The sequence below is a fragment of the Amaranthus tricolor genome, chromosome 12 (genome assembly GCF_026212465.1).
Source record: "Amaranthus tricolor cultivar Red isolate AtriRed21 chromosome 12, ASM2621246v1, whole genome shotgun sequence".
Taxonomy (NCBI): Eukaryota; Viridiplantae; Streptophyta; class Magnoliopsida; order Caryophyllales; family Amaranthaceae; genus Amaranthus; species Amaranthus tricolor.
Genome location: NC_080058.1, coordinates 2,076,394 through 2,220,572, shown reverse-complemented (window position 1 = coordinate 2,220,572; position 144,179 = coordinate 2,076,394). Strand labels below are relative to the sequence as shown.

Here is a 144,179-nt window from a genome sequence, read left to right as displayed (position 1 = left end):
TATCTTTTATTTAAGTTCTTAACATAACAAATAAGGGATAAGATTATAAGATTTTTTTATCTTAAAAGTCTCATCTTAAAATATCATATTAAAGTCTCACAAGTTTTATTCTCCTGTGTCAAACATCCCTAAAAGCAAATAATGAGACATTAAAAGAGATAAATTAAAATTTAGATGTATATAGTATCATTAGTTTTAACTAAGCAGTGGACAAAATTCAAATTTACCTATGTTTCTATGAATTAAAACATACTCAAATAGTATCTTATTTGATTCATCTCAACATAAGGTATATTAACATTTATTTTTTATAATTTTTAATTATACACCATTAGAAATATTAAAAATTGAATTATTATATTGACAAACAAGCAAAACGCAAATAGGACGTTTGAAAAGAAAACAAGAGAGTATTTTTTTACTAATGGGGCAAATTTGCATGTTATAGAATTGTCAAAAAAAATATTGCAAGTAGATTTTTTTTTATTAGGTCTAGTTTCAAAGTTTGATAAGTAAAATGCTTAGTCTATTAGAGATTGTCATATCTATTTAAAACCATCCAAAAAGATGACATAGTAAATTTACAACTAAAAGATTATATCTTATCTCAGTTGAAAAGACGTTTATAATAAAATTGAAAAAATAAAAATGAAATACTTGATATTTAAAAGTAAGAGTAAGTTCTTTAGACATGACTATTTAAAACACGACATAACACGACACGATATGATTTAACACAAAACACAATATTTGAACGGCCTATCATGACACCATATGCATAGATAAAAAAACCTCATTTTATGGTCTAATCTAACACAATACAACACGAATTCCATTATTATTTTATTGATTTACACACACTCAAAAACTATAGTCTAAACTTTAGAATGTTTAATTTGACTAAAAATTGACTAAAATGAACCTATATGACTATATCCACTCTCCGGACACCAAAGTAAATAAAGTCTTAAATTCCATTCCACTTAATTTTCTGATTTGAAGTCCAGTTAAAGTTGACCGTTTTAGCCGGTTACAAAACCCATATTTCTACACACCTTCCCTTACACTTACCGTCTCTTCCGGTCACCCACCATCCATTACCCCCAGTCCCCATACTAGTTCTGCAAATTTAAACAACTTCCCATTACTCTCATTCTTTCTCTCTCCTTTTCTCCTGTCTCTTCATTTTCACACCTTTTTTAATCTTCACTAAAGAAGAGAGGGAAAAATAATTTCAATTTTTCAATGAAAAATTAATACCCATTTACTTAATTTTATTTAATTCAATCCTAGATTTTCCAAAGTTTAATCTTTATTAAAAACATTGGTGTTTGTAGTTTTTTCATTGAAGATTAAATTGGTGATTAAATTAACTTTATTTTTTCACTTGATTTAAGCTTAAAAGTTGTAATGTTTTGATCTTTATTAATGGTTTTATTGGGATTTAAAGAAAAGAAGAGAAAATGGTGATGGAAGTTAATTTCTTTCAATTGGGTTTTAGATTATTTTTTGTGGGGAGTTATGTAGATCTGGGGATTCTTTCTGCAGATCGTTGATGATATAATTTTTGCTGGGTTGAAGAAAAATTCAAAGGATGCTGATTCATTTTCCTTTATTGGTATAAAATCAGTGAGCATTTTCCACTCTAATTACTCATTTCATTTGCTATTTTACCTTTATTTGATGATTATTTTCTGATTATTATAATAAGTTTTCAGTATTTGTTGTAAATATATGTTCTTTCTACTAATTTGTCTGTGTTTTTATTAATTTATCAAGAATAAAGAGGTTTGATTTTTTTTTTTGGAAGTTAGTTATTCCAAATGGTTTTTTGAAGATAATGGATTTCAGAGTTTATGCAGTTATCATGTTTTTGGGAGGTTAAATTTGCTTTCTTTTTGCATGATACTGGAATGTTCTGATATTGTATACTGGTCTGGTTGAGATTGCTGCATTTGACCTTTTTTTGTTTGGATTACCATCAGATCTGATGTTCTGTACCTATTTATGTGTTGATTTTGTTTATTTTTCTGTATTTATTGAGAATATCAGAAAAAGTGTATGGAATATTGGGGTAATCTGTTTTTGAGTAAATAGTTGATATGAGGATTGATTTTGTGGTTTGCAGATTGGTTTTTGAAATATTGAGGTTTTTGTGGATTTAGAACAAGAGAAATTGGACTCTTTTTGGTTATGACAATGGATGTTTTGATGAATAATGGTGAAAAATTTGAAGCCAAAATCGGTTTTTCACAATTGCTTGAGCTTGCTGCTGATAATGATGTTGAGGGGTTTAAGCAGTGTATAGAGTCAAACCCTAGTCTAATCGATGACATGGGTTTATGGTATGGCCGACAGTTGGGTGCCCGCGGGATGGTTTTGGAGTATAGGACACCGTTGATGGTTGCATCGATTTATGGAAGCCTGGGTGTGATGGAAGTTATACTCAATAGCCCGGACGTGGATGTGAATCGTTCTTGTGGTCTTGATCGGTGTAATGCCCTTCATTGTGCTGCTTCTGGTGGATCCGTTGATGCTGTAGAGGCAGTGAAGATGCTTTTAGCGAATGGTGCTGATACTACCCTTCTCGATTCGAAAGGAAACCGACCATACGATGTGATCACTGTCTCACGGATGCTACCCGAGTTGCGTATAGCCCTTGAGGATATGCTTATGTACAATGGTTCTGTTGATGTGGAAGATATCCGTGATCTAGGAAATGGGGTGAAGGTGGCTCCGTTGTGTATTCCAGCACCTTCTGAGAGCAGATCGCTCTCACCTGATTTGGACGATCTTTCATCTCCGATGGCGTGTAAGAATGGCAATAATGGTCCTGTTGTTTCCGAGAAGAAGGAATACCCGGTGGATCCGTCTCTACCGGATATAAAGAATAGCATATATGCTACTGATGAGTTTCGCATGTACTCATTTAAGGTTCGACCTTGTTCACGAGCGTATTCCCATGATTGGACCGAGTGCCCTTTTGTCCACCCGGGTGAGAATGCTAGGAGACGGGACCCTAGAAAGTATCATTACAGTTGTGTCCCTTGTCCCGAGTTTCGTAAGGGTACTTGTCGACGTGGTGATATGTGTGAATATGCTCATGGTGTATTCGAGTGCTGGCTACATCCAGCACAATACAGGACTAGACTTTGTAAGGATGGAACCAGCTGTAATCGTCGTGTTTGCTTCTTTGCACACTTACCCGAGGAACTCCGACCTCTATATGCTTCAACTGGATCTGCAGTTCCTTCACCGAGGTCTATGGCGTCTGCTGCTGCTGTTATGGATATGGCTGCTGCCCTGAATCTCTTTCCTGGTTCTCCGTCTGCAGCCGCTGCCATGTCACCCTCACCGTTCACACCGCCATTCTCACCTTCTGGGAATGGGATTCCTCACTCAACAGGTTGGCAGCAGCAGAATATCCCTACCTTGCATCTCCCCGGTAGCAATGTTCAGGCCAACAATCTGCAAACTAGTCGTCTGAGGTCGTCTTTGAATGCCCGAGATATCCCTGCTGAGGAGTTCAGTATCTTGCAAGATCTCGAGCTAGAACAACGTCACGCCCTTAATAACATGTCTTGCTTCGGAAATCTCTCAGCTCGATCAAAAACAATGGCACCATCTAACCTTGACGATCTTTTCTCAGCCGAGATCTCATCTCCTCGGTACTCAGACCCACTCGGAGCATCATCTGTGTTTTCTCCTTCACACAAATCGGCAATTTTTAACCATTTCCAGCACCAGCAGAGCATGCTGTCACCTATCAATACCAAAACATTCTCACCCAAGGCAGTAGATCATAATCTTTTGCAGGCTCCATTTGGCCCGTCCTCGCCAGGAATGGTATCTTCACCCGGAATGATGTCTTCGCCTCGAGCCATCGAGCCTCAGGCTTCTTTCAATGCTCGGTTATCGGCACTTACTCTGCGCGACAAACAGCAACAGATGCGCAGTTTGAGTGCCCGTGATCTCGGCTCCAATTTACCTCGTGATCTCGTACCCGATATGGCTGGTTCACCCGTGAGTGTTGGTTCATGGTCTAACTGGGAATCGTCCTCCAACGGAAGACCCGATTGGTCAATGAACGACGATGACTTGTACCGCTTGAAGAGATCGTACACAAACGGACATAAGGGCGATGAACCCGATCTTTCTTGGGTTCAATCATTGGTGAAGGACTCGCCATCGTCCGATAATAAAGAGGTACAGACAAACGGATTATCCGACTCAAATTCGAATACTCCGGTCGAGGCTGTGGATCATTCAACTTTGGGGGCATGGCTTGATCAGATTAGTGCTCAGTAGTATGCTTTAAGGTTCAATTGGAAAAGTGTGAAAACCCAAGTTTTCATTTTAGTGTTCAAGAAAGACTATACAGTTAACAGTAGCAAGGAGTATTTGATTATCTGATTATTTATTATTGTTATTATTATTATTATTATTATTATTATTATTATTATTATTATTATTATTATTATTACAGAAATTATAAGAAAAATTGTAAGGGTACTATCTGGGTTATTTATTTGCAAAGGTGTTATCCAGTTATGTACTTTAATTTTTTTGGTAAACTTTTTCAAATTTCACATTAATCAATCAAATCTCCTATGTTATATGTTTCCTTTGTTTATGATTCTATTATTTTGGATTTTTGAACCATTTTTTGTAAGATTTTTGTTTGCATTAGTCTTTTTGTGGCCTTTTAGGTCCGCTGTTGGAGAGCTAACTATCATTTTTTGAGTCTTTTGAGATTAAGACTTTGGTATTGCACAAATTCTTGTATGAGATGGTTTTATCATGAGATGTGCTTTAGATTTGGGTTATTTTGCCCAATAATAGAAACTGCTGCATAAACAATTAAAATTTAAAAGAAGTGCATAATATAAACATGTAAAATTTCAAAGTGTAAATTCATACTCCCTATAAAGTTTATTTTTTATTATAAAGTAGGTTAACAAAAATAGGAGCTATTTGAAAATTAAATTCAGTATATTCCTACTTCATAAGCCTTTAAGAGATAAAGAGTTCACTTACTATGATAATGAAAACTCTAAAATGATAAACAAACAAATTAAATATATTTATAGTAATTAAACGATAGATTTTTGAAATTTAGAACTTACCAGGAAAAATTAATTTATGAAAGTGATTTCTAAATTTGATCATGAGGAAAATTTAATATTTAAGCGGTTTCTTTTTTTTTCCATATGCAAATGAATTATTGTGGGGCCAGAAAGAGATGGGTTGAAATTACATGGTTTGTTTTAATTTTCTATGCTGTCTTATTAATCCATGTTTGGATGGTTCCTGATTCTTATTTTGCTTTCCCCTCTTTTCTTGTTTGTTTTCATCTTCTTACTTTTTTTCATGAAAGCATAAAATATTTAGTGTTGCATATAGCTTCTATCGTCTCATCATAAGACGAGTCCATATAAGTAGTTTTTATTTTAATCAATTATTTTCAAAATTGTAAGTAATTATTAACCCATCATTTGTACATGGCCATGTTTCACCGTGAGACCCTCTCATTTAAGAATTTGTGTAAGGTAAAAGCTAAACAACGTCAAGTTGATCTTGTATGGATTTAGTGCACATTAAAATAGTTTATATCAACCTTGAATTTAAGGAGTGTGAGTTAGAATTTGTTATAAAATAGAGTAAACACCGAGGAGTATGGACTTGTAAATGGAATTTTAAAGAAGATTGCACAATAAAATAGATTAAGGTCATTTAAAACTATACTACTCCCTGAGGATTTTAGTTAACAAAATATAATAACTCTCAGAGCATAAATCAAAAAACAAAATAAAAGATAAAATTATATAATATATTTTGATGCGTTACTTGGCAAATTTCATGCTTGTTAGATACTTAGGTAATATTATCAACACTTATATGTTTTAAAGTTTAAAATATATTCAAATATACTATTAAAATTAATTTATATCCTTATTAAGGAGCACTGTAGGGACGTTTGTTCGCAATAGCTTAATTTTAATATGTATGAATATATATTAAACTATTTTATATTTATTTCTTTAGGGTTACTTTAATGAAATAGATGGTATGAGTTATAAATATAATAAAGGAGATGTTTACAAAATAAGGAGTGAAAACTTTAATAATTGTAATTTATAAATTATGTGTATTTTTTATTTATTATAATGTAAAAGGTCACTTTGGTAATAGTGATTGAGGTGATTCTAATGAGAAAAAAATATTTTTGACATTAAAAAAATTAATTCTAATGAAAAAGACTCATTACTGTTTTGTTTTAATATCACCTTTTTTTTTAAAAAAAAAAAACTCTCTTAAAAAAAGGATAGTATGTCGTACAACACATGTATATAATACAACAATTCTCAAAATAAGACGATTTTAGGGTGATATCATCTCTATTAAGCTGATATAATATATATTTATCCTATCAAAAAAATATAATATATATTTGTTGTTTTAAAATGATTCACATATAATTTTAAAGTGATCATTTTATATAGTAAATTAACGTGATTACTTATATCTTAAAGTGATTATTTTATAATCTTAATATGATCAATTCAAAAAATAAGTTAATTATGTATTTTTTATTGTGAGACAATGTCATACAAAACTTTACGCTGTTAGTATTCTTTAAGTTCGATTTTACAAGTTATTTCACTTTTGTATTCTTACAATTCTTTCGGTTAGATAATGTCCATTTAGTCTCATTTTATAACAAGTTAATAAAAATTAATTTCACTTCAATCCATAAGGCAAAAAACTTGCACACAAACACCTTCATAACATTTGTTATATTTTAAATTTTTAAGTATATAAGCTAAGCATTAATTATATAATCTGATATAACATTTAATTATAAATTATTGTTAAATCATACTTAATTCAAAATATATTAAATTTGTTTTGTTTTATAATTTATTCTTTACAATATTAAAATATTAAGCTTTAAGGCTGCTGTACGCATATTTATACTCACCACTTTAAATGCCATCAGTTTCAATCTTTTCCTTCAAAATAAAAACCCTAGCTCTACCATCTTTAGATTTGGGGAAAAAATATGATTTGGATGAAAGATGGTAAAGTTAGGATTTATGTTTTGAGGAAAAAGGTTAAAGTTAATGGCATTTGAAATGGTGAATCGCATAAATAGGCGTACAATATCCTTAACGCTTCGAAATTAACATTTCTTAACGTTTTAAGTAAAAAGGTCATGGTGAAACAATTTGGTAAACCTTAGGGTTACCACTTGGATTTTTTTAAAGTTTTGATTACCATGTGAAAAACTCAAAACTCAGAATTACCACGTGAAATTTCCCTAAAATGATTTTAATCTTTTATCGGATATTATTAGTTACTCATTATGGTTAAGTAACCGGATTACTGGAGTATATAAAAGCCAATATATATTAATGTCATATTCTTTTTGTCTTATTTCATTACATCAAACTTTAATTGATTATTTTTTCTCATTAATAGTTAATAATTTTTATAACTCCCACTTAATTGAACTTACAATTAAATAAATTTACATTTACTAAATAAATTTTAAGGTGAAAAAAAAATAAAAACTAACTTAATTTTATTTTTTAAGGGAAGAAACAAACCTTAATTTATATGATGTCTTGTCACACTTAATTTTAAATATTATTAAGGAGAAATTAAAATATTGAAATCCAATATATACAAAAAAAAATTATACACCATCAATTTCAATAGATAAAAAATTAAGTCAAAATAGTGCACGAAAAACTTAAATTGTTAGTATTCTTATAATATAAAAAAATTATTTCTGATAAATTTTCTTAATTTATAACATAATAACTTATTTTTGATATATAGTGATTAGAAAAAAAAATTATTTTAAAATTTTTTTAGTCTTTTTATTTAATACTAAATCTATATATACACTATGACTAGCAAGGTTTATCCACAACTCATAATATTCTAATATTCTTCTCCTTGGATGAAAACCAAAAAAAGGTAGTAAATACTTTGGAGATGAAGTGATAATGTTGAGCCATATTTTTTATTATGCCATCCCCACCAAAACCTCATATTGTTGGCTTCTTTTATGTAGTGGAGAATATTTTATAGTGTTAGTATTACTTTCTTTTGTGATTTAATTGTTAATTGGCGTTCTTCTTACGCCATGTTTTATGTTAATCTTAAAATTTTGCGCATGGTAAAAGAATAATTAGCATTTTTAAGGGAACATTATCTCCTTTGTATTTGTGTTTTGGATGCGATTTTGATGGACGAATTCTTTTTTTTTTTTATTATTTTTTTTATAACTTTTGGGTGCTTAAAAAGTTTGTAGACTTGTAAGATAATCTACTCTCATATATGATATATCCTTATTTTTGCTCGATATATATGGAGTTTAATTATATTTGAGAGAGACTTTCTTCCGAAAAAACAATCTCTAAATAAGTAGTTCATAGGCTAGTAATTTATATAAATTGAGCTATACAATGTATATATAAGATGTGTCTTATTGTGAGACTGTCACTTATAAGAATTTTTGTATGGAGTATTAGAGTATTATTTTAGATTGTCCGAAATAATTTGTTCTAGCCATTATCCTTTTGAATATGATTTCATCTGCAATATCCCACTAAAAATATGATCCCACTTAAAGGTTTCAACACTGTTAAGCTTTAAAATGTGTATTCGAAAGACGTTATTGATTGTGTGCGTTTGCTTATCAAAATTATAATTTATGACACAATTTTGTTTGTTAGGTAACATTTGAGATTGTAGCAATCACTTATATTCATTTGCTCAAATATTCGATTTGTTAGAGATAAAGAATAAATGCTTTTCTCTTTCACTTAGCTTTGCATATTTCTAGCTTCATGGGAAATTTGCCCAAGCTAAAATTTACAATTGATACAAAGATTTAAAGTTATAGATATTCCATTAATTATAATTAAATTTATACAAGTAGTTCATTAGACTTTTCAATTTCTATATAAAAATCCAAGAAAATAACCCCTCCTCTTATTGTTCCGCATACAAGAAAATTTATACTAAGTATGATGATATGAAATATATAAGTGATTGCTTTCTTTGGCAAAGACATAAAAACATAAATAATGGCATGAATTAGACAGTTTATTAGGTTGATTAATTAAAGTGCATTGTACATCTTCGTTACATAAATGCAAAATGGAATTAATTTAATATAATTCCTTATATCATGCAAGATATGTAAAAGCCACTACTTATATTAATTAATTATTACTTTTTTGTCTCAACCATTTCGCTCCATTTGCTTTTAACACCGAAACTAAGGAGTTGAGCACAGTAAGTTAAAATGGTGGGGTATTAGCTGTAACACCCCTGAATTTTCAACCCTTTAAAAGAAACCAAAATTCAAGGGTGTTACATTAGCAATAAGAGAGACAATATAGAAATTAAAAATAAAATTGCAAAAATTCATTAAAACAGATTAAAATAAGGGCAAATAAGTAAGACGAAATAGTATTATTTGTTTATTTAGTCCTAGATTGCGAAAGATAACTGCTTTAGATAGCATTATGTGTTATATATTATAGTTAATGATGAAATAAATTAAAACCAAGAAGACAAACAAACTTAGGTAGGTTTTGTTTTAATACCAAAGGGCTATGTACTATGATAGATGATGGTAACATTTATTTATTTTGAAAACACATTATATTGTATGGATTTACTCTTTTGTTATTCAATCTTGGTCCACTCATTAACTAATTTCTACTCTATGATTTCATTCTAACAAACTTCTTCCATTCATTTGAAATCTCTAAGAAAATGTCTTTTTATTAGTGATGTGTTTGTCTTTACTTTAAAATAATAGAAGTACTATAATTATATTTACTCCCTCGCTCGGTTACTATTTTATTGATGTTTTCATAAGATATTCATGAGATTAAGAAAAGTTATTTTAATTGGATGTCCTATAAGAAATATTAATAAGGATAAAAGTTTGAATACGGATAATAAAATCAAAACCCGATTAGGATCCTAAACTTATTAATGGATCTAGGTTCGAGTTCAATTGAACCCGATTCAAACCATCCCTAATGGTTGCCATAGTGACGGAGGGGCTAGGGAATAGGCTGGATCTATTTTTAAATAATTTCAAAAAATTTAATTTTTTGGTAAAATGATCAGGTTGTAGACTATGTTAGTGTACTCTGAGCAATACACCCCTTAAAATTTGAATTATTATACATAAAACTAACAAAATCGTAAACAGGACTATAAATGCATTTTTGAGTTTTCACTATGGACATTGCTTCATGACCCAATGGTATTTGTTCAGTGGGTACCCGGCCACAATTAATAGACATCAATAAAACTAACAATAAGTATATATTATTTATCTAATAGACTATTAGTATTGAGTAATTTACCCACCAAGTCAATTAAGTTTTGTGCAAGAAGCATCATTGGTCCCCTTAATAGGTGTTAATTAGATTTTTTAAACAAGGACAAGGAGAGTAATGAGTAATGGACTATGGTGAGTGTTGGTTGTTGCACAACTACCTTCTGATGTGTTAGTTAGATTTTTTAGTGGTATTCGGATTGTAGGACAAGGAGAGTAGGACATTGAAAATAAAGTATGCTTAGGAGGAGGCACAAAATAGGGGAAAATTGGTAAAGGGTTGATTCAAAAGGGTGCATTTTAAACAAGGACAATATAAGATGAGTATGAATATGGTAAAGTTGGGACTTTTCTTGGCCTCCCTTTTTTTTTAGCGGCTAAATTTTTTTAATGTATTATTTTTTAATTGATTATTAAAATCTATTATAATGTTTTTACTAAAAATAGCAACACATTTAAGTCATTATATAATCTATATTTTTAATATTTTTAAGTAGTTGTAGGTTCTCTTTTAATTTCGTAGATTTAATAAGATATGGTTTTGATTAAATGTAGTTATTATTATTAAATAACAGTAGAAGGCTATTCCCACAAAATTTAAATAACAAGCCCTTTGGTTACCTCCATTAAATTTAAACTCTACTATATATTATCAAGGGCTATGACAAGAAGAAAGAATATTATCCATCAATTTAAATAACAAGCCCCTTGGCTTACTAGATTTGGTTTTCGTGTTTATATGAAAATAAAGAAATGATGAGTTTGGTTGTTATATTTTTTTTGTTTTTAAGTGGTACTTTTTATTTTACTTTATTTTTCTTACTTCAATACATAAATTGTTTAATTGAGATTAATCAAATTGGCGTTTGGTATAATTTTTTGAAATGTAATTCAATACATCTAAACTAATATCGTGAAACTGCATTTTTTGCATTTTTTAAACACTGAAATTTATTTTATGAAATTAAATAAGATAAAACACATTCTTGAAATAGGAATTCTCATACGACAAAGATAATGTTGTCCAAAGCAATCTTATTTATGGTCATCTCTACTGTAAGGATGTCTCGAAAAGAAGTTATCTTTGGAGGAATATGTTGATATATATACTTTGTACTTATAAGGTAATATTAAACATCATTCTCCTCATTTTATATTATTAATATGATCATATTATTTCTCAGAGCTATTCAAAACTTGCTTGAATGAGATTGTAATATAATAAAGTATTACACTCTATTCATTATTTATGTGTCATTTATAGAGGTCCTATTTGCCTTTTTGTATAAAGATTATATTCTATTCAATATACTAATTCAATCCTAAATATTTCTAATTGCACATAATTAAATTAAAATTATAAAAATTACTATTAATAAATTTTATATTGAGATAAATCAAATAAAATCCCAATTAACTATATTTTGACATCTTGATTAAGAACAAAATTTAAATTAAAAGTGATTAGTAAATAATTTCAAAAAATCAAATGAGACAAATCATTTTATCTTTCAAGAGACGGTCTCTCACAAGAGTAGCTGATTAATTAAATGATAGATATATGATTTTAGTGGAATAAAAAATTTTACGTCATAATATTTTAAATTTAAATATAAATATGTATTGTTACTTATATAGTAATATATACATACATGTGTCATTATTGTTTAATCCCGTTCATAATTTAAACCCCTTTTATGTAATTTAGCAAGATTAGTTAAAAATATATTATAATTTTGTTATAATAATATCTTTTAAATACCAAATATCTTTTAAATACCGTGCATAGCATGGATAAATACCTAATAACCTATAAATAGCAAGCACATTCATGTCACAAATTGTTGAGAGAGATGTTCTGTTTAAGAGACCATCTCTTTAGACCGTCCCGAAATAAAAAATAAACTAAAAAAACACGAAAAAAGATTAACGCCTACAATAACTTGACATACCATGGACACTCCCTTCACATACCATAAACATCTATTTTACGTACAATTAACACCTCCTATAAGTATCATAAGCACTTTATAGAACAATTGTGTTCTTCACATACCATAAACATCTATTTTACGTACAATTAACACCTCCTATAAGTATCATAAGCACTTTATAGAACAATTGTAAACACAAGCTTTATGGTATGTGAAGTATGTATTTATGGTCTATGAAGTAAATGTTTAAGATATGTGAATTAGGTGTTTATGATATGTAAAATTACAATTTACAGAAAAAGATGAAAATCTAGCTACTTGATATACCATAAACACCTATTTTACAAAATCTTAACTACCTACTACACATAACATAAACACTACTTCATATACTAATCACGTACTTCACATATTATAAATGTGTGCATTAAATAAATCTTTTTTTTTTTAAATATCTATTAGATCAGGGCCTGCTATTAGCCTGTGCATTCTGGGCTTTAGCACAGGGCCCCAAAATCACCAAAATTTTGAGGGCCCAAAATTTCCCATGCACTAATACAGATTTTACCCTTACGAATTATTATGCTTAATTGACTATTCACTCTCCCATTAAAGCAGAAAATTTATTGGCTTAGTAATAAATATACTAATCATCGATAAGATTAATTTTATACCAAAATTGACTCTTTCTATGCTTGATTTGATTGTCTTCTTCCTCAATATTCTACTCATTACTTTAGTGATTATCAAAAGCCAAAACTATTTTTTCTTATTACAAGTAAGTAAAGCATTTGAATTCTTTTTATTTTTTTGTAATCTCTTTTATATAATCTCCAAATCTCAATTCCAAAGAACATTACACTGTATTATTTGATTTGGAGTAAGGATTTACTTTATTTTTGGGATTTGTTGGGTAAAAGAATATTTACGCAAACAATGGCATAAAATTTCATTTGGGATATGTGTAGATGATTGATGTATAATTTGGTTTTTAGTATTTGAAAATTTTAAAAGAAATTTTCATTTTTCATAAACTCTACTGAACAGTGATAATAATGCAGGGTAAATGTCATGGCAGAACCTTCAAATTTTTTCTGTCTTTAATTGATGTAGGTTTTGGCAAATGGGATTTGGGAAGAAAGGCGGTTATATATATATATATATATATATATATATATATATATATATATATATATTCATCTTTATCTTATTATTATTATAGGTTTTCATTATAATTTTCCCTTGCAGATTTTGAGTTGTATTGAAACATGATTTACCATTATAATAAAATAATACAAATTATTGTATTAGACAGTCTTACCAAGTGACACGACATATATATTGATTGTATAGTTTATGTCCTATATATTATGAAAATATAGATTTATTGTTTAAGGTCGTTTCAAAAAAAGACGGTCTCTTTTAAAAACAACTCTAAAATAATGAGTTTTTTTTTATATTTGCTAATGTTAAAATTATTTTTAAGAGCCCAATTTTAATATTAGAACAGGGCCTTAAATATGTTCAAGACGCCCTTGTATTAGATGTTCTCTTACAAAAATTGTTGTTTTCTTCTCCATTTATTTTAATATCTACCATATCATGAACAACTAGTCTACTTACATCATTCTTAATGTCTATTTACAATATTTTAAAAAATATATAACGAGCTGGTCCAATTAGAGATGGTCTTGTAAGAATTTGTGTATCATGAATATTTAGCTAGCATGTCTGAGATAACAAAGTCTTTTGGGCCCAAGACCCAAGTCCATGGTAATTGGCAAGTTCAGGCCCGCAAAACTTTTGAAAGTACCTATTGACAACAAGCATGTTAACATTGGCCTAAATAGAAGAAGACCTTCCTTGGTGAAAGACGAGACTAATTATTAATTATTTTCGTGAGAATTGGGTATTAAGATTATTGGTTCATGATCCGTAGATAATCCTCTCATTTCCTTAGTCTACTAATATTAAAAAATATTTATCCTAGATTAAATTCTCACATAACATTCTCTTTCCTCAACCTATCCTGTAATAAAAAAAATTTATTTATTCACAATCAAACATGGCAGCTAGGCTTGCAAGTTCTAACACACATATATAACCACCTCACTAATTTAGTACATTAAATTAAACTAATTATATAAAAAAAATTAATTGAGCTCAATATGAAATTAATAATTATTATCAATCATAGAAAAGAATTTTAGTTATGCATTATGCATATCATTATTGATCATTACCCCAACATAAACACAGCTTCTCTAACCATAACCACAAATTTGCACATGCCTTTCATTAATTACTTACAAAAGCCAGAGGTGATTGTAGATACCATAAGGTGCTCAATTTTAGAGGACTCCAAAAATAAGAGTAAATAATTTTAGTTATTTGTTACATTAATTTTACTTTTGCAAAATATTTTAGAAAAATCTAAATTAATCGAATTTCAAAAAATATTTTATATTTTTTCTTGTATGTTAGGAACCCAAATTTTTAAAATTAAATAAGATTTTTATTATTTACGATAGTAGATATTTTAATTAATTTAGTTGAACTATTTACTTTAATTTAAAACTATTTGACAATAAAAATATGGTAAATAAGAATTTGTGAATGAGGATAAGTCCGTCACACTACTACTAATTGTACATAGTTGTGCGTAATTAAGGAGTGTTTGTTAGGTGCACGTTTTCAAGTGAATGTTGGAGAAAAGCATGTGGGCACGTCGTTGCGTGAAATGTACAAATAGGAAGAGGGAATTTGGCATTAAGATAATAGAAGTATATATTTTTATAAACACATCTTAATTTTAAGCTAATCATAACTTGGTATTACTATCTTCACTATTCATTATGACCTTTATGGCTCTATAGTCTAATTGATTTTTTTTTTTTGAAAAAATAGACGAGAACTATTAATTTGGGCAGTGCAACAACAACAATGCTAGACTATTAGATTTTTAATTTCAAAAGATTAAAGTCGACTATATAAATCACTATATTAGTTATTGATTTTTGGTTTATGCCTGTTGGGATGTGACTAAGATATATTGAATTGATTGTCACTAATCATGAAAATATAAAAAATAAGTAATAAAAAAAAAAATCTCAAAACTTAAATTATAATTAATGTTAAAATAAATAAGTATGTGTATTTAAAATGAATACGAATTTGATTTGGAGAGAGATTTGAAAAACTAAAGTCAAAGGTCACTTAAATATGTTAAATGAAAGTTAAAATTCAAGTTAAACATGTCATCTCCAGTCAAAGCCACTTGAATCCGACAGCCTGATTATAATGTTTATAATTTTTGATTTAACGTGGCTATAACTTGAAAAAAAAAAATGCATGCTCAACTATATTTTCATTAACCCTCAACTATTTTTAACAAATAATAATTCTTTAGATTTTTGCTTAAAAATCAATATTTCAACTATCAAAATACTTTTATGTTTGACTACATGACAAATCATCCATGTCAAAATCCATAAATAACTAACAAAAATTCAATTTTCAAACACACCCAATAAATTGTATCGTACTTCATAATATGTTACTCCCTCGTTTTATTTTATCAAATTAGATGAAGGAAATAAATATTAATTTATAAGTTTAGTTTATTAGTAATAATAATTAGTAAAAATATTCTTTTTTTTTTGTTTATTATTCAATATTAATTTTTTTTCGATGTTTAAATTTAGGTATTCTATTAATATTAATAAATTTTAATTAATTCGAATGAAATCAACTCAATTCAATTCATTCAAAAAAATTATATACTTCAAAATTCACACTAATATCAACATACTTATACTTATGTATAGATAAGCGTTGGAGTGAGTTTACACTAATATTCGGAATAGCCTCCTTAGTCACTCATTGAGATGCTTTTTATCAAGTGTGAAAGTGATATGTAGCGACTAGCATGTCCTTTAACTGGCTTGCACGTAAAGGTTGTGAACTTCTGATCCATCCAGCTGAATTTTTGGAAATCATTATAATTAACGAATTCAACCATGTCTTAATTAGCCATGCAAAAATTTTGAAAATGATTGATTGCCCATTGTTTAATCAACCTATCGTAAAATTGTTTCTACCAACACATCGTTTTCTTTTTCATTACACCTATTCAAATGTTTTGTGGTAGGAAAGTTTAAATTCGAATGACGGATACTTTATTTATTTTAATTTTTTATTTTTTAACGATAATTTATAAATTATAGGATCAAGTAATTTTAATTGAATTTTTATACACACTCCACTAGCTAGTCTAATATATATCATTCATGTAATTAGGTTAGGCTTTGTCATGTTTAATGGTTTTATAAAGAGGCATTGGAAAGTCGAGGATAAGAGCTTTTGAAGTTGTTAAATTGCATATATTAATGTAATTAATGGAAAATTATTTAGGATTATAAATCAATTATAGGAGTATATTTATTTAAATTGCAAATTTATTTAGTTTCAAAAAATACAAATTAAAAAGCTCAACATAGAAAATTAGGTCGTATCTAAGATGGAGTGATTATCAATTTCTTCTAGATAGAGTTTATAATTTGACTCTCACGTAGTTCTTCTCTCTTTTCAGTCTACCTTATAACAATAAAAAGATCAATACAAAACTAAATGAGTCCCTCTTACTTTCCCATCTTTCCTATTTATTGATTGTCAATTTGATAAAACAAAGTCATGATTCATGAGAGAAAGAAAGTAGGGGTTTTAGGAAAAAACATTGGATTTTAAGCTTTTTACTACCACGAAGAACAAAAGAACCTAATCCACTACTTTATGGAAGTTGTGGTGTATTTTGGTGATGGAATAATGAATTATCCTTTTACTTATAGCCAACCATCTCATGCCACTACTCTAATAACTCAAAATGCTTCGCTTCACTCACTTTTGTCACTCTCACTTACTCGTTAATAACAACTCGTGTTACATGACACCGTCTCATTATTAGACGAATCCATATAATTAACTTATTTTTAATTAATTACTTTATTATAAATAATCATTTTAACATATTAAATATATATAAATTAGCCCAATAAAAATAGTCTCATTTAAAAATTTGTGTAGTAATAATCAATTATAATCCTTGTGTTTGATTCGTTGCAGTGTATAAAGTTATATGTATAACTCTACTACCATTAGACAAAATAATTTATTTTTCATTATCATTTTTATTATCATTAGTTTATGAAATTATATTTGATTCATGTCAATGTAAATTTTATTGATATACATTTTTTTATATTTTTTGAATATACATAATTAGAAATATTAAGAAATGAAAATAAGGATTTGTCTCACGCTCTCGGCTAGCGTATATAGCACTTTCTCTAAGTAAGATTTTGAGTTCGATTCCCTACACCCTCTTATCCATCCTACCTTGTATTTTCAAAAAGAAATATTTAAATATGAATTATTACAATGGATATCATGTAAAAGTAAATGTGACAATCTAAAAAAATATGAGAATATTGTTGTGCAACACTCAAATATGAGAACTAAGGATACTAAAAACTAGCTACTTCCTAAACTATTTTTACATAATTACCATTAAATTATCATTTTTTTTCTTATTTATTTTTTTTATGTGAGTTGGTTTATTTTTCTTATTAACTTTTAGCACAATATCAAATAGAACATTTAATAGGAACAATGGAACATGAAGTATGTAATAAAAGGACTACTATAAGCAAACCCAAAAGAAAGAATAACGAGATAGAATCAAGTGCAAAAGAGGGAAGACAAAGTAAAATGATCCAAAAAGGGAAAAAATTTAAGTAGATGCCATCATCACTTCACTTTTCGTGAATGAAAGGCAACTACCAAATCCAATACTAGCCACTTACTCAAACTAAACAATTAAAACCTACCATACAATAATAAAAGTCGTAATTTTAACAATATATTATAAATTAATTATAATTTTTGTTTTAATAATTATTTTATATATTTTATTTCATTTTATTTCATATAACTGATCAATAGTAAATATAATATTTTAATAACAACTCATCAATTTAGAAACAAAATTAAACCAAACACAAAAACATTTTTATTTCAATATATTTACAAATTTTATATATCAAATTATCAATAAATAATAAATAAATAATTCACAGTATACAGACTTAATAAACAATATATATATATATAATAAACCAAATTGGCCAATTTATCTATCTCTTAAAAATATTTTAGTAATAACAATCAACTAAGGGAAGAACATGAACAAACTTGGTAGTTTCCATATGATCATCACTTTCTTCTTGTAGTTGTTGATAATCTTGATCATCATCAGGAGCAGGAAGATTGAGATCTAAGGATAGAATATTCCTAGGCCCACTTGTATCAATCACGACCGCTTGATCATTATCAGGAGTACTACTACTACTTATCAAACGACCATGATTCGTTGTTGCTCTATGCCTTCTCATATGACCTCCTAAGGCTTGACCCGAAGGAAATTCGGACCCACATATTGAACACTCGTGCACCCTACTATTGTTTATTATTATACGAGTAAGATCATGATCATGATCATGATTATGATTATGTTCATGATCATTGAACACCACCGCATCACGGTGATCCGGTGGTGGTAATTTGATCTTCTTATGGCTCGTACGGTGGCCGCCGAGAGCTTGAAAAGATGAGAAAGTTTTTCCACATGTTTTACATTCATAAGGATTGTTGTTGATCTTGGATTGTTTTTTAATAAAGCTGACAGACTCTTTGGTCGCGTTCTTTTTTATAGATATAGATTGTCGTTTTTCATCTCTCCCTAGAGCTTGATTATAGTTTCTATGAGCGGAATACATTTGGTACGATGATGAATTCTTTTGTATTCCTTGAGCCAAGAGAATTAGACAATTAGCCATATCTTCTTCTTCGGTAGTAACTTCACTTGAGACATCATGATCATGATCATCATCATCATGATCATGATCATCATCATCATGATCATCATGTTCATATGATGATGAACTAATATAGCTCATATTAGAACCACCACTACCACCAGCAGCACCACCGGGATTACACGAATCTGCAGCGGAAATCGAAAGGATGGAACGGTGGCGTTTTGTTCGCCTTCCCTTTGTAGTGAAACTTGAGAAGTCTTCTTCTATTAATTCCATAAGAGGCAAAGTATTTAAAGAGATTTGTTGATGAGAAATGGTGAATGAAGAATGAGTTTGAGTGAAGGAGAGTGAAAGAAAGGGTGTATTTGAATGCGTATATGTATGTATATATATACTTGTATAAGTGTAGAAAGTGTAGTTTATAAGAGTCAAATACCACCAAATTTAACTTCACCTAGTTGTTAGAAACTTGGCCCTTCACAATTGTTAGACTTAATATTATATTATTATTAAAAACATTTTTAAAAAGAACTTTTCTTTTTCTTAAAAAAAAAAAAAGCTAGGCTAACTATTATTAATGAATAATTTCAGAAGCTCGATCTCAAAAAACCCTTCCTCAGCACACGATTTTTAAGAGTTTAGTCGGTATAATTAGATCAGATAGAATTACAAAAATTCAGATATAATAAAAAAATAGTACTTATTATTCCTTAAAAATGAAAATACAAAAATTAAATTAACAGTTTATTAGTACCTTAATAGTTAATTTTGTTTTACTCTTTTCTTGTGTGGCTTTCTAATCCTTAAGTCTTTCTTTAGGATACTCAATTAGGGTTTAGAAGGTTGTATAAAAGTGGATTTATGACGCACTTTGAGTGGGCGTGAAAAGGGACGAAAGTAAGTAGATGGCGATCACCCTTAGGCAACAAGGAAAGGAGCTTGTATTACACATTTACACTTGTATGTGTGTGTGTAAGCAATGTCATCAAAGGCTGACTTTGTGGGAATTGGTTATTCTTATTCTTGCCTTGAGACCGGCAACTTGAAAAGTCATCATCCTATAATCTAGGTACTCTTACCATTCGGTTTTATTACTGAAATTGATTTTTTTTTACTTGTGACATGTTGTGATAAATGAAAAATATAGATAATTAGAAAATAATAAAAATCACACAAAGATTTTACATGGTTAATTAACAATGTATTTGTTACATTCACGGGCAAAAGGAAAAAAATTTCATTAATATGTGAAGAAAGAGTAGAATACAATATTCAGTTAGTAGATTATGAGGGGTTTATATAGGACCCCTAAAAAACCTATTTAGAATAAGACTAATACTCCTACTAAATACCCTTGCCTTTGGATATCTGTGAAGTGAGTATATGAAGATGTAAGTCATATTATCATACAAAATATTACTATCAATAGTAATTTCAAAAGGGAAAAAGAATATATTCTATAGAAATGTACAATACTTGTAAGGTGATACTTGTACTGTACAGTTTGGAATTGATTATCAATAGACTTGTGATCGGAAAGGTCATTATTCTTGTACAAGGTTATCAGGCTAGAAGTATAGATGTGATACATATGTAATTTTTAATATTTTACTTAAAATAGGCCAAGTGAATCAACTTCAAATTTGCAACATAAACTTTTAATATCAAATCAAAAGACAAATTAAAAAAAAAGTTTAATTGATGATCGATAATCTAAGATTTTACTCCACTACGCAAAGGCGGATGGAAGCTTTGTGTAATGGGGTCATTTGACTCCATTTTTTAAGCTGAAAAAAAAAATTATTTTACTATTTTGGTTCAAAATTCTAACATTTTGAGTATTATATATAAATATAATTTTGTCTAATAAAAATATTATTTTCCCTTCTTAATAAAAATTTAGTAGAAGCATCTTTTAAAACCATTTAAATATAAAATATTAATTACTAATAAATGCAATCCAAAATGTTAAATAAAAATTAATTTATGTTTTTATTTTGACCACGCAATCCATATATGTGCTGTCTGCATTCAAAATAGACAAGTATTATAAAAAAAAAGCTGTAGACCAGCCAGTTCAACAACTTGCAAATAGAGTGGAAAAATGTATACATTAGTACTCACTAGTATTAACTTTATATATTAATTATTTCAATTTAAATATTTAAAATTAAAAAATTCTATACATCATCATTTTGCAAAATTATTAAGTTTAATTTAATAAAAATAAAGTCTGGTTATTTAAAAAAAAAAAATTTGATTTTCCATTCAACTAAAATTATATATAACTAAAAATAGCATCCTAATTCAAGACATAACAAAAAGTAGCCAACATGACTTGACAAGACAGATTAAGCTTAATGAGATTTTATCTCGGTTAGAGTATATATAATATCACTTTTTCTAAATAAAGAATTATGAGTTTAATTCTCACTACTGCTTATTGTAACTCTCTCCTTCCTTCAGCCTGCCCTCGGAAAAAAGGGTAAGGTCAATTATAACCTAAGAAACTAAAAGAATTTGATGCTTTAATTTTTTAAACTGCAACATCAATTAGTTAAAAAAAGTTTAGGTTGTAAGACGCTCAATAATAATAGAGTATCAATGATGATAGAAAAACTTAATGGTACAATTGATAAAGTAGCAAGGCTCAGGAGTATCATGGATAATTACTACTTTCAGTAACAATGCAATCTGTGTCCATTTCAAATGGACACAAGGCTACACCACAGACAACAGTTACTAATTTCCATTGGGCATAAGTAGCAGGATAACATACCTGTAAGAAGATGCAGGCCAATGCAAGAGCTCGCAAATGCGCAATACCGCTCGTATAGCATTAACATACTTACTGTAAATAGCTAAAGGTTGATCGAGTAAGCTCGTTTACAGCCTTCCACGAGAAGCAAAGAGTTGCGATATAGCGCAGCCATCATCTGTTAGGTTCACAGCTACTAAAAACATCATTGGTTAGTTCAACTGCAACACCCTGCAAACTAGTAAGCATCTGATCAGGTTGGTGTAAAAATGTATGCCTAACGATACAGAATTCTCGTGTACTATGGAGTTTGGAGCAAGAGATCCTAAAAACAACAATCACCGAAAGATTGGATTAATGAGCGCACATACACACATACACATTTACACACACATACATAGTGGTGTACCGGGCTTCACAAGGGAAGTTTAGCCTGAATAGAGTACTCCAACTATACATCTTCATGATTTCATCTACCTACCAGTACTCCAACTATAATTCATCATCATCAACATAGCAGTATATCCTGCTCATTGAAGATATGATCAGCGTCCGAAAAGGGAAGGGAGACGACAGACCATACCCTTGTCGAAAGAGATAAGGAGGTTACGGTCATTGAGACCCCTCAACTCAAGAAAGACTTGCAAATGCAAAAAAGAAAGACAAGGCAAGTAGCAAGGGATACCAATTACCACAAAGCTGAAGAAATCCAAACCCCATATGGTAAAATGTAATATAAAGATCTTTATTAATGATAGATGTAAGAACCCAAATTTACACTGATGTACAGTAGTACAAGGCTTCACAAAAGAATGTTAGCCTGAACATCCAACCATACATCTTCATCGACCTATAAAGCTCAAGCTTAATATATCATGTACAAATTTTTTTTCAGCAAAGTAGCAGCAGATACACCAGCTCGCACTTTTCAAATTGAAGTTGCTTTTAACGCCGATGATTTCCCTGTAAGGCTGTATGATTTTGCCTCTAAAAGTCGGAAAATGCTATTAGCCGAGGGATCAAGTACATAGTTAAATGGCTTAGAGCCACCAGACCAAAAGCGGAACAACAAACCAATGGACATGCTTACGACGACCATCATCACCTGTATAAATCAAGAACTAGAATTAGAAAGATATTACAATGGTCCTCAATAACGGGGATAAATGCTGTCATAAATCATAAAAGTACCAAGAAGAATACGAATGTGTTTTCCTTTTCAAGAATTAACTAGCCATGAAAGAGACTACAACATCTGATCACACCCAATTTCATCAAGTTTCTCCCATCAGGCGAGGTTTGGGGATTGGATGAATGCAACATTGCCCTTGTAAAACAAAGAAGTTGTTTCTGCTTGACCCTTTGAAGAGACTGAATATACAAATCAGATGCTTTGAAGTTTCTCAAGAGCAATAAAATGTGGTAGAGATACTGCAATTAGTTGAATCTCACAGATCCAAGCGAATGAATGTTTGTAAGCCAAACGCGTGTAAGAGGCGATATGGCTATGCTTGATCGAGGTGCATGAATGGAGATATTGACATTCTCTGGTTGATAATCCAACTGAGAATTTTAATCCAAGTCGAAGCACTAGATACAACATCAATACGTCAAACAAAGGTGTAATGGGTGTAGTCCGCAATATCAATGTATTCATGTAGACGTGTAGTTCATAACGAACTATAATTCCTCTAAGGCTCAAACTGCAAGTTACCAGAACAAATTAACTTAATCTTTTGGCAAGCCATGAACACTCTGTTTGCACCTGATTAAGCTTTGATAGTCCATATGTATTAAAAGCTTCTAGTATTTTGCAGGAGGTAGCTACATTTATATCTCCATACTGCCTAAAGGATTCCAAATTTACAATTTCCACAATCTTGAAATGAAAATCTCAAGCAATCAAGATACAAAACCTTCTCAATTTCTTACTTTTATATCCACAATCACATACCAAAAAAGTACGACTTACTCATTAAATTCAGTACAAAAAGCCCAAAGATCCCTAGACGTATCAGGATTCAGGATATTGTAACAAAAACAAGCTCTAAACCTAATCAGAGCAGAACATTCTTAAAGCCGACATATTACAGAGTGACTAAATGTCAAATTGTCAAAGTATTGGCAGTTATTCAGAAAAATTTCTAGTTCTCCTTCTATCTCTCGTAGCCATTTTCTTCCCATATCTCGTAAATATGTCTGCTAAGTCAAATAATCCAACCTCTCTCAATTTCTTTCCAACTTCCTCAAACATAATTACACCATCCTCATTGGAGTAGTAATTCAAGAATTTGTTATAGTCAAACCTCGGCACCTCAAGTCCTCTGTTCATGGTTCGTTCAGTATACTTGGTGGCTTCCAGAACTTTACCAGCTTTAACCAAACCCCCAACAAATATGGAATCGAAATTAACAAGGGGGTCATTTCCCTTCCTTCCTCTCTTCCCTAGATGCCCTTGCAATAACATGATATAGGTATGCATAATAGGTTCACACCCTTTTCTTATCATCAGTCTGAAAACATCTGTTGCATCACTGGCCCTTCGCAATTTCAGAAATCCCTTAATCAAGGAATGGTACATGCTTATATCTGGTTTTTCAGTATTTTCCATAATCACATATGCCTCTCGAACTCGATTTTTTGACACAAGACCATATATTAGTGACGCCAATGTTGCATTATCCGGTTGGATTTCTTTCTTTTGCATTTCTTCAAAGACCAAATGAGCCTGAGAAAGTTTGCCCCTTTTACACATCCACTTAATAATGATACTATACGTCGAAAGTCCAACTTCCTCCATCCTTTTCATCCTCATTGTTTGAAAGAGCTTTAAGCCTTGATTAAATTGATTATCCTTGAAAAACCTTTCCATCATAGTATTTACAACATCTATATCAGCTTCAATTCCATCTTCCGTCATCAAATTCCACAACTTTGAAGCCTCAATCACATCCCCAACATCACAAAATCCACAAATTAAGTGCTTATAAGTAACTTGATTTGGTGTAATCCACTCCTTCAGCTTCACCACAACATACTTTGCCTCCTCTACTAGCTTTTCCTTACACAGTGTCTCAACAACCTTATTCAAAATATCCAAGCTATAGCCATACTCATGAGCATTCATCATATGAAAATAATCCACGCATTTCTTCAACTCCCTAGCAGCAGCTAGTGTTTTCAACGCAATCCGAAATGTTTTATCAGTAGCAACTTTTTTCTGTGCCATTTCATTTAACAATTCCCAAAAGAGATCAATGTTTCTAGACTTACCAACTATATCAAGCATCTTATTATAGGTGACAGGGGTGTGTGTGAACCAATGGCAAGACAAAGTAAAATGATAAAAGCAGTAAACTGGTCGCCATGAAAGGGGGAATTTGTTGCATACTTGTAAAAAAAATTCATGACTAAGGCTGAATTCAGTTTTCTGGAGGTGTGCCTGAAGCTTGGAGTCTGATGCATCTTGTTGCTGGTAGAGGATTGTGCATACCCTGAGGAGATGATCAGGGTTAACTGGGGTGACAGGGCTATTAAGCAAAGGTGCATGAGGTAGGAGGAGATATGGGCTGGTGGAAAATTGTAGTGCATGAGTGCGGATGACGAAGTTGATAAATGGCCTGCTGATTATGATTCTTCTGAAGTTCATCTGACTTGAACAAAGCAAAAAAATCAAAAAGCATATGAGAAGGATTTCAAAGATAAAAAACCAATTAAAGGTAAATAGCTAACATAAAAATTCAGTTTATATACTATCAGAAAATATATTAGAAGTACAAGCATAACAAAACCTGAACGAAAATTAGTACTGCCGTTATGCATTATTACAATTCAAGAAAAACTTCCATTACAGCTATCGGGTATACACAAGCCCATGACTTAAGGATATAAGCATGACAGAACCTGAAAGGAACAGAATTATGCAATAGAAATGAAATCCTTGATATTAATCCCGAATTTCGACCAAATGGCAGCGCATATGGCAGAAATGAAATCCATCCATGGTAATTATGTTTCTTCACTGGTCCATTCACCCAAGCGGTAAGTTTTTCATCAATGGAAGAAATGTTGCCCAATTTAGTTCCATACTTCCAATAGGCAATAGAGATATAAATTACAATAGAAGGTTTCGCATAGTTCTCGTCCATGGACAAGTTACAAGGTACAATAAGAGTCTTTTGGCACTCTAAGCTCCACAACAAAGCCCACTCAAATTTTGTATGTCAACCCAGAAAATTTTGGATGTCGGTCAGTCAAACAACATTAACTTATCAATGTTGACTTCACAAAAGCTTATCATTAGTCCATAGCACAATCCTAAAATTACTCCTAAGTCCTATTTACAGGTAACCTAATTCATTTCCGCAACAAAGAGCTCCTTATCAACATTCAGCATATCATTACTCCTAGATTTCAACCAAAATTCTAAAATTTGTACAGAAAAAATCAATTTAGATATAAAATTTTGAATGACAGTACTTATTATGAATCCATTAGCTTAGTAGAACATAGTTAATCCACATAATTGAGATAATCCTCCTTTCATATAATTGAATTAAGCAAATTAGCATACAAAGCTTCTCCTATTCTCTTCAATTCACTAGTATACTTGGATGATTTTTTCACTCCTTAGGTGTTCTTAGTATCAACCTCATTTAGCATACTCCATCCAATTAGAAGTGTACATTTGGACCATCTTCTAGGTTCACATATCATATATTTTATTATGATTAAGGGTTACATAGGTCCTTAATCCATGTAGGATATGCATAAGTAAAAAAGTGGCAAAAAGGGGTAATATTGAAATAAGGAAGAAAAGCGTTAAAAGGTAAATTTGGTTTTGGAAACAGAAGAAAAAGCCGAGTCGGCTTTTCCTTTGGCCAAGGAAAAGCAGACTCGGCTTTGCACACTTGATTCGGTTATATTGGTTTTCCCTCGCCTTGTCCTTTCCTAGGTTCTTGCTTGTAAGTGTAGGAAAAACACATAGATTAGGATATCCTAGTTTCTAACCCTCTTTCTCTGTCTAGATTACTTAGTATTTCTCTTTCTCTCTAAAACTCTCTCATCTTCCAATTGGTGATCATACTTCCATTGTAGCTCCATTGGAGTGTTATTGAAGGCAACAAAGACATCTAGGCTAGACCATGGACCTAGCCCAATTACAGGTGAACTATGTACATCGTTGTGTTGTGTTTGATTGCTTCTTTGTTGCTTTTGCATTGTTGTTCTTGGTAGTGTTTGCATTGGTTCTGTTTTAGGTCTCATTTGTTCAAGTCGGGTCAAGTTCGAAATCCAATTCGTGTGTGTCAGGCAATTGAACAGCTATACATCCAAATCCAATAATCATTTCAAATATCTCGTATAGGTCATCAATTCGAAGATGTTTGATTCAAATCAAAACCAAACCCAAAACCAAATCCTCATATAAGAAATTTGAACATGATTTCAACCTAAAGGTATTGACATTAAATCTAAGTTTCCATACACTAATTCACTCCGATTTCAACCAAAATCTATGTACTAAAAACCAGTAATGAAAAATTTAAGTTGATATTTCAAGAAACAAAGGAAAAAAAAAGAAGAAATCACAGTATCTAGTGTTACAAATAGAAAATTTACCTTAAGATTATTTGGAAACCATGGAGAAAAGCTTCAAATCAAAATGGGAAATTTCCCCGGCCCGTTTTTCCTCTCGAATTGTCCCTCGACGGCTTCGCAGAATTCGACCACGAGCGGGATGGAAGTTTTTGTTTGTGAATTGTTTGGAGGATACATGTTTCAACTTTGAATTTAAGGTTCCGAACTTCCGATATTATGAATTTTTAATACTACAATTTTTTAAAAAAATTTCAATAATAATACTATATTATTAATTATTAATCATTTATAAGTATTGTCTTTCTAAAATAATACCAATATTTATTTATTAGCTAGTTTATCAGTATTTTTGTCATATAATCTTTTTTAATATGTTAAGGATACTTTAAAAAATATTTTTAAGTTGGTATATTCATGATTAATCAAAAATAAATATTGTTATAGCGAAATTAACAAAATGTTATAACATTCACAATGCTTTTTCCAATTTTAAGGATTTTAAATTGACATTGGTATACAAATGAAAATTTGATATAATCTCTTTTAACATGTAAGATGCTAGATTTTTGGATTTTAAATAATAATAAATTTTGAATTATTTGTTTATTTTTTTTTATTGTAGAGTGAAGCAAAAAGTCTAGAAGAAAATCAAATTTTGAATATTTCATATAGAAGGGTATTTGTTTTCCAACTAAGATAAAATATGATTTTCAATTAATTTTAAATTAACTACTTGTTAGTAATTATTAATTGAAATTAGATAATTCATTTTCATTTATTACATGGTAAGCTAAGGGAAGGAGAAGATTGAGTAAAATTACCTAAAAAAACGCAATATTAACTCCAACTAAAATAATATTTAATTTTCAAAATTATAATTAAAGTTATTATAAAGATATATTAAAATTTAAAATTCCCCTCCTTTATGATCATTCTTAGCATCACCTTATCAACACTTTGGGCAACTTCAATCAATATGTCAACCCAAAAAAATAGGATAAAAAATGTTGACAATATTCTTATGGATTTTCCTTTTCGAGAAATCTCGAAAATATTACAAATAACTTTTGTATACGTAGGTGTATTTTACGAATATACAAAACCCCAAATTAACATAGCACGAGTACACTCGTAATTTCGAAAATGGGGTCTATTATGAGTTATGATTCTTTACAAGTTAATACCATGAAAAACTTCTATAGAATTCCAAACCTTCCAATCTTGGGCTATATTTGTATACAAAGTGGGCTAAATGTATCAATCTACAATAATTCAACTCCTAAGGAAGCGCCAAGGTCCGGTACCTGTTCCGATTCTGCACAAAAACAAGCGTATTAGGAACTTGATCATCGAGAAAAAACAAACAAAAAAATCATGTGTTGTTTAAAATACCGCCAAAAGCCAGCGAATGCTCGTAGGCTCATGTATATCGTTAGAGCCATCCAGATACCGATAAAACCATAATGCGAAGAAAGGAACATCAAGCATAATATGCTTACAGCAGCTACCATAACCTGAAAAATTAGGATCGGGATTTAGTCGAAAGAGTTTGTGATACGAGAGAAATATATAGTCGTACAAAGATTATTACCATTGAATTAGCCGAATATGCGAAATCAGATGCTCCGAAGTTAATGCCATCGAAAACAAAGGCTAAGGCGTTGATGGGTTGAGTAAGAGCGACAAACTGTGTCGAAAATTATATCGTTAGTTTTAAGTTTCGAGAAGGTGAAAATTTGTTGTAGTATGAAAAATGAATGTGTAGGAAAGAACACGTACTGGAATGCCTATAGTTATTAGTTTCAAGACGTTGAGATCGTTGGTAAACAATCGTGCTGCAAACTTTAATCCAAACCCGAGCATGAAACATAGTATTAGTCCTAGAACAAATCCTAGCTGCAAATATGAAACAGCGGCCTGATTAATAGGGATACTTTCCGAGGGTGTGATTGGATGAAAAATATGTATATTTGACCCGATGCACCCAGGCCGAAATTTACTGGATGCGGATCAGCGTATGCTCGATACTTGCCTGTAATACTCTCGAGGCAGTTGATGTAGCTCTCTCGAAATCGTTCTTTGCGAATGCATTTGCAAGTATTGCCTGCAAAATGTCGAAAATCCTCATAAGATAAATAATTAGACGCTAGACCAGCGTCATATGATTTGCAAATCGAAACAAGCAAATTACGGTCGGTTTTAGGCTTTTTTAAAACCATTTTGATTGCAAATTCAGAAGGCAAACTAACTAGCGAATTATGTTTCACGGCGCTAAACAAATGATGAATATGCAACGATTTCAAAAAGCGTAACGGTATGAACACATAACAAAAGAAATCGTATAGAAGTGAAACGGAACCTGGCCAGCAACAGCGAGTCCGTCAGCAAGAAGAGATGTCGCCAACCAAACTTGCAAGCAGATCTGAAAAGCCGCCATTGCTGTGGATCCTAGCCGCGCAGCCAGAGATGCAGCTAAGGTCACACAAAATGTCACAGCTATAACCCTCATTAATAGAAGAAAACCTGCAAGAAAACACAAGCATTAAAACGAAGCATTCGTTTTCAGATCTTGTTTAGACGTAGTACAACTGTATAAGAAATCGTTACCATTTTTGAGGAACCGGCTGAATTTGAGGTTTTTGATACTCGGGGGTAAGAGATCGACTACTTGAATTAGTCTTCTAAACAAGATGACTGAAATTACGTACCTAATATGATCGACGTACCCAGTTAGTAACATATATACAAGATAAAACTCGAAAGGTAATTAGTGAAACATGATTCGCTAGTTAGTTCCCCTTTTGAATTTGCGATTCGCTCAAAATGATTCAGAAATAGCCTAAAACCGACCATAATTCGGTTTTTTCGATTCGCAAAATTCGCGACGTGATTAGTGAATCATGTAACACTAGAAAGGTTACATTAGTTGCATAAGCTTACTGTGATATAACATGGGCAATCGCTGCACCACTGACTCCCCACCGAAAAACAAACATAAAAATCGGGTCAAGAATTATGTTTGTTACATCCCCTGCAACTGCAAAGTTCAAGTGAAAGAATCAGTTCATCGTCATCAACATCATACTCGGTATATCCAGCTCATAGAAACTACGATCAGGGTCTAATGAGGGTTGGATGATGGGCGATAGACCATACTCTTATCATTTGAGATAAGGAGGTTGCATCCAGTGAAAGCAAATAACTCACCAGTGGCATATAGAGGAGTCTTGGTGTCCTTGAAACCGCGGAAAATCCCCTGCATAGCTAATGAAACAAGAACTGAAGGAGCACCGAATGATCTCAAAGTCAAGTACCTTAAAGCCGGGGGCAGCATAGGTGAATCCTGGTTAACCAAACTATATGCTGTCATCTCTCAAGTGATTTCTTATACCAAACGAACCCTTAAAAGGAAATTGTACTTACAGGTTTGACACCCATGTAATTCAGTAAAGGCTTTGCAAGAGAAATGAGGAAAATCGCCTGAAGTAAGCCAAGAATAGCACCAATAACCAAAGCTGAGGAAGCGGATGGAATGTGTCGCCTTTGAGGCTTGCAACCTTCCATGCTTAAGCTACCCGTTTCAGATTTCACACTAATCACCTTTGAATCTAAAACAAAACATCACGGTCATAATAACCCATTTCAGATGTATGTATTAGTCAATAGGTGTTCATTCAGGTTATCGGGTTGATTTTGGATCAGGTGTTTTGGGTCGGTTTGAAATCGGGTTTTGTGCCCGTACAAGTTTTACATAATTGTAAATCATTTCTGAAGTCGGGTCAAATCAGGTCTGTTTTGAACACCTCTATGTATTACAACAAAGTACAAACATATATATACGCATACCTAAACCTGATTGAGGTAGTAGCTCTTTGGCTTCGTTTGTACATATAGGATTGGATTCCAAGCTTCCTAATTCTTGTTCCTCGGAATTCAGTTCCGCCACAGCATCTTCCTCGGCTACAAAAGAAGTTGTGACACTAACAAGAGGGAAGATTGCGATTCGTGATACTTGATTGAAAAGAGCTATGGAAACTCCAACAGCAGCAAGTTCATTAGACCCTGTAAAATACAACATATAGAATCAAACTACCAGCCCAAGAAAACATTAACTACAAATCAATCAGCACCTAACATAATTGCATACATATACTAATCCTATACTCCATGTCAATATAACAGAGGAAGTATATGTTATGATTCCTATAAACTGTTACACAAATTCTTGTGTTAGTTTGTCTTTCTGTGAGACGTGCTCGATATATGAGCTGAATTGCCCAAATACTATTATTAGCATATGGTTTCATTGTTTTGAGGTCACCTCACCAAGAGACGGTATCCCACAAAAATAACTCAATACTAGAATTATCTCTTTTTAAATTTGCTACATTAAACGATTGAAATAAAAGTTTTTTGAATCAAATTCAAAGGAACTATGATTCCTATCAACAAAATCATGTTTTTTCAAATATTACAACATTTCATTAACCCGCTTTTTAGTGTCATTGAGTGACTCCCACGTATGTAATCAAAGGACAATTATACAATAGCCTCGGAAACATTGTTGTGTTTTTCCCAATTATACCAATGAACTAATTTATTTTTTGTATAAAAAGTATATATATAATAATCTAAAAAAAAAGTAGAAGAAAACTCAATATATAAGTTCATTATTATAGGGAAATGAAGTGCAGAAATAGTGGAAGCAAAAAGTTTACCTATTTGACCAATGAAAGCTGTATCAACCAAAGAAGCAATTGGATCAGCTGTTAAAGCAAGTGCAGCTGGAAATGCAATCTGTGCTATTTCCAATCCAAGTTCATCCATCTTCAAAACCATCCTATTTTTCATATAAACCATTATAGATTATCATTTTTAAATATTTTTTTCAATGTCTAGGAGAATCTAAACTTGAACCTGTCTAAGTCATGACCGGAGTCATTTGACTAAAATTATAATAATATTAAATCATTTAACATATAATCAAAAAAATTGTATGTTACACTGAATACATGCAGATGTGAATGTTCGACTCATTCTATACTTATATTCTATGATCCTCTCATAACACTTAATCTTTGTTATACTCAATGAAAATTTGGAAACTTTCAATTTTAATTTAGCTTAACAAACACAATTCAATTAAACCCAAATGGGTTTTCTTGTAAAAAAAACATTATGGTATGAGTATCTAAAATTAAAGTGTGAATTAAATTTCCTAAAGAATTTAAGTGAACTTTATTATTATTAGTAAAGATGAATATAATACCTGGCATTTCTGAAGAAGATAAAAAGGGGAATTTTACTCTTTGATGGAAAGCATAACCCATCTTCTTCTGCCATGGCTTTCAACGGATAAAAGCTTCCTCTTCCTCTTCCTCTTCCTCTTCCTCTTCCTCTTCCTATTATTCAATCATCATAAGCTAAATTATATTATAAAAACTAATTATATTCAAAAATTAATTTCTACCAAAATATGTAAATTAAAATAATACAAAATATAATTGGTATATTTTAGTACCTTCTATATTAAAAGGTGCAAATAATGTAAAAGAGTTGTTTCTTTATATTCAAGAAGATTAAGTAACAAACTGATTGATATAAATACAAGTAAAATTCTAGTGGAGAAGTTCCCAAGTGCCAACCTTTACTTAAAAAAGCAAAAAAACTGAAGAGAGTAATTGGAGGGAAAAAGTGGGCTCTATTTTGGCTTATTATTGATTAAAGAAAAAAATAATAGGAATGTTTGTTACATTAAATTTATAAATATTTTAATTAAAATAACTTTTGCAAATTGCAATTCAATAATGTTTATTTTTCTTATATTAGATTCATTTGATTAAAATCTAATTATTATCACAACTCACAAGTGTACCATAATATAATAATATAATATCTCAAAAAAATAATAATAATACCAAAAAATGACAATTGTATTGATTTAGTACACATATAAAAAAAAGTTTTCGATTCATCTGATTCATCATATCATACTATTTAGTAAAAGCATAGTAGAATCTTTCATATGTCAATGATAGAGAAATAAATTTTCCGCCCAAATATCCTGAAAATTTATAATTTACTATTTTTTAAAAAGCTATTATTCACTTAAAATTATTTATATAAGTTTTCTAAACTAATTAAAATACAGAAAAAAAATTCCAAAATTAATTACTGAGAATGTGTTTTGAGTCCGTAATTAATAACCGTTATAAAATAGTTGTGTGATAATTTGCATGCATAATTTTAATATTTTATTAATATTTTAAAGTGAAGTAAATTATGTCCAAAATAAAGAAGATAATCATCATACTTCATTAGTAATTTTATTAATATTAATAACGGCTAAAAATGATTACGTAAACAATACTGATTCGTGAATTTACTAATATCGTCTAATGTCGTTAGTTTATTTTCTTTGTAGGATTAATAAAAGTTGGAAGTATATAAAACCAAACTTAAAAAGGTTATTTTCGACTTTTAAAAGCAAATATTATTTGCACACCACAAATATAAAATGCACATAATTATTTAACAATAGCCAAAAAATTTATAAGAGAAAAACCTTTTTTTTAAAAAAAAAATGACAGATTAATTTCACCATCATCTGTTTGAACTTTGAAGAGACTTCAATTCCAAATTCGCATTGGAAATGATAACAATTTATGGTGACTAAATAAAGAATCTTGGAAAAGAAAAAGAAATTATAGATGTATTGACTGGTGTCTGTATGAATTCCACGCAAGTATGAAGTATTGTACGGGCTAAGTTTAGTGAGAGATAGTATTTTTGAAAGATGTATTTTAAGTTCAGTCTATTAAAAATTAATATCTATTTATAGTATTTTTAATATCTATTTATATTATTTTTAATATCGTATCTTTAATGTTTACTTTTAATATTTTAAATGTCTACTTTTAATATTTTAAAAAATATATAATGAGTCAGTCCAATTAAAAATGATCTATTTAGAATTTGTGATTATTTTATGGCTACAAAGGATGATGCACAATTCATAATAGGCCAATCATCCATGAATTGATTCATAATCATACATAATAAGGCATGTATATGAGAAAAGTTAACTGCGTATTAACGATATTTTATTTTAAAACCATTGTAAAATGAGCAGCCCATCAAATTTTATATGTTTGTCAAAATCATTGTTTTTGGATGTGGGTAATCCAATATACTCGTTTCTATCTTCATGGTGGCTTTGTCGTCAATTGTTATGGTTGTTGTTTTTGTTGCTAAATTGTATATGTGGATTATAAGGCTAGTAAATTTATTTTGTGATTCACTATTCATGTGTTGTTTTGAATGTAGGATAGATTTTGAAAATGCATTACTTGTTTTAACCGACATAAAATTGAACTTTTTATGTTTATTTTTAGAAAAAATTACTTAGAATAATCTAATATATTTATTATTTTCCTACAATAATCCCACCTATTGATTAACCATGAATAATCCGAAATTTGACTCGATAATCGGATGACTTGTTATAGCAAGTTTTTTTTTAAAAAAAAAGATAAATTAAAATAAAATTTTCGAAAAAAATGTTAAAAAATGTTCAAAATAAATTACGATTTTTTTATTATTTATAATATTTTATGTAAATTCAAGTTTTTTTTTGTGAATTACCTACTATAACAGGTCATCAGGTTATCTAAGTTTATTCTAGGCAAATGTCCCTTAAAGTTGGAATTATTCATGGTTAATCAATAGGTGAAACTATTGTAAGAAAATCATGAAAATGTTGGATTATTCTAGGTAATTTTTTCTTATTTTTATTAATTAGGTATAAACTAATGCTCGTAATCAATCCATTATTTAAAGTTTTTTATGTCAATTAAACGTTTTTTTAATCCAAACTAACACGCTAATGAATATAACGACATGTTTTGGTTTTTGTCTTTTATTATGATACAAACTTTTAAATTCAAGTATAAGATAGACTGAAAAAAGTGAGAAACGTTGTTATTCTTATATACGTGAAAAGAAAATAAAAATTATAAGACTTGAGATACGACTTTTTATGAGAGTAGGCCTTAAGAATAAGATTATAAAATTAGCATTTAAGGACAAAGGATGTGCATGATTAATTTGAAAATATCAATGTGTTTAAGCAAGAACTAACTTTGCAATTTATTTACATAAAAAAAAAAAAAACTTTGCAAATTGTGATTATGTGTTGTTACACATTTTTGGATATGAATAGAGTTTCCTTCAGATTCTATATTACTTTCAGAATCTGAAAAAACCCGCATTTAATATAAATTTTTTTATAGATTTAAGTTAAATAGTGTTTTTCTAAGAGACTGATAAGTTATAAGTATGTTTTTCTTTCTTTTATATTCGACAAGTAGATCTTAAAGACTATGAAAAACATTTCTAAAATGCGCGCCTAACTCATTTACTATCTTACAATGACACTATCACACTAGGAAGGTATTTGATTTGGCCAAAATTGTTTTACTTGAAAGGCCTTCCTAACATCTTTCAAGTGTAATGATCGGGGCATATTTTTCATTTTCTGGATATTTTTCAATTTTGATTTTAAAGGTATCAACTTTGACTTTAAAGGTATCAATTTTCAAAATTGATAAATTCTAAAAAATTAAAATGTTATTACACGCGCGAATTGTGTCGGCCCAAATTGACGGTCTCATTATGAGGCCGTCTCATTCAAGACCAACTAAAATCTTTTTTATTTCACGTGAAAAATACAAATATCATATCAAATCATAACATCATACTTAATTCTTGCTTAATGGTAGGATACGGAAGGAGTGGCAACAAAAAAAATCATATTCATACCTTTTAAAAAGAGGGCAGGAGAAATGCGGTCAACAAGACCACAAATAAAGCGATGAGTAGGATTGATAATGTATAAGGTATGCTACATGCTGATTCCATAAATAACCAAATGAAAATACAAATGATAATTAATTTTTTTATACGATGAAAAATTCTTAGAATGTAGCAGTATTTTTTTTATTACAAGGCAGGCTAAACAGAAAAAGACCAACCCATTTTAATAAGTCGTACTTATTTTTTAATTGAAACAAAACTCAATTCTCCGAAAAAAGAATTTTTCTAATATCCTCAAAACCAAATTTCTTTCATATCAAAATTTACATCTAGAAACAAGTTGTAAAAAGGGAACTAACACTAGACAAAAAAGCCGTGACGAAGTACTTATTAAGTTTCTTCTTTCAAACACTCTCCTATAATTAGTGATACTAATTACTGTCTAATCACTAGATTTATAACTTTGTATAGCTAAATCAGCCACTTACAATCTATATGTATGCATTAATGATTAATGATTGGACAAAAGAGTAATTTGTGAATTACTATACATGAACTTGAAAATTAAGAAAGGAAGATCAAAGGAAACTCCATAAATAAACTTTTCAAGTTTGCATCAATTTAATGGATTATCTATTCATTAATTCACCTTCAATACAATTTTTCGTTATCCCAAAGTTCTTAAGTGACTTTCACTTAGGATTGGGCTTTAGAGAACAGATATACAAAACTTTATCCTTGTATTAATCCTTGATAGCAAACATTATGATTTATGTACAACTTAATGTATTTAAAAATTACAAATAATTAAATAAGTCATTAAATTTAATCCAAAATCAAAAACTATAAATCTATGGCAACAACGAAATAAGGGACACATTTAATTGACTATTAGGGTTCATTGATTTGAATTATTCTGTTTAGAAGGAAAAAACTTAATTTTACTTTATTTATCTCTTTGAATTCACTACATTAGAAAAATTAAAATGAGAGTATTTTAAGCAAATTTAAAAAAATAGATAAAGTATTTCAGGGTAACAAAGATAATTTTAAATAGCATGTAATGTTTCATTCCATAAGGTTATTCTTATAACTATGCTTATTAATATTAAATTTTCTCAAAAACTCTTTTATAAAATTTATAAATTTTATAATGCGACAATTTCAATGAAACAAATGAAATAAACTTTTATAAAGTTTGGACAAAGGGAGGGATACATATCATTCCCACAAGACTAATGTAGAGAAAGTGAAACGAGCATGTGTATCAGATTCTTATTTTTTGTGCATTAAGTTCTTCTATCAGCAATAGGAATCCTTTCAAATGTTACATACTTTTCTCACTTCAGTATTGAATATAATATGTTGTGAGAGGAAAATATTATAAGTAGAAATGTTTGTTTAAATAGAAAATTTAAAAAACACAGAAAATAATACAATTTTGCAGAAAAAAAACATTTATAAACAATTTAACGCAAACAGGATAATTGTTAAACTGAAAGAGGGCTGATTTTTTTGACTCTCAATAACCTGATGGTTAGTCATAGGCTTATTTCTGATAACAACAATAATATCAGAATCTTAATCCTAAAAGATTATAGTCGGCTCTATGAACTAATATATTAGTGTCAATGACCATCCATATTGATTATTTTCCATTCATTTTGATTTTCTTCGTTTCTAACAAAAGATCACAACTACAACAATCTTTAAAAAAATCTAAAATATAAAAATGTAGAGAAAAAAAAGGCTCGGCTCTTTTCTATATTATCGATGAAACTCGCAACTTAATATTGCTCGTATAATGAGAAATAGCATGTATAAATTAAATTTGTATATATGAGGCTTTTATTTGCTAAAATCCCAAAAATAAATAAATAAATAAATGGGCATTGGATATGAAGTAGTCTATTGAAACTCTGCTTTGCTATCTTCTCTCAACATCAACTTTTAAAAGAAAGCTTTGTTAGAAATGCTCAAACTCATGGTGTACAATTTTTGGGGGCCCTTGTAATCGACTTATAAACAGCTTCCTGTTAAAGCAAATTTAGCATCCACAAAAAGAGAAAAAGATAATTCTATTAAAAAAAATATATGGGTCTTGATTAAAAATACAAAAAAAATAAATTAAGAGTATAAATTTTATCTTTCATCTTTGAGAATTTAGGCACAATCTTTTAATAAGAAAGGTTGCAATAACTAATAATGATGTCAATCAAGGTGATTTCTAATTTTGGTGTAACTTTTAGTCTAAGGTGAATCGGAAGAATTATGAATTTTTCTAGTGATTGAGCGCCTTTTCAAGTTTCAATTCTCACCAAGTATAAACAGGCTTGCTCGTAGAGATTTTCTTACCTACTCGCGAATAAAAAAAAAGAAAAACAAAAAAATTCTCGATAACATATCCTCCCGTAACATTTCTTCGATATCAAAATGGTCAAGATTCGACCCATATCCAAAAATTTAGTAAAGCAATCTTGACCAAATGTTGAAAATAGAATATATTTGTCAATTCTGACAAATTTATTCTCACCATAAAACTCTCACATAGAAAAATATAAGGCAAACTCACAAAAACAAGGAGAGCTTTAAAATTCTTTCACCAAGGACAAACAAAGAACTTGGACCACATAATACATTAATTGTCATACTCAATTTGTTACATTTATCTTTATTACAATAACATAATTTATCATATTCTCTAAAACCAAAAACACATACTAAAATACAGGAAACAATTGTAGCAATCTCTAATAAACGAGTAGTATAAATAATAAAAATACCCTTATAAACCTTCCTAAAATCCAAGCAGTAAGAACAAACACATTGTAATCCACGGAGAATCAGATCTTGTTTCAGTTGAAGCAAGTATCGAATAATTCAGATAAGATCTTGAGATCAAATCTCACCTAGTCATCTCTTTCTATCAGTCTCATAATAAAATAAAAATTGTGGTCCACGTAGGATCTCAAAAACCTTGTTCTCCAATGGTCTGATCACTGATGTCCTTGTCAAAAGTTTTATCAAAAAGGTTCTTCTAATCTTTTGCGTGGTTGGTTTTACTACAAATTCTGTGAAGTTTATACAACACCCCATTTATCAACAACTAAAGGCATATATGCAAAGTCATAAGAAATCGGATTTAAGGGTCTCTATCATATTGACTAGATTTAAGGGTCCAATGCATTAGTGCAAAATATCATATGCATCACCGTATCAAAACTGTATTATAAAGATTTTGAACTACAACAATCAAAATGTAGGCTAAGATATCGTGAAAGTCATTTCACGACCATACCAACGCCATATGTTTACACCATACTACAATGCACTGAATTCAATCATCATTACACCCAATAAATCACGCTTATAGAAACTATTATCGGAGTTTGAAGACGGATGAAAGACAACTGACCATACTCTCATCAAAGGAGAGAAGACGAATGCGGCCAGTCTCGAGAAAGGCATGCAAATAATCTTATTCAATCCAACCCTAAACTACTTGAGTAAACTACTATGGGATTGGACTTCGGTATAGAAGTTCGACATCAAAGGGTGTTTTATCATAGCCATTTAAGTAGAAATATGCACATAAAAGGAAATTTCTCTAATATGATAATAATTTGTGGAATTGTCCACTATTGTACAACGAATAATGATAGAGATATATATGTAGTGATGAAAACTAGCAAAAACAAACCACAATTCATAGTAATACAAGTTATTTGAACTACAAAGTACAAACTTTATATTTAGTTTTTCGGTTTCTTCATCCGTTCATTTCATAGGAACAAGACAGGAAAATAATTTATAATGACGAAAGAATGATAAACAAAATTGAGAGGCTACCTCTATGAGTTTGTTTTGTAAATGTATTTGCGAGAATAACGAATTGCAAGGTCAACAAATTCAACGAGCATCTGATCACCATAACCCGATGGCCTTCCACCAAATGCCACCCACTCCGAGCCAGATAAGAATGTTCACGATCGAGACAAGGAAGCCAAAGCCCCACCATGTGGGAAGGGGAACATAATTAGCGCCATAAAAAACGGGAGCAGAACCGATACCATAGTGTGTAATGCCACCCATAAGGTTAGAGAGGAACGAGAGAACAATTGCGGCCAAAAAGGGTGGAGTTCCTAGTGCGCTCGCAACTGATAGGAAGGCTGTAAACATGGCACCTATGTGTGCAGCTCCGCTAGCAAAGAAGTAATGAGAGTAGAAATAAAGCAGGACGAGAATTCCAAAGGACATCTGCCATGATAGACCTAAACCACCAACAACCTGAGAAAAAAATGTCTTCGTTGTGAGAAAATTAATCGGTCGGGGATGTAGTTTGTAGAACCGTAGCTTAAAAAGAGGTATTTCCAAAGGTTTGAGGCTATAAATTGCTAATTACTTGCAATTATAACTAAAGTTACTAAAAGTTACGAGCCAAATTACCGAAAGTTCTAGTCAATAATGTGAAATGAATTCCATAGAAGATTCTATAACAAGATTTTAATCTACTTAAGCACCGCTAACAAAATAACTTAAAAGAAAACCCACCTAGATGATTACATTACCGTTCAAATCTACATCATTATAGTACCAAGTGTATTCCGCCCATAAGAACTATGATCAAGGTCCGGGGAGGAAAGGAGGGCGAAAACCCATTACAGTTCAAATCTACATCATCATCGTATCCAGTATATCCCGCCCATAATAACTATGATCAGGGAGAGAAAGGAGGGCAACAACCCATTACCGTTCAAATCTATTGCTAGAAATATCTCCAAACAATTACTTAGATAGTAACATGATGGGACGTAAAAGTTACATACTCCTCTACCCCTTCAAGTTCACAACATTGTGGTTTTCTATGTGCGATTTTTGACTACAATGTAGCAAACCCAAAAGGACGGAGGAGTCGAAACCAGATATCACTAATGTTTCAAATGACCGATTGGTAGTTAACCACAGAGGGTGTTGCTTTCCTGTTAAATTCAAAGCATGACGAACATCACAAACCGTAGATTATAGGCATAATTAATTAGATTGATAGTAGCAATAACACAAAGTTGCAGGGAAGACGACCACTTCAAGCATACTCAAACGACTATACGAAAGAAAACAAGTATTCCGAGGGAAGGAAGGAACACAGACCTTTACTACGGTTTCACTGAACCATGCAATGAGGCCATATTTATTCAGGTAACCAGCCATGGCGATAAGAGCAGCAAACCACGTAAGGGTATCCCAAGCAACTGACTCAGCTAAGCACTCCTTCCAGGTCACGACACCAGTTATAAGCAGCACAGATAATCCAAGAATTGCAGCGGTGACAGCATCAACGTTCAAAATTCCTCCAAAAACCCATAATCCCACCTGATGTATTTGTCACAAAGAAAGCATATTACGGCTGCCACAACAAGGACAAAGTACAACAAAGCAAAGTGTACATGCTATACACATTGAAAACGTAATACAACGAATCTTAAGGGATATCTAACAACACGGCTTTTACGGAGTAGTTTAATCATTCTTCACAATAAGCAACCCAATAAACATGATTAGCTAATCCCAAAGCAACTACCATATGTCTCTCCTACTATAGGTAGATGGAAAACTTTAGCAAGTAGGATTTATTATGCCTTAATTCTCATCAAGCTTAATGGATCAAACAAATATCGGTTTCAAAATCATGAAGCTTTTATCAAGTGCAGTGTAACATAATTCACTAGCTAATACACTTGTATTGAATTCGCGTTTCGCTCAATTGTTCCCAAGAATAGCCCAAAACGACCATAATACGCTTTTTTTCAATTCGCGATTAGTGAATCATGTGACAATGATGAAGTATAAATATAACTTAGTCTAAATCAAAGGCTTATGCAGCTAAGAAATGCGGAACCAACTCAACCAAAGAGACAGGGCTAGATGTATCAGAACATCCAACTTAGGACCAAAATAATTTCATAGAAGCACTTGGTATTACAGACATAGCTTAACTGAAATACTAATTATAACCAAAAATAACTTAAATTTAGCACTGCATTACAATACAAATCATTCCATCAAGGACATTTGCAAATTTGCAAGCCAAAACAACAATGTATTTAGCTACTTCCTTCGTTCTTATTTACTTACACCCAAATATTTTTTGGGTGCTTCCAATGCGTTAGTCAAGTTGCTTATATCTTTGAGATATAAATAACTAAAAATTACAAAAATTTGATATTATAAAAAATATGCGACGAGATGCATAAAACAAGATCTCACACGACTATGTGTTTTTCTCGTATGATAGCCGCAATATGAAAAGTTAGTTTTGGTGCAAGCAAAAAAGAAAGGAGGAAGTACTAAGTTTTGAATATGACAGAAATTTGATGAATTAGGAGTACATCCTAAACTAGCATCCATTCAATAAAACAAACCACAATTCAAGTCCAAACCCATCAAATTTTGCACAATAAAACCAGCATTCATTGCAACAAAACAAACAAGCCACAATACATAACAACAACACTTCATTACCAAAATACAATTACGAGTCTCCCACTTAGGTTGGAGGGACAAATGTGCGCAACCTCAGCCTTGTTAGTGATAACAAAACGGTGTTTCTAATTGACCTTTTGCATCAAACATCATTAACAACTTCAACATGAATAAAACAAAAACCACTCATGATTTAATGAACCACTTTACATAACATATTCACATCATCAAAACATCCAAAGAAACCAACATCCACCAACAAAATTAACCCAAAAGAAGAAATTACCGTCAGAAGCAAAGTAACAGACATAATGATCTCATTCTTGCTCATAGGACCCATCATCTCCAACTTCTCCTTAGCGAGGCGAGGCGCATCAGGACTACTCTTAACCTCAGGAGGGTAAACAATATACAATAACAAAGGAACAACAATCAAAGAAACTAACCCAGGAACAAAAGCAGCTTTAGCCCAATCCATCCAACCAATTGTTTGATTAATTGTATTAAATGTCAAATTAGCACTTAAAGGATTAGCAGCCATAGCAGTCAAAAACATAGAGCTAGAAATCACAGAAGTTTGAAAACAAGTAAGCATTAACCAAGCTCCTAACTTTCTTTCAGTTCCATCACCAGCATTACTTCCACAAGCAATACAAAGAGCTTTAACTAATGGCAGAAAAATCCCACCAGCTCTAGCAGAAACTGAAGGAATTGCAGGGGCTAAAAGTGCTTCACTAAAGACTAAACTGTAACCTAACCCTAATGAAGAAGAACCAAATAATTTGACAAATTGGTAAGCAATTCTGTTTCCAAGACCAGTTTTTATAAACCCTCTAGCAAAAAAGAAAGCAAGTGCAATTAACCATGGAATCGGGTCACCAAAAGCAGAAAAAGCAGCTGAAAAAGTTAAAGTTTTGGTTAAAACTGATGCACCTAAACCCATTAATGCAACAGCACCTAAAGGGAGAGGTTGAGTTATGATTCCTACAATTGTTGCAAGAAAAATTGAAAGAAGTTGCCATGCATTTTTGGATACACCATTTGGTGTAGGGATAAACCAGATCAAAACTCCAGTAAGAATTGCAGCTAATAAGGGTTTTAGGGCAGCTCCTTGGGGTTTGGGGGGTGATTGAGGAGGTGGGTTTGTGGCAGAAAAACAGATTGTCTTGAGTTTATGGGGATTGTGGTGATGGAGAAGAGATGTAGGGGGGAAAAGGTTGTGTGTTTGGGTAAAAAGTGAGGGTTTTTGAGGGGTAGATTTGATAGATTTGAGAGATTTGATGGAAATGGAGGGGTGAGATTTGAAGGAAGATGAAGAAAGTGATGGAAGAGATCTGAATGAAAGAGGATTTATTGGTGTTGAGGTGAAATTCAGAGCCATGGACGCCATTGTTGAAGGCTATTTGGCTCTGAGTTGCAGAGAAAAAAAGATGGAATTTTTAGGTGGTTTTAATTTTGGGGAGTATTTGTTTAGAGTTTAAAGATGGGTAGATTTGTGAATGACAATTGGGCATTAGATGTGGATCCATTGGTGGTGTAAACTGTAAACTGCCAACTGGTATTTGGCAAAGATTCAAGATTTGAATTCTGAGGTGTGAGTTTTTTGTTTGTTGCTTCATTTGTTTGGAATGGATTTTGAACCTTTGTGTTTTTTGGATCATACTGTTTGTTCGGGTTATCGGATTAATTTTAGATTAAGTGTTTCAGGTTGGTTCAAAATTGGATCTTATGTCCATATTGATTTTTATATTGATATAAAATCAGTTTTAAGTCGAGTCAAATCGAATTTGATTACAAAGTCGAGTAAATATCGAATTATTAGATGTATTTTAAACATCTCTCATCTTTTATGTTTAATTCACTATTAAAAGTAATATTTTTCCTCGCTATATATTTTTAGAGACACATGGGTATAAACTACTATATCATAAATGTGAATACATTACGCACCCACATGTCGCGACCACCATGCATTATGTTGTGCTTAAGAAATTGTGTTATTTTTTGGGTTATCCACGTAATATTCTTGTGTCTAATACTATTTTGTCAAGTTGTGATATAAATAGTATTGTATCATATCGTGCTTAGCTACCAAAAATAAAGTTTTATTATTGAAATCATGATGTCTTAAGTCGCACATGTGCCCTATTTATTATGCATCATACAAATCTTATTATATTATGTTAGTGTTATGAAAAAAATTGTGCCGTGCCTCAAGCACGATCGGGTTGCCATGTTTCATGTCATGCTGGTGCTTAAGCAGATCATATCATGTCGTTTTTGTGTTTGCACAATTTGCCAAAAGCAAGCTTTTGAGCCAACTTTGTCCATTCTACTTTAAAACTAGTCTGTAATGAGCCAGAGCGATCAATCACCACTCACTACTCCATTTAGCCAAAGTCAAACAGTACTGAGGGATGCATGTTTGGTAGCTCCCTATGAGTGACTATCTAGTTGGTTTTGCACTTTTGCTTTATCGATCGGAGGAAAAGCCCAAATAATTTTTGTAAATAATTTTTAGTCAATTAAAATATTGACTTTAAAACTAAAATCTAAAATAAATAGTTGTTTTGGTTGTTTTTGTTCGTTGTTATTACCTTGTTAGGTATTTTTTTCTCTTGCAAACAAACAAAAATCAATATCCATTTTACCAAATAGAAGTATTTCTTTAACAGTTATTCTATTGTGAGATGATCTTAGCTGTGTAATTGGTCCAGGTCCAATAATTTTTTAAAAATATTTTGACATATTAATTTTACGACTTAAAAGGACTATTTAAAGACTTTAAAATATAATTTTAAGACTTAAAAGGTCAGTCTCTAAGTTTTTAATATTAACTTTAATGATTGAGTCATTTTATTTTAAAGTTGAAATGAAAATAATATTCTGCAATTAGTCTTTTAAGTCTTAAAATTGATTTTTTAAGTATTAAATTGACCTTTTAAGTTAAAATTGTCAAATTAAATAACTTAAAATGTCAATTTTAAATCCTTAAAATTTAAAATTGGTCTTTATGTCTTTAAATTAGTCTTTTAACTCTTCAAATTGACATTTAAATTTCTAAAATTGATAAAAATATATATATACAATTGGGTCGGCCCAATAAAACGCGTTTCACAAGTAAGATCATCTCACCCAAGTTTTTGTATTTCTTTAAACAACTAATTATCAAGCTCCTTTAAAAAGCCAACAAAAACCAGCTATCTTTTTTAACTGGTCAGATTTCAGACAAACCAACTTAAAATAATTAACTACAATCAACAACTATTTGTCAAATACGTTGCAGTCAAAGGCATAGAATCAATTCGAAAAAAGAAATCATGACACGTGGTAGGCATATACTGGATAGGGAGATTACTCCATGTTCTTGCAAAGATGGTCAGAAAGGGTAGACGGAGTAGTTGTTCACTTGTTTGTAATGTCAAAAGTTCACAGCTCCGATATTCGTGCTTTTTCGACAAATGTTTTTGCATAGAGTAATGCTATTGTTAGTCCAAATTTTCACAGCAATATTGTCAATAATTTTTAACCCATGTACTAAAAATAAATTAATTTATTATTCTTTAAAAATATTGCCTTTGTTTTTGTTTTATTTATTAACTTTTAGTTTTTTCACTTTATAAGAGAAAAATTTTAATTTGATTTTTGAAATGTATATTCAAAACAAAATATATCCATGTGAGATCTTGTTAGATTCGTATTGATGTAAGGAATTTTAATATATAATTTTTACAATTTTTTATTGTGCGTACTATGAGATATAAAGGCTAAAAATTTACTTTAAAATACGTGAAAAAGTAAAGTGAACAAAGAAGTAAAATTTATTGGATATTATAGATGAAATGAACTCAACTATTATTTATAACTAGTGTAGAAATTCGTAAAAATTAACTAAAATAACATTTCCGTTAAGTTGGGCTTTACATTTGGGATTTATTAGGGTCATTTATGACTTTTACCAAAACTTAACAGAAATTAAACGTTTTTACCTCCATAATATTACTGTAGTTAATTTTCCAAGAGTTGACTGCTATTTTGTGAAAAAAAAATTTAAGAATTGCTACCACTCGCCTCTTGCAATACTTGATGGTGGCTTAAATTTTTGCTATCGTAATAATTATAAATTTTTATTCCAACTAACATTTTATCAAACAACCCAATGTTTCTTAATTCGTTGCACTTTTCAATTTATATTATTTATATAAATCGTAACTTTATGGCTATAATTAATGAATAATTTAAATTTAACGGCTATAATTTATAAGTAATTTTTATTTCACTTTACATTTTTGGACCTCTCTACAAATGAATAATTATATTGAGTCAAAGCAACGGTAATTGTATATTGAGGCTTTTATCCTCCTATAATATTTTAGATTTATGTTGTTAAAGATATTTCTACCTAATCTTAGAAATTTGTACATAAATATGATGTTTTTTTCGTGAATTTGTAAGCTTTCTGTGGAACATAGAAGAAGTCAGGAGGTTATAAAGTTAAGGTATAATATTAATTTCTAGTGGGATGGGGGCGAGTAATATGGAGATGGAGATTTGTAATCGTAAGTTGGAGTCTTGTAGTATGACGGATATTTGTAGTAAGATGGGGGCAAATAATATGAAAATGGAGATTTGTAATCGTAAGTCGGAGACTTGTAGTATAACGGGCATTTGGAGTACGTTGGTGGTGAATAATATGGAGATAGAGATTTATAGTCGTAAGATGGAGATTTGTAGTAGAATGGTGGCGAGTAATATAGAGATGGAGACTTGTAATAAGATGGTGGCGAGTAATATGGAGATAGAGATTTGTAGTCGTAAGATGGAGATTTATAGTTGTAAGATGAGGATTTGTAGTAAGATGGAGGAGAGTAATATGGAGATGGAGATTTATAGTCGTAAGACGGAGACTTATAGTATGATGGGGACTTATAGTAGGAAGGTGGCGAGTAATATGAAGACGGAGCTTTGTAATCATAAGATGCAGACTTGAAATATGTTGGGGATTTAGAGTAAGATGGTGGTAAGTAATATGGAGCTGGAGATTTGAAGTCATAAGATGGAGACTTGTAATATAATGGTGGCGAGTAATATGGAGATAGAGATTTGTAGCCGTATGAAGGGGATTTGTAGTCGTATAAAAGAGATTTGTAATAATATAAGGAAGGTGATTTGTAGTCGTTAGATGGGCATTGTGGTGTGCCTAAAATTTTTGTTGTTTTCTACACTTCTTTTCCTTTGATAATTTGACAACTTCTGATGTTTTTGTGTAACTTATTTATGAATTTGGGATGATTTGCTGCAGTTTTTATAGCTTATATTTCAACTTGGTGAAGTACTTTTTTAATTGTTGTAGAAAAATTCCACCTTTTGAAACATCATTGGTTAATTATACATATTCATACACTACACACCTACTTAAAGAATTTGTCAAATGAGTAAAATTTTTACACCGGACTAACATGTTGAAATTTTGATTTGTTATTTTCTTTATTTTTTTCATTTACTATTGGATTGAGTAGCGTCCATTTAGATGGGTTTAAGGATTGGATACATATAATCTTACCTTCATTAATAATAAAAAGAGGAAATAAGATTATATGATCGAAAGTGTTGTCTGTGACCGACTACTTAAATCTATCCTAAATAAAAATGTTAATGTAATTACATCAATTAAATTATAGTTACTTAGTAAACTAAATCACTTCTAATCCTAACAATTTCTATAATCAATTATTGGTTGCTTGGATTGAGAGCTTACACTTCATGTTAAGAAATTGACAGATTTTTAATTAAAATTGTCTCATTGTGAGACAACTTAATATCGGCTGACCCAAATCTAATTTATTAAAACAAACAATGTAAATTCAGTTTTGAATTAATTTTTTTTAAAAATAAATAATATGAGCTGTTTGTACGAACCCGTCTCACTTTCAAATGGTCTTATATTAAAATTGCTGATAAGTGAGCATTGTTTACAATTCAGGCCCGCCTGCAACTTTTGAGCCAAGCCCAACTCGGTTTCTATTCAAACTTAACTCTTATGACACTTGGATATAAGCATAGTCCCTACCTCCACATTTCATTTTGGCCAAATCTATAAAATATTCATTAAATAACTAAGTTAGACAATTGAATATTCTTATATATATTCGACATTTAAACTACAATATAATATTTAAGTCTTAATGCTGATAAGTCCGATAAAAACATAAAACATTAAAAAAAACCAAGTCTTATATGAGATAAAGGGACACATACAATTAGTCTATTTCTCTAATATTGATCACTTTAAGATTGTAAAGGATCATTTTAATGTTATAAATGATCATTTAAAACTATAAATGATGATTTTAAAAAGTGAAATTGATCACTTTAAGTGATCACTTTAAGATTATATACACTTTAAGATTATAAGTGATTACTTTAAAATTATAATTGATTATTTTAAGATTATAAGTATTCACTTTAAGACTATACAAAAAGATAACTTTAAAACTGCCTCATATATTAGAATTACTGAAATAAAAAAGAAAAATACCCAATAAAAAGGAGCCTAGGTTTCACATTTAAGGGTACAAGAAGATGATGAGATAAAAAGTTCGGTAGATTGTTAGAGAAGAGGAGTACTACTCCTATATACTAGAAGTAATAATTAGCTTCAATTTTAAGAAAGCTTTCATGGATTTTATGAACTTAGCTATCACTATCCGAAGTTTACTAAAGCCTATAAAGATTATTATAAATGCATAAAAAGTCATAAGACAGCTAGTTAGTTATTCACTGCTCAAATTCTCAAGAGTAAAATTGATTTAAAGGTGAATGAGATTGAGATATTTGTATCACTTTCTTATCCAATTCCTTGTCAATCTAACTCCTTAATCCTTCGACTTTATCACCAACTTTATAATTCTTATTATTGTAAGTGGTATTATTCGATATTTCTTTGAATTTGCTATTGAAAATAATATACTGTAGGAGAAATATTATTTTTAGTAGCAAATTTAACGAAACACAGAAAATATTATTTTTCGCTTACGTTACTTAACTTATAAGCATTTACTTGGTGAATAGTCATGTCCTTAAACATGTCAAAAAAAAATAATACAAGAATCGAGTGGAATCATCGTATTGTAATTACGAGTTGAATTAAGCGGTAAATTAATAGACATAGATAAGTTGAACTAAACTAATTCATAAACATATTATTCTCTTTATAATGGCTACACTTTTTTTATATAAGAGTCTTATTTGAGGGAAATATAACTATTAAAAGAAACAAAGGATAATATATAAATGATGCACCAAATATTATACCAAAATACCTAGATATTTAATGTAAAAATTAGGTTGATTAACCAAAGTTTTTTGGTCCATAAATAACCATAAGAATAGTGTTGAGGAAGAAATTAAATTATCAAGTTCATGAAGATCAAACTCACAAGATTTTATCAACTAAGCAAAATTAAAGTAATTAGCATATAATTAAATCTAAAGTGAAATCATTATATTTGGGAAGAATGAACCCTTAGTGAAAAGCTTAAAAGCCAAATTAATTACATCAAAATCTAGATAAAGTTGGTTAATTGGACCTAATTTTTTTGGGGGAGGGGGGTTGGTGTTAATCAAATTAGTTGACATCCACACATAAATTAATTGAAATTCAACTCATTTGTAAAATACTCCCTCCGTTCTTTAAAAAGTTTGTCTAATTTGAGTTTTTCACACTTGTTAAGAAAAACATAATCTTTTATTATAGTGAGTATTATTTTAATTAGATAGTGGTGTAAAATAATGATTGTATTGGAAGTATGAGAGTGAAAATTAAAATAAAACAACATTTAAAGAACAAAAAAATGAGTGAGAGAGTGAATATACTAGAGAAATAAGGGAGTGAGAGAGAAATAAGGGTATATTAGGAAAAAAAGATTTTTAAAAATAGAAAGTATTCTAAAGTGGACAAACTTTTGAAACTACCCGTTATAGTAAGGTGGACAAACTTAAAAGAACGGAGGGGGTAGTGTTTTATTTCCTCTCTTTCTTAAAGTTTGTCTTGAGGTAAAATGAAATAAAATTTAAAAGATAAAATATTGTGTTATAATAAGAATTTTTAATTATGAAAAATTTAAATATAATTTACAATATGAATTCTTAATTTTTTTTCACATCCGTCATTTTCGAACAATAATGGTTTTTTAAGCCACAAACAAGTAGGTTTCAAATTGAAGATAAACGCGTGAACTTTAAGAATGTATACAATTAGAGAAGTTGGATTATGATTATTGAGAGATTTAGTAAAATATTAACAAAGATATGAAAGTTGAAGTGAGAGGGATAGAAAAGGAAAGTTTCAAAAACTTTCTTAAAATTGATAAGAGCATTTAATAAATATAAAATCAAATTAGAATCGTGTCTTTTTTTAAAAAGTCAATTAAAGATAAATTAATGATTTTGTAATTCAATCAAGGACATTTAGGCCAAATATACTTTATTCTAACATGGATTAACAAATTATAATTATCCGTTATTATGATGTGGATAAATTTTTAGAGAGGGAGGAAGTAAAACTTTAATATTTACAATGGAGATAAGTTTTTCAATTATTGTAAATATATAATATTTTGATTTCAGTTGTTTATTGAATGATCTTTTCATTGATGATCTTTTTTTAAAATCTATTTAATAATACCTTATATACTCTAAAGGTTTAGTATTATTAATGTGTAATTGTCCTATAGTTAACAAAAATAAAAGAACCAAAAGAACATGTATAATAGCATTACGTTTTTATAATCTAATGAGTAATAAATCATATCTTATTAGATATTATAATTGTCTTCAAATTAAATTAATCGATTCATCATTTATTTTTATTTAGAAATTGTGTAATAACTCAAGTTATATAGAATTATATAATTGGTAAGGTTTATTTATTTACTCCCTCATTTCACTGAAAATAAAACATTTACTTTTCATGTTATCCAATGTATTTATTTAAAGTTTAATATTTCTTATTATATATAACGAAATATTATAAAAAGTGAATGTTAATAATCTTTGCATTAAGATGAATCAAACAAAATTTCATTGGACTATATTTTATACAAATTACGAGTAACAAATGAATTGTGCTAAAAAGTAAATGTCTCATTTTCAGCGAATAGAAGGGAGTATTTTTTTTTTTTTGAAAGGATTAGTATGTTTTATTAAGTATACACTATTGGTATAAAATGTTTTAGCTTAAACCTAAGACAAAGATGATTATAATAGTTCATTCAGAGTGAGATCATTTGTGTTAATGAAAAGCAAAGGGACCAAAGTTAAGTGCATCATAATTACACTTAGTACCCAACTACCAAAGCCAATAACAATAAGCCATTCTTTTAATTTGTCTTACAATTAAATCACTTCTTACCACCAAAGCAAGAAAAAAGAAAAAAGAAAAAAGAAATCTATAAAAATCACATCTTGCATAAAGTGACTAAAACACACTAAAAATGTCATGATGTTAATTTAGAGATATAATGAGAAAAACAAAGAGTCTTCATTCACATCAATGTGTGTATTACAATCAACATGCATCCCACTAATAACAAACTTCCATCTTCAACAAGCATATATTTTGAATTTTGTACAAAATCATTTTCTTACATGACTAGGGTTCCTACCAACTACCCTAAATAAAAAAAATTAAAAAAAATTGTATAGCTTTATGACTATTCACATATCTCCTTCACAATTATAGGAAACATTATTGTAAACTTACATGTAAAGTTTACATAGAATTAAGTGGAGTATATAACAAGTATATATTGTGTATTCATCTAGCTATAAGCCTTTTACTTTTGTGTGGGTGATTTTATTAATTAATATAATCTTTAATGATAATGATAAATCTTCCATCTTAACAATGACCTAATTACAAGAGCACAATTATATACTATGAGGCTTATGAGTGTAAAATTTTCAGGTCGAAATTAAAAACGAGGGTTATTCAACTTGGTAATCAGTAAAGGGAAATGAAGAAACACTATTCATTAATTCCTCCAAATCATCCCATTCCCCGGCCATTTCTCCTCCGGGATCCTCCCATTCTCCGGCCACCCTTAGTTGCTCTCCTCCGGCATCTTTCCAAGTATTTCCAACCCCACAAACCACAGCCTCGAATTTCTTAGAGCTAGTTATGGAGTTGTTTAGAGGAGTGTTGGTAATGTGTGTATTGTTATGATCAAACTGATTGTTGGTGTTGGTGTTGTTAAAATGATTGGTGTTGTTGTGGCTAGTGTTTTTATCAAAAACAATATTTTGAGAAATATGAGTGTTATTTTCTTCGATGCTTATGGTTTCCAAAGAAGGAATGGAAAGCTCTCCATGTAATAACCCATAATTATAACTATGACCACCCAACATCCCATAACTCCCACACATCAATCCATGATCATTATCAACATTAGCCATGCCATTCAAAGTTGTCATGCTCATGCATGAAGTTGCATCCACAAACCCATTATTACCATAACCAGAAGGCATGTCTAGAGCATTAGTAGTAGTGTTAGTATTAGTAGAAGTAATGCGATTTACCATGTTAGACATGCATGGATCCATGATACCAATGTGATGATGATGATGAGTTAGAGGATGAGCCATGGATTGCATGGATGATGATGTTGGTGATGATGTAGTATTGTTATTCACATACATGGCCATGATGCAGCTGGGATCTTGCATGGCCATAAATCCTGTCATCATCCCATGATCTCTTGGCTCAGTAGACAATGATGAATCACTTGCATTGGGTGATGAAGAGTTTGAGGAGTTCTTTAGTCTTTTCTTCACAGTTGAATTCCAGAAATTCTTTATTTCATTGTCAGTTCTTCCAGGCAAACGAGCCGCAATTTGAGACCACCTAATTAATCATCATGCATATGATAATAACACATCATTAATTAATTAATCAACTATTTTTTAAAATTATTTACAGAATTGCAAAAACATATCTTTTTGGGAATTAATCAACCATACATACAACACCCGCATAAGAGGAGAGTTGACTGCACATAAACCCGATAATTAAGAATTCATCCTAATTGGTATTAGGAGGAGTAGCCACACGTGAACCCATTTTTTTAATTCGGCGGATACACCATATTTTTCTAAACCCAAGTTGTTTTCTATGAAAGACCGAATTTTTTTAGTTGGTCGGAAACCATCAGCTCTGATACCATAATAATTTTTTTTATATAACGTAATAATACCCGTATAAGAGGAGTGTCGTTAACTGCACATAAACTCAATTAGGTTCCATCCTAAAATCAAATAGTATTAGGTGGAGCGAGTAGCCCATCAAGTATATATGTGTCTGACAACCTCTCACTAATTCTTCGATGTGGGATTACATGAAGGTTTATTTCCAACACATTTCTCCTTGCCCTCTTCTTGGAGGGGACAAGGGTATGATCTGCCCATTATCCTCCTCCTCCCGACCCTGACTTGTGCGGGATAATGGATTGGTGATTATGACTATGATTATATTAATTATTTAATAAAAAATACACAATTCAATATGACAAAGATGTTATAGACAGACAATAACCTGTCTTACGTTTTGAGAATTGCATGGCTAATTTGCATGAACTATACAAATTGAAAGCAAAAGGAGTGTTGGAGTGTCTTCAACTCAAAGTGCAAATATTAGGTATAGAAAAAAACAATAGAATATTTATTAAACCACTATCCCTTTCGGCTTGGGCATCCCCACATATAGAAGACATAGTTTCACGCAAGTATCACACACCATGTGCTACACACCAACCATGCAACGTCGTATGGATAGGACTTTACTTGTTTTGTAGAGTGTCATTTCCATGATTTTAACTATAGTTATTTAGTATTTCTCTATTCCAGTTACATTGCTAGATTATATTTTTTGTGCGAGAGTTATTTAGTAGAGAGGTAACAATCTGGCTAGAACGAAATTTGACTCAGTGCGAGAACGTGAAAACGAAAAGCTAATTTAGTATTTCGGAAACTTAAGTTATGGAGGTGTTTGGCAAAATGGCTCATTGAGAAATTCTAGCTTATTTTGATATAAATGTAGGATTGAGAAGTGAAACCAGCCAATTCTAATGTTAAGTAAACTATCTGGATGAAACAACTTATTTATATGAATAAACTATTTTTGAATAAGCTGCTTATAGCAGCGGATTCAAAATCAACTGGACAAACTATTTAAAAAAATCAATTGGTAAAACCAGTTAATAAAATCAGTTAGTCAAATCAGCAACCGTAATCGATAGAGGGAGGGACAACACTATGCACATCCATTCATCCATATTCAAATCTCATATTGGTGTCGTAATCGAATCCCTTTGTTTTAGAGCAACTTAAGTGCGCGGACATGAAAGGGTTAATTATAAATATTAACCGACAATATCATGTCTTAATCACACAAGCTATTTGGTGGTTGACTCTGAAAGAAGCTCTTATCTTTGTCACATTCTTTAACCTCAGACACCCTATGATCATACACAAACTTGAAGATTAGAAAATGAAAGAGAAGAGGATTCGTCATTACTCCTTAAAATGATCAATTCTTTACATTCAAATATACTCCAAGACAAAAGCTTTACTTTTTTCTAAAACATGATATTTGTATGCTAGTATACTTCTTCCGTTCTGAAATACTTTTTATATTTACTGATACTATTCATCATTCAAACATATTTTATTTATGACGGCTAATGTGTAAGAAAACATATTATCAAGTGAATTTTTTTTAAATTGTCTGATCACATACTGTAATAATATTATTTTTCATAATTTTTAAATATATATAATTTAATATATAAATGATTAAACTAACACATTAAATTGCGTAAAAAGTAAGTAAAGTAAAATGGAGGAATTATGACAGAAAGGTTGGGAAACCCAATGATGAACATACATGAAAGAATCTAAGATTTGCAATAAGTCTTGGTTAAATTTCATTTGATTTAATTATATTTTTAATTATTTCTCTAACATGAAAAGGAGATCTACAAAGTTTGATATAGATTTACAAATTTATGATTTCAAAAGTGATTTAACTTTAAACCAATTACACCATTTGATTAGTGGGGCTTGTATTTAGCCAACATGAAGTTTCTTTAACAAAAGATCAACACAAAGTGAAGGCCAGGTAACAATAAATGAACTTCAAGAATTTTTTCTTTAAATAGATATTTAATCAAAATTCATGATCTTTATAATCATCAACATCTTATCCTTAATTAATGGTTAATTAATAAATAAAAAATCGAGAATTAAATGACTTAATTTGATAATTAAAAAAAAATTCTTTCATACTTATAATAGTTCGCTTTTCACCACGTATACAAACATTCTACTTCTCGGCCTTTAACCTATATTAACGAATTGATGATCTCCCGTCTTACTCCAAATATTATTAAAAATTAGACGCAGAACCATATTATTGTCAAATTCCAAAAAAATGATTGCATTATAAACATGCATCAATCCAAATAAAAAAACACATTGAAAAATGGCAAACTTTTCCAAGTGACCATTCAAATGTTTAGTGTTAAAAAAATTTTCTATTATAACTTACTAATATTTTATTACCTCAATTTCATCAAATGGCTCTGAGTTTCACCTAGACTTCTATCTATATAGAATTCGGCCGGTCGGATATAGCTTACTATAATAGTAAAAAAAAAGTGTCTCAACCAAAGAATCGTCAGAAATATATATACATTCATCATTACTCAATGCCCCTTATTTAAATGGCATTGAAGGTATACAATTATTTGGTCTTAATTAAGACATTTATATAAACTATATTAAAATTACTCATTTGAATCATGTGCATTTTTTATTTATGTAAATTTAAGTTGCATATAATATTTCCTACTAATTAGGATCAATAAAAAAAAATCTCTTTGTAATTATGAGTAAGAAGAATGGTAAAAATTAAATTGAGCTAGACTTTTAATCAATGCCAGCATATACTAAGAATACGAGTTGTATACACTTTAATTATAAGTTAAGTAGATATACCATTCCAAAACTATATGAATCAATCGAAAAAATACGAGTTATATGAATCAAAACTATTGAGCCAAATTTATTGTCAATGCCAATATATACGGAAAATACGAGGTGCACAGACTTCATAAGTCAAAGAGATATAATCTCAAAACTATATGGTAATGGGAGAAAGGGCTCTATGACTTATAAAATGATCATACCATCTTTAATTCTTCGATATGAAAATAGGATAGCAAGAGATCAAAAAGGAAGGAGGGCAACAAGATAATGTACCTATTACCAAGAAGAGAGTGCAAATGAATGATAAGCTCTTCTTCTTGAGGAGAAAAAGCTCCACGCTTAAGGTCAGGACGCAGATAATTGATCCACCGGAGACGGCAACTCTTACCACACCTCTGCAACCCAGCATTCCTCGCAACATCACTCCAACACCCCTGCCCATTAGTAAGCATATAGTTAATCAATTTATCATCTTCTTCCGGTGACCACAACCCCTTCCGAAGCTTGGCACCGCCATTATTACCACCACCACTACCACCGCCATTTCCGTTAGTCTTAGCTGCAGGATCAGCAGGCTTCCTCATAGTAAGTTTGAATGAAATGAAATGATGAATGCAAAATCCCCTTGAAAAGGAGATTAGGATGATGTAGGGTTGATTTGTCTAAGTGGGGTGATGTACAGAAATGAAATGAATTTTATAGAGATAGAGAAAGGTGTATGTAGGCAGGTATGATGATCATAGTGGCAGTGATGATCATCATTGTGGGGTTTGCTTAGATTAAGAGAAAGAAAGAGAGAGAAAGATAATAAGGGGACAGTGTTGGTTGATAGGTCAAGTAAAAACGGTTTGGAGGACCTAAGTAAAAATATACTTCCTTTGTCCCCACCGTCAATAGGAGTAAAGAGAAAAATTGTAATTTTTAAGAAAAAAATAAATAAATGTTGAGAATAAATAAATTATATGAATGAAATAAAAATATGTTAATTTAAAAAAAAGAATTGATATAAAATAACTGGAACAGATTAAAATAGCAATAGAAGCAAAATGAGTGGGAACGGAGGGAGTTCCTTTATACAGAACATTTTAATTATATTTAATTTAATATATAAATAATCAAATAATACTCCTTCCAATTCAATTTAGCTGTTCCATTTGGTTTGGGCACAAATATTAGAAAAATAAAGGGACAACCTAATATAATAGACTCATGTACAATATTGGGTGTTTTTAATATTAAGAATTGGAAGGGACCACCTAAAATAGTAGACTCATGTGTAATATTGGATATTTTTAATATTAAGAATATGAGAAGACCACCTATAAATATAGGTCTTAAATAGAAATGAGACAAGTAAGGTGAACTTCCAAATAAAAAAATGAGACAAGTAAAAAGAATTATTGTGAGTATATTGTATATCTATACGAAGAAAGAGATGTAGGTGATCTTGTCTTTGACTCCATGGCTTTGTCTTTTGCCAATACAATTCTTTCTTCACTCTCACGGTAATCATCATTCATATCATCTATTGATCATAGGGCAGCGTGAGAAATAAAAGTTTGTTTTCTAACCAAGCCAAGATTTTTGCTTCCAAAACACATTATCTCATTCTTCTATAAGCTTCCTCTTTTTTATACATAATAATAATTAAATAATAAAGGATTTTGTTAACAACACCAAATGCTCGTTAAGGATATAAATAAATTTCGATGTGGTTGATTTAAAATCTTTTTTATAATTATAATTCTTTGAGCATTATTAATATTAATTAACGTAGTATTAAATTTAAAATTTATCAATAAGTTACTCATTAAATATTTTTTTAATTACTGTCAAGCAACTAATTCAACTAAATATTTAAGTCGATGGCTGAGACTCCAGTATATGTTATGCAACACAAATTTTCGTCATACCTAACACTAAATATTTCACTTGAATTTAAGAGGTGCTTGAGATTCGAACATGTAACCTCTTATCATATTGGCTCTGATACCATGTCAAGAAACCAATTTAACCAAAAATTTAATCTGATAATTAAAACATCAAATATGATATAGTCTAACATTTATTTTATAATTTGCTCAAAATATATACTAATATTATTAAATTCATTAACGAGGCGTTTATTACCTTGTGCATTTTAAAAATCCTTCATATTTCTCTCTCTCATGCATACACACGTGTAGTTGAAGTTATAGGGAAAGATAAAGGGAAATAATAGCTTAATAAGAATGCCATACCACGCATCAAGTTATCATAAGTCCAGATCATCACTCATCAGACATTGGAGCAGTCTTAGTCCCAATATTTGTGCACTCTCCTACTAACAACTCTTCATTCTGGTCGTCGGATCAATTTGAAATCATATGTTTTAGATAGGATGTTTACATTAACTTTTACATTTTTTAAATTCATTTTAAGGTCGAGTCAAGTCAAGTTTAATTACAAAGTTTGATAAATATTAAATTATCAAGTTTGTTTTGAATACTTCTTTCTACATAAAATGGAAAAGAAATGAAAAAGTTGAATCCAATAAATAAAAATGGTAAGCAAATTATGGTGATAAAACAGAAAAGGGATAAAATGATCAAAAGAGAAATGAATGTTTCTCAATATAAACAGTAGTACTATTAAAAATGCTGATATACGATTGGAGGTTTAAGTACATCACCACTTTTATTGTGCCCCTGCATATATATATCCCCCATCATCCTAATTATAATCAAGTAGTCATGAGGAATTCTTGAAAGAAATCAAGTATACAAATGGGACCCATGAATGAAAACACCTATATACACAAACCATTTTAATAAATTTCTTAACGGGCTTGTGCAATAAGACCAGCATAAGAGGAAACTTAGCTTTACGTAAATCTAATAAGATTTCATCCTTAAACCATTTGTTATTAGAAAGAGTAGCCCATCAAATATATATGCTAGTTAACTTCTCTGTAATTCTTCGATATGAGATTACATGTGAATTGTTTTCAACCCATTTGCACTAAGAAATGGTTGATATAGTTGATTTTACATAATTAAAGAGCATTATGATTCAAGCATGCAGTTAATAAATTTACCTTAAAATTACAGTCACCTATTTAGCTAATTAAAAATTATAAAACTGATAAAAATATGAATAACGTGAATATAGAAATGGTTCATAGAACATCGACAACAAAATAAAGGAAGCCTTCCTGAGAAGCAAGGAAGACAGGTAATATTAGTTAGATTTTCTTTTAGGGTCAAACTGTTCTGAAACATCAAAAGAGGATTATTTTATCAACAACAATAATATTTCATCACTCCAATGCAATTATTAATTAGCTCTCACCCAAGAAGAAGTTTCAAGGAGTCCGTTATCTTAACGTATTCGTGTTCGATTTTTTATGCTTGAATATTAATATGACACAATTAGACATTTTATTTTAGGTGTAAAATTAAATGTTTAGACATTTCCGACACTTAGACTCGTAAATACCTGAGTTTAACTAAGATAGGAGGTCGAATGTATGCAAATATATATGCACGTTACCTTAATACTGTACCCTTGGTAGAAAAAGGTCAAGTTTTATCCCGTTATCAAATGGAGGAAAATAAAATATGTCATCTGTTCTTTTAAATTACACAATATACTATTGGAAAAAATTTCTAACCTACCCCATTAGTTAAAATGTAAGATTCAAATAAGTAATAAAAAGTTTTATATTTTTGGTCCAAAATAAAGTATCGAATAATCTCAAAAATATCCAATTGTCTAGATTCAACCCAAGTACATCCGAACAACATTTTCGGCAGGGGAGGAACAATAATTGATAAATACTTTAAAAGTTCGATATAAGTTCAAAAATTATGATATTTTTCTTACAGATTTGTATCTTTAAAAACATAACATATTAAACATGTTGAACATTCTCAAAACCTTCTCTGATTATCGTTTTCCCTAGCTACCCTAAGCCGTTCACCAGACTTGTCGAATCCCAAAAAATCCCGTGATAATAGATAGTTAATGTAGAAGTTTTGTAGTACGTACAGTAGTATCAAGTCATCTTAATAGCAATATGAATTAGAAAACAAAATAATAATAATAATAATAATAATAATAATAATGATGGAGTAAAGGAACAGTTTGCTCCCTAAAATCAAGTATACATAGGACCATTTGTGGAAATAAAATAAGATGTACAATTTCTCATTAAGTCAGCAATTTCCATGCACCTTCCATAGGGTAATCATACAAGTTTAAGGGTAATTAAATAGACAGCAAAGGCTATTACTGCTCACCTTTATAATGTAGACAAAATAATTACCTTTAAAATCAGTATCAAATTACACTGAAGCCAAATTAAATTGCCGGTATCTGGGGCACAAATCAAAATGCATGTAAAAAAAAGTAAATTACTGCTTTGTTCTAGTAACTATCAACTCTTTCGGCAATAATAATAATAATATTAGTGAAGAAAAATTATTTTGAATAAGGCTACTTTTTACTGATTTCTTTACAATAATTTATCACTTTTGCTTAAACATGAATAATTTTAACTATAAAAGGTGTTTGCTAAGAATACACAAAGATGTTCTAAGATAAGTGATCCTAAAATTAAATCAAAAGTTAAAACTATTTCAATAAAATAAATAAAAAAATTAAATTATAATCAGAATAATTTTTCCTAATAATAATGTGAGAATGTTACTCTAAGAAATTGAAGTGACTATCAATTGTTTCTAGATGCAAAAAATGACGAAGTCAAAAGCAATAACCAATCACTCAAATAAACAATATCCAATACCATTGACATAAATCATAATGATTAATTAAAGCTGTGATTCTGAGTAAGGCACGTTGCATAATGTTGAAAGTCTAGGTGAAAAAGATGAAAGGATATTTAGCCTTGTAAAATTACCATCCTTGGCTAATCAAGGGATGTAAATTAGTCAAATAATCTAATGTTGTTCATAATAGTACGTGCCTCCATATATCCACATCAAAAAACAAAATAGCTATAAAGGGTAGCATGATGAAACGATATAATACGGTAAGGAGAGTAAAAAAAATAACCCACATCACATCGTATTGATCATGTTATAGTAAAAAATGAATTTTAAGGTATTTTAAAAGATATTTTTTATTTTTAGCCGATATTTAATATTACACAATCAGGACCATCTCGTAAATTTTGGGGCCGCTTATGTGTCAATTTTATTTTTAAAACCCTTAGAATTTAAAAAAAAGAAAAAAATAAATTACTAGTATATGATAAAGTTTCTACATTTATAAAAATATTTATATTTGAGTCTTTATTATATTTTTTAAAAGAACAGTATAAACATGTTCGTGGTAATTGAAATAATAAATCAAATAAGTATAAAAATTGTAGGGCCCCTCCGATAACGGAACCATGTGATGTAGATAGCTTTGCACATGCTAATTAACGATCATATACATAACATTATAACCACATCACTCTTATTAGTTACCACGTACATGGTGCCATTAAGACCACAACTTTCATTTAAGTTTAATTAAAAAACTCTTATATATTTGAGTTGTATGGTATAAATTTAAAGGAGAGTGAAGTTATAATTAAGTACATTAGGAAAGCTATGAAAACAAGTTGTGGGAGCCTATATTATCACTTTTTCTTACTGGAATTAATAAGCCGCTTTTTATTTCTAGTAAGCTAATCGTTTTCCTATATTACTCTGAATTATGTTTTCCCCAAACAAGTCACTTCCTATATCTAGTCTAAGCAAAACCTTTTCCTATATTACTCTCCATGATAGCATATTAGCATTACCTAAGAACTGTAACAAACAAGTTAAAGGTAATAACAATAATAATAATAATAATAATAATAATAATAATAATAATAATAATAATAAGATTGAGAGTTCAGGAGGTCTATAACTTAAAATGGTGAAATATGAATGATAGTTGTGGACTTGTGGTAATTTGACTCAAATTCTTATAAGTGAACCATAATAAATTAATATCTTTAATTTTCCTAGTATTATATATTGTAATTTTATCTTGCGCACTTTTTAGTTTATTTGTGTGAAATTGTACATAACATTTGTTACCAAAGGTTAATCAAAATAAATTCTTTATTGATTTTATTATTAAAAAGATAAAGTTACGTACATTTAACTCTTTCAAACTTCACCTTAGATGGAAAATAGGTCGTCTTCTATATCAAGTATCTGTATTACAAAGTCTCAATGATAGCATTAACCAAAAACTCTAAGAGAAGCTAGTACTGGCAAGAATTATGAGTTGAGACTTGAGCTAATGTAATTTTTGTTATATTTTTGCGCTCTTTAAATTATATATCATATCTTAGTAAGAAGATCAAAGCTAAAAATATAAAGATTGCATTTTCAGTTAGGGGAGCCAGGCTTCCCGGACCCCATGTAGCTTTGCCCCTGAATTTTTATATATTCTATAAGTGGCGGATACAATAAAAAGCAAGTGATGCCAATTTAAGAGAAAAGCATCTACTAGGTTTTGATTCCTGATCACAAATGTAAAAAGCACTAATCTACTCATCTAACATATATTTACATAATTATATATAATATTTGATTTTATTTTAAATTTTAAAAAATGTCAACTGACCTCAATTGCAAATCTAGTATGACGTCACTATCTCACTGACAAAAAGAAAAAGTAAAATAAAGAAATCTATATTCCATATATGGGTGAAAATGTTGGGGATTATGGAACCGAGGAGTAATAAGAGTACATAATATACATACATAACATGCAAGCTACTCAAAATAATGAACTTTCTCGATCATGCTTTCATTAGACAATTATTTATCAAAATTTATTATAAAAAAAACAAAAAATAAAAAAAAAATACATAAAGAACCATAAAGATGAAAAACACTTTAGTATATACAAGACAGCATGTTCACAAAAATAAAAAAATATTGGAGAGGGTGCAGGAATCAGGATAGCAGTGAAAAGGGTATAGATAATATTGGAAGCTACTCCAAAGGAAAGAATTGTAACTTTCTGATGCTTTCTCTTTACTGTAGTCTAAGTTTAGTCTTTATCTTGGACAAGCAAACATGCCCTGTTCAAGTATCATGAGTGCCAGACCCGATTAAGGAATGAAATTTAGTACTCCCTTTTTTCTAATAACTTTGTTATATAGTATTTTTTTATTATTATTATTTTCAATTTTTCAATGAATTTACTGCTTTTCTGATCCATTATACTTGTTATATTTGATTTTTTACGCAGTTTAATGTGTTATTTGATCATTTATATATTGAACTATGCACATCTAAAAATTATAAAATATCAATATTATGAAAGTATGTCATTAGGCGTTCAAACAAGATCTTACTTAACTATATTTTTTTCTTACACATTAGCCGCGATATATAAAACAAGCTTGAACGATAAATAGTATTAAAATCATATTTTAATTTTAAAAGTAAGATAGTTTAGTAACGTGAGAAGAAATAATAATTTTGAGTTGTTGGAAAATAACTCACATGTGATCCCATGTCGAAGAATTAGAGAGAGGTTGACTAAGTTATATTCTTGATCGTCTAATCTTTCTAACACCAATTGGTTTTAGGATGGAAGTTCATTGAATTTGTGTGCAATCAACTCTCCTCTAATGTGGGTCTCGTTGTGTACAAGCTGATAATAAATTTATTATGGTATCAGACCCGACGATTTCCAATCAACTGGAAACAAAAAAATCAGTCTTCCACAAAAAACAAATTGCGGGTTCGAAAAGAATGGTGTTTCGGCCAAATTAAAAAATGGGCTCACATGTGAAGAAAGTGTTAGAAAATAGTCCACATATAAATTATTATCCCATATTAAAGAATTAGAAAGAGATTAACTAATATTTATATTAAAGAATGTAAAACACAAAAAAAAAATAAAACTAGAAAAGTATACATAACAAACTATGATATTGAAAAAAGACAATCTTTAAACCTTTTTCACGAAAAAAGGGGTTGAGAGATAGTGAGATACTCATCTCAACCTATATAAATGAAAATTTTCCAAAATAATGTCAAATTTTTTTGATGTTTCCAAATTATATTACTTGTTAAATTCATTTTCATAATATCAGTTCACCTTATTTTTCTCGCACCCTTTCAATATAATAATTAGAAAACCATTACTATGGACATGGTCCCTATATGATATCATTAGCGCCTTATAATTAGCGGCACTAATTTCAATTTTTTTGATAAAAAAATAATAAAACTCCTCCTTTGGTAAAACTACTGAAGTAAATACTAAGTGTTAATGATATTAGACATTTTATGTTGAATTTATAGAAAAATCAAAGTAAATATCAATTTATGGTGTTATGGAAGTTGATTCAACATGTACTGCATTTTAGGAATAATCTAAAAATATTCTAACATCATTTGGGAAAACAATCCCTATATTTTCAAAACCACGGTTTACTATTTGAATTCAATGAATTAAATGCCTTAAAAATCAAATAAAGTAACCTTAAATTGCACCTACTCAATTAAAAAAAAAAAAAAAAAAAAAAAAAAAAAAAAAAAAAAAAAACTACAATCTATTACAATTCCCAAAATCATGAAAAAGAAATGAATCAAAATTCAAAACGTGCTAATTTCAAGACATTCACCTTTTCTTTGCATTTTCATGTTCAATTTTTCTCTTGGGACAAAATTTCTATTCAAAAACGTAGAATTTCTTCCCTAAATTGATTTTAGGTCTAAGAAAAATTCGTAAAATTCACAAAAAAAAAACTTTTATAGAAGATTAATTACATCACAAACTGATAAATTCTACAGTTCAACCGTATCTTCACTATATTAAAAGTGTAATGTAAATAATGCTATTTTTAAATTCATTTAAATGACATGCCAAAAAAAAATCATTTCTATTCGCAAAATTCAGCCTTAATAGAGATAATGTTCATCTATCAATCGAATTAAATAATAAAAATTCAAACGTAAACGAAAAAATATATATATAAGGATAGTAATACTTTTTTATTTAAAAGTAACACCTTTTTATGATTCTCACAGTTTTCATATAGGATGGTTTTCACTTGAACTTCTCCATATATATATATATATATTTACTAGATGAGGAACTCTACAAGTTGTCAACTGGATGGCGTGAGGCTCAAGCTGTATGAAATCAAATTGAAATGTAGTCCCTCCACCCGGCACACCGAATTTGCGAATTTATTATTAATTGACGTCAAGAAATTGTGTGAAAGTCTAATATGACTTCGTTCACATTATTTTTATTGTGTATCCTTTTTGATCTTTTGTTTATAAGTTTATTCTCTTCCTTCTCTACTTCCCTAACTCACACTTCTTAACTCATACTTTTTAATTTAAATTTCATTTAATGCACGCTATTGTTTTTTTTTTTAAAGAATGCACACTATTATTATATGGACTAATTAAGTTGATACAAAACCTGAAGACCTATTCATGAATTATAGAATCCAACTCATTAAAAATAGTATTTTTTTTTGTCAATTATTAATAGATAGTTTACCAGTCAATTAAGTATTTTCAATTTGCTACATGTACCTTCTTAGGAAATTTTATCTCTATTTTCCTAATTTTGCATCCAAGAGGATTGACACATAAACTATATAAATTTTGGTTTTGATTTTGATGTGTTTTGGATAAATAATATTAATATACTAGAAGAGAAAAGAAAAAAAATCTTTATTATCCCGATTCATTAATATTTCACAAACATGAGGCAAATGATTAGCCCTAACGCCTCAATTTCAAAAATACTCAGACTAAATATTTTGAATCAAAGAAGCTTTTTTAAAAAATATTACTCAAATTATTTTAAAAAAAAATCATGTTTTTAACTAATATTTTGAAATTTTAAATTATATATATATATATATATATATATATATATATATATATATATAGTCTAACTAATAAAAATTATAAAAATATAAACAACTTGTTTATAGGTCATCTTATTGACAGATGGTATCTCACAAAAGTAGTTAACTATTTTCATTTATTTATCACTAATTCTTAAATGAGACGGTCTCAAGGTGAGACAATATCTTTGGGATTAACCCAATATATATTTTTTGTCTTAAAATAATTATATAACATTAAAGTGATCACTTATAATTTTATATAATTACTTTTTATAGTCTTAAAATGATTACTCTTAACCTTAAAAGATTACTTATAATTTTAAAGTAATCAATTGAAGAAATGGGCTATTAAACCTATTATATAGACCCGTCTCATGGTGAGACTAAGACGGTCTCATACAAGACCAGCTGTTTATTTATAAGCAACTTTTGTTCCAACTTCTCTTGACAAGATTAATGACGAGTTGGGCCGTCAGGGAATAGGCCATTATATGGAAACTAGACTGTTTTAAATTTGGGTATTGGCCCATCATTTATATGAGCTCTTTTGTTATTAGAATGAGTTGGTCATTTGGATTTGGGCTTCTAGTTTTCTATTTTCACAAATTTTCAAATTAAATTATTTCATGGTGAGATTATCTTTATTTCATTGACTCAATATATACTTTATTGTCTTAGATGCATACAATAAATTTTCTAAATTTCTATAGTTATAGTTAGAGACGTTTATTTAGGTCATCGGATTGATTTTTAGGTTAGGTAATTCGAATCGGTTCAAAAATGAATTTTATCTCTAATTTGGTGTTTACATAATTGTAAATATACAATTAATAAGGGGTCAAATCAGATCGGTTATAAAATCGGATCGGTTATAAAATCGAATCAATATCAAATTTTCAAATCTATTTTAAACATATCTTAGTTATAATTTAATTTGTCAAACAAAAAACATTTCATATCAAATTCTTAAAAAGTTAAAATTCTGAATTATATTTAGATGCAAACAAACATCCTCTCTACTAATTCCAAACCTTTGCCAACCCATTATTGTTTATCCTTTAATAAATCTAAATATAATATAATAAATGAAACAATGATACAACAATTAGGGTAAGATGTAAAACAAAATTCCTCCCTATCCCAAAATTAGGTCTACATACATTCTTTCACATCTTCCATTCCGCCAAATACATCCTTCATTTTCATGATCTCCAAACATCACCTTGAAAAATAGAGCCATCCATCTCTTACCCTTTTCATAAATATCCATCAATTTACACCATTTTCATCTTTCTTTTCTCTTCATAATTTCTTACTCTTATTTTAATTATTTAATTTTCCGTTTCAAATTAGTTGCCGTATATATTTTTTTTCGAGATCGAAAAAGTGATGTTGGAAGTGATGCTTGGAGCAGCTTTTTCAGCAGTACCATTGATATTATTAATCCCACCAATGAGAAGATTTAGCGTTTTTATGGTGAAATTTGAAGATCTTGTTCAAGATTTCACTTCTCAAACTTCTGAAATTTATGGTCGTCTCCAATTCTTTACCTCTCTTATATTTGCTGCTACTTTTCGACATAGTAGGCGGTATCATTATTAAGTCGGAAAAGATTTTCTCTCGACTTTAAAATAAAGAGCTTATATGCTAATAATTACATTATTGAACTATTTAATCTATATATGAAAAAGTCTCACGATCAAACCGTTTCGTGCAAGAAATTGCGATTAACTTGGGGATTTTGAAGAATTGGGTTAGTTGAGGGTTTAAATAGAGGCAATCTCCTTATCTTCTCGATAAAGTATGCTTTTATGTCGTTTTACCCTTTCAGACCCTAAGATATACTAGATACAACGATGTTGTTTTAATTTAGCTTTTAAATTTAAATATTTGCAGGATTTTTTTGTAGTTTAAATATATATTTTTAGGTTTGATGCTGATTTTAGTTGTTTTTATACAATTTTGTAAGCTTTGTATAATATTTAAACTTCAATTAATCTAGTTTAGTAGTATTTAATAAATAATTACTTCATATTGTTATCATTAATCATAATTATGTTATGACATACTTTGTAAAATAGTTTTTGTTTGTTTGTACATTTTATAATTTTAAATTTTAAGATGAATAATTTTAAATAATATTTTTATAAATATATAAAATTATAATATATTTATTCGAGGTTTTATTAAATTCAGCCTAATATATACTCTTAATTTTAGGTTATATATTTTTAATTATTTATTATTATATAAAATATTAAAATTTAAAATTTACTGTAAAAAATATATTAAAGTATAATAGATAACAAACAATGACTAAAGGAGTAGATAAGTTTTAATTCTTTGTGCTATGTTCTTCCCTAACTTTTGTAAAAGTATGTTAAAGAAAAAAGCTGATTTATCATAAAATGTTTAGAGAAAACAAGTATATGTCTTTAGCCTAGGATTTTGGATACGTGCGATTGTAACATTTATTTTAACATTGTAATAATCGTAGAAATAAGCCTCCAATATTAGAATAGGTTGAATTGTATTTTTTCGATGTTGTAACGTGATAATAATCGTAGAAAAAGCATCCAATAGATTCTATTGTTATGTTTAGATTTAGACTTAAATTTAAATTTGTATCAACGCTTAAAAATATTGAGTTTTATGCAAAATCATAGGGCTTGTAGAATTTGGAGTTTAAAAAATGTAGCCAAATTCTTTAAAGTTTTCAAAAAAAAATTATCAACCATGAGATCACACATGTTAATGTTTGTTTATAAAAAAATATAATAAGATAATATATCCAACTGTGTTAACTTTGTATTTGCTAGAATAAGAACATTTTGGACGACAAAAAACGAATTGACCAAAAAAACTAATAAATCAATACATTTGAATTAAATAGGAGGGGGTAATTAAGTACTCTAGTAAACTACTCTATTTATTCGGTTGGATTGAAAGTAAATATATAAAGAGGTAAAAAAAGTCAAAGTAATATAACATAGGTATTTAAAGATGCAAATAAAATTATTGAAATGATTGTGATATAAGTAAAATAAGAATAAATTAAAAAAAATGAATAAAAAAAAAGGTTGATGTCTCTCGTTTGGAGGTAAAGAATTCTCTTACCCTCCCCAAGGGTAAATTTATACCCAAAATAAGAGAACTACTTGCTATTTTCTTTATTTTTCATCACCTTCTAATTAATTCTTCCACCTTTGTAACAATCAAATTTCTTTAAACATCTATCTAACTAACCTTGTTTTCCTAATTTGACTTTTATTTACCCTCATAAATATTTGTTTTCAATTCAAGCGAACCCCCAGATTTTAATGACGTAATTAATTAATATTATAATAACTTTTAGAGATTTTACAATTACATTAAATTATTTTTTTAGTTAATTTTAGTATATTACTTTCATATACGAATTTAAATGTCAACATAGTTATATTAAAAATAGAGTTGAGCTTACTAAAATAGAGAGGTTGGAATTATAATTATTATCTTTATTAAAATTTGTGAGCACAATAAAGTAAGTTTTTTTTGTTGGATCTTGCTAGAAGGTTCACCCTAATATAAGATGAGTTAGGATTTACGAGGGAGATCCCTCATTTTTCTCTCACTCACAAAACCACGTGTTTCCCTCTCTTCCTTCTCCCTCATAGTCTGCGTCTCCTCCCCACAACCAGATCAGCAACGGCTCCTGCCCCCAAAACCAGACAAGCTGCGCCTTCTCCCCCTCACAAGTCACAACCAGCAGCACCAGCCGGTCCTCTCCCCTCCACGGCAGCAGCCGGCTGCACACTCCTAAACAGTAGCAGTTGCTGCATTTTGCGCCACCACCAACAGAGGCTGCCTGCACTACCACCAAGGTCCACCACCAGTGCCTTGTCCCGCTGTGCCACCACCACCACTCTAAACACTTGTCTTCTCACCCCTCTTCTCTTATTTCCCCATTGTAAGTGTAACACCCCTGAATTTTCGACCACTTATACGAAACCAAGACCGCAAAATATGGGAAGAAATTCGGGTGTTACATTGAAATAAAATAAATAAGATAATATCAAATTTTGAAAGAAATTATGAGTAGAAAATCCGGCAACATCTCTCCTAAAATCGAACATGTGGTAGACCAATTAGCACAATAAAAACATTAAACTAATCTAAGGCATCATTGCCTTTAAAATCTCACACCACGGCAGAATGATTCGTCGTCGGCTTCTCAAATCAACATGCCAAGCATGGATCGTGGTTCCAGTGTCAATGCTTGCGTTTAAAATGACTTAACTCTTTAAAAACCATACAAAATTATAAACTACGCAATGGAAAGACAAATATACAAAGGAGTACACAAGGCCTCATAACAAAACGTATACAACCAAAAGAAGCTCCAATGACAAAACGTATACAACACGAGCTATAAAATCGAAAGATAACGGTATGACACAGGTTATGCTTCGCCCTCATCACTCTCCCCCAATGCAATGCTATGCAAAAGAAGCTCCAATACCTGTCACGCCTGTCTATGATCCTCTTGCTACTCGACATCATACCAAAGGCCAATGTGTCATAGCAGGGCAATCATAGAAAGTCATCAAACATAAACACAAACACGTACACATCAGTAACTAGCATCAAATATAATAAGGCCAACTACTAGATAACATTATGTTATACAACAACATAAGATGGTTTCATAAGATACAAGCACAAATAATAACCGTTTATCGTCCACCTATACTTCTTAATCTCATTATGTCCATTCCAACCCAAACCATGTGTTCTTGGGTAGAATGCATGTCTTCATACTCCTCTTCTCAAAACATAAACTCTTACAAAACGCGCGTAGTATCAGCTCAACCAAGGCATTAACATACTACCTAACACATGACCCTATAGAGCTTGTCTATCTTAGAGTAGGTGTGATCATAGTCTATTTTTGGAACTGGTAACTCCCTTCAAGTAACTTAACTTAGGCGCACTTCTCACTAGCATAAACTACTCCATCATAGAATAAATTTTCTATCAATGTGTAAGCTTTCTATGAATGAATAAACTTTCTATCAATGAGTAACATTCTATCAATGGATCTTTTCTCCACTTCATGGCATAGTGACACGGCCAAGGGCGTTATCGGCCACCCGATGCCCATGGCAAAGTATGAGCTTATACCCCCTCCACCTGACCCTCTCGGGTCCTACCTTTCGGGAAAACTAACACACTGGGGTACAAATTCAGTGAAGAGGCCACCATATTGGGGTTTGCAAGGCCCGCATGGTAACACCTCGGTCAAGGGGCAGTATCGGCCACCCGACACCCAATGACAAAAGTATGCTCATACCCCCCTTTACGGTGATCCCGTCAGATCTCACCCAGGGGACTACTAAATCAACCGGATATAATCCAGTTGAGTCATGTTAACTAATCATAACCTAATGCTTGATCAAACGGGAATAACTCCCGCTTTCGACTATTAATGGGTGCCTTGGGATAGCAAAACCCACTGAACAACTCAAACAAAATACGAAATTCACCTATTAAGGTATCATTCTAACTCCAAGTAAAGAATAATCCAATTTTTAAATATATAAGGGGATGGTCCCCGCCTTCTACTAATACTCTCATTCTCTATTCTAAGCTCAAGGATTTCATAATCGATATCTCTTCATATAAAGTTTGCTCACTAGTACTAAACCAATTCGCAATACTCCATTTAAACTTGTTCATATGTTATGACATCAACTCAACAATCACATAAGCTTTCGCATCCAATAAACCAACAATCAAGTAAGCTTTCACAACAATAAAGTGCATTTTATGACGATTTCTTTAAACCAATGAGACTCAACTTATTAGGCTTCATCACTATGAAATGCCCTAAGGCTACTAGCACTTGTATAACAACATCAATACTAGCAACTTATAATGATCTTGATGTTAGTGATAGCCTTAACTTGTGATATAGTTTACTACAATGTACAAGATTACTCATGATGACAAAGGGGCATGAAAAGAAGCACTTCCCCAAGTAATTTGAAACAATAATGGCAACAATGGTTTCTTCCTAATTCAACAATGATAATATTCAACTTTAATAACCACTACCATACCACAATCGACTAACAATAATACTCAATAATGTAACAATATCCACATGTTTAATGTTTTATTGTGCTAATTGCTCTACCACATGTTCGAGTTTTAGTAGAGATGCTGCCGAAATTTTCACTCACATTTTCTTTAAGTTAATCTTAATGTTTATCTAAATTCTTTTCCTTTTCTTTTTATGTAACACCCGAATTTCCTCCCGTCCTTCACGATTTTGGTTTCGTTTTAGGGGTTGGAAATTCAGGGGTGTTACACCTTATAGACAGGGTGCATAATTTTTTTATTAGAAGATAGGTCGAGGAATGGGAAGAATTAGGTGACAGTTGAACTTACAACTCAAGATCTTTTCTTATAAGTAGTAATTGTTCTCTAAAGCCCTATTTAGTACTTCTATATATGGTTTTTAATGGTTCAACTAATTTTTACGGATTAAAACTGATTTTTACTGATTAAAATTTATTGTTGCTGATTGAAAATGATTTTAGCTATAAATTATTACTGAGTTGTACTGATTGTGCAACTAATTATAATTGAATTTTACTAACTGTAACTGATTTTACATGATATAAACTATTTCTAACTCATTAAAACTAATTTTTATTAATTATTTATTTTTTTGGTAAACTAAACCGAACTTAATTCAGAAAGACCCGATCGATCCAACACGAATGCGCAATATAGCCTGCCTGCAGTCATCCACTATCATGCGCGTACTCATCACACCGTTTAAGGAGAAGGATAGAAGATAAACCCCAAAAAACCGCCAAAAAAATCTCCAAAACCTCTGAATATGCCATCAACAATGGCGCTTACCGGCGATATAGCGGCATTTTCTGTCTCCAAAACTCTTTCTCTCATCTCTTCTCTACCGCAAACTTCTAGACCCTTATCTTTTCCTTCTCACATTTCGCTTTCTCTCTCCAATCCTCTCCTTAAACCTTCTCAAAACCTCCATTTTCGACCTTCTGTTCTTCGCGCGCAGTCCTCTAATGGCGCTATTGACGCTCCAGGTGAACCAAAAGTAGACGGAGGAGAAGTAGAAGAAGAAGAGCTTTTGGATTACGAAGGTTATCAAAGTGAAGGAAGTGATGAGGATTTTATCATCGATGAAGAAGAGCTTGAAGCTGAAGCTAGGGTTGCTGTTCGAGAGTTTTCAACGTCCTTATCTCGTGAATTGCGGATTGGTATGTTCAGTTGAAGCCTAATTGATAAGGATTTTCATGTCAAAGTGACATTTGCTAATTTACTGTTATTTGATGCTTATATTTTTATTTGAGTTTTTTTTTTTATGCAATTATACCGATATGAAATTCTCGTAGCATAAGATGTTGAAGTTGCGTTTTAATTGAAGTAGTTGTTGAATATTGTGCGCGGACAGCAGAATCATTCACCAAAAACAATCAATAAACAATAAAATAAATAACAACAAAAAGAAAACACAACAAGAATGTGATAGCTACGTGCACGGAGAACAAAATTTCACTATGTAAGAAGATAGAGTACACGATGACAAAGAGTTTTATACTGCTACCTAAAACTCATTATTTTGTGCTCTCTTGATTAATACCTCTCCTTTTACCTTGCAAATGGAGGGTTTATATATATATTTCCGGTCACAAAGAGATTAATTAACAGTCACATAACTAAGCACACCATAACTGCAAAATTAATCGTGTAAGTACGTGCAGATGTGCACAGTCTCAACCGAGACTCTCAGCCTCCGTCGAATCTTCTTTGAGTCTCGCCTGAGATCTCCACGGAGACTCTTAGTCTCGACCGAATCTTCTTTGAGTCTCGCCTGAGACTCAACATGTCCAAAGTCATTGTGTTCCACAATCTTTAATCTCGACCAAACTTAGAATCAATCTTGACCGAGACTCTCGGCCGAGACTCATCACCAAATACTCCAAGCTCCAATCCTTCTGTCTTTTCCGCATACTAATCTTGACTGAGATTAATGTTAGTCTCAGTCGAGACTAAGCCCGTTACTGACCGAAACTCTCAACCACTCTGCTTGTTTTTCTTCATGTTTCAGACTATCAGATTTAGTTCAAGTCACCAAACATCAACATTGGATATGTTTAAAAATGTGGATTGACTTGCTTATTAGTATTGTAATTTTGTTCTCCCATTAATAAGTAAATCATTATCTGATACATGATTTGAATTCCACATGTTATATTATCATTGTATTCGATTTCGTGGTTGGATATGTTGAAAAATTATAGAATAGCAAATTGTTATCCTCTCACATGCGCCATAAATCAACATTTGATATATGCTTTGCATCGATATATGTGGAATTAAATTTGTAGTGGATTTGTTTGCCGAATATGCTAAAAAAATTGGTGGAGCTGATCACTTCTTTTTTGTTCTGTTTTGAGCCATTAAGGAAGTTCTAATAGAGGTGATCTTGGTTATATCGGAGATTGATGTAGCAAAACATTTCCTCTAAAATGAACATAAGACAATATTTTGAATCAATGCTAAGAAATGCTTTGTATCTTAAATAAATAGTCGTGTAGAACAACTAACTTAAAGAGCGGATTCATTTCAGTAGTTTATGTTTGAGCTAGCTGTTTTACTATTCATGTGGATGGAATATGGATTAATGATATCGCCATATCAGTGAGTAAGCTATAGAAATTATTGTTGTTAATGTGCTGAATATTTTGGAGTCAATTGCATGTTGACCTACTGAGCTAGTTTCATTCCTCACCCTTCTTTGCATTGAACATTGATCACAGAGGAACGCGAAACAAAAATTCGCGGAGAAGCAGTTGGGAAACAAAAGCGACTGAAAATTGCGCCGAAAAATGTCAGTTATTTAGTTGATGTATATTTTCAGGGATATTTTTTGAAAATATATGTGTTTTTTCTAATTTGGGGAAAAGGGGCGGGGGATTTGAAGCTCATTGTAATCTTGAATATAATTGTACATGGAAAAAGGGCAGGGCTTAACATTGTCCCTATTGCATTTCCTACTGTCAGTGCTGAGCTATGTTATTTTTGGCTCACTAAATGTTTTCTGGAGCCATTTACTATTTCAGTATAGATTTAGATTTGCTTGATATGTTTATCTGTTGATTTATTTGATCTTGCAGATGCAGGTACCTGAACATCTTCTTCCAAAGGTTGCAATTGTCGGAAGGCCAAATGTTGGTAAATCAGCATTGTTCAACCGTCTTGTAGGGGTATTTCTTGCTACCTGAAATTTGAAGTTTCTCCTATTGTTTTTTTGTTCTCCATTAAATTTTAATCTCTTTCCATAGGGTAACAGGGCAATTGTGGTTGACGAACCTGGGGTTACTAGGGATCGTTTATATGGAAGGTCATTTTGGGGAGACCATGAGTTTATGGTCATTGATACTGGAGGTGTTGTCACATTATCGAAATCACAGGAAGATGTTACTGAGGACTTGAATGTGTCCACTACGATTGGTATGGAGGGTATCCCTTTGGTTGCTAGGGAGGCTGCTGTAGCTAAAATGCCTACTCAAATTGAGAGGCAAGCAGCTATAGCTGTTGAAGAGTCATCAGTTATCATATTTGTTGTTGATGGTCAGGTGAGCTGATCTCCTGCTAGTGTTTTACATTTTTTGTTGCTCTCTTGAGTTTTTTTAACTTGTAAATAAAATTTTTCTTATTCTTATCAAACAGGGATATATAAAGTATTTTACACATCATTTGTTGGGCCAATGCCTTAAAAAAGTTTTGTTTAGACCATCCATCAAGTCCTTTTGCAAATAAAAGAAGATGTATTCTTCTCCCTCTTCTTTGATCATGTTTGTTACATTTCTCTAAATTTCTCTTTTAACTCAAGTTAGAGGTCCAACTTCATTTTAAGTTGCTGGTTCAATAGAATTTCAGATTTCAGTTGCTTAGTTTGTAGAGAATTTCAGGGTATATTTATGTGGAAGGAATAGCAAAATAATAATGTGGACAATAAAATTTAGAGTGGTATTGAACAACTAATGCTTAAAGTAATAATAATATCACTAGAAATATATAAGATTACAATATATATACTATTACTATATTGTAGTAGCTCACTCTTATTCTTACAATAACTCACTCTAAAATATTGCTCTCACTTTTGCTTTACCACTCAAGAATGTTGTGGTGGGATGAGAAAAATGCAAGTGATGAGCACCCTATTTATACTACTAGAAATGCTCTAAAATTCAACAAAGGTCGGCAAGTAATTAAAACTTTTACACTTAACTTAATAGGGAGGGGGTGATAGAAGTAGAATTTTACCACCCTTGGTTGTAAATTTTTTGACTAATTTATGCATTGATAAAAGAGAAGTGGTTGATGACTTTGTTTAACATAGTTTCAGTGGCAAATCTTCAGATTTGAATGGGTTACAACTTACAACTTACAAATAAACCCATTAAATGACCCTTTAACCAGAATAATTCATATGTCTACAACAAACTTGTGGCTAACGTCTGTGAATCAAATGTTCCATTTCCTCTTTTGAAAATTCACATCAAAAATATTATTTTCTTATTAACTTTTTTACTTACTTATATTCTTATGAGATCTAGTTATTTACTCAATTGCCATTACATTATCACAAATACTCATGAAATGGAGAAAAAAAGTATAAAAACCACCTAAAATTGAAGAAAATGATTCAAAGTATAGTACTGAACTACTTCTATCAAAACAGGGAACGAACATGATTCAAAAGGTAAATATGATTTTGAACATGGAAAACGCTAAAAAAACTACTTGGAAGTTGTACCACAATTTCACAAGTTGTATCAGAGTTCTTAATTATTTGAACAGAACCTGTCCCCTGTAGAAAACCACCACACTAGCTGTTAATTTTATTTATTTGAATTGTAGAAAGAGTATATGTCTGTTTGCTTCTTCCATAGAATGGCAGTATATCTGCAACCCTTCACCCCCATTGCATCCACCACTGTTTGGTTTTAACTGTTAAACACCTGTGTTACTACATGCTTACACAAATGTCTTGGTGATTCAGAAGGCCTGATCTCCTTGTTTTTCATTCAATCTTTCTCTTTCTTGCTTTTCCTTGTCTCTCTTGTCTTTCTCTTGCCAATCTACTATCCAGACTCCTGGCTAATTATCCCCAAACCGGATCATGGAAAGGTGGATTCAACTAACTTGTGATGTTGACATTATGATTTTGTGTTAGTTTGTGTTTCTTAAAAATTTTTAGTTGCACCTTTTTAGCACTTAATTGATCATTCTGCCTTGCCAAGTAAATCTCATTCAGACAATGCTGAACAGGCCGGCCTAACTGCAGGTGATGTGGAAATAGCTGATTGGTTGCGTAAAAACTACTCAAGGAAGAATATTATACTTGCCGTTAACAAATGTGAATCTCCCAGTAAAGGGCTAATGCAGGCATCAGAGTTTTGGTGTTTGGGGTGAGTTTTCAATGCTTATGGAATTGCAGCTTCTACAATATTGTTGGTCTCTGTTGGAGGTGTTTGCTTAATTTCATTTTTTAGCAAATAGTGGTATCATTGTACATTGCTATCTTTTTGTCTGATGATTTTTTTGCTTCAGCAGTTTGTGTTCTTCACTCCCTTCTCCCTTCTCCCCTCTTTTGTGAGTTGTAGTGAGTCTGGTATTTAGCTTAATATGGTTAAAGTAGTGCTTAAATCAGTTATGATGATTCTACAGTAACCATGATGACTTACTGCGAGTAAAAGCAAATGCAGTAACCATGTTGGACTTTGATTTGGCATTGATAAAACTTGCATAGGATATGGCTCTAAATTGGAATCAGTGACAGATTAGGATCCAATTCCAGGTGATGGATCCAATTGTGAATTTACACTTGCGACTCTGCACGATGTTATTGGTGTCCTGATTGCAACCGTAATTGTGTTTTTGCTTGATATTAATTATTATGTGGATCAAAATGCCCCAGTGAATTAATTTGACAGCAGTATTTTTAGTGCAATCCTTAAACTCGACTTTTTAACATCCAATTATATTCAGAGAAGCCGCTCAATTCAGAAAAAGTTCCATCTTTACATATGCCTAGAAATAGCGAATACATGCTTCTTGCCTGTAGAATATATCTTATAGCCTGTGGACTATCAGTCCTTTATGAGGCTCGATGGATGTATACACGCTAGATTACTATGGTTGAAACATTAAGGAATTAGAATGTCTAAATATTATCATGTTTTCAGTTTCATCTTTCGTTTAAACTGTTTTCGTTTTTTGTTGGTGAATAGGTTGTCGCCTATGCCTGTATCTGCTATCTCTGGAAGTGGAACTGGGGAGCTCCTTGATCTTGTTTGTTCTGTGATGACACAAGTTGAAGTAAGATATATATATATATATATATATATATATATATATATATATATATATATATATATATATATACATATATATATATATATATACATATATATATATATATATATATATATATATATATATATAGTTACTAATTGACTTTTTTGAACCTAAAATGACATTTCATAAGACTGAAAATACTGAAGACTTTTAGTGATTCAAAAAAAAAATAGCCATTGGTTTCTGGTTTGTATTCCCCTTGTTGCTCATAAATGGACTTCTCTTTGTATTCTGTTAGTATCTTGAGTGTCGTCAACTCTTGAAGTGTGCATTTGACAGGCTTTGTGTTTTGCAAATTTAGGACCTTGTTTATCTTGAAGAAGAAGAAAACTATATTCCTGCTATTGCAATTGTGGGCAGACCAAATGTTGGAAAAAGCAGCATATTGAATGCGTTAGTGGGAGAGGACAGGACCATTGTGAGTCCAATCAGTGGCACTACTCGTGATGCCATTGATACTGAATTTATCGGACCAGATGGCCAGGTCTGACCCTGTTGTGCTTTTTTTATCAATATTATTGTTATAGTTATTTATGTTACAATTTTTCTATATATTAGTATTTGGGGTTGGACTTTCTGACTTGGCGTGAAATGCTTTTGTGTTGACTTTGAATATACTTGTACCAAGTGTCGAGTTTTATCACATAAGGACATTTCCTGTCATTTTTGGTTGTCTGAACTATGAATATGACCATGAAACTTTAGGTCCAGAATACATGCTTTTCAAATCTTCACTCCTGTCTCTCTAGGTTTAATACGATTGAAGAAACATGAAACTATGTGCTGTATCACATTTCAAATTGTTTGTACTGAAACTATACGAAAACACGATTCAAAACCCTAAATTAACATTTCTCGTTTTTAGATGGAATTTTTTTTTATTTAAATTTTTTTTCCTTTTTACTATTATGGCTATATAATATGATACTTTTGTTATACAAGACTTAAGATTTATGATTAGTGTTATGGTTATATTTCTTGCTTATGATAATGTATTTGGAATATTGATTACACCATGATCTTATCTTGGCTTATATTGGATCAAATTGTTTCCTAAGTTACCAAAGCACTAAATTAACATTTCTCATTTCTTGTTTCGTTTCTCATATTGAGTCGAATTTCGTTTCATGTAACATTTATCCTGCCTCCCAAGCCTATTGCCCCCTGGCCCCTCTAAAATGCAGCTGGGTTGTTAGTGGTCCACCACAATCATGCTGTTGTGTCTATTTTTGCAGACGACTACCTTTATAGGAAATAGCTCCCCTTTGTGCATCCTTGTGTTACTTAATTCGCTCAAAGTGTGCCAATATTAACCTGAAATAGCCTAAAATTCACTTGAATTAGTTCGCAATTCACAATTTTCTATACACAATTCGTCCGGTGATTAGTGAATCAGATAACACTACTCTTTTCCTCCCTCATTGTAACTCTCACTGTATTCCTCTTCAGCTCTCCAGCCATGATTCCAAATTCATCCAGCTGCTTCATGTCAGCCCAATTACCCGTGAAAACGTTTTCCCTCTTCCCCCTCTTTTTTGATGTCATTATACTGTACTATCCTTTATTGCATAGTTTTAGCAGTTAAAGTGGCTTGCTAGAATGCTAGGGACTCTTGTGGTGGGATATTTGTAACTTTTAGATTTATTTTTCAGAAGTTTCGGCTAATTGATACTGCTGGAATTCGAAGAAAAGCAGCTGTTGCTTCTTCAGGGAGCACTACTGAGGCTTTATCTGTTAATCGAGCCTTCCGTGCTATTCGTCGCTCAGATGTTGTAGCTCTAGTGATCGAGGCAATGGCATGTATTACAGAACAGGTAAAATTTCTTCTCAGTAAGTCAGTATCCTAGTGGCATTTAAAGTGATATAGATTTTGATTGAAGCTCTAGGTTTTTAGCAATCGTGGATGAATCTTCTTTCTTGTGCACTGTGTCCCAAAGTTAGGCTTTTACTACCGTTGATGTGAAGGTCTGGTAATCTGGTTCTGCATTATGTGAAATCTTTATGTTTTTAGTCTCAGTTTTTGCTAAAAAAGGTTTTTCTGATAGAAATAGTGTCATGACACTGGCGGTCAGTCTTGGAACTTTGTGTTGATTGTAGAAGAGGCTTTTTTTTTTGCCTCCTAACATTTTTGGATACTGCAGTTGTGTTTGGAAAAAAAAGGCTGGTGTCTGTACATTACATCTTAGTGTCCCGTTTGTTTTTGTTTCCATCTTTTCTTGTAGTAGTTCGGGTCAAGATGGATGCATTGCCAATGCTAATTCAAGGATGAGGAAAATATGTGTGTTTAGTGAGCAATGGGTTGGACTTGGATCGGATTATGCATTGTTCGAATTCACCCGAGTATTACTCGGAATTTTGTTTCACCTCTGACTCGGACTCAGATTAGACTCAGATTATACATCCTCTGATTTCACTCCGACTCAGGTTCTCCCGTTCGCGGACCGCTGACGGAGTCCAATTATGACGTCTTTTATTCAAAATTACAAATTCAAATTTTTTTAACTGTATGGAAGTTTATAAAAATAATGTCTTTGGAATAGCCTCTAATTTGCTCAAATTCTAACAAATAAATATAGTTCGACCAATTCAACTAAATAGCTATGCTATGACTTACCCGAATTTACATTATTACGAAAAAAAACTCATTACAAAGATTCCTTTCGAATAGGCACAACAGTGTTTGAATAATGTGGAAATATCGAGGAAAATTCTTCTATGATGGGTTCAATAACTCTACCACCAATATAAACAGATAAATAACGTCAAAATATTTATATGTTTATATATCAATCCTAAAATATAAATTTTTCTGAAATAAACCATAAGATATATATATATATATATATATATATATATATATATATATATATATATATATATATATATATATATATATATATATATATATATATATATATATATATATATTTGAACTATTTGGAGTTAGATGCCAGATTCTATTGGAGTTGGAGTCGAGTCGGATTGACGGATTTTTTCTCAGATTTGACTCCAATTCGAATCCGAGTCGGAGTCCGGGTATATGATCGAATTTGGATACAGACTTCTTTTCTTTTTATCGGATTTGAATCGGATTAATTTTCTTGGATCGAGTCGGACTAGGGTCAAATTCAGACTAAGTTGTCATCTCTACTTTGATGCATGAACTTTTAGCTTTGAATTTTTTTGTGGTTTCTTGAGGCTCTATATACGTTGATACTTTGTTTCAGATTCAGCTGCACAGTGCTTGTTTTCTACATTCCCTCAGTCCATTCTGAATATTCTCCCCTTACTCCAATTATAATTATTGCTTGTGAATTGTGATTTCTTCCATTTGGGGAGAGAGAAAAAATAGCCGCCTTTGGGCATTGATTTTTTAAACTTCACATAGTGATTTCCTTTCATAATTGTCACGTGGAAGTGTGACTGTACATTTGAGATTAGGAGAGTTGCAATTTTGTCTGCATGATTTCCATACCTAACGAATGGATCGGAACCAGTGGAAAGTTGAATTGTCGTTGCAGTATGTTTTTACATTTGTGTAGGCTGATGAATAAAGTGCCTATGCTTCTTGATGACCTCCCTTGACTCTTATAACGTTTTATCTTACCAGTCGGAGGGGTTGATATCTTCTGTCTTATTTCCCAGGACTACAAAATTGCAGAACAGATTGAAACGGAAGGGAAGGGTTGTTTGATAGTTGTAAATAAATGGGATACTATACCAAATAAGGATCAGGAGACGGCTACAGTGTATGAACAAGATGTTAGACAGAAGATTCGCAATCTTCATTGGGCACCCATTGTTTATGCAGCTGCAATATCTGGTCAAAGTGTTGACAAGTATGATTATTTCAGTGTTTTTTCTTTCTAATATCTCAATATTAGTAACTGGAATTTTATGCGGGATTAAAATTCTAGTGTTCTTTATGAATACATGTGACTTGTGAGACTGATACATAAGCTGATGATTGTTTATACGAGTCTTCTTTGTATAACTATACAATAGAAAGCTTTCTTTGCTACTCATTGGTTAGTGTGTTCAAATAAATTCTCATATGTTGACTGTAGCAATAAATCAGTGCCGACTTCTTTTGATCTTTCAGGGGAAGAAATCATCAGTTGAAGCCCAGGCCTAATCATAATCATGCTCATCATTATGTTTCTCCTTCCAATATCTGTTATGCGTGTACTTGTTTCAGCTCATGCCTCATGATGTCTGAAATTATTGGCACAGCAAATAACAGCCCTATCTTGTGTCCTCACCATTGAGGAATATATAACCTCGGGCTGTGGTATCAATTAAAGCTGAAAATTTTCAATGAGAACCCTGGAATTTTAAGCTGATAGTATTATTGATGTGAATTGATGTAACAATAAATTGTAAATGTAGCGTTTAAGTGGAGCTCATAACAGGCATAGAGTTTATTCTTTATTGTGTGGTTTGCTGTGGTGCTGAAGTTGGTGATGATATGCCATAATTGTAGAAGCTTTCAGTTGTAGCTTATTAAGTTTGATTGGAAGCTCGTTCTCTTTTTAAAATGTTTGTTCAGGGATATGAAATTTACATTCGAAATATATTCACATAATATACATTGCTTCATTCATCTAACGGAGTGGGGAGCCATTGGATGACATACTATTACATTTAATAGCAGTTACCCTTGCTCAAGTTCTGATTTGGCATTTATTTGTATGTTTGTAGAATCATTGTTGCTGCCAGCATAGTAGAGAAAGAGAGATCAAGGAGACTAAGTACGGCTACATTAAATCAAGTTGTCCGAGAGGCCGTGGCTTTTAAAGCTCCACCAAGGACTAGGGCCGGAAAGAGAGGACGTGTTTATTATTGCACACAGGTATCTTTGGTTATGGTTTATTTGTTTCAGAAACACATTATGCTTGCTTATTTTCTGGAAGATAATAAACCTGGGCCCCATAGTTTCTTAAACACAGTTTTCTTTGTGCATATTGTCTTTTACAATCAGGGATAACACGTGCTACCATATTCACATGCCACCAATGACATTTGTATGCTATTATGTTCAATCACCATATCTATGCTACATGAGAAACATGTGAGCTGCTAGCATTGTTGAATTTTTTAATACTGCTATGCACATTTTGTGTGCATTGTATCTGGCTGCTACAACCTATGTTTGCTGTATTAGAATTATTGCTGTGAGGCAAGGCTCAGCCTAATGCCTATCTGTAACAAACATTCTTCATGTGAAGACAAAAACTTTCAGCTAACTCCTTATTTGATTAAAAAACATAAGAATATTTAGTGTTTTAGCCTTTTTATTGAAAGATGGGTTTACAAACTTCAAACTATGCTCATTGTAGGTGGTCCTAAACTGTAAAAACAGCATGTAGTAATTATCAAATCAATTGTTTTAAGTTTTACAGTGTACATGACATCTAAAAATAGTTCCATGAATATCTTGTGAAATGCTTTCTTTATTTCTCCAATACCATGAATACATTGACTATATTTAACTGATATCAGGAAACTTTATTTGATGGTCATTGTTCTAGATTGAGTATATTCTATGGCTGAGCAATATTTGTTACATAAGTTTTAAAAGCTCATAAGCAGATCATTCGCGACATTCAATGGTGTACTTGTATTTTTTCTATTACTTGGAAGTTCTAATGGTTCACATTTTTGCAACAGGCTGCTATCCGACCTCCCACATTTGTTTTCTTTGTTAATGATGCAAAGCTCTTTCCAGAGACTTATCGTCGCTATATGGAGAAACAATTGCGTTCTGATGCTGGATTTTCTGGTACTCCAATTCGTCTTTTATGGCGCAGCAGAAGGAAATCTGGCAAAGAGCATGCAGGTGATTGTTCCATTTCAGCTTTGAAAAACTCTTTAATTACTGATATCTTTGTTAACTGATTACTAGAAAATTGACAATACTGTCTCTGAATTAACCAAGTTTAATGCGGGTTCACGAGGAGAAAATTTCGACCTCTTTGTATGAGGTGTAAACATGTATCCTTATTTATTTCTTATATTTTTGAATGGTGTACTTCTATATGATTCTCACAATATTATTTCATAGGCTGCACTACTGATCCTTATTACCCGCATTGTTCTATAGGAGGCACCTCAACAAAGACAAGAGCCAATCTTTCAAAAAATCAAAGAAAAGAAGTCGTGAATGTATAATATCTTCCATCTGACAACTAGCATTATTGGTAAGGGTGGAGTTCTAGCTTGTTGTTTCAGCCGAGGAACTTAAAGCCAAGTTACTGTTAACCTGCTCTGCGTCTTGAAGTCCTGCATTTTTGAATTGTGATGTTTCATGTCAATACATTACTTCATCCATGAATACGAAGCTCCAGCTCAGCTATCGCCTAAAATCTGCTGTGATTGTTATGGTTATCATGTAGTTCATATTCTAAAATCAGTGAAATTTGGGTGTGAAAGAACCCAAATTATGATGATGGCAAGTCACAGCTGCTACTAATTTTCTTTCTGGTCCGTCTGTGGCTTTTGTTATAGTAAAGCAAATATTTGGCAAAAACTTAATGCAACTACCTTGAAATACCATTTAAAATGTGCCAAATATGACAGTTTAGAGAACATCATACCTGTTCCGCGTCAAATATAATTTATGTATTCATATTGTAATTTGTTTAATGTTTGCTGATCCCAAAACTATGGTTCGGTTTTTGTTTACTGTGAATAATCGTTCTCCTTTGAAACTAACAGGTTCAAATCTTTTGAAGGACTTACAGTAGATTGTAGATGAGTAGATCTACCTCTGGTTTTCCGTTTTCAGATGATTTGGGTAAGATGCATTTACTTTCTATTTCTATGTAACATAATGAGTCAAAATGAAAAGAACACTAGAGTTTGTAGTAAGAAAATAGACATTTCAAATGGAATTAATCACTCTTGAATCCAAAATACAAAACTCCCATATTTATTGAGATTACAACAAACTTCCACCAAAAGAAGATAACCAATTATCCATTAAAAAAGGTCATAAAATTAAAAGATTCTCATAGTTCAATTTCTCCAATTTCTCAAGGAACAATCTTGTAAGCTTTCATCTTATCAATCCAAGAAATAAAAGAATTCTTGGTGTTTCTAAAACCTAAAAATCCATGTTCCTTGCTTTTGTTCATGCTAGCCAAAGGACAGTCCCTAGATAAACCTGCATCTGCAAACCACCAATTTCCCACCTCTTCCAGCTTAGTGGGTACTAAACCATTCTCCCTAACAATTTCTTCCCACACTGTTTCCTTCCTTTTCATCATCTCCTCAAGGCTAACCTTTTCTTCCTCATCATTGAACTCTGCAACCTCGACTTCGAACTGCTCCCCCAACACTCCCCATAACAGCTTCCACTTGAACACATCTCCATTGCTACAATTAAAGGCCTCGTTCTTCGCATACGGATCCACTGCAGCCCATATTTGCTGCTCCGCGATCAAATCGGCATCAGATGCCTCAAAGTAAGACTCCCAGGCAGCTTTTGTTCCAGGAAATTTAAGTGGAGTCCCTTCATGCTTGCAAATTGCAGCATAAACACACAATGTGCACACAAGATTCATCAGGCTATATGGGGAAAACCCGAATATATACCCAGGTCGATGAACCGACCAAGTTAAATCTTCCTTCTTAGCTACCTGGGCAAAGAGTATATCCTCAAGATCATAATAAAAATTCTGCACACCTAATCTAGGCATGTCCTCACTATAAGGAGGTTCAAGAGATTGCTCGATCCTCCCCCAATATTCAAACGGGCCAGCATAATGCTTCAGACCCGTCTGAAGACAAATGTGTTTGAGGTTAATAGCATTCGGAACTACAGCATTTAATACGTTTCGGAACATCTGACTGTTAACCCTACAATTCTCTTCTTCTTTAGTCCGATTGGCCCAACATACATAAAAGATATTGGTAACATCTGTTAATGGGGAGAGCTTAGAAACAGCGTCGTTTTCATCGGAGATATCGCACTGGATATACTCAATTGGATGATCCGAATTCCAAATGGGTCGAGGACGGCGGGCTACCCCGTAAACCTTCCATGGCCCTCCTGGGGTGTCAAAAAGAGGGAGAATCTCAGCTAGGCTATTGCCTACAATTCCTGTAACTCCAACAATCAGAGCTACGCCCTGGTAATTCTTCGATGTTGCTGCTATATCATCTGATTCGTCTAATTTTTTCTACAGAAAATTCACATTTAAAACAAAAAAATGAATATGTATAATAAATTTTCAAACCAATTGATATAATGAATTAATCTAAAGAGGAGAGACGAATAGTTTACCTTAGCTGCTCCAATTGCACCCGCCCACCACCAGCTCATGGTTTTGATTCCGATCGGTGGAGATAGAGAGAAAGAAAGAGATGGTTATGGAAGACTAGAAAATTGAATTTTATCTTTATGATGACGTGACGAAGAGGGAGAAATGTAGGTGTACATGTATTATGTAATTTGTCTCATTTTTTTTGTGTTCCACCTCCTCATTTTATTATACTTGTCATATTCAACTTCGTCTAATTTAATTTGTTATTTTAATTGCCTTTTCTGTTCTATCATATATTATACTTGCTATTGTTAGTGATATTTTTTCACTGAATTCATCATCGGTAGTAAGTATTTTAGAACGGATGAAGTATTTATATATATATACATAAAACAAAAAATTTTAAAATTAATATAATAAAAATATGCGATTAGATGATTCAAATAAGATCACACTTGACGATATTTTTCTTACATTGGTCACAATGTATAAATAAAAAGCTAAAACTATAAATCTAATGTAGCAAGTATTTCGAAACTGTAAAAAATATTAAATTGATTTATTTTTAATTTTTAGTTGTGAACTTGTGATCTACATTCTTTAATTTTGTGCGTACATGAGGTATTTATTATCTCATTTAAACATTTTTTCCGACAATTTTCAAGACATTTATCTTTTATTTTTTGTATTTTTGGTAAAAATTTATGCAATAAATTTTATTGGATGAAGTAGTAGGTAGATTTGTCAACGAGAAAGATATCAGATGATAATTGGCGATTGAAAATCGAGATTTGCCTGATTTGAATCAGGATTCTTTTCCCATTTTTTATATTTAAGGTCCATTTCTGTTTTATTTGGTTTATTACACGTTGGCTCTTACTCCCTCTCTCTCTCTCTCTCTCCCTATAGTAGAGTATAAAATTTCCTCTCGTATTTACTTCGTCCCTTTGAAACTGCAGAGTGCACACTCCTTATTTTGGTTAGTATTTATATCAATTAATATGACACCGTTTTATTATAAGACAAATTTATATAATTTGTTTATTTTTTTAATTGATTACTTTAATGTTATAAAAAATTATCACTTTAAAATTGTCAAATATTTAACAATTAAGGTTATAAGTAATTATTTTAAAATATTAAATATACATTAGGCCTATTGGTCTCACCATTAATTGTTTCACCATGAGATCTTATGTCATTATGTGTTTCTTCAATACTTGTAGAAGAAGTAATATTTTTGTTAGATTTAACTTTAGGAGCTAGTTATAATCACATATAGGGATATTTAGATTTAACTATAGGAGAAAATAAAAATATAAAAACGGTTTCATTAGCAATTGAATTTGTTGGATTCAACTTTGGGAGGAAAAAAAATCAAAACGTTTCATTAGTGGTTTCCTACTTTTCTTTTCTTTTTTTTTTTTAAAAAAATAAATTTTAAATAAAGTATTTTTTTAAATTTTAATTCATTTATAACTAGAGATATAAAGGGCTAAAGTACTACATTAGAGAATATAAAATGAAGAGTAAGCAATAGGGATGACAACTAAGTTCGAGTTCGACCGAGAAACATATGTAATCCAACACAAATTTAGTTTGACTCCGACTTGAAGTAGGATTCGAGTAAGATTTTAGAAAAATAAATCTGACATTCTGACTCAACTGGTAGGATAGACATATGATTCTAACACAATCCATATGATTCTAACACAATCAAATGATGGGAGGCAAATGCATAGCCCCTAATTGGATGATAATCATTAAGATTTGATGGAGATAGAGTACATATCATGGCTTACAATTTCAAGGAACAATCTTGTAAGCTTTCATCTTATGAATCCAAGAAATGAAACATTTTTTTGTGTTCCTAAACCCTAAAAATCCATGCTCTTTGCTCTTATTCATACAACCCATTGGCCATTCTTTTGCCAATCCCACATCCATCCACCACCATCCCACCTCCTCCCATTTTGTATACACTAACCCATATTCCTTCATCACATCCTCCCAAACTCCCCCTTTCCCCTTCATCATCTCCTTAAAACAAACTCTCCTATCTTCTTCTTCCTCATCAAACACCGCCATATCCACCTCGAACTCATCAGCCAACACCCTACATAGATGTTTCCACTTAAAAAAATCTCCATTCGAACAATTAAGGGTGTGTTTGGTTGGTGATTTTTATTGGTATGGAATGGTATGACAACCCATTCCAATGTTTGGTTTTGTAATTTTACATTGGGATCTCATATCCAAATGGATTCTCATACCATTCCATTCCCTAAAATCCCATACCCTCCTACCCCCAAAGTTTCAAACTCCATTCCCCCCATATATAAACCCTAATTCAAAATCCCTGAAATTCACTTCCCTGTTCTTCAATCTTCCTCCACCTCCTCTGAAATTCACTTCTCCTTCAACCTTCAGTTCTTCGGTTCTTCGGTTCTCTGTTCTCACCGGTGGCCTCCTGCTCCCGCTGTTCTTCGCTTTCCCTTTGTTTGTTTTTCCTTCTTCATTAAACGGTTAAACCCCCTCTTGCTCTCTTCATCTTTCCTTCCACCCACACAAAGAACCAGCCACCATAGTCAACTCCGGTTGCCGACCACCAGCTGAACGCCACCAGCCAGCTCAGCATACCGCTACCCCTCCACCGCAGGCAGCAGCAGTGCCCAGCAGCCGTAGGGGCCTCTCTACGCGCGCCTCTTCTATCTTTTCCCCATTTGTATGAGCTCCTTCTTGTTAAATTAATGCTTTAATAATTAAGTTTTAGATAAATACATAAATTTTAGTTTAATATAATTTAAATCTTGATATTGGTATGGATAAGTGTTAGAATGGTGAATTGAATATGAATAAGTTAGATTTTGTATTAGAGATGAAAATAAAGATAGTATGTACTACTTTAATCCATTTCATAATTGAACCAAACAGTGTGAATGGATTGAATATCTATTACAGGATTGAACCAAACAGTTTTAGTCTGGTATGGGGTTCTGAATCCATACCATCCCGGTATGGGGTTCCATACCATTCCAATCCTGCTCACTGAACCAAACGGACCCTAAATGCTTCATTCTTCGCATTCAGATCGACAGCAGCATATATAAGCTGCTCTGCAATCAAATCTACATCTGACACTGCTGAGTATCCCTCTCAAGCAGATTTTGTGCCTGGAAACCTAAGTGAAATACCCTCATACTTGCAGATAGCAGCATAAATACACAATGTGTGCACAATATTCATTTGACTATATGGGGAAAACCCGAAAATAGCACCGGGTCGATGGACTGACCAAGTTAATCCCCCCTCCTTTTTAGCTACCTCAGAATAGAGCATATCTTCAAGATCATAGTAAAAATTGGGTATATTCAAACGAGGCATATCCTCAGTATAGGGTGATTCATGGGGATTTTTTAACTTTCCCCAATTCTCAAATGGACCTGCATAATGCTTTAGACCCGTTTGAAGATATATATGGTTCTAAAGATTTGGTGCATTTGGGATTATTGCATTCAATACATTTCGGAACATTTTGCTCTTGATTTTGCAGTTTTCTGATTCTGACACACAATTAGTCCAACAAACGTAGAAAACAGTATTAGACCTTCCATGGACCTCCGGGAGTATCGGAAAGTGGGAGGATTTCAGCTGAGCTGTTGCCTACTGTTCCCGTGACTTCAACTATTAGACCCACATTCTACTAGTTTTTTGATGCTGTTGTTGCTTCTTCTGGTGAATCTTTTATTGTTTTCTGGATAATAAATATAATTAACGACAAAAATGAATATTTAAAAATCTAATGAACCAAATTAGGTATATATAAAGGGTATGGTCCAATGACTTGTTAGTTTGGATTTTTACTTATTGACCGGCAAAACGGTAAAAAAAATATTTGGTATATGATTTTTGAACCATCTGAAAAGTTAGCTGAAGTTAAAGTTAAAAGTTTCACTAGGTTGTTTGCCTATTAGTTATTTGTTAGTTATTGGTTGTTGATTGTTGACTTTTTTAACCAGCTGGTATTATTTCTTTTTTGTTAGCTCGTAAAGTAGTTGTTTAGGCTAAATGTTAAAGTAAACTGTTATGTAGATGTTGGGTAAAAATTAATGAGTTATTGTCGTCTATTTCTTAGAGAAAAAAATATTTAAAAAGTCAAAAGTAAATCAAATATAGTAAGATAAAAAACCGAAGTGTAGGCTTTTTGAACATGGCATAACAAATTCAAAGTTACAGATAGTGTAAAGCATAAGTAGGGTTAGACATAATGCATTGATTTATCACAATCATATTATAAAACTTCAAAATACATGACAAAAATAGATAATCGTAAAATCATCCACATTAATTGAGACGTCACAACAAGCGTGACCGACATTATGCACCATGGGGTTGGGGGTGATGGGTTGCTTAACTTTACTGAACCAATTGCTCCTGACCATCATCAGCTCATACTTGTTTTTCTGGTAATAGTTAGATAGTAGAATTCGAGCCAATGAATAATGATGAAGAATGAAGATGATAGACGAGTTACTAATTTACTTAGTTGATTTATATAGGCAATGTTGAGATTATCATTTCTCTTATCACAATTTAAGAATTTTTTTGCTAAATTTTTTTTAGCAAATACACGAGTTTATATATTTCTCTAATTGATCAATTTAAAATTGTGATCACTTTATAATTATAAATAATCACTTTAAAATTTAATTTTAATATTATAAATAATCATTTTAAGACTATAAGTGATCTCTTTTTGATCATAAATGGATATTAGGTCATCAATTTTGATGCTCATTTGAGAATTTGTCTTTATTTGTTTGGTATGTTTGTGCGTAGGCCTTTGTTGTTTGTTTGTATGGAAGTATGTATATACTCAAAACTAGGGCCGAATAAAGTTCGGTCTAAACCGTAAATTAAATTGGAATTTTAGTATTTGGTCTGATCTACGGTTTAAATGGTCTAGTATGATTTTTTCAAATTAGATTACGGTTTACGGTCTGGTCTTGGTTTTTTTATTTTTCAGACCAGACCGGATCGCAAACCGTACTATGGTCAAAAATCATAATTTTGTATTTAAAAAATTAAGTTGCTACCTAGATATTTTAAGATGTAGTTATTTTTATATAGCAATATATACTTGAATGATATTGATGTTATCAACTAATTACAAATTATTATATTTATTAATTGTAGGTGTGAAATATTTGCATAAATACATGTATTAATTTGGATGAAAATACAAAAATAAAAAACCGTAGACCAGACCGGACCGTTGTAAAACGGTTTCGTCCGGTTCGGTCTAGTGATTTAAACAGTCCGGTTTGGTCCGAAAAATTTTCAAATAGAAATTTCTAATTTGATCTAATTTTAGTATCAGACCAGACCAAATCGGACCGTGCTCACCTTTACTCAGAACTCAGAAGATAGGATCCTGGATATTTTACAATATCCTAACCCAATCCGGCTCAGTGCTGGAGATACATTTTGAGTGGATTACTCTTTTCGGCCTTCACAAAAGTGGGTGACCTTTTGGGCGATAATCAACCCGATTCTTATTTGTCGCCACCATTTTCATTTTATCGCCACCCCTCGAATGAAATTACGACTTTACCCTTGGAATTTAAAAAATTACGAAAATGCCACTAAGCTTAAAACTTCTATAAAAACACTTCAAATCCACTCAATAACACTTTCATCACTTCCATAAACTCAAATTCTTCACATAAAATTAAGCGGACCTAAAACTTTGGAATCGAAGTCGTCAACAAAAATTCGAGATAAGTTTTATTTTAAATCAATCGAAGGAAAAAAAAAAAAAATGGGTTCGGCACAGTCGCACAAAACGTGCGACTGTGCCGAACCCATTTTATTTTTTTTTTCTTATTTTTTTTTTAAATTTCGAAAGAGTTTGTTGTTAGTTAATGTTATTTAGTAAATGTTGTAATAAAATGTATTATGATAATGTTATTGTAAGAAGTAGTTATTGATTTACATATTCGAAATAGAAAAAAAAAATATTAGAAACCAGTCGCACAACCCAGTCGCACAAAATGTGCGACTACGACTGGGTTGTGCGACTGGTTTTTCAATATTTTTTATTTTTTTTATTTTTTATTTGTAATGAATTTGTTTAGTGTAATTAATTTATTAAATTTGAGTTGTTTAAATATTTATGAATATAATAATTGTTTAATTATTTGTAAATGTGAATTATTTTTCGTGTTACTTGTTTTTAATTTATTTGATTCTAAGTGTTTATTAAATTAACTTTAGAATGTTGTCTTAATTTAAAATATGAAAATTCCAGTAAATTGCTGGAAATCAAGGTAAAGGAAAATGGTTTTTTAGAGGGTTATTAAGCGGCAATAGATCTAGGCCTACTTTACTGAGAGGTGATCCCCATGAGAGGGGGGTTACGGGATCTGCAAGGCGAGCAATGCAAGAACAGGCGGCCATACATAGTCAGGCCCAACGTTCAAGTACCCTAGAGCAAGTGCGTAGTCGCTTTGAGTGTCAGAGTAGCCTACATAGTCATACGGTCGGCTCAGGTGACGATGATACTGATTACGACGAGTCTCTTAGTCGGGAAGAGTCTCTTGGTCAGGATGAGTCTGCATGTCTTCCTATTGATTGGACGATCGTAAGAGGCCATGCTGGTAAGTTCAGGATTAGAGGGCAGGGCTCGGGTGGCACTTCTGATCAGGCAGGAGTAAGCCAGGCTGAGGATGCGGCTCCACGGGGGAGGAGGCGCTCGCAGTCCGCGGACACGGACTGGTTAATCACATCACCCCAGCCCGGGGGCCCTGTTGATACTACTTTAATACCCAGCTACGGTGGGCACGTAGCAAAGGTTATATTTGAGGGATCGGAGCGCACCCCTCCGATTTTGGAATGTCGTGCTCGGAAGAAAACGTTGGATTCAATCATTAGACTTCAGGACATGTCTGATGAATTGTACAGGGTGTTACCTGGTACTCCCCTTGGTCGTCTGCCGTATATAATGCACCAGCACATCGACAGTGCTCTCATTACAGCATTTGTGGAAAGGTGGCAGCCTGACACCAACACCTTCCACATGCCGTGGGGGCAGATGACCATAATGTTGCACGACGTGCAACGCATCTTAGGAATTGGCATTGACGGTTTACTTCCCGTGCAACCGTCTGATAGTGAATGGCAGCTTGGCCTGGCCGGCCTTTTTGGTATGCCATTGTCGGAGCTGCGTGCGAAGGGGCACTTCACAAGCGGCAGCATTAATGTTGGTGCACTGTTGCAGCTATGCCACCGTTCTCAGTCTATGGATACTCAACGTACCGCCTACTACATGGCTATAGTAGGTTCCATGTTGCTCGTGGATAAGACTAGAGTCGGGATGCGTCCTCACCCTGTTGTTACTGTTACCGCTGATCAGGCTGACATTGCTTGGGGTGCAGTGACGCTTGCTCACTTGTATCGCCTACTGGGTATGGCGACAAGGACTGGGTGCAAGACTATTGCTGGTTGCCTGACACTGTTGCAGACATGGATTTACGAGTACTTCCCAGCCTTCCGCCCCCATCCGCGTCAAGCTGACATGCCGAACAAGACAAGGGCAGAGATGTGGTCCCCGCCGAAGCCAATCCGCGAGCTGAGCAGACTGATAGACTGTAGGAGCATACTGGACGCCATGACAGAGGCACAAGTTTTGTACATGACCTCAAACTTAATTGTACATGACAAGGGCAGAGATGTTATGTTGATTATGTATTATATTCGTTGTGAGCAGGTGGAGTGGACTCCGTACATGACTTATGATAGGTCTTTATTGAACGAGCACCCACGTACCTCCTATATCGGTGGTATCACCTGTTTCGATATCGTGGAGGTCTATTTGCCTGAGAGGACAGTGAGGCAGCTCGGTTTTGCACAGGAGATTCCCCCGGCTCCGCTGAGAACTACCCAAGCTCTGCGACCAGCACAGGGCTCCTACTCAGTTACATTCGCTTCTTCTTGTATGTTTACGGAGATGTGGAGTACTTGAAGGAAGAGTGTTGACTTTCAACTCTACTGGTAGTCTGGTTACCCAAGTGCAAACAATCATTCGTCCACGCACGCACAAATTTCTCTTTGTGAGGAATCCATGTTCCTGCCAAATATCGCACGACTCTCCGGTTCCTAGTCGATCAAGTGGACACAATCCCTTCCCATCTGTTTTCAAAATCGGCGATCGTCATACTGTTAACCAAGGGGTTCCATTTTGTTTGCCTGAATAACTGCCCCTGTTGATTTTTCTTGCCACCACACAATTTATCGACCATGTTCTCCACGTCATTGCCAATATGCCATACGCATAATAGATGTCGTACATCTGCATTAAACATAAATTTAAAATTAATTCAGAAATATATAATACATAGATCGACGATAATTAATAATTAAAACCTGTTTACCTGGAAAGACAGCATGAATAGCTGCAGACAAACCCTTATCCCGATCCGTTACGAATACAGCCGGCGTTTGGACTCTCCCGTAAATATCCCTTAACCTCTCCAACACCCAAGAATAAGACACAGCCGCCTCATCTCGCATCAAACAAAATGCAACCAAGAAATTATGATTCGTTGGCGTCATTCCAATGATTTCGCAAAGGGGCCATTTTTGCTTATTCGTTTTGTACGTTGTGTTTCTATCAACACAACATGGGGCCACGAACGTAGCATCTGGATAGAAGTTGGATTCGCAATCAATAATCTAGTCAACTGATCCTCACTATCCAAGTCCGTCCAAACTACATAATTATGCTCCGTGGCCATATACAGACAGTGTTGAAGAGGAATCCTACCATCCATCTCTTCTCTCCTGATTGACTGTCTCACATTGTAAATTTGATTCATATTAGCATAAAAATGAGGAAAATTTCTTCTAATTGAAGACATTATAAATGCTGGTTGCATGCCAGTTGCACTTAGATCTCGTATGTGCTGCCTGATATCCACAGTCATCCTATTTACTCTTATTTGACCATCTCTGTACATGAAGAACGGGTGGTTATGTATTCCTTTTTCACCAGGAAACACTCTAACCGTCCAAGGTCTTTCCTCTGGGTTACGACTAGTTCCTAAAATCATAAATTTACACCCACAACCCCTACTTTTGGAACCAGGTCGGGCAGCATTGTCTAAGTTATGCAAATCAACACTTCTTTTATCGTAGCGGTGACATCTTAAGTACAGACTCACTTTAGAACGCCCTTCTTTTTTTTTATATGAAGCACGTGTAAATTGAAATCCTATTGTTAGTGCTATCTCATTAGCCCAAGCATGTAAATCATCTACTGAATCAAATTCTCTATCGGTAACAAATCTATCAGAATAATCTACATTATCTCTTAAATTTTCAAAGTCCTGCAAATAATAATTATAATAACATTATCATAATATATCAAAATAATAATAACTTTAAAAATAATTATTTCTACAAAATAATTATAATAAAATACCATTATTATAGCACAACAATAGATTAAAATAAAATAATTTAATTAAACAAAATAAATTTTATAATTCGAAGTTCAAAAAAAAAAAATTAATAGAAGTCGCACAAAACGTGCGACTGTGCCTAGGCTGAGTCGCACAAAATGTGCGATTCAGCCTAGGCACAGTCGCATGTTTTGTGCGACTTCTATTAATTTTTTTTTAAATTCAAAAACAACAAAAAAAATAAAATAAAAAAAATTGGAAGCAGTCGCACAACTCAGTCGCACAAAACGTGCGACTCAGCCTAGGTCCAGTCGCACGTTTTGTGCGACTGGTTTGTGCGACTTCATTCCTATTTTTTTTTTTTGCAAAAATCGAACCGATTAATTACTTACTGAATCGTTATCATGCTCGTCTTGGTATGCCATTGATGTTCGATCTACAGTTCTAGCTTGTTTAACTTTACATAGTGTTTTTAGAGAGTTTTTAGAGAGAAGGTATCGTGTTTGAATTCGAATATACTACCATAACGCCTCTGAAAATTCAATATATATATAATTCCGATAATAATGTTATTAAGCGAAAACAATGTTATTAAGTGCCATTTACATTTCTTAAACATTTTCTAAGTTAAGTGGCATTTTTGTAATTTTTTTAAATTCAGGGGTAATATGGTAATTTCATTAGAGGTGGGTGGCGATAAAATGAAAAAGGTGGTGACAAATAATAATTCCCATAATCAATAGTAATGGATAATTGTAACGTAAACTTATAATGAAAATTTAGTGTAATTTTGATGGAAAAATATTTTAATTAGTTTAATAATTATTTGTTACACTTTAATTATTTTATTTTTTCACAAGATTCATTTCAATGTATTAGTATTTAGAGTGTGTTTTAATAGGAGGAAATGGAGAGAAAGAAAGCAGAGAGATTTGGAGGGATAAGGGATCGCTTATTTGGATAATAAAATGAAAGAAAGGGATTTGAAGGGGAGGGATTTAGAGGATAGGATGGATGATTTTTATTAAGGTATCAATCTTTCTAAAGTTTGAAAGATTTAAAGGGAAAATACTCATTTACCTTCCATTTGCTTCCCTTTCCTTATTTTCCTTTCCCTTCCCTTTTCTTCCCTTCCCTTCTACACAAACAAGTTACGTCCCTTCCTTTTCTCTTCTCTTTCTTTTCCTTTTCCTTCCTTCTCTTTTCTTTCCTTTCTTTTCTCTCTTAAGTTGTTATCCAAACTTAATGTTAGAGATGCAGTATTAGATGGTAATGAAATATTGTGAACAAATTTTTTTGTGCTTAATATCTTATTATCATAGAAATAAATTGGTACTTTCATAAATTATTACACTATAAATATCTTGATAGGTTTGATTGAGCCGGACAAGTTACCTAACTTGGCCCTAGTTACGACTACAAATATGACTTGACTTGTCCGGTATTGTCTTTGTCCAAAGCAGTATAAGCAGCAAAATTCATCAATTCATCTGGTGGTCGATAGTTATCGTTTTATTTTTATAATAAGAGTTTAATTCTCACGATTTAAATAATAAATTAATTAATTTTCGAACTCCCTTATTTGTAAGAACCATCCTTATCACGTAAAAAAATTAAAAGAAAACAAATTATTTAAAATAAAAAAAATCCTCCAAAACCAATCACCCTGCCATTTACAACAATTGCATTGAATCATTATTTATAGATGTCAATACCGGAGTTGCCTAAATCCGTAATATATATTTATTTGTCTTATTTAATTTACAATATTTATATTTTGGATGTGAGAGCTTTTTACGGGCACTATTGTAGATTCAAGAGGATAGAGAAAGTATATATTATTAGCTAAACATAAATGTTTGCCATCAGGCTGTGTTTACATTAGCAACAAAATTCATATTTCCTCTGTGTTCTTGACATTACAACGATACTATTTGGTACAAGAATAATGAAGTCATCTAAATCTTGTGGATAATATTAAAAAGAAAGAAAATTTGTGGATGAAAATTAAAGAAAGTGTTGAAAAATATTTTTCAAACCTATGTGTGGATAGAAAATTAGGAGAAAATAGGACAGGTTAGGAAGGGAAAGGAATGAGAGAGTAAAGAAAGAGAATGCATCTTGTTTATTTAGAAAGGGAGGGGTTGAGAAATAAAGAACAATGATTGTTTCCCACTTTAGAAGTTGTGTTAATAATAAAATTTGTTCATGTTTTTCTTTAAAATTCCTCATCCTTTTTTTGTTATCTAAATAAAAAACTATTTATTGTTTTAAATCTTTCTCTTTCCTTTTTACTTTTTTCTATTCAAACATAATGTAGAAAAAACTTTTAGCAAATTGACAATTTCACAATCACAAAAGCCACTAGTAACTTTCTCATAAAGGTGGTGTTTTGATTATGTATGGCCTTTTAGGTAACAATTAGTTTGGAATTAAAGTATGCTAACAATAACTAATTAAATCAATAAATAATAAACCCTACCAAAGCCAATATCATTTGCAAACTTGATACTGGTAGCATATCTTGAGCCAAGGACTTTTTAGCCGCATTTTCTTTTATGAGTATGACCATATAAGTTGTCACTTTCCTTTTTTTCCAGATCTAAATCATAGTTTTTTAGGGCGAAATGCACATATACGATGATGATAAAAAGAAAAAAAATTATTAAGTATTAATGGAATATTTTTCTAATTAGGCACTATTAAAATTTTCAATTATATATTGTTATATACTTAAGATTTTTTAATTAAAATTTTTATTTTTTTAGCTTCACGCTGTTTAATATATTGGAGAAAAACTTTATTTATCCACTTAAATTAATACTAATATAATTGTATAAGAATATAAAAATTATGTATATACTCCTTATTCGCCAACTACTTTTTTAAAAGTATATTTAATTATTATTCAACTAATTATCTATCATTAGCTCTTTATTCGGTGGGTAGATAGCAAGATGTATGAGTAAACTTGGTTAATTGGTGACATTGAAATAATCATCTGGAATAGGGTGTGTCCTTTTCCGTAGTGATTTGGAGGTCCAGACATTTTGGTAGATATACTTTAAGTCTCCCATTAAAGGCAAAGTCTAGTTAAAAGCAGTAATTGGTGGATGTGTAGTTAAGCAGTTAGAGATGTTAATGTATCGACTTTAATTATTATTTATTAGTTAATTAATGCATATAAGCCGGTGAATTTGAGACGTAGGATGATTGAATTAATTTGTTTGTCTTTTTGTGTTATGTATTACAAAATTCTCTTGAATTAAGAGCCAATTCCCATGAGATTAGTGATGCTTTTGATTATTTAGTTGTTTATGTTCTATCTTACACTCTTGAGAGTGAAAAGTGAGTGTCATGAATTATGAAAGAATATATTTTGGATCACTTGGTGAAGTGGTCAAAGTGGAAGACTTGGTGTGCCTAGATGATTGCAAGGAGCACCAAAGAGGGCTCGCTCGACTGGTCGAGCATAATGGCTCGGTCGAGCAGCTCATGAAATGAAGAACATAAGCCCCTACAGCATCGCTTGACCGAGCGAAAGTCAGCACGTGTTTAGCGATGGTTTCTGTTTTCTTGTGGGATCTTTTGTGGGGTTTAAGGTTTAGTCCTATGGTTTCCTTATGATATTGTGGGCTATATAAAGGCTCACATAGACTAAGGAAACATAGTGAGAGTCTAATATAAGTGAGGCAACTAGGGTTCAACCATTAGAGTTTCTTCATCTTTGTATTAGATTGTTTGCGTGAGACCACCATTAAAGGTGAGATCTTTGCTTTGATAGGTTGTTCTTAAAGCTTATGTGGCTTGTCATTAATGTATTATTGAGTATATTAATAAAAGTAATCTTTGTTTAAGGGGGAGGTATCCATGGCCGAAGCTGCATCGGCCGACCCCCCTGCCGAAAATGTGATCCTTTTCGGCCCCCTTACTAATATATTATATAATTTAAAGAGTGTATAATTGTAACAAAAATACTATAGGTCAATGGTTGGAGTAACATATTTGTAATTTAAGGTAATGGATCAAACCCAAATTTGAACAATTAGTTTTTAGTAAAGTAATAAATTTAATTTACACAAATTCTCATATGAGACGGTCTCATGATGAGACCATTTTAATTGCCTTAGCCTAATGTACATTTATTTGTAAAGTGATGACTTTTTATAGTCTTAAAGTTACACTTATAACATTAAAATGATCTCTTACAATTTCAAAGTGATCACTTAGAGAAATGGGCTTACTTGTGTGGACTCGTCTCATGGTGAGACGGTCTCATATAAGACGGGCTGATTTAATTTATACTATAATGTCATTACTATCTATCTTTCATAATTCACATTTATCCTTTTTAGTGTATGTCTTTATATTTTTGCTATCTTAATTCTAATAGTATTTTTTTTGGAGGATAAGAAGGCAAATATATGTAGTCAAAAACACTTAGCTTTTTTTTTCAAAAGAGGTAATTATAGGGAAGCTTCAACTCTATTTGTCAAATATAATTTTTGCTATGATTCAAGTTAATTTCAGCTTATATGATTCAAATTTTCATAGTTTAACTAATTTTTATATAATAAATAACTTACTAGTGTATCAACAATTTGGCCTCTCTAACTGTAAATCCTGGCTTCACCTCTGGAGGTATCCTTAGATACCTCATAAATTTTGTGTTTTGTCTCTATTATTGTTGTGCTCTGTTTTTGATTGGATTCTTTGTACATTTGTTCTTCATAAAATATCATAACTCATTCACAACAAATTTAATATCTATAGAATTTATAATTAAATGAGCTGGCCATGATCTAAATATATTCAAGCCAAGATCTCCCTAATACATATGATCATTAGGTTAGACTCTTGGTGATCGAACGAGCACAATTAGTTCGTTACAATTGTAAATGGGGCCCAACGTAAAAACTTTGATGATTGATGGGGTAGGATGGTGATAGTGATTTGGTGAGGTTAATTCTATTATATGATAAACTCAAGAAAGATAAATAGAAAATAATAATTATCACCCATAGATTTAACGTTGCTTATTTACAATGTTTTAACTACATCATTCTATATACTAAAACAAAGACCACCTAATCTCACATGTTAGCCTCTGGTAAAAAATTTTCCCGCTCAAATTAGCTTCTCACATCCACTTTCTTAAACTTTATTGCAGCTTTCAAGATAAGATTACTATACATTAATGCATGCTAATGCACTTCTATATGACTATTTATATTGCCTATTTAAGATTAAGGAGATTTATATCTTTATACCAATTGGAATAATATATGTGATTTTAGTAAGATTGAACAAATTTTATTCCCTTTTATGTGTTGGAATATTATATGTGATTTTAGTAAGATTGAAAATAAATTTTCTATTTAAGATTTATGTTCTATATATTAATACAAATTACTGTGATATTTTCTACCTCTAAATTGAGCATGCTTCCTTATTTATATTGTAGATTATTAGTCATCATTCCATATACTAAAATGTTTACTAAATAAGGTTGATAAATAACTTGATCGAGTAAGTGGCTAATTGCAAAAATATTTGTCTTCTATTGCGAAACAAAGACAAAAAGAGGTCAAACAATAATAAATAAAATTATTATTATTAAAAAGGAAAATCTGATATTAATAATCCAACCTTCCACTCATCTGTTGTCAATAATCCCACTTATAGATTATTTTTTAATAATTCAACCTTTCCCCTTTGTTTGCTGTCAGCATACTAATTGGATATGTTGATAGCAAACTAAAGACAAATGTTGGATTATTAAAAAATAAAAGATGTTGTTAGCAAACTAAAGGCAAAGGTTGGATAATTAAAAAATAATCTAAAGGTGGGATTATTCACAACAAATGGATGAAAGGTTTGATAATTAATATCAAATTTTCCGATTAAAAATGTAATGGATAACTCAAAAGCTTAAAGTTAATCAAATGAGGTGAGCAACAAAGTGAAGGCGTATAAAATGTTGTCATTTGCAAGATTATGACTTTTATATACTATTCCTATTTATCAACACACAGAAATAAATATTGCGTTCAAAAGAAAAGTCTCCTAAAAAAGAGAAAGACAAATGAGATAAAATTGTAATTTGATAATTTTTCTATGTTATAATTCTTCTTTACATTTACAAATATTACTATGTGGAAATTCATTAAAATATATCAACAATTTAAGTTGATTATATTTCGCCAAGTACTCAGTCATTGAAAAGGCGTCATTTAAAATTAAGAGGTCTTTCTTTAAATTATTATATGATATGATGACTTTACTATTTTTGTCTCACTTACTTTGTGCACCTTTTCAAATATATTAGTCGATGTCCTAATGCATCTTATTGTGCATAATTATAAATTATAAAAAATTGATGTTAATAAATTATATTATAAAGAATCAAATAAGATCTCAATTGACTATGATTTAATGTCATAGGATGCAAGAAAAGCTTAAATTTTTAAATCACTATATTATAAAAAAGTGTATATTTAAGAAATGTTCTTAATTTATAACATAGTAATTATTTCTTTATACATATAAAAAAGATCCTTATTATTCTTCTTATTTTAAGTAATCTTCTTTTATATATTATGCTATTGTTCGAGTTGTTTTCGAGTCAAATCAATTTGTATAACCCAAACTTAATTCATTTAATATTATCCTATTTGTCATAGTAAATACAAAATAAAAAAAAATCACAACTAAAAGTTAAAAATTGAGGGTAGGCCTAACGAATAAGATGTAGTCAATGTTGAAAAATACTAAAACGTAAAAAAAACCTCTAAACGGATTAATTGAGTCAAAATATCAGGGTAACTTGATTTATTAAATCAGGTTAGAGTTGTAATTTTCGCCCAAATTAATTAAACGAGTTAAGTTCGGGTCAAAGTATCTTCCCTTCTATGTACGACTCAAACACAAACCAAAACTGACTTGTTCTTTTTGATAGACCTGGTCACTATGCATAAGGAAATGGTTAATATGTTATAAATTTAAATTACTACATAAATTTCCGTGTTAAGCACGGTTTATGAACTATTTAAATAAAAAATTACTTATATAAATAATTAATATGTTTAATCATACAATTTAATAAAAATATTGTAAAATTTCAAATGACATTCTGATAGTGATTCGTCATATGAAATAATTTTTACCAAAGTTAACCAACTTATTCCTTAATAAATGTGTAGTATATTGCAATAAGATTTGTTCTTTTAAATTTTCTTGAAATACTATATTTTGGAATTTAAAATCCATATAAGATTTTTTCAATTAAAGTTTCTTAGAATATATATTTTTTTTATGTTGAAGTATTTGCTAATTAATAAAGTTTTTCATTAAAACTTTAATTTTTAAAATATTTCATCAAGAAATAAAGATATATAACAGATATCAAAACTTATTTTGAGAATGATAAAAAATCATTATAATAACCTTGTTGGAAAATTATTCAAATTTGCCTTTTAAAAAGTATGAAAATATTAATTAATACTTATATTAACTACTTAATATTTTATTTTTTTTGTTAAAAGCACTACATATTTTGAAATCATCTATATATTGTATAAGAAATATAATAATTTTACACTGATAACATATATTTGCATATCAATTTAAAATTTTTATTTATAGATAAACAATTTCGTGCATTGCATGAATTTCTATACTAATTATTATACTATTACTTTTTTATTTCAAACATTTTTTATTGAAGCTCAGCCGGTTCTAACTGAAAATTAAAAAAATATTTTATAACATTATATACTATCAAATACCAGTAAATGAGCTTCTCCATCAGGAATTTGTGTTCTATAAATTTGCAGAGCATTCTTTTCACATGTTCATTTTAGTTGTTTAATGGAGAAACCAACTCCTTAAAAAATTAGCACAACTACCACCAATATTTCATTATCATATTATTAAATGTAATTTTAATGACAACTTAACTAATTTAAGTATCCCATACTCTACAAGTACTTTCTTTTGGGATTTTACACTAGCTATTTATAGATCCATTTACAGACAACATTTTATATTCCAAAGAAGTAGCCTAAAAAATTAATTAATTAATTATTAAAAAATAAAGGAAAAAAATGGAGAAAAATATAGAGGAATTGAGAATGTACTTTAAGGCAGGAAAAACAAGAGAAATATCATGGAGGAAGAAGCAGTTGAATGGATTATTGAATTTTATGATTGAAAAAGAAGAAGAAATATTCAAAGCACTTAAAAATGATCTTGGTAAACACCCAGTTGAATCATTTAGAGATGAGGTAAAATGTACTCTGTATACTTCTATGTATTTTTTTTTTTAAATTTCTTGATTTTTTACCATAACACTTAAAAAGTTCTTATAAATTTGAATTATATTGTGTAAATTGAAAGGTACTAAGCCTCCGTTCTATTGAATTTAAACATTTTTTTATTTTTGTCCGTTCCACTTAATTTGCATTATTTTTATTTTTGGGTGATGACTCACCACTTTCTTTTAATCTCATCCGTACATTTTAACTTTTTAAAAATTCATCTACACAATTCATTCTCTATCTTCATTTATTACCACATTCTTAAAAATTATCCTTTTTCTTTTTAATGTAAATCAAATTGGAAAGAAGGAGTATATCTCATTCACGTTGTTAAAACGGAATTGAGGGAGTGTGATTGATAGATGATTGATTATCTTTTCGACACATATGTTTCATAGTTTAGATTATTTTTGGATGTTGGACCATTGTTGAATGTTTTATCTTTTATGTCATTATTGAATCAAAATGTGATTTTATTGTCAACAAATTTATTGTAAATGAGAATTAAAGTTGTATTTGGGATTATTCGACAAAATTAGTTGTTTTCAATGACGATTTTAAAATTGATTGTATTGTTAATTAATAGTAGTACTTTTTCGGTTTCTTTTTCCATGACATGTTTTTGGACCAAATCGACAAAAATTAAGATATTCGAGATTAGTTAGTTTTTATTAGTTTAGTTTGTCTAGTTTTATTTGAAACTAGACTATTAGAGTTTTCTATTTGTGTGTTTCTCTTGTTATAACATAATTAATTTTAGTTACCAAAACCAGACGAGCATCATAAATTATACGACATTTGGATCATAAGCCTAACCTATGGACCCGCTTAGTTACTAACCACGAACAAGATATATTTAATTTTTTGACCAGTTTTTTTCTTGTTTGTTGTGACTAGAGGTATTCAATGGGTCGGATAAGGACGGGGCTAAAAATAAGCCGGGCTTTTAAAATCCGGTCCGGCCCATTTTAAAGTTTACTTTTTAAGTACTATAATAAATGGGCTGATATTCATATCTTTAACCTTTACTATGATATTCTTTTCTTTAATCAAAAATCTAGATTAAGCTAAACAAAGTAACATATTAATATTGACACAATAGTTACTGGTTAGTATTAAAATGTATCACTTTGATAATGGCAAAAAATGACTTAAGAAACTAGTAGCTATGCCTCTGTGTAGAAACTAAAGCATTAACAGCAAAAATTCATCTTCAAACCAGATAAATGGATGACATTTAAGTATTTAATAATAAACATACATCAAGAAAATCATTTGATAAATTCAATAAAAAAATTTACAAAGGCCCGTTTTCAACCCATTTTAAGTCCTCTTACAACCCGCTTCATTTTAATAATAATAATAGAGCCCGTTTTTAGCCCGATCCTTATAAAATCCTTCTAAAAATGGGTCGAATAAGGGCTCAAAATGAGAGTCCGACCCATTGAACACCTCTAATTGTGACTAACAATAAACAAGGTTCACAACAAACAAGGTCTAACCACATGCTCCGGCAATAAGACACTTATTTTGAGAAATAGTTTCTAAGAAAGCTAGTTTTTTAAATTTTTTTTAATCAAACTAAGCTCAATCATAAGCCCAGACCATACAACCCATGAACCATAAGTCAAGGGTCTGGCCAATTAAAGTCATGTGTTAGCCTAACACTAACAAAGAATACCATAAGCCCACCTCATGTAGGAACAGAATATAAATACACAATCTGCTAGTCTCTTGAGAGACGTCTTTCAGGCTCAACCTATTAAAGCTTAATTCCTACTTACTGTATTCTTAATGCCTATTTACCTTATCCTTAATGCATACTTACAATATCTTAAATGCCTACTTACATTATTCTTAATGCCTATTTATAATATTGTAAAAAATATATAATGGGTCGGCCCAATTAGAGACGGTCTTTCAAAGAGACCGTCTCTCACAAGAACTTATGATACACAATAGTTTTTAAATATGTTTTCATAAAATTTGGCATCTATTTTAAAATAAGTGATTAAACTAAAAAAAAAAATAACTCTCTTTGTCCCTTCAAGCTCTGAGTTTGCATCATATGAGTTAAAACCATACAACTAAAAAATGTGAGAGTTTTTTTAAGTTATATGGTGCAAGCTCAACGGGACGTAGAAAATAATATTTAATACTTATTCAAGAAGGATTTTCTTCGTTCGTACGTATTTTGCACCATTTCTTTATTTGAAAATCAACCCATGACTTTCTTTTAATTTTATCAATATATTTTAACTTTTTTCAAAATTTTACCCACATATTTAATCTTTCTTTTTATTTTACCAAAAATTCACCTTTTTAAAAACAATCGACTATTTTTATAATGCAAATTTAAAAGGTGGAGTAATATTATAAGGTCTAGCACATTACCGTCACATGGACCCGTTTAGACTATCCAGGTCTTACCTTGGGCCACAAATGATCCATCAAACTGGTGGATACTATTATAGTGAGCTGGACTTGTTCCCTGCAGGAAAGCAACACTAAAAAAAAGTCGCATGTTTTTCATGTCATGTGTGTGGTCCCTAATCTCTATATATCCTAGGATTGATAAAAGGGGTTGGAGGTTAATTAATGGTACTCGTTGGAAGTTGATGGCTTAAAATTTCAAAAGACTTTTATTGATTAGCCCTACATTGCTCATGAGAAAATGAACCAAGATATTTGAAAACTTCATATAGTTTTATGGTGATGCTTGAGAATGGGCTTGGACCGGGCATCATCGGGTCGGATTTAGAGGAAATTTGAAATCTCTAGGCTAAAAAAAAAATTAATTAAATAAACTAAGAATCAAACTTATTCCAAAAGTAAGCGTGAAATTTTCAAACCTGAGGTTTGGGGCTATTCGCAGTTAATAACTGCGAACAGGTCAAAACCGACAAAATAGAAGCGTCTTTAACCCTGTAAAAAGTTAGACCTAGCATATGGATAAAACCCTAGATGATTGCAATTGCACAGTTGTTTTCATTCTTTTAAATAGAGGCTTCTTGTTCTCGAGAAGATCTCCAAGTGTCGCATAGCAATGGTATTTAAAACTTTTGTGTGAAACCTCGGGATCGACTAGTGCCGATAACCACTAGTGTCGACCCATAATTTGTTTTATATGTTAGCGGACACCCACCATGGCGCACTGATTATTTAGTTTATCAAAACGTTTTTATATGTATGATCTATTATATGCATAGACCTAACAATACATTCGCTATACCTAAGCGATTGTAATAATTTAATTATAAAACCATATTAAGAAAATAGTAAGGACAAATAAACTATACTTATATAAAATTAAAAATGAGAAAAACTTAGACAATAAAAAGTAAAAAATATTAAATCATTATCTAAAATAAAATAATAAATTTAAAAAGAAACATACCAAAATAAATACTTCCTCCGTCCATTAAATTTGCATCATTTTCTATTTTGGTCCATTCCACCTAATTTGCATTATTTTTATTTTTGGACAATGGTTCATCATTTTCTTTTAATCTCATCCATATATTTTAACTCACTTTTATTTCATCCACACAATCCATTCTCTTTTTATTTATTACTGCTTTTTTAAAAAATACACAAATTTTTTTTAATGCAATTCAAAAAAAGATAAAATAATATATATATTTTTTTTATCATATTCACTTTCACATGTTGTTTTCTGAATGCTCGAGTCATCTTTTCAGGTGGGACCACTTATTAAGGACATTAATGCAGCATTGGACAACTTAGCCGATTGGATGTCTGGTAAAAAGGTAGTACATGGTGCAATTTCATCTTTTTAATTTTTAAAAACTTTATTTTCTTCGATATATAACCGCTATACACTCAGTAATAAATATTACTATTCATTAATTAATTTCATTTATATTTTTTTTGAATGTATAAATAAAATATAGTTAAATAAAATATTGTTCTATTCTAACAATAAATAAATATTTCACCATAAAATAAACAATAATATTACTTTCTAAGATCATTGCAATTACAAATTTGCAATCTATATTTAGATATTCAGTGAGAAGATTATAAATAATTCATTTTATCATAACATGTATTATGAGCTATTTACGCGACTCTTGATGAGCTCGTCTCATACAATATTTTGTAAATGTCATTAGATAACTAAATTTTCTTTCATATAACAGATTAAATTACCATTAGCAGCATATAGTACATCAGCAACCCTAGTGGCAGAACCTCTTGGTGTAGTCCTCATATTTTCGACATGGAATCTACCATTCGGTGAGCTTAGAACAATACTCTCCGTCCCATTGAATCTACTATGTTACGCAAAAACTTTCACTTCATTTTGTGTAATGTAGCAAATTCAAAAGGATCATAAACTCAAATATTTAGTAAGCGTGGAACTATTCTCCTTCTATCTCTCTGAATTTGCTAAATTACACCAAAATAAACTTTGACTTTGCATAACTTAGCAAATCCAAATGGATCACGGAATCTACCATTTGGTAAGCCTAGAACTATACTCGTTCCATCCCTTTGAATATGCTACGTTACATCAAAAAACTCGCACTTAGCGTAACTGAGCAAATTTAAAGAGATCATGAAATCTATCTTTTGGTAAGCCCAGAATTATACTCCCTTCATCCCTCTGAATATGCTACGTTACAACAAAAAAATCCTTATTATAATTTGCGTGATATAGCAAACTCAAAGGAACAAAAAAGCAGATTACAATTATTTTGGTACAATATGATTTTTTTTTAAAATAACATATAATTCTATGTTTTTTTCAATGTTGAAGGAGTATCAATTGAACCACTAATAGGAGCATTAGCAGCAGGATGCACAGCAGTGGTAAAACCATCAGAATTAGCTCCTGCTTCCTCTGCACTTCTTGCTGCAGCTATCCCAAATTATGTTGATTCTGAAGCTGTTAAGATTATTGAAGGGGGAATTGATGTTTCTTCACAACTCTTGCAGTATAAATGGGACAAAATCTTCTTTACAGGTCCTACCTCTACTCCTACCACTTATGTTTACTTTCAAAGATCAATCGAACAATCTCTTTTTATCTCTAACAAAGGTAAGATTGTACACATCTGATACCTAAAACCCGGCGCATATGGGCGCCACTTAATAACAAAGGTAAGGTGGTGTACATTTGACTTCACAAACCCCACTTAGGTGGAGGCCATTCAATAACGAAGGTGAGGTTGCATACGTCCGTCCCCATAAACGCTTATATATTTATCCTTCCCTTTTTGTTTGAAATTGCTTTTATGTCTTTGTTCGATGGAAAGATTTATAGTTCTTTGGCATTGCTGTTCATTACATCATATGCATTTCTACTGACATCATCATCATCATACCCAGTGTATCCTGCTCATAGAAAACTATGATCAGGGTCTGTGGAGGGAAGAAAGACGGCAACTTATACCCATAAAGGAGAATACGGTCAAAGAGTCCTTCGGTTCAAAAAGGGTCTTGAAAGAGAATGAAACTTGCAACTATCCGAAAGTCTGCAACTTACAACACACGTGGACCATGAATAATAATTAAAAATAAAAATAAATAATATACATATTATTACTAAAAATAAAAATAAAAGTAAAAAAGAAGGTGGTAAGATAAAAATGCGTAAAAGAGCAATAAGTAAAGGCATACGTGAATAAGGCATTGCCAACTGCCCCTACCATCATTTAGTAGATTTAGGCAACATAATGATGTTGCTAAGAAATGGATATAACGATGGTTAACTTATACTCCTATTAGCACATCAATACAGGTAGCAGTCAAGTGGGGCGAATAGTAATGGCTGCAGCCGCGAAGCATTTGACGCCAGTAGTTTTGGAATTGGGTGGAAAATGTCCTTGCATCATCGATTCGCTGTCTAAATCTTGGCGTACAGAGGTAAAATGTTCGTTGCTCGATCATTGTGCATCGTATAGGAGATCATTTCTATAGGGTTCTAATTAAGGTGTTTGTAAACTTCTGTCATTTGTTACTGATTCTGTTCATTTGGTTATTTGATCATAAGATCATTCTTAAACGCTTGCTGAGCGGAAAGTTTGGGACAACCAGCGGTCAAGCGTGTATTGGAGTCGATTATATCCTTGTCGAAGAGAAACTGGCCTCGACTTTGGTATGATTTATATGAACAAACAATGATTTAATTTCTGAACAGAAAACAAGTGCACAAACTTTCTGAACTGTGTTTTCAGGTTGATTTATTGAAGAATAGTATCAGGAAAACTTATGGGGAAAAACCCGAAAATTGTGTTGCAAGAATAATCAACAAACATCATTTTCAGCGATTGAAGGCACTTATCGATGAACCTCGAGTCAAAAAATTGATTGTGTATGGTGGCTCATATGACGAGGATAAACTGTAAGTAAACTACACAATTAGCCAAATAAACTATAATGTTTGCTATCTATCATCTCTTATTCTTGCTCGTTATGGTTTGTGTTTCCGACCCCATATGCTGGATTACGACTTTAGCATTGTTGCATACAAATAGTCTTATATTGCTAGTCTATTGTGCACCCTCATGTACTGATGTGCACAGTCCTGCACAATGTAGTTTGCACTGATAACGCGATTAGGGACATATATGATCCAATATTGACTCATTTTCATATATTTTCCGGACTACTTGCTAGTAATATTAATTTAGTGAAAACTAAAAGCGGGTACATATCACAAATTTCTAGGGGTACTAGATTCATTAATGACATTTTTTAGATACTGACAAATTTTGTTTATTTTAATGCAAAAACAAGCGTACCTCTAAAATCCTAATAGATCAGCATAAGAGGAGAGTTAACTGTACATAAATCTAATAAAGTTTCATCTTAAAACCAATTGATAATAGGAGTAGCCCATCAAGCTTATATGTTAGTCAACCTTCCTCTGATTGCTCGATGTGGGAGTTTGGGACCACATATGAATTATATTTATGTACCCTTTAAACCTTATGGGTGTTTGGATGGAAGGAAATTAAGGGAAAGGAAGGGGAGGGATTTAAAGGGAGAAAAAATCTCTTATTTGGATAGCAAAATAGGAGGAAAGGAATTCAAAAGGATTTGATAAATACTTTTTCTTATGGTTCTAATCTCTCCAAAGTTAGAAAAATTTGAAGGGAAAACTCTCATCTCTCTTCCTTTTCCTTTCATTCCCTCCTATACCCTCCTATACAAACAAGAGCTATTTCTCTTCCATTCCCTTCCCTTCCTTTCCCTTCCCTCCCTTTCTTTCTCTCTAAAATTATTATCCAAAGATAGTATTATATGTTTTCACCAACTTAATGGTTTTAAGTAAGACATACCTTATACAACTCTATTGGCATATAGATTGTAATGTATATTTAACTTGTTCAGGTTTATTGAGCCAACCATATTGTTGAACCCTCCTTTGGATGCTGAAATCATGAAAGAAGAAATTTTTGGGCCTTTACTCCCTCTAATTACAGTAAGTCAATGTACTCCGATCTCGATTATCGACATACTTTCTTTATCCTACTGAATTTGCGTGATTCATATTTTTCGTGTTTTTTTTGGGGCATACTAAGGTGATATTCAAGTGTCGGGTATGACATACTTGTATCGATTTTTGTTACTTGGAGTGTTGAACAAAATTATGATTTGTGGACACAGATGAAGAATATTGAGGACAGTATTGAATTCATAAATTCAAGGCCAAAGCCACTTGCAATATATTGCTTCACCAACAATAATAAACTCATGCAAAGAGTAGCTTCAGAGACATCATCTGGTGCACTTTTATTCAATGACACAGTTATTCAGGTATGATTGCTCTGATATCATATTAAGGAACCAAGTCGATCAAAATTTTACGCAAATGATATTAGACTCATAATATGTTATCAACTCTACGAAAAAATGATATGACTCTAGTCAATGTCGCAAACTAAAAGGGACATTTATTATCTTCGATATCTAACTGTTAACGCTAAATGCAGTATGCAGCTGAAGCAATACCATTTGGAGGGGTGGGAGAAAGCGGTATTGGAAGATATCATGGCAAATATTCATTTGATATATTTAGCCATGAAAAACCAGTGCTTAAGAGAGATTTATTCCCGGATTTTTGGTTCAGATATCCTCCTTGGACCAGTAAAAAGCTAGAGCTCTTTAGAGCTGCTTTTTTGTACAAATACTTCATCATCGTCCTCGTCGCTTTGGGCTTCAAAAAGTCTCGAAAAATCCCCAATATCGAGGCGTAGGATCATGTAAAACCACTAAAAATGGTAAATCAAGGAATTGCAAGTTATTTTATCCAATACTTCTAAGCTGCTTGATGTTGGATAACTATTAGAGATTGTAACACTAATAAATTCAATGAGCTACTTCTTTTAATTTTAGCTGCTGCGTAAATTTGTTAGAACTTATTTATTAGCTTGAGTAACCCACTTATAAGCTTAAGTAGAAGAGGCTCACTACTAAAATCAATTAGTGATTGAAGACTACTCTTCAAATTTAGAGCATATTTATATATATTTTTCCAATGTAAGGAAATTCAAGTGTAGGAATACAATGGGCAATTTTCTTCTTCATATATGAGTATTCTTATAGTAGTTTTTTGCTCTTCAAATTTAGAGCAATATTTATATATATTCCAATGTAAGGAAACTCAAGTGTAGGAATACAATGGGCAGTTTTCTTCTTCATATATAAGTATTCTTATAGTAGTTTTTTGCTCTTCAAATTTAGAGCGATATTTATATATAATCCAATGTAAGGAAACTCAAGTGTAGGAATACAATGGGCAGTTTTCTTCTTCATATATAAGTATTCTTATAGTAGTTTTTTGCTCTTCAAATTTAGAGCGATATTTATATATAATCCAATGTAAGGAAACTCAAGTGTAGGAATACAATGGGCAGTTTTCTTCTTCATATATAAGTATTCTTATAGTAGTTTTTTGCTCTTCAAATTTAGAGCGATATTTATATATATTCCAATGTAAGGAAACTCAAGTGTAGGAATACAATGGGCAGTTTTCTTCTTCATATATGAGTATTCTTATAGTAGTTTTTTGCTCTTCAAATTTAGAGCGATATTTATATATATTTTTCCATTGTAAGGAAACTTGTGTAGGAATACAATGGGCAGTTTTCTTCTTCATATATGAGTATATATGAGTATTCTTATAGTAGTTTTTTGCCCATCATAAGAGTCACAATAATTCACATCGAGAATGGTCATTCCATGATAAATGCCTAATTATAAAGATCCAACATTATTATGTTGGAATTTACATATGAGCTTAGACAACCCAAAAAGTGATAAATACACAATTCTACTTACACCCTATTTAGTTCATACGATTTTCACCTATTTAATTAATTTTGACTGATTGAAACATTTTTTTACTAATTAAAACTAATTTTACTAATTAAAACTAGTTTTTACTAATTATCACTGATTTTTACTAATTACAACTGATTTTTAGTGATTAAAACTTATTTTTACTGATTAATATTTTTTTTATGATGAATTAAACAGGGCCTCAGTAGAATTGAATTGTATAAAGCTAAACTGAATTGATTAATACTCAGGGAGCTAGAACCCTAACGATTGAACTTTTGTAGCCACAAGTTTAAACCACACTAAAAATAAAGTTAACTCAAAACGTAACACTATACTCAACAAAATCCTTGCAGATAAGTTGCTATTTGCTAATTACATGACTACTGAGACCCAATAACAGCTGAAGCTTGTCTTGCTGTTGAAGAGGTTGTTAACCACATTGAACGGCCAAGAATCGCACTTCCATGTACAGCAAGATAATCTGCATTAAGCCTGAATGGAGTTGAACGAGAAGAACATTAGTGTGAGGAATGACCATGAAAAGTTTTGAGGTGAAAACAAGCATGTGAAAAAGAACGGAAGAGAGTACCTGTCAACATCGGGTGTAGCCAAGGGATCAGAGAACTCCACACTTTGCTCCATTCCTGGAGCAAGACTGGCTGCTGCACCCATATCTTGAACACCTTCAGGCTGTAATCATCCATTACATAAGCGACTTAGCGGAGGTGAAACTTAAGCTTGAAGATGACAAAAGACAGCCACGACAGTAAAAATTAGCAGTCAAGAAGAAGAGGATAGAGTATCACACCGCTTGAGGATATTGAGCGTAACCAGCATATACATTGTAAGCATACAGGGATGGATCCTGAACGGCACCATATGCGTAGGCATCATAACCTTGCCCATATCCATAATATGCACCCCACTGACTTGGATCCACTTGCTGACCCCATGTAGCAGAGTCCTAAGCCAAATACAGAGTCAAGTATCAGAGCCCTGATACAATCACTCCGACACAAAGATAGAGAAGTTTTTGCAGGGAAAATTACCTGCTTCCGGCCCCAAAAAACACGTACTACTTGCTGACCGATCACAACTCCTTGTAGCTTCTGAATAGCTTCTTCAGCAGAAGTCCTGGAATCAACAGCATATTCGGGGAATTGGTTAGTTGGACAATAAAGAAAGACTACACGGGTATAACAATGTAAAAAATATGGTTTCAGTCTTTAGGCATAACGAGAAACCATTCAGTTCATAAAGTACTGGCCTAGTTGCAAACTGCACAAAACCACATCCCTTGCTTGCTGGGATTTTGACGTAAACAATCTCTCCAAACTGCAAGCAATGTTGTCTCAGCTCTTCTTCCGTTATATTTGGGTCCAAATTACCGACATAAATCTGCAAAAGAAGAACATATGAAAGTTAAATACAAAGTTTTAAAGTTTAGTATACACAAAGTCCATGTCTGCTCCCCACTTACCGTTGTATTATTTGGATCATTCTCCACTGGCAATGGCTGAACTGGCTGAACTGGAGGCACAACGTATGTTGGAGCAGGATATAAGGCTGCCAAAATACAAATGCATTTGAGAATAAACTCAACTTCCAAACTTCGAGAGGAAAAGATTCAAAAAGGTAAAACTATAGACATGCCGAAACGAGCTCACTTTTGGCTACAGCATACTGTGGCTGTGGCTGGATCCCTGGTGCCTTTTTAGGAGTCGCCGCACTAATACGCATCGGCCTCGATAAACAATATTGACCATTCATTTCAGTCATGGCCCGGTTTCTCTCCATCTCGTCAGCAAATTTAACAAACCCATATCCCTTTGAACGACCTGTGCTTGGATCGGTTACAACTTTTGCCCCCCTTACCGAGGGATAGTGAGCTCTAAAGGTCTCTTGCAACAAATAATCTGAAACATCAGGTGCCAAATCTCCCACAAAGATGGAATGCTCAGGACCTGCATCGGGTCTTCTTTCTCCAATCCCAAATGATGCCCAATTTAATCGGAAAGGCTGCTCAGTTCCAGGCATGAGTGTGCCATTATATGATTGCAAAACACGTTCAGCAGTTGCATGTGAAGCAAATTCGACAAAACCATACCCCTCTGGATGGCCAGTAATCTTGTTACGTATGACCTTCGCAGAAATAACCTACATAGATGATATAACAAATATCATTATGATATAACCATCAACTTAAAAACCATCATCATTACCCAATATCAATCCAGCCGAAACAAGTCTAAGACAAATGTATCATGCCTTATCCCCAAGGCCTCAGCTCATTATAAAACTACCAAATTAGAGAGGTTACATTAAAGGACCCAACTAAAAGCAAATTTTGCAAAATTAACAAACTGCAGTTAAACCACCAGTACAGCATACCTATTCTGGAATAAGGCATATGGAAAAAGGTGGAATAGATGCATCTGGTTGTACAGTTCCATGGTGATTCAAAAAACCAGGGGCAAGCATGAACATGTGGATGAAATTCAGTTAGGAAGGCTGGGGAGAAGCCAATATACAGGATTGATGTAATACGTATATTGAAGAGCTCAATAAAGAAATCATCCAAATATAATTAAATTTTATTTTAGTTTTGTTAGTTTTTCATTCAAATGTCTAATGTCTCTTAACCTCTATATCTCCTTTTAGCTCTCCACTTCTACAGAATTGCTCCATTACTATACCAATCCATAGTTATCTTACTCGCTATTCTCAAAAAAGTCCATTAGCAATCTCCTCATATCTCCTTACCAGGCCATCTGGATGTCCACCTCAAGATATCAAAACATCTCATTAATTTTATGATAAATGGACAAGACAAATCAAATAAAATCTGGTTTGTGAAGACAACTATCTCACAGCTATTTTCCGAATGAAAGACCAAGTAAAAATTTTGTTCAACTAATGCCGCTATTTGAAGAATCTCGTCCACTTCTGGATTTGTGAAAACAACTATCTCACAGCTATCCGGGAGAGAATTAATGGTGACGAGGGCATGAGGCTTAACTTGGTGGAGGTGTGCTATACAAGTGGTAGATTTGGTGAAGGTAGTGGTGCACAGTAAGATTTCAAACAAAGTTATCATACAATGGCCGAAATTTGTGCTTGTTTTAAAAAGGAAATTTCCAACAAGTTTCTACCAAAAATATAGTTTTCTCAATACTCAATAGTCAAGAAGCTTTGACAATAATATGAAGTCATTAAAGTTTAAGTACTATATAACTTCATTAGAGATCTAAGGACGGAGGTCGCGCACTATATCAAGAATAAAGGGTCAAAAAGGAGATGTCTAACATAGTCTTGCCTTGGTTGATCTATATGTTTCTCTGCATCAGTTGAGAACTTTTGATGTTTTCTTGAAGTATATCTTCAACCAGATAGTCCACAAAGTGATTTACAAACATATAAGTCTGCTACAAAATTCACATCTTTTTCAAACACTATTAATTGTATCACTTGATAATATTCAAACTAGAAACACAAATAAAGAGGGGAACGGGTAAGGGGTTCACCGACATCTGAAAGAAAGAAGCAAAAATGAAGTTGCTGTATTTATTAGGCACTTGCATAAGTATAGAACCCAAATCACACACTTCACATTTAAACAAATACAAATAATTGCTTACAACATATTGTACAACAAAAGTTTTGGGGAAGCCATATGTCTGTACTGAACAACTAACAGTTTTGGGGAAGCCATATGTCTGCACTGAAACAGTTTTGGAGAAGCCATATGTCAGCACTGAACAACTACAACTAGTATTTTGTGTGAGCACTTAGCTTCACACGTAACCAGCTCACTACCCAATAAAAAAAGAAACGGTTGGTTATCCGTATGTCTATCCCTCTCTTCCATCCTAGTGGGAGCCTTGGATTCATCCATCAAGTGCTTGTTGTGACCAGGTGCTCTCATACATCTTTTGCTTTACGGTGCGAATGATATGGAATTCATCTTTCACAGTTCAACCAATACGATATCATGCAACTTGATTTTGCACTATGCCTTACATATGCCAACTCATATTACAATAGCACTAGAACCTACGCCATGATTCCTTCAACTATTAGTTCTAAAATAATCTTTTTGCACTGAACCCATTATTTATTACCTTAGTACATAACAATCTACTCGATCCACTGCTTCGAGCATCTCCCCTTATACTAAGTACATTTCTAAACTTATTGAAATAGAAGCCAAGACCAAAAACAACCTATATGATTTCCAAGAGGAAGCCAGCGAACATCTAAACCTCACCTAAGTGCACCAACAGAAACACCTCAATAGGTGGTGGTCTTAGTTAAGCTTAGTATAGAAATAGAATATATTGCAAAACACATATAACTTTTTCCGTGATAACCCTGGCTTGTCTATCCTGAAACTTTCTTCTACCTTAGCTCCCACCCAATTGCTTCATTTAACCTTAATTTTTTCTTTCAAGCTAAACACTCCTCAAACACTTCACCAACTCCCCGCGTGATTACTCGACTTAGAATCATATCTAGACCATGAGATTTTACATGGAGCAAAATGAAGAGATCTCAAATGGACATAGATATTATTTTCAAATCTCAATCAAAATTGAAGGGCGCCTACAGTCACAAAGTATCACTTTTTCACGCTAAAATCAGCTGTAATAGAATACAATTATGCAAGGTAGACTGTGAACGAAAAAATCAAACTTAACCCACCAAAATGATAAAATTAATTCATACAAAACATCACTTCAAATATTGAAAAACAGCAAATTTCATGAGGTGAAAACAATCAAAGAATGGTTTTTCAAATTAATACCAATTATGCAACAATTATAATTCCATTAAGAAAAAAAAAAAAAACCCAGAAAAGCCTCAAATATGATTAAAGAAGAGAAGATTTTAAACCTAATTGCAGTAAAACAATAAAGAATCAACAGTAGAAAGAGTATGATGATTACTTCACCAGTTTGAAGGAAGCAACTGCGAAGATAATTTTCATCAACCCAAATTTGAAGGTCGCCGATCCAGAGAGTTCGGACTTCTTCTAGGGTTTGAGGTTGGTGATGGTGTACTGCTGCCATTCTTGTTGTTCTGCTTAACGTGTTGGGTTTTCCGAAATTTCCCTCCTTCGCTTCTCAGGTTTAATCTTCTACAGTTCTATATCTTTTAGTGGTATGTATAAAAATTACTTTTGTCTTAACTCTAAACTAGGGATGGTCATGGGTCCAGATCCTGTTGGACCTGCTTTGTACCCGTCTTTTTTTAAGGATATGGGTCTTAACTTTTGAGATCCCTCAATATTTGACTGGTTCGAATCCGGGTCCTAAGGTGAAGACCCGGACCCTAAACTTTTAAATTTTATATTATAAATTTCTGGTTTCTAAATTCTAATATTAATTTTTTTATTATTAATATATAATGCCATGAATATTGATTGCCTAATTTGCCTTCTCATTAATCTCAATCCAGTAATTATTTTGTAATGTTATAGAATATAAACTATGCATCTCATTTAGTCTTTTATATTTAATTTTTAATTATGTATTTAGAAAAGTGTTTTTACGTTTTAGTAATTATTTTGTATTTGAATTTTATGGACTCGAAGAAGTGTTTGTAATACGATAATAAGTTGCTTGCAAAATGTTCAATTTTGACAAATCAAAGAGGCTTTGTATAAGACCTTAAGGACCCTAGACCCGTCAGATCCGTAGGGTCTGAGTCTGAAAATTTTAGACCCTTAGGGTCCGGATTCGGGTCTGGATCCATAAAAAATAAAAAGGGTCCGGGTCCGGGTCTAGCCAGACCCGCCCCATGACCATCCCTACTCTAGACCTTGTAATCGGACCGACCTATGGCCTATGAGGACAATATTGCAAATGTTAGGTGTTCATTTAGAACAATAATCGAATGGATTTTGAATTAGATATTTTGGATTAAATTATTTTTAGATTTAGTCAATTAGTCATTTTTGATTAATAACGACATTCTTACAAGTAAGTAGTCGGGTTTCAGATCAAATATTTTAAATTAGAGTTGTTATTGGATATAGTGAAATTACGTGATATTAAAAGTGTTTATTTGAGTCATCGAGTCGATTTCAAGTCAGTTGTTTTGAATCAGTTTAAAATTGAGATTTGAATTGTTTTTTTATATAACTGTAAATTCATTTTTAAGTTGCATCAAATTGAGTTAGGTTACAAGGTTGATTGAATATAAGATTTTTGGAATCTTTAGAATATGATACCTCTATAAAAAAAACAAGTTGAGATTTTATAGAAACTTTTCCTTAAATAATGCCCATTTAAGAAGAATTTCCCAATTTGTATCAGAGGGAAAACTATTTCCCGCAATACAGTCCACGTAGGATAGATAATTTTTTTTTTATGCACAGATATAAAACCGCCACTCTAGATGGCGGTTTGCATCACTTCCTAAACCGCTACTCTTAAATGGCGATCGACTTAGTTTTTTTTTTTTTAAATATTAAAACAGCCACCTTAAATAACTGTTTATAATGAAACATTTTTCTCCTAAATCGCCATTTAAAGTGGCGGTTCACTATTTTTTTTTTTTTAAAATAATTAAATCGCCATTTAAGGTGGTGGTTTTGTCAGCAACCCTTTTCTATATTTCCGTCAAACTGTTGAACATTAAACGTTTCATACCTTGCATTAAAATAATTTAATACTTCATATTACATAACAAATGAACCAACAAGCTCCTGCAGTACTCATAACAAATGAAAAGAGCGCATATATATTACATAACGAACATCCAAAATAATACGTAAGTTGAATATGTACAATAAACATCCCAAGTCAACAAATCTAGACTCCCCGAGCTCGTTTGGTGTGTACATCGATCGTAGAGGTCGATGTGGATTCCTCAGCCTCTGCAATGACTCTCGCTGACTAGCACGTTGATACGTCAAGATCCGGTTAGGAAGCGATGGATGTGGAGGAGTGAACACAGGCCCTGGGGGAACAAATGGCGACATAGCGCCTGTAGAGGTTGATGAAGATTCCGAGGATCGACCTCGACTAGATGAACGATCGGATCCTCTTGATGAACCTCTACTAGAACCTCGTGAAGAACTACCTCTGTGACGAGAACCCAAAGTCGAAGGAATGTGCAGCGTGTCATCATCAATGGTAGTGGGACGGGTGTGAATAAGGTAATCATACCCCGTTAGACTTAAGGCCTCCGTCAACGACGTGTTGATGGAGCCTAAGGTCTGAGTACATAGGCGATACCCTACATCAACAGGAAACGCACTACACTGTACTACAACTGATCTTATGCGCTCAGCCTGCATATGAATAATAAGTTTTATAAGCATTACATGTACTAATTAATTTTGTTGAACGTTGAAAGAAAGCCTACCAATATTGTAGCAGTGGGATGATAGTGCGATGATGGCTGTGCAAATGTTGGGTTCGTGAGGTGCAATATCGTGATCTGCCTATACCACGCCATGTACATACCCAAGCTCTGACCTATGTAGTTCTCTCCTTGCACGATCACGCTTTCTCGAGCATTCCATGCATCAACGTGCGATCAATGTCGAACAAGGAAGTTCTTGTCGGTAGTCCTTCGATCAATGGCATGTAGTGTAGCCTGGGTGTCACAAGCATCCGGAATAGGTTGCTCCAATCCGAACTGGCGCATGACACGATCCGGCAAATGGAACTCTACTATGTCAAAGCAAATTAGGGGACACCGGGATCGCCATATCACCTGGCTATCTCTACATATGTCAGGCAAAGCGTCCATCTTAGCCATCGTGTATGGTTGCCATTTCATATGTCAAAGAAATCAATAAGCTTAGTAATTTTACACAAATGATTCAAAATTAACAAAATTATTAATTACGCCACATTATCTGATCGTCCCTTTGTCAATCCAGGGAGTCCCAGTAGTAGACTTGAGTATGTGGAGAGTGTGCCCGGGAAATATGTACTCGAAGCCAGCTGTAAACAAATGGATTCTATGAGAACAACGCTTGAAATTATCCAATTTGAATTAAACAGACAAGACGATTATTACCTCACTGCTAAAGGATCCCTACCACGTTGATGCTGTGAACTTAAGACCAGCTCTACATTGGGATCGTCTACGTCATCAAATTGCGGTCGAATCATCCGAATTACTGGCCTCCCTATATGTATATGCTCCTACGACCATATTTGTAAGAGTAACAGGCACCCCGCTAATCGCTGCATTTTGAGCTTCTCTTTTTTCATCATCCTCATTTGAATCAGAATCAATATGCTCATCCTCCTAATCTAAAGAGTCAACCTTGTTGGCATTACGCCTACCCAAGTGAGTCGTGGAGAACGTGTTCATTGCACCACAACCAATGGCACGTGAATGAGTTGGAGAATTAAACTCATCTAAGTGCTCATTAACGTAATTTGGGTTTGTTAACATTTCTGTGAATGTATCATGGCGTACACTAGGACCTATTTCTGAAAGTTCCATGCTAGTCATGACTTCCCTCGCATTATCCAAATTCGCAACCATTTCGACATAAACCTCCATTGTCGTTCCAGGGGCTTGTGATGCCGTATAAGCAAGAGCACTTATGCTTTCATCATTCTTAACCGGGACTAACACATTTTTCCCAGTCACCGGATATTTCATCTCCATTTTTAATATAAAAGAGTTGCAATCACAACCAATTACATCATAAACTTTGCTATGAAACACCTCAAAAGTAGTATTTTGACGATGGATAAACATCAGTGCATTCAATCCTCCCTTATACACAACATCGGATCCCGTATAACTAACTTTCCCACCCCAATAACTATAACGGGATAATGATCCATATTCTGCACACACAAACATGTTTTTCATGTGATTTCACATACACTTTATTGTTCATTGTGAGTAAGGAAAGTAAGTATAAATGTGTATACAAGAATGTGTAATATTAAAGTATTACAACACTTATTAGAAGGGTCAATTCCAAATATAAAACTAACAATATCATGAATATATACTAACTCCATTAAACTAAGCAAGTAGTAAACTTTCATTGTGGCATTTCATCGAACACTTTATATGCATACAAAACAAATCATAAAATTCAATTATAAAAGTGTAAAATGTAAGCTTAAATCATGAAATCAAGACAATGTTACAAACAATGTCAAATCATAACAATTATGAACAAAAAAATCAATTTGCATATTGAAAAAACTTAGGGTTATGTTCATACATTAAATGAGGATGATAATGAACAAGTAATGAAGGAGAAGATGACAATGTAGTTGATTGATTTAGTTGAATGAGAGGAATTGTGAATATGAAGTAAATGAGGAGAGTAGAATTTTTTTTTTTAAGATAACCGGTAGCAAGCAAGAAGGAACAAATGAATTGGAGTGAAAACTGAAGGCAACAGGCAGTTTTATACAGGACTAAAACCGCCACTTGAGATGGCAGTTTACCTAATATATATATATATATATATATATATATATATATATATATTGTAAAAAAAATCCATGTACTGTAAAATGCTATTTCATCTAACGGTTTTATTACTATTCCTAAACAAACCGCTTTTTCAAGTAGCGGTTTGATAAAAAAAAAGAATTTTTTTTTTCACATCAGTCCTTCGTGGACAGTATTGAGGGAAATAATTTCCCATTTGATGTACATTGGGAAATACTTTTTATTTTGGCATTATTATGGGAAAAGATTCGATTTTATAATTAGAGGATTAAAATTGAGAGTTTTAAAATCAATTTTTTTTTATAAAAACTATTTTCTAAATAAAATATTTTTCACTAACATCATATTTAGTTCACATAAATGTCTAATCATTCAATTAATTTTCATCGATTAAAACGTATTTTTACTAATTGTAATTAATTTTATTTTATTTGTCCGATTTAAACTTATTTTGTCTTATTTAGTTCAAAACTAAACAAGGCGTAAATAAAAACACCATTGTCAATAATTCAATATAACCCATTTTTACAGTTATGAATTCATCATTCCAGGTTGTTGCCCACACGTCATACAATTTGCAACTAAAACAATCAATTCGTCATTTCTAGTTGAATTATCTCCCTGTTTTTTCCTATTTCTATTCAATATTTTCCCCACTTTGATCTCTCTTTCAAAAAAAGTCGATTCCTTTTCAAGTTTAAATTAAAGGAAAAATGGATTTGCCTGCTATTATGGTAATTATTCCTGTTGGACTAATTTTTCTTATTTCAGGCCTCATTGTTAATCTTATCCAGGTATAACCCACTTCATTATGTTTATCATCCTTTTTTTAGGTTAAATCTTTTTTTTTTGTGTGGTTTTTAGTGATCATGTTATATTGGAGTAGTTATTTGAATACATGTAAACATGTTTCACAAAATGATATAAATTCCTTAAATTTATAGATGATATTGGTTTTCTTGAACATATTTTTTTGGGGCTTATTCCATGAAATGAGTAAAACTGGGAATTGAGTGTTTAATTTTTGATGCGCCTATTCAGTTTCATCTGGGCTAATTAGATTTTGATCAAAAATAAAATCAAGACATAAATAGGTGAAATAGGATGTAAAGCTTCTGACATTGGACATTTGAGTTAAATTCATCATTTGAAGGAAGGGATCGAAATTATGTTATAGGACAAACACCATAGTTCACCCAAAAACTAAGAGAGAGCTCGTTTGCCTATCAACCTCACACCAATTGTATAAACAACCATTGTGGTACAAGTCTTATACCTTGCAATGGACCATAACAATCGACTCCCACAAGGCCAACATCTTCATTGGGTCACGACTAGTTCCCGACCACCCACTTTGTAAGCCACCCACTTTGAGTGTAGCTCTAATACCATTGTTATAGGACAAGCATGAGAGATCACCCAAGGCTAGCCTGGTGGGTGATAGAGCATATTTGCCTATAAACCCCACACCAATTGCATACACAATCGATGTGGGACAAGTCTCATACCTTGCAATACTGCAATGGATCATAACAAATTATGTTGTGAACGACTTATTGATGGGTTTAATTCTCAAAATAATGAGAAATGTTCTTGATGGGTATTTGCGAAAACCTACTTTATTTTTGATAAAATGCAATATGTGAATAAATTTTTATAGTTATTGGTAGATAAGTTATGAAAAATTTGATTATGGATGTGATGATTTCATTTGCAATGCATTTAAGCATAAATGGATGGGGAAGTGGTGGATACATCTCCTTTTCATTAGCTTGGATCAAAAACTGGTTAAAAGAGTAACGATACAGTGAATATGTGAATGTAAGTGCTATTTGTAAGACTTGGATCTTTTTAGGGCATAGTTTACGTTATCGACTTATTGGTCCCTAAATTGAATAAGGTAAGAGTAAATACATTTGAACCTAGTTTCAACCCTTTTGAAAGTAAGCTCAATTATGAGTTTTTTCTTGTAAGATGGACATAGCTAATATGGAGCATGTGTTGTATTTCTGGTCATATTTAATATTTGGACAAGTAACTATAGTATGATCTAAGGCCAACTAGAAACATTTTTACATAGAAACTGGGAATGTATAGGAGCAAGTTATTTACTTTGCAATGGAGCGATATCGTATTACTCTTTCTTGGATTTTGAGTGCTCATCACTCATTATTCGTCCCAAGCCCGAATAAAGGAGGAGGGTGAGTGGTAGGCTTGCAACCAGTTAGTAAAACCTAGTAACATTCCACGATCATAAACCAAAAATCAAATATGTTTTTGTTGTTGTGATTTTGGGTGCTTATTTGCCATGCAGTTATTGTTTCTGTTAAAAGCCTGTCATTTATCATATGGTATGATCTCAGATGATTATGAATTGAGGGTATCTTTGTTTATCATGCACATCTTGAATCCTTTTCTTATGCACTTGTGTTTTCAGGCTATTCTTTATGTTCTAGTTCAACCAATATCAAAGAACATGTACCGAAGATTCAACAAAGTAGTTGCAGAACTATTGTGGTTGGAGCCTGTCTGGCTCTTTGATTGGTGGGGAGGAGTGAAGGTTGGAATTTTCCGTTGACAGTTTGTTTATAGAAGTATATATTTTTCTGTTTTTTATACTCATCATAATTTTGGGCTGTTTCAGGTAGAGCTACACACTGATTCTGAGACCTTCAATTTGATGGGTATGAAGTATTAGTTTTATGAATTCATTTCTGAGTTGTTGTGGATATATTTGAATTGGATGCTTTTTCCATACTTTTCTTGGTAACAAGCATTCAGTTGATTGATAACCATTCCCATGCGTACACGGTGAATCCCTTATTTTTAATCTTAAAAGGATTCAATCGTGCTCTTTTTAGGTAAAGAACATGCTCTTCTTATCTCCAACCACAGAAGCGACATTGATTGGCTTATTGGATGGGTCTTAGCTCAGGTTCTCTTTAGCATTTGCATTTACATTCTATCAACTTTATCCCTGTTAGTGATAACAAAGGGGTTGTTTCTGATTGATGCATGGTATTAAACATCATCCACAACTTCACGTAAATAAGAAGTGCACACGATTTAACGAGTCTTTTTAATATAGTCCATTATGATCCAAAACCAAAGAACCAAAAATCTTTAGTCCAATCGAAATAATGGACATATTTACATTCTATAAGAAAACTGGCTCTTATATTGCGATTTACGCGTGCTCTTTTCCTGCGTTCATATGTCTGTATATGTCATTGAATGGTTCAGTTTTCAGTCACTAACAGTTTGGTGTATTGTTCTGGATCAGAGGTCAGGTTGCCTGGGTTGTACTATGGCTATCATGAAGGATGTTTTAAGGTATCTCCCGGTAAGTATCTATCTCTTCAACCTTTGAGAATAAAGATGTTTTTGGCCTGTCAGTTTTCAGTTAATAAAGGTGTCGCAGTCAGCTAGTTGTCCGTTGGTGGCTTGTTGTTCCTTCATCTAATGGATGAACTAGTTTTGTGCACCCCTGTAGGTTATGGGTTGGTCGATGTGGTTTTCTGAATATGTCTTTGTCAAAAGGAATTGGGCTAAGGATCAAAGCACCCTAAAGGTATTTTAAAAAAAAGTATCCCGGTTAATTTTTTTGCGTTGAATATGTTAATACTATATTTTTATAATGGTTTTCTGTCACAGTCAGGTTACGAGAAATTAAAAGATTTTCCCGTTCCATTTTGGTTGGCGCTCTTTGTTGAAGGAACTCGTTTCACACAACCGAAACTGTTAGATGCTCAGAAGTACGCTATTTCAAAAGGGTTCGATGCTCCCAAAAATGTGTTGCTCCCTCGTACAAAGGTTTATATTTCTCTTTTTCTACACCTTGGACCGTTCCTTCCTCCCTTAGTAACTTTTCTTTTTGAAGATCTTGTTCTTACCGACTATTATGAAATGTATAAGACTTATTATACCGTCAACTAATAGTTTGTTTTCGCCTTTTTGGTTTCCAGGGTTTCATTCAAGCGGTGCAAAATCTGAGGCCATTTGTTCCAGCTATATATGATGTTACTCTCGCCGTAGCTAGAGATAAGCCCCCACCTTCAATGCTAACTATACTGAAGGGAAAATCTTCTGTGGTAAGCTGTGGACCCGTTTAGTCCTTGCATTTGGACTTTGACAATAATTCTACATGATTTGGGGCTTTCTGTCAATGGAAAACTGGCTGAGAAAAACTTTTCATACTTTCTTCTGGTGTCGATATCGTAGTGATTATCAACATTGATGTGCTAGCTCATATTCCTTGCAGGTGAAAGTGCATATTAAGCGGCATTTGATGCATGATTTGCCTGAAAAAAGCGATGATATTTCTCAATGGTGCAAAAACGTGTTTGAGGCTAAGGTAAGAAAATGAACTCTCGGCATTAACTCCACCATTAGCATTGTAGAACTTTTACAAATAGGGGTACAATTACTCTTGGTTTGACTGGACTTTTTATGAACTGTGAATACCTATTTCTGGTACCGTACCTTTGATCCGTTGAGCGAGAGGCCTTCCTCACGGGACTCCTGGATCACTATGGCCGACTTTCGTCTCTGTTCAACCAGTCGGTCTCACAGTTATGCAGGTTTAAACCATTACGCTCACGAGCAGAATAGATGCTTGAGTCTACCTTCGTACACCTCCGTTACTCTTTAGGAGGCATCCGCCCTAGATAAACTCCCCACCTTGCAGTGTCCCGCCTTTCTCCGAATGATTGGTGCGGCGGTTTGGCATCCTTAGATGAAAGAGTGGTCTTTTCAGCATTGGTCGTTGTGCGTGACCTACGCTCCCATCCAATTCATAGTGTGGATATCTTATGTAGATATAGCTTAGATTCAATGTAGCTAAGAGCATAGATCTACCCGATTCGTGTGCTAAACTAAAGATGACCGCACATCCGAGGTATAGGCATAATAAAATTTCATCCCTTGGCCAATATAACGCTAATTTGTTTTGGGGGATATAGAACCATGAGGGCAATGATGTAGACCGAAATTGATTCCAGGTTATAGGTTCCATCCCGCATAATGTCATCGACTTAGCTAGTTGGCATATACAGTATAGTGCTTCCTGTCTTATTTATGTTCATCGCAATGAACAAACCTACTTATCCGTGATACAAATCTTGTGTATTGAACTATACTAGGATGCTTTTCTGGAAAATTACTTTTTGGGTGGCAGTTTTGGTAAAGAAGAAATGCAAGATATTGGTCGATCAAAGCAATCATTAATTGTAAGTCGTTATTCAAACCGAGTACCTTTACCCATTTGGTTCAATGGTTTACAATTAAGTTTTCTTTTTCGGTATTGCGTATGGGTAGGTGATGATTATGTGGTCGTGTTTACTTAGCGTGGGTGCTATCGGATTCTTGTTATGGACGAGACTCTTCTCAACTTGGCAAGGAATCCTAGTGTCAGCTGTTTTTCTGCTTCTTGTTATAGTCATCATGCAGATCCTTATTCTGTTCTCACAATCAGAGCCTAGTATTGATTCTATGCCCATCAAGATACTCCCACAAGATTCAATGAGGGACATTCTTCTCAAGAAATGAGTATCAGGCTCAGTGCAAATATCAATACGACACCCTTATCAGGGCCAAGAGGCGAGAATTCATGTAATCCTAGTCATACAGGTGAAGCTATTCGTTCATTGTATTCTTTATTCATTTGATTCAAACATTTACGTTCTTTTTAGTGGCTCGATCTTTTTGTCGACGCCTCAGGTTGATGTACAGTGTGAAGCATAGTGCAAAAACAAGGCCGCACCTTATTGCGACCGTATTGTAAAGGTTTTTGATTTTACTGCAACCGAAATAGACTGCATTGATCGTGAATATCCGTATTAGACGTAAAATCCGTTACGTGACCATTACCGCGACCGTGACTGAAACGTATTTTTGTATGAAGACCCATGTTTTGGAAGATAGCAAGGGAAGGTTGGATGCTTGTAGATGTTTTTGAAATGCTTTGTAGGCAGATTTTAGCAGTGATTAATAGTATGAGACCTTATAATTGTATTCAATTTTTGGTGTGCTTTTACATGGAATGTGATTGTGTTGGCTTCATTGTTTTATCAAGTGTGATATGATTAACTTATTTCCTTGTAAATCGCAAATTAAAAAGCCAATTATAGTCAGGTTGAGGCTTTTTTTGGTCCATTATGAGCTTACACTAGCTTTAAAATAGTCTTTAAATCATGCACATATGTTTTTTTCTCTCTTTAGTATTATTCATATAATTTATATATATATATATATATATATATATATATATATATATATATATATATATATATATATATGGGATGTTTGATAATCTATTTACATCTGATCAAACTAGTCTATAATTATAACAAATAATCATTTACCAAACATATTAGTAGCTATATTAGCTTGTTGATAGTTTAAGAAATTAGCTTGGCTTTCCTTTTCTTAAGCTAATAGTAGTACTAATAATAGTAATAAAGCAAAGAAGAGAATAGAGATCTACTATTTGTAAACAAAGATAAGAATGCTACAAAATGCCAAATTGAAAACGTGGTAGTAAGTAGGAACTCACAAGTCACAAGTTCCTTTAGAGTTTCTATCTCTTTCCTTAAAAAACATGTACTTTTAATTGAATTTTCCCATAAAATCTCAACAGACATGTCAATATAGATAAATGCAGAGGATGTCTTACTAAATAACGATGATTTGTAAAGTTAACAAATTATTCTTATGTGGTAGAATTTGATAGGAGGAAAGTTTTATAATTTAATTTACCTTTTTTTAATTTTGTTTATTTTATTATTATTATTTTTGTCTTTTTATAATGATTTATAAATCACGATTATTAATTAGAAATTATTGATAAATCTACCCACATGTCTCCACTATTCATTTAATTGATCGATATATTCTCTAAAATATTTATTATAATTGTCAATTTTAGAAAATATATATTTTAACAAATTTACTTATCTTGTAAATATATATAGAGAGATCCATTCTCATGTGTAATTATATTGGGTGTTAGCAAATAGTTTATTAGACAATTTTGACTTATTTTAAAGCAATTAGAAATTGAGTAGTTAAACCAGTTAATATTAAGTTTGATAAATTAAATGTTTGTTTTTAAACAAGCTATTTATAGCGATCGATTCAAAATCAACTAATCAAAATTATCAATTAATTAAATCAGTCACCTTAATTATCTATCACCCCTTTCCCAACAAAAACCCCATTTATTTTTTAGCGGCTACAATATAAAATTATAAATGTATAACGTGTTCGTTTTTCTTTCTTCAACCTTCACCAATCACCATCTGTCTGATCTCACTTTAGAGAATATCTCAACAAAATCATTTCTCTCTCATTAGTTATAATACTTCTAATTCTATATTTAGATGATACCAGTTCATAAAACTTGAAATTGATTAATTTTATCTAAAATTGATTTGAATTTCGGAAAGTTTGAATCTTTACATTCAATAATTTATTTAATCACCAGAACAAAAAAAGAAAAAAATAGATGGGATCTTTGAATGATGAAGAAAATGTTGGAGTAATCGAAGAGAAGGAATCAAATGAAGCTATAATTTACATCAATGGCGTAAGGAAAGATATTCCCGATGGGTTAGCTCACTTAACTCTTCTTGAATATCTTAGAGGTAGTTCCTTGATTTCTTTATCTTTGTTCTGTTTCTTTCAATCTTACTTATGTTTATTGTTAATAAGTTTTTTTTTTTTTTTGATAATTTTTTGTGGGTTTGTGAAATTTTGGATTGTAAGTTGGGTTAATTTTGTAGAATGCATTTGTTTGTGATGAGTTTTCTGGTAGATTTTAGTCTTTTGTTTTGTGTTGGGGGAGTTTTGGATGGAATTTTTAAAAAAAAAACAGATAATTGATGACATTTGAATGTTTTATTCAAGAATTTTTCCTTTTATGTGGTACTTATTGATTAATTTGGTGAAGTTCAGCTGGTTTGGTTATTGGTATTAAAGGTAGAAATGCTTTTGAAAATTTAATGTAATTTAGTTAAAAAAGCTACTTGACACAAGCTATGATCATGATTGTCATAATCTAATCATATGTTCTTCTTCTTTAATTCATTATCATCTATGATCATGATTGTTATAATCCAATCATATGTTTTTCTTTAATTCATTATCATCTGTTACCATCTGAAGATCTGGTATTAGTCTATTAGATAATAATCAAAGCTTCGTTACCATAGAAATGACATAATAATTTTAATTAAATTTGACTCTAAAACTCATTCTCATTGCTAGCATATGCTCCATCTTTCATTTTTGTATGGTATTGAAGTGAAATAAGTAACCTCTAAAACTCATTCTCATTGCTAGCATATGCTCCATCTTTCATTTTTGTATGGTATTGAAGTGAAATAAGTAACCAAATGCTTGGTACTTGGATCGAGTTCATTAACTTAGTAAGTACTTGGATCAAGAATAAAGTCCAATCAAATCATCAACCCCCCAAAAAGTGAGAGTGCTACATAAAGAGGAATATGAGTGACATCGTTGGCTCAAGAAGTAAAACTACTTGCAGAAAAACAACATTAGCAAAACAAGGTCTGAAATAATATAATCAATACGATGAGTAAATAAATAGAAAATAAGGAGCGGATAAGTACTTGGATCAAATCATTAACCAAACGCTTGGTAAGTACTTGGATCAAGTTCATTAACTTGATAAGTAAATGGAGTAATAATTAGCAATGAGATGGAGTTAAATCATTAACCAAACGCTTGGTAAGTAATTGTGTCAAGTTCATTTTAGTCATTTCTTATTCCGTCCAAGGGAACAATTACCTTAGTTTGAAAACTTTGTCTTTAATTTTTTATTTTGAATTATCTTAGAAATAAACTGTTTTCGGTTTCAAAATGGAGTTATCAATGAACCATTACTTGTTAGTTTTCGACAGAATGTATAAGCTTATGCCTTACCTCGAAAGGAATTGTTGGAAGTTATGGGAATTCTATGATTAGAAGCTTCTACGAACTATATTTGTGATTTATTTAGTAACCTTGATTTAGGGGATCATATTAAAAAATGAGGCGAGGCCTTGAGGAGTAGCCTTTAATGAGAATGGGGTGTTTTTGACTATGTTCTGTACACCTATCATATTGTAGATTCACATTTGAGAAATTGAGTATGAACTCATTTACTGTTAAAGGGTGGTTGCAAAGTGGATAATGGATTAAGAAGCTTCTAGATAGATAGTGTTTTAAGATCTTGTGAAGAAATTACTAAAGATTAAGTGGCTTTCATGTAGTTTCTTGTGTACTATTGCCCATATAATTTTGAGCTTGCATTCCGTGTACCTATGTGTGTTCGTGTCCATGCCAATGTTGTGCTGTTGTGAACATGAAATCTTTTTTTTTTTTTTGCTCTATAGTTCATATGATCAATCATTATGGTATGATTGGTAGTCAGTTAGGTCTTGGATATGGATACCCATAAACACCTGCACGAAGTAGGTTGAGGTAGAGACTCAGATACCGAGTATTCTAAATGTATTTACTCTTGATGCTGCCGTACGTGAGATAGTAGATATGGAATGGAGCGGATATATGTAAGAAAGAAAAAGTGGGTTAGAGAGAGGTGTAAACTCAGCCATTATATTCTACCAAAAAGGAATACCTTTTTTTTGCGTAGGCCGAAATAAGTGTTCGTTAGGTAATGCGATAGGCGTTGTTAAAGTATCATAGCATTAATTTAAGTTTTATAGTGGCTGAACAAGATTTACATGTTCATATTTAATCTCCATTTTATTTAACATCATCATGATCAATGCTATAACATCTCAATGGTTTTGGGTGCAGATCAAGGCCTAACCGGGACAAAATTAGGCTGCGGTGAAGGAGGTTGTGGTGCTTGTACTGTGATGGTCTCTTTTTTTGATCAACAGCGCAAGAAATGTGTGTGAGTCTCCCTAAATTTAAATTACCTGCCCTATTACTTTACTTATTCTGACTTCCGTCCAAATTGAACGATAATACTTTTTTAGGGAAGAGGGTTAGGTTTAAATGGTAATTTGTAAGTTGCCGTCATCTATTAGATTAGCAGTTATTTTTCCTGTGTTTACTATTTATTTGGGAAGGGTAGAGGTGAGGTTTTTTTTTGGGGGGGCGGGATGGGGTAGGTTAAATTGGTAGTTTGTAAGTTGTCGTCATCTATTAGGTTGGCAGCTGTTTTGAAGTTTCTTTGCTTGGAGTAGTTTGATGGTTTATTGGTCGTCCATATAATTTTTTCCTCCAAAAACATTGAATTTATTAATACATAATATAAAATACGATGACTAGAAGCATGGTGCGAAAAGCATCTGCTACATTTGAGGGTACCTAATGAATATGGGGGTGCTAAATCAGACTGTTATGCTGTATAAAGTCTGACTTCGGCTAAGGTTTTCAACGTCTTGTTACTCTTCAGCTTAAAGAATATATGGAACATGTGTACATATTCATAGTGCATCACATCGGGCGCATTGTAAAGGTTTTCATAAAAACCAAAATGATGTTTCCCCGCGTTGTAAAGGTATAAAAAAAGGAGGTTTGGGCTGTTTAACGGAATCTCTCATGCTTTCAGCTGATATTTGGCGTTAAGATAACCGCATCACTCCCGTTAACCCCACCGTGTTATCGTGATCGCGACTGTTACCGCATTTTTGCACGATGAGTTCATCTCATTGTACAAATTTCATTATATTTTGATAAAATTTGAAGTCGCTTTTAAAGAAGCTTCAAGGTCTTCTTTGTGATTTTTAAGCTAATTGAAAACTTTAAAAAATTGTGGACAAAGGTGTGAGGCCCTTATATTTAAATCTACTTTAAAACAAATAAAAAATGGTAGATTCTGTTCATATTAGGCTAAAGTTTTTCCATAAAACTCTCTTATTGTCTTTAAAAGAATCTTCGTGTCCCGTTTTATGTAGTATTTCATGTTGCACTGTTGGTGTAACCTCAAGTGGATTGCCTACATTATGGTCTATGGAGGTTTGGCATTTTTTTTATTATTATTTTTATTTTATAGGAATAGGTAATTGTTTTATTTGAAATATCAGAATGAATTGAAGAATCCAATTTTCAATTTTTATGTTCCAGGCACCATGCTGTTAATGCATGCTTAGCTCCTGTATATTCTGTTGAAGGAATGCATGTGATCACCGTGGAGGGTATTGGAAACCGTAAACTTGGCTTGCATCCTGTGCAGGTTTGAGCCCTTCCTTTATGCTGGCTAAAAGACCTTCTTTCGGCATTTATTTTTATAAAAAATTCCCGAATCAATTTCCTTCGTATTTAGTAATACAAGACATTTGTGATCTCCCGTTCATATATATTTTTTTTCTTTTTTTGTAGAAATCATTAGCAATCTCACACGGTTCACAGTGTGGATTTTGTACTCCCGGATTTGTCATGTCCATGTATGCTTTATTAAGATCTTGCCGAGACCCTCCAACTGAACAGCAAATCGAAGAAAGCCTGGCCGGGAACTTGTGTCGTTGCACAGGTTATCGGCCAATTATTGATGCATTCAGTGTTTTTGCTAAAACAGATGACAAGATATACACTAATTGTAACGTATCAAGTCGTCAGGGCAACGAGTTTATTTGCCCATCAACAGGTAAACCCTGTTCATGTGGACAAAATTCTGATGGCAATGCTGACAATGCAAAAGACGGTGGAGCTTGCAATGAAACATACAAACAACTTTCTTACAGTGAGATCGACGGTAGCAGATACAATGATAAGGAGCTTATTTTTCCCCCTGAGCTATTGCTTCGAAAATTGTCATTTTTGAGTTTGAAGGGTTTTGGTGGGCTTAAGTGGTATAGACCTTTATCGCTTCAACATGTTCTCGAGTTAAAAGCCAAACATCCTGATGCCAAGTTGGTAAATGGTAATACCGAGATTGGAATTGAAATGAGGTTGAAGAGAATGCAATATAAAGTTCTTGTGTCAGTTGCGCAGGTTCCGGAGTTAAATATTTTAAATGTGAAAGATGATGGATTGGAGATCGGAGCTGCTGTGCGGCTTTCCGAGCTTTTGAGTGTCCTAAGAAGAGTTTCTCGAGAACGTGCTGCTCATGAAACATCGTCTTGTAATGCTCTTATTGAGCAACTAAAATGGTTTGCAGGAACCCAAATTAGAAATGTTGCATCGGTGGGTGGGAATATATGTACTGCGAGTCCAATATCAGATTTAAATCCTCTTTGGATGGCTGCCGGAACAAGGTTTCATATCATTAATAGCATGGGAAACATAAGATCGGTGTTGGCAGAAAACTTTTTTCTGGGATATCGTAAGGTGGATTTGTCTAGTGATGAGATTTTACTATCGGTCCATTTGCCATGGACAAGACCTTTCGAATTCGTGAAAGAGTTTAAGCAGGCTCATCGTAGAGATGACGATATAGCCTTAGTAAACGCGGGGATGCGTGTTCACCTTGAGAAAAAGGACGATGACTGGCTGGTATCAGATGCATCGATTGTGTATGGAGGGGTTGCTCCTGTTTCATTTATTGCAACAAATACGAAAAAGTTTCTCATAGGAAAGACTTGGAACAAAGAGCTTCTGAATGGGGCTTTAGATATCTTGGAGAAGGACATTTCGCTGCATGAAAATGCACCAGGTGGGATGGTAGAGTTCCGAAAGTCTTTGACTTTGAGTTTTTTCTTCAAATTTTTTCTGTGGGTGTCTCGAGAAGTGGATGTAAAGACTTCTTTGGCCGAAACCGTGCTATCATCCGATCGGTCAGCAATACAGCAATCCCATAGGCCATCGATTATGGGAAGTCAGAACTACGATATTGTCAAGCACGGGACATCTGTTGGATCTCCGGAGGTTCATTTATCTGCCGCTCTTCAGGTGTGTCGCAAATTTGTTTTGTTTTTCACATTCCTGTTTTGATGACTGGGAGGGCATAAGGCTACAAGCAGCGCTTTTTTTATTTAATTAGCTACTAAACATGGTTGCATGGTCTAATTTTTTTTACTCCCTACAAATAATGTGCCTAATGATTTGATCTACTACCTCCTTGTTCCATATTTTCTGTCACTTTTTTCTAGCTACATTGACAGTTTACTTTAACTCAATACTTATTGGATTGTCACACATTTCAGGTCACAGGCGAGGCGGAGTACACGGATGATGTAGCAATGCCGGCCACTGGTTTACATGCTGCATTGATTCTCAGTAGGAAGCCTCATGCCCGCATACTCTCTATCGATGATTCTGGTGCAAAATCTTCACCAGGGTTTGCCGGCGTATTTTATGCCAAAGATATTCCTGGGGATAATCGTATTGGACCTATCTTCCCTGATGAGGAGCTTTTTGCTTCAGAATTGGTAACTTGTGTGGGCCAGGTAATCGGAATAGTTGTTGCAGATACTCATGAAAATGCCAAACTAGCAGCGAGAAGTGTGCATGTGGAATACGAAGAGCTGCCTGCTGTTTTATCAATAGAGGATGCAATCAAATCGAAAAGTTTCCATCCGGGTTCCGAGAAGCAATTTAACAAAGGTGATGTTGATCTCTGCTTTCGCTCAGGCCAGTGTGACAAGATCATTGAAGGAGAGGTACAAATTGGTGGTCAAGAACATTTCTACTTGGAATCGCAGAGCACTTTAGTATGGACCATGGACAGTGGTAATGAGGTCCTTATGATTTCATCTACTCAAGTACGTAATACTCTTGATTTGATGGTCTCTTATATGCGATAGATTATTTTTATTTTGGATGAAGATCATCCGGAATTCTTTATGGTGTTTTGGTAAATTCTTGACTTATAATATATTCTTTTGCAGGCGCCTCAAAAGCACCAGAAGTATGTCAGTCATGTACTCGGTCTTCCTATGTCAAAAGTAGTTTGCAAAACCAAGAGAATTGGTGGTGGATTCGGTGGGAAGGAAACAAGATCAGCTATTTTTGCTGCTGCCGCTTCGGTTCCTTCCTATCTTTTAAACCGACATGTAAAACTCACATTAGACCGGGATGTAGACATGATGATAACTGGACAGCGCCACAGCTTTCTTGGAAAGTACAAGGTATATAATTTATGTTTTTTAGTTGGATAATTTGACTATGTTTCAATATTGTGATTGATGTATATATCATTGGTTACAGGTAGGATTTACAAGTGAGGGGAAGGTGATGGCTCTGGACCTTCAGCTCTATAATAATGCTGGAAATTCGCATGATCTCTCTCTTGCGGTCCTTGAACGTGCAATGTTTCATTCAGACAATGTATATGAGATTCCAAATGTAAAAATAAAGGGAAATGTTTGCTTCACTAATTTTCCGAGCAACACTGCCTTCCGTGGCTTTGGTGCTCCTCAAGGGATGCTTATAACAGAAAATTGGATCCATCGGATAGCCATGGAACTCCATAAGAGCCCAGAGGAGATCAGGGTAAGTCATTTGTGTGTGTTTGTGAGTGTGTAATTGATAGGACCAAAAGATTTTAGTTCTTTGGTTTTGTATTATAACGGACTGATAAAAAAGCTCATCAAATCACGTGCACACCTTATTTATGTGAAGTTGTAGATAATATTGTTATCAGGTGTTATTGTGAAATAACCTCTTTGTTATCACAAAGGTAAGTTCGGTATATCCAACTCCCCAAACCTTGGTGGAGAATCACTTAATGGCATTGGGTAATTAGTGGAGTGTGTGCGATGCTGTTACGCTGCTTGTTGTAATTCGTCAATTTTGAGGAATTATATGCAGCATCTTTGTTGATTATATTCTAGTAATTAAGATTAAGTCAACCATTCCCTTTTTTGTCTCAGGAAATAAACTTCCAAAGGGAAGGATCCATATTGCATTATGGTCAAATACTTGAGCACTTTACATTACCGCAGTTGTGGAATCAACTCAAATTATCATGCAACTTTCCTAGAGCGCGTGTGGAAGTTGACGAGTTTAATACCCAAAATAGATGGAAAAAACGCGGAATTGCTATGATTCCAACAAAATTTGGCATATCATTCACAACAAAGTTTATGAACCAGGTAATGTATTATGTATTGTAATGGGTTTGATCACAGTGCCAGAATCTTTTGTTATTATTGCTTTGAAATTAATCTTAATACCCACATTTGATATTTGTAGTCAAATGTCATCGACCATTAGTTTAAAGTAGAGGTGTTTATTCAGATCGTCAAGTTGATTTCCGGTTAGATGTTACGGGTCGGTTTGAAATCGGCTTTTGTGTCCATATTGTTTTTTACATAATTGTAAATCATTTTGAAGTTGGGTCAAATCAGATCTGGTTACAAGGTCGGGTAAATTTCAGGTCAACAGGTCTATTTTGAACACCTCTAGTTTAAAGACATTGATAGTGTTAAATATTTAAGCTAATAACATCGGAGGAAATTTATTTGAAGCACGAAAAAGTGTCTACAAAGTGAGTAAGAATGGGATATTGTTCTCGTGTTCATAATTGAAGTATGAGTTGATTACAGGCAGGAGCTCTAGTCCAAGTTTATACAGACGGCACAGTACTAGTTACCCACGGGGGTGTCGAAATGGGACAAGGCTTACATACGAAAGTTGCACAGATTGCTGCTTCTGCTTTTGACATTCCTCTTAGCTCTGTATTCATATCAGAGACTAGTACCGACAAGGTAATATCATCCGCAATGCCCCACTATTCGACATTCAAAACAAAAATATAGAGCCGTAAAATCCTCTTACGTGTATTTTTTTTCTGTTTGCTACCTAACAGGTTCCGAATTCGTCACCTACTGCCGCATCAGCAAGTTCCGATATGTATGGTGCTGCAGTTCTAGATGCTTGTGAACAAATCAAAGAAAGAATGGAACCTATTGCTTCTAAAAACATCTTTAATTCATTTGCCGAGGTACGTGTAGTTTGTTTAGATGACAACCTTTAGCTATTCTCTTCACTGTAAGCATTGTGTGGTGTTGTCCTTTCAGTTGGCGTATGCATGCTATCTGGAGAGAGTCGACCTATCTGCTCACGGATTCTATGCTACTCCTGATATCGGCTTTGATTGGAAAACTAGAAAGGGAAATCCTTTCCGGTATTTTACCTATGGTGCTGCTTTTGCCGAGGTCGAAATAGACACGCTGACGGGTGATTTTCATACAAGAGTAGCCGACATTATTCTTGATCTTGGGTATTCTCTTAATCCCGCAATTGATGTTGGTCAGGTAAATATCACTAAATGCTCTTGTTTGACAATATCCTACATGTGTTTGAATATAACCCACATGTGATTTCACATCGAAGAATTAAAGAGAGATTGACAAACATATAAGCTTGACGGGCTACTCCTCCTATTAGCGATTGGTTTTAGGAAATTTCATCAGGCTTGTGTGCAGTCAACTCTCCTTTTGTTCGAATTTTGTTGTGTACAAGCCCACTGACAAATTTATCAGCATGTTCCTTTCTTCACGTCCTTTGTTCATTACAGATCGAAGGAGCATTTATACAAGGGTTGGGTTGGTTTGCTTTAGAGGAGCTCAAGTGGGGCGATGCTGCTCATAAGTGGATACCTCCGGGCTTCTTGTATACATGTGGACCCGGGAATTACAAAATTCCATCCTTGAACGATATTCCGTTAAAGTTCAATGTTTCGCTTTTGAAGGTTAGTGCACATAAATGCGATTTAAGTATTTAACTCTCAAGTCTCTTAACAATTGCCTTATCGAATTCGATTGGTAACTAGTGTCTTTAAAAGTAGATTAGGTTTCTTATATTCCGTTGCAATGAATAGAAAATAAGCTTATAGAGGAGAAGATTTGGATAAGATAAAGTTCGTGAATTCTCGTTAAAATGCTTCTATTAATTATCTCTTCTCGTTGTCAATTTGGAGTCTAACCAACTTGGTAATAACTTGCTAAACATTTTTGGAATTTGCTAAATGTGGATTGTCTCATCATCATCATCATTAACCTAATATCTCGCTCGAAAACTTGGTTCGGGTAAGAGAAGGTAACAGACAATCCATATTTGTACCCCCAGAGAGAGGGTTAGAAGAATGTAGTCAATTTTACCCCAAATAATTAGAGCTCTGGATAGAGATAAATGTGGATTGTGTATGTTCTTTTATGTGCTAACTACCAAACATACCCTAAGTTCCTTGGGATTTTGGTTGATATGCAGGGCGCTCCGAATGTAAAGGCCATTCATTCGTCTAAAGCTGTTGGCGAACCTCCATTTTTTCTTGCATCTTCCGTCTTCTTTGCTATCAAGGATGCTATCACAGCTGCCAGAGAAGAAGCAGGTTACAAGGGTTGGTTTCCTCTCGACAATCCTGCTACGCCCGAGAGAATTCGCATGGCTTGTACCGATGAGTTTACTTCAAGATTTGTCGATTCAAAATTCCGTCCGAAACTCAGTGTTTGAGCGTTTTCTTATGGATGATCGTGCTCTCCATGCCCGCACATCATAAAGAGGTTTCCGTAGGTATTTAGACGAAAATCTCCGATGTGTATGCAAATTTCTATGAAGGAAATCTAAACTATTAGATTATTAAGAAATGGAAGTTGTTCATCTTTCTCTTGTAAATTGCAATTCTCCTAGAATAATACAATTCCCCCTAATACTACTATTGATTTTCATATGCCAAAATATAAGTAGAATGTGTCGAACCGTTGTTTATTACCTCCAACTTATCTATGTATATATGTTTATAAGGTGCAAGTTACCCTTCCGTCCTTCTCTTATTTTGCTCAATGTCGCAAATGGAAATAGACGAAGGAAGTATATGACTTCGAGTCTACCTTTATCTCTTAGATGGCCTAAATATTGTATCTGAATCAGTTTGACTATAGTTCTTGTGTGTTTTATGTTACATAATTTAATATTAATATGTTTTAGGTTTGGGCTTGGATTCCCAAAAGATTGAAGGTAATGAAGGGGTACCCTGGTGATAAGTGTTGGACTTTTGTAGGGTACCCCTAGTTGCATTTTAAGAGTTGAAATGGTATTGGACAAGAAACTAGTCAGAGAACCATAGATGACGTAACTATAATAGGTTGGGTTATACCTTATAACATAAGAAGATGAACAAGGATAGACTATGGCACTATATAATGCAAAATTGAATAAAATGATCTTTTTAAAAAATATTAAAATAAGCTTTGAAAAATTTTGATTTTCAAAACATGTGTATCTATGTTCCAGCTATCTTAGATTTAACAGTGAAGAGAAAAAAAAGTTATCATAACTTTATTCGTTGCTACTAACAGTAAACAAAAGGAAGATAACGTTTTAATTTTTAAAAGGCAAAAACAAAACAACTAATGTTGTTCGTTATTATGAACAGCGAACCAACATTGATACATTTTTTCCTTGTAATAATTATGCTATTGTCTTACTTTTGTTCGCTATTAAAAACAACGAACAAAAGAGTTTTGATTTTTTTTTACCAACTTCGTTGTTCGTTGTTAGTAACAACTACAACGAATAATTAACTGAACTCAGTTTTGTCAGAAAAACACTTATTTTGGAAATTAAAATTTCCTAAAATTTATTTTGGAATTTTTTTTTGAAAAAGCTTTTTTTTTCAAATTTTCCTACATAATGATAGAATCATAGGAATTATTAAAGACGAAATAGTTTGAGTTTTTATAACATTTTATCTTAATATTTTAAAATCAAGATGGTCTAAAAAATTATTTTAAAATCAAATTGTATTCCGGATGGAGAATCATATCATATCCAAGTTGGAGAGGAAGTGTAACTCGATCATGATAGATTTTAAATTCGATTTTCACATAATCTTATTATTTCATTGGTCTGCTTTTATAAGGCTATAATTAATACTCCTATGACTATACTTCTATTTTTCATGTTATCCAACGTATGATTTTAATCTTTAATATCATTAATTTCATATGATATAAAATTATAAAAAATTATTATTATGAAAATACGCATTATAACGAATCAAACAAGATTTCACTTGACTATATTTTACATTATACATGAAGAAATATATACCAAATAAAATCAATTGATGAACAGTAGTTATTACAGGAACTGCAGCAACTAATAAAATCCAGAGAAAGTAATACTCTCTCTTATTCTTGCTACTTGTCTCATTTACTTTATGGTTACCAATCACTAATCATTTTTAATTTGTATTTTATTCTTAATCTTTAAGTTAAAATATAATTAAGTGAGATCTTGTTTCATCCGTCTCAATACAAAGATTATTAATGTTAACTTTTCATAATTTATAATTATGCACATAAAAATATTAAAAATTAAAATATTATCTCGATAAGTATGGAAAAGGTAAATAGGACAAATAGACTAAAGTGAAAAAAATTATTTCCGCTTACTCCGGGAACTTCTTGAAATTTGTGTTGTGACTTGTGAGCCATGGGGTAATAGTAGGCAAATTTAGTTATACAGGACTACTTTTGTATGGCCAGCCACAACTCCTAATCACTCTTACGTCATTTGAGTTTGTAATTGTATTATGAGTAAGACTTCAAAAAAAGATTTATAAATTTTATAATGTAAATTCAAAGTAGAATGTATATAATATTGAATATTTTTTTTAAAAAAATTATATTATATTGAATACTCATATATTATATTTGATATTATATCTTTATCGTATTATATTAAAAAAATCGGATACTTCATGATATACCACTGAGTTTCTTCAAAATTCACCATATACCACATGAAATGTTTTAATTCACCATATACCATTGAGTTTACGTCCGTTAGCACAAAATACCATTAATGACAACTGCCGTCAGTGTGCCGTCAGCACTTCCTTCCTCTAGGGTTCTCTCCATTGAATTCCTCCATTTCCCTCTCTCTCTCCTCATCGAGAAGGTACTAATTTCTCTTTAATTTCTGAATTTATCATCAAGAAAATAAAATTCAAGCTTCAAATTTTGAATTTTGAATTATCAAATTTTGAATCAATTTTTTTGAAATTTGCAGAGATTGATTAGAGATTTCAGACGATGCCAACGTTATCCGCTATACAATTAGATCGATATCTGGAGTCCAATACGACGTCGTTAAATCTTAACAACAACAATAAGAAGATTCCAGATTCTGAAGAGAGTTCAATTTGCCAATGAATTAATTTTCTGAAAGTTCAAACTTTTGCTAAACATTCTGATATTCTGATAAAATGCTACTGAACAGGTGACCTTCCACCCAT

General features: G+C 32.1%; 11 protein-coding genes and 1 pseudogene across 22 annotated transcripts; 5 read left to right on the top strand and 7 right to left on the bottom strand.

Annotated features, from left to right (window-relative positions):
• Positions 1-990: 990 nt before the first annotated feature.
• Positions 991-4,480, top strand: LOC130796831 (zinc finger CCCH domain-containing protein 30-like). Of its 2 annotated transcripts, none has more exons than XM_057659233.1 (2): positions 991-1,618; positions 2,129-4,480. In XM_057659233.1, exon 2 carries the CDS (start codon positions 2,194-2,196, stop codon positions 4,306-4,308), a length of 2,115 nt encoding a protein of 704 aa, XP_057515216.1. In that variant the 5' UTR covers positions 991-1,618; positions 2,129-2,193; the 3' UTR covers positions 4,309-4,480. The 2 variants fall into 2 exon arrangements, with proteins under 2 accessions (XP_057515216.1, XP_057515215.1); XM_057659232.1 differs by having other exon boundaries at positions 991-1,629.
• Positions 4,481-22,664: 18,184 nt separating this feature from the next.
• Positions 22,665-27,813, bottom strand: LOC130828753 (putative pentatricopeptide repeat-containing protein At1g26500). Of its 3 annotated transcripts, none has more exons than XM_057694722.1 (3): positions 27,562-27,813; positions 23,134-25,591; positions 22,665-23,047 (listed from the first exon to the last, which is right to left on the bottom strand). In XM_057694722.1, exon 2 carries the CDS (start codon positions 25,589-25,591, stop codon positions 24,071-24,073), a length of 1,521 nt encoding a protein of 506 aa, XP_057550705.1. In that variant the 5' UTR covers positions 27,562-27,813; the 3' UTR covers positions 22,665-23,047; positions 23,134-24,070. The 3 variants fall into 3 exon arrangements, with proteins under 3 accessions (XP_057550705.1, XP_057550703.1, XP_057550702.1); XM_057694720.1 differs by having other exon boundaries at positions 23,134-25,595; positions 27,562-27,810; XM_057694719.1 differs by having other exon boundaries at positions 22,665-25,595; positions 27,562-27,810.
• Positions 27,814-28,506: 693 nt separating this feature from the next.
• LOC130828752 (protein DETOXIFICATION 42) lies at positions 28,507-33,322 on the bottom strand. 2 transcript variants are annotated; one of them, XM_057694718.1, is made up of 14 exons: positions 33,062-33,322; positions 32,810-32,942; positions 32,259-32,380; positions 31,387-31,602; positions 30,964-31,148; positions 30,748-30,883; positions 30,481-30,577; positions 30,148-30,248; positions 29,900-30,063; positions 29,573-29,644; positions 29,320-29,436; positions 29,132-29,227; positions 28,933-29,054; positions 28,507-28,855 (listed from the first exon to the last, which is right to left on the bottom strand). In XM_057694718.1, exons 2-14 carry the CDS (start codon positions 32,881-32,883, stop codon positions 28,813-28,815), a joined length of 1,545 nt encoding a protein of 514 aa, XP_057550701.1. In that variant the 5' UTR covers positions 32,884-32,942; positions 33,062-33,322; the 3' UTR covers positions 28,507-28,812. The 2 variants fall into 2 exon arrangements, with proteins under 2 accessions (XP_057550701.1, XP_057550700.1); XM_057694717.1 differs by having other exon boundaries at positions 32,810-32,936.
• A 4,673-nt stretch (positions 33,323-37,995) lies between these two features.
• LOC130796727 (dicarboxylate transporter 1, chloroplastic) lies at positions 37,996-44,419 on the bottom strand. Of its 3 annotated transcripts, none has more exons than XR_009038741.1 (4): positions 43,121-44,368; positions 41,503-41,724; positions 40,204-40,641; positions 37,996-38,387 (listed from the first exon to the last, which is right to left on the bottom strand). XR_009038741.1 is itself a non-coding variant. In XM_057659099.1 (3 exons), exons 1-3 carry the CDS (start codon positions 44,222-44,224, stop codon positions 40,279-40,281), a joined length of 1,689 nt encoding a protein of 562 aa, XP_057515082.1. In that variant the 5' UTR covers positions 44,225-44,419; the 3' UTR covers positions 40,041-40,278. The 3 variants fall into 3 exon arrangements, 1 of the variants encoding a protein (XP_057515082.1); XR_009038740.1 differs by lacking the exon at positions 37,996-38,387 and adding an exon at positions 38,971-39,425 and having other exon boundaries at positions 43,121-44,419; XM_057659099.1 differs by lacking the exon at positions 37,996-38,387 and having other exon boundaries at positions 40,041-40,641; positions 43,121-44,419.
• A 7,934-nt stretch (positions 44,420-52,353) lies between these two features.
• LOC130797201 (transcription factor MYB83-like) lies at positions 52,354-57,628 on the bottom strand. Its single transcript, XM_057659696.1, has 2 exons — positions 57,151-57,628; positions 52,354-53,737 (listed from the first exon to the last, which is right to left on the bottom strand). The coding sequence occupies exons 1-2, from the start codon at positions 57,459-57,461 to the stop codon at positions 52,822-52,824; spliced, it is 1,227 nt and encodes a 408-aa protein (XP_057515679.1). The 5' UTR covers positions 57,462-57,628; the 3' UTR covers positions 52,354-52,821.
• Positions 57,629-73,557: 15,929 nt separating this feature from the next.
• Positions 73,558-86,068, top strand: LOC130828905 (uncharacterized). Of its 3 annotated transcripts, XM_057694942.1 has the most exons (13): positions 73,559-74,040; positions 75,604-75,674; positions 75,961-76,050; positions 76,129-76,422; positions 78,125-78,264; positions 79,087-79,174; positions 79,515-79,697; positions 80,866-81,027; positions 82,859-83,052; positions 83,915-84,065; positions 84,884-85,052; positions 85,317-85,413; positions 85,931-86,068. In XM_057694942.1, exons 1-12 carry the CDS (start codon positions 73,647-73,649, stop codon positions 85,382-85,384), a joined length of 2,004 nt encoding a protein of 667 aa, XP_057550925.1. In that variant the 5' UTR covers positions 73,559-73,646; the 3' UTR covers positions 85,385-85,413; positions 85,931-86,068. The 3 variants fall into 3 exon arrangements, with proteins under 3 accessions (XP_057550926.1, XP_057550925.1, XP_057550924.1); XM_057694943.1 differs by lacking the exon at positions 85,931-86,068 and having other exon boundaries at positions 73,558-74,040; positions 75,967-76,050; positions 85,317-85,909; XM_057694941.1 differs by lacking the exon at positions 85,931-86,068 and having other exon boundaries at positions 85,317-85,909.
• A 5-nt stretch (positions 86,069-86,073) lies between these two features.
• On the bottom strand, positions 86,074-87,678 carry LOC130828906 (3-oxo-Delta(4,5)-steroid 5-beta-reductase-like). Its single transcript, XM_057694944.1, has 2 exons — positions 87,501-87,678; positions 86,074-87,396 (listed from the first exon to the last, which is right to left on the bottom strand). The coding sequence occupies exons 1-2, from the start codon at positions 87,537-87,539 to the stop codon at positions 86,248-86,250; spliced, it is 1,188 nt and encodes a 395-aa protein (XP_057550927.1). The 5' UTR covers positions 87,540-87,678; the 3' UTR covers positions 86,074-86,247.
• Positions 87,679-89,286: 1,608 nt separating this feature from the next.
• Positions 89,287-91,858, bottom strand: LOC130797157 (3-oxo-Delta(4,5)-steroid 5-beta-reductase-like; annotated as a pseudogene).
• A 13,098-nt stretch (positions 91,859-104,956) lies between these two features.
• On the top strand, positions 104,957-114,235 carry LOC130828910 (aldehyde dehydrogenase family 3 member F1-like). The gene is made up of 10 exons (XM_057694950.1): positions 104,957-105,226; positions 108,961-109,029; positions 109,423-109,519; positions 110,043-110,249; positions 111,027-111,151; positions 111,279-111,383; positions 111,463-111,629; positions 112,622-112,712; positions 112,898-113,047; positions 113,224-114,235. Exons 1-10 carry the CDS (start codon positions 105,047-105,049, stop codon positions 113,485-113,487), a joined length of 1,455 nt encoding a protein of 484 aa, XP_057550933.1. The 5' UTR covers positions 104,957-105,046; the 3' UTR covers positions 113,488-114,235.
• Positions 114,236-114,790: 555 nt separating this feature from the next.
• LOC130828911 (polyadenylate-binding protein RBP47B') lies at positions 114,791-119,715 on the bottom strand. Its single transcript, XM_057694951.1, has 8 exons — positions 119,521-119,715; positions 116,242-116,731; positions 116,055-116,140; positions 115,842-115,972; positions 115,624-115,708; positions 115,383-115,538; positions 115,164-115,264; positions 114,791-115,066 (listed from the first exon to the last, which is right to left on the bottom strand). The coding sequence occupies exons 1-8, from the start codon at positions 119,641-119,643 to the stop codon at positions 114,955-114,957; spliced, it is 1,284 nt and encodes a 427-aa protein (XP_057550934.1). The 5' UTR covers positions 119,644-119,715; the 3' UTR covers positions 114,791-114,954.
• Positions 119,716-124,551: 4,836 nt separating this feature from the next.
• Positions 124,552-130,081, top strand: LOC130796857 (1-acyl-sn-glycerol-3-phosphate acyltransferase PLS1-like). Its single transcript, XM_057659272.1, has 11 exons — positions 124,552-124,815; positions 126,459-126,581; positions 126,666-126,705; positions 126,883-126,956; positions 127,305-127,364; positions 127,515-127,592; positions 127,676-127,834; positions 127,987-128,112; positions 128,283-128,375; positions 129,163-129,249; positions 129,338-130,081. Exons 1-11 carry the CDS (start codon positions 124,735-124,737, stop codon positions 129,566-129,568), a joined length of 1,152 nt encoding a protein of 383 aa, XP_057515255.1. The 5' UTR covers positions 124,552-124,734; the 3' UTR covers positions 129,569-130,081.
• Positions 130,082-131,299: 1,218 nt separating this feature from the next.
• LOC130828765 (xanthine dehydrogenase 1-like) lies at positions 131,300-142,069 on the top strand. 4 transcript variants are annotated; one of them, XM_057694747.1, is made up of 13 exons: positions 131,300-131,629; positions 133,844-133,943; positions 135,122-135,230; positions 135,377-136,885; positions 137,140-137,697; positions 137,824-138,063; positions 138,143-138,427; positions 138,808-139,029; positions 139,483-139,644; positions 139,746-139,880; positions 139,957-140,193; positions 140,457-140,630; positions 141,149-142,069. In XM_057694747.1, the coding sequence occupies exons 1-13, from the start codon at positions 131,626-131,628 to the stop codon at positions 141,389-141,391; spliced, it is 3,978 nt and encodes a 1,325-aa protein (XP_057550730.1). In that variant the 5' UTR covers positions 131,300-131,625; the 3' UTR covers positions 141,392-142,069. The 4 variants fall into 4 exon arrangements, with proteins under 4 accessions (XP_057550730.1, XP_057550729.1, XP_057550732.1 ...); XM_057694746.1 differs by having other exon boundaries at positions 131,300-131,664; XM_057694749.1 differs by lacking the exon at positions 131,300-131,629 and having other exon boundaries at positions 133,844-133,939.
• The last annotated feature ends 2,110 nt before the right edge of the window (positions 142,070-144,179 follow it).

Excerpts from the sequence above, each read along its gene's own strand:
- LOC130796727 (XM_057659099.1), bottom strand. The coding sequence starts at position 44,224 with ATGGCGTCCATGGCTCTGAATTTCACCTCAACACCAATAAATCCTCTT. Across the intron at positions 41,725-43,120 it reads CTGTTACTTTGCTTCTGACG|GTGGGATTATGGGTTTTTGG; the intron begins GTAATTTCTTCT and ends CAAATACATCAG. Across the intron at positions 40,642-41,502 it reads TCAGTGAAACCGTAGTAAAG|GTTGTTGGTGGTTTAGGTCT; the intron begins GTCTGTGTTCCT and ends TTTTTTTCTCAG.
- LOC130828910 (XM_057694950.1), top strand. The coding sequence starts at position 105,047 with ATGGAGAAAAATATAGAGGAATTGAGAATGTACTTTAAGGCAGGAAAA. Across the intron at positions 111,152-111,278 it reads CTAAATCTTGGCGTACAGAG|ATCATTCTTAAACGCTTGCT; the intron begins GTAAAATGTTCG and ends TTTGATCATAAG. Across the intron at positions 111,384-111,462 it reads AGAAACTGGCCTCGACTTTG|GTTGATTTATTGAAGAATAG; the intron begins GTATGATTTATA and ends CTGTGTTTTCAG.
- LOC130828753 (XM_057694722.1), bottom strand. The coding sequence starts at position 25,591 with ATGAACTTCAGAAGAATCATAATCAGCAGGCCATTTATCAACTTCGTC.
- LOC130828911 (XM_057694951.1), bottom strand. The coding sequence starts at position 119,643 with ATGGCAGCAGTACACCATCACCAACCTCAAACCCTAGAAGAAGTCCGA. Across the intron at positions 116,141-116,241 it reads ACAGTATGCTGTAGCCAAAA|CCTTATATCCTGCTCCAACA; the intron begins GTGAGCTCGTTT and ends GTATTTTGGCAG. Across the intron at positions 115,067-115,163 it reads GCTACACCCGATGTTGACAG|GCTTAATGCAGATTATCTTG; the intron begins GTACTCTCTTCC and ends AACTCCATTCAG.
- LOC130828765 (XM_057694746.1), top strand. The coding sequence starts at position 131,526 with ATGGGATCTTTGAATGATGAAGAAAATGTTGGAGTAATCGAAGAGAAG. Across the intron at positions 138,064-138,142 it reads GCTTTCTTGGAAAGTACAAG|GTAGGATTTACAAGTGAGGG; the intron begins GTATATAATTTA and ends CATTGGTTACAG. Across the intron at positions 139,881-139,956 it reads TCTTTAATTCATTTGCCGAG|TTGGCGTATGCATGCTATCT; the intron begins GTACGTGTAGTT and ends TTGTCCTTTCAG.
- LOC130828906 (XM_057694944.1), bottom strand. The coding sequence starts at position 87,539 with ATGAGCTGGTGGTGGGCGGGTGCAATTGGAGCAGCTAAG. Across the intron at positions 87,397-87,500 it reads GTGCAATTGGAGCAGCTAAG|AAAAAATTAGACGAATCAGA; the intron begins GTAAACTATTCG and ends AATTTTCTGTAG.
- LOC130828752 (XM_057694718.1), bottom strand. The coding sequence starts at position 32,883 with ATGGCAGAAGAAGATGGGTTATGCTTTCCATCAAAGAGTAAAATTCCC. Across the intron at positions 32,381-32,809 it reads ATCTTCTTCAGAAATGCCAG|GATGGTTTTGAAGATGGATG; the intron begins GTATTATATTCA and ends TATGAAAAATAG. Across the intron at positions 29,228-29,319 it reads TAATAACTATAGGCATTCCA|TTTGTCGCTCTTACTCAACC; the intron begins GTACGTGTTCTT and ends TTTTCGACACAG.
- LOC130828905 (XM_057694942.1), top strand. The coding sequence starts at position 73,647 with ATGCCATCAACAATGGCGCTTACCGGCGATATAGCGGCATTTTCTGTC. Across the intron at positions 74,041-75,603 it reads ATCTCGTGAATTGCGGATTG|AGGAACGCGAAACAAAAATT; the intron begins GTATGTTCAGTT and ends CATTGATCACAG. Across the intron at positions 81,028-82,858 it reads TGGCATGTATTACAGAACAG|GACTACAAAATTGCAGAACA; the intron begins GTAAAATTTCTT and ends CTTATTTCCCAG.
- LOC130796831 (XM_057659233.1), top strand. The coding sequence starts at position 2,194 with ATGACAATGGATGTTTTGATGAATAATGGTGAAAAATTTGAAGCCAAA.
- LOC130797201 (XM_057659696.1), bottom strand. The coding sequence starts at position 57,461 with ATGAGGAAGCCTGCTGATCCTGCAGCTAAGACTAACGGAAATGGCGGT. Across the intron at positions 53,738-57,150 it reads CACTCTCTTCTTGGTAATAG|GTGGTCTCAAATTGCGGCTC; the intron begins GTACATTATCTT and ends ATGATTAATTAG.
- LOC130796857 (XM_057659272.1), top strand. The coding sequence starts at position 124,735 with ATGGATTTGCCTGCTATTATGGTAATTATTCCTGTTGGACTAATTTTT. Across the intron at positions 124,816-126,458 it reads TCATTGTTAATCTTATCCAG|GCTATTCTTTATGTTCTAGT; the intron begins GTATAACCCACT and ends TTGTGTTTTCAG. Across the intron at positions 127,835-127,986 it reads TGTTGCTCCCTCGTACAAAG|GGTTTCATTCAAGCGGTGCA; the intron begins GTTTATATTTCT and ends TTTGGTTTCCAG.